General features: G+C 43.6%; 3 protein-coding genes across 3 annotated transcripts; 1 reads left to right on the top strand and 2 right to left on the bottom strand.

Moving 5' to 3' along the window:
- Positions 1–5,083: 5,083 nt before the first annotated feature.
- Positions 5,084–19,101, bottom strand: wnt6b (wingless-type MMTV integration site family, member 6b). The gene is made up of 4 exons (XM_012830297.3): positions 18,570–19,101; positions 14,664–14,884; positions 9,473–9,780; positions 5,084–8,177 (listed from the first exon to the last, which is right to left on the bottom strand). The coding sequence occupies exons 1-4, from the start codon at positions 18,647–18,649 to the stop codon at positions 7,716–7,718; spliced, it is 1,071 nt and encodes a 356-aa protein (XP_012685751.1). The 5' UTR covers positions 18,650–19,101; the 3' UTR covers positions 5,084–7,715.
- A 6,306-nt stretch (positions 19,102–25,407) lies between these two features.
- Positions 25,408–37,873, top strand: chpfa (chondroitin polymerizing factor a). Its single transcript, XM_012830323.3, has 4 exons — positions 25,408–26,030; positions 27,681–28,245; positions 33,382–33,564; positions 33,863–37,873. The coding sequence occupies exons 1-4, from the start codon at positions 25,741–25,743 to the stop codon at positions 35,123–35,125; spliced, it is 2,301 nt and encodes a 766-aa protein (XP_012685777.2). The 5' UTR covers positions 25,408–25,740; the 3' UTR covers positions 35,126–37,873.
- Positions 37,874–38,917: 1,044 nt separating this feature from the next.
- asic4a (acid-sensing (proton-gated) ion channel family member 4a) lies at positions 38,918–97,665 on the bottom strand. The gene is made up of 10 exons (XM_012830316.3): positions 96,876–97,665; positions 47,641–47,785; positions 47,269–47,396; positions 46,944–47,097; positions 46,036–46,089; positions 44,612–44,765; positions 44,219–44,310; positions 43,950–44,029; positions 43,513–43,629; positions 38,918–42,092 (listed from the first exon to the last, which is right to left on the bottom strand). The coding sequence occupies exons 1-10, from the start codon at positions 97,449–97,451 to the stop codon at positions 41,979–41,981; spliced, it is 1,614 nt and encodes a 537-aa protein (XP_012685770.1). The 5' UTR covers positions 97,452–97,665; the 3' UTR covers positions 38,918–41,978.
- Between the last annotated feature and the right edge of the window lie 46,514 nt (positions 97,666–144,179).

The following is a 144,179-nucleotide window of genomic DNA, read 5'->3' as shown; positions in this document are numbered from 1 at the left end:
GATATGAAGTGATGTGGCTGACTTTGTGTTGTTTTCCCTGCTAATGACATTTTTCAAAGCTCGGAGTGGGATCTGTCTTTTGTCACGTCAAGCCCATGATCTACTGTACGCCGCATTGGGGGTTTCGGTCATGCACATTATTCTTCTTTCAGGTCACTCTGAATGAGTATTTATGCCCCTAATTACGTCTTTTACAATGGTGGCCAGCCAGGTCAGTCTCAGATGGAGGGGCCTAAATAGTTGAGTGTTGAGAATAATGTTCTCAAATGCAGGTTCTCACTGAGCTCTGGGAAACACTATGGAAACAGGAATAATAGACCCGACCACTGCTTCCCCAACCCTTACAAATTCCAGTCTTGATTATAGCCCTACATACAGCATAAGACTACATACAATATAAAATGTATTTGTAATATTTTTAAGTTTATTTACTACAATGGATAAGATATGGGTTGTAATGCAAAAGTTAAAGCGTGTGTTGTACTCTGGCTTTTCTGAGGGACAACAGGGAGTCGAAGTCGAAGTCGAAGTCGAAGAAGAAGAAGAAGAAGAAGAAGAAGAAGAAAAGGAAGATAAAGAGAGCTGTAGAAGTTAGGCAATTACTAGTGTCTCCCCCAGAAACAATTTTCTAACGTGCAAATACATGAGCAGCAGAAGAGGTGAAACTCTGAGTGAAACAGCACAGACAAGGGGAAAAAGGCATTTCAATTACAGGGACTCCCAGAAGACATGAGGTAATAAGTAACAGCCTGTCTTTAGTGTGGATGAGGATTACCCATACAAGAGAAAGTTTTTGTTCTTCGTTTGAACATCGCCCAGCTATGGGACAATGATATTTCTGAAGGGATATGTGATACAACGAACCGCTAACTGCATTTTAGTATTACCACAGCGCGCAGTGCCTTGAGTAGTCCACTGATTTTGTCACCACAGGAACACTGAAAAAAGGAAATCTGATTTGACAAAACCGCTTTATCTCTAAAACAAATTGAATGGATAAAAACACCACAGTAAAACACAAGACACATCCAAACACACAAAAACCAATATAGCCTACTTAAACAATATAGCCTACTTAAACTGAGAGTTGTCCCAACTTTAACATTTCCTTTCTTAACATTTGGATTAATAGGGCGGAATGTTTTAGCAGATGAAATAGGCGGGGAATCTGGGGAATCAGGATATTTTCAGAATAATGTATTATTTACATTCTACATTCAACACTAAAGACACGGCCTATTAGTCATGAGTCGGCTGCCTATGTAGCCCACACCTTTACTTTTGTACAAAATGACTTTACAGGCCAGGGTAGTGTGTGGCGTGTGTTGTTTTGATATTTCGATAATGGGCAGGAATAGGCGGCTGAAATGGAGCAGAGCGTGGCAACTCTGCCGTGCACCGCCATGTTTATTTACGCACGGAGGACTCGCTTGAGGTCGAGGCTCGAACGCCCCGACGACCTCTGAGATGAGAGAGAAACACGGCGGGTGGAGACGGCGGTAGCCCCCAGTGTGCCTCCTTCTCTGGGTCCGGTGACTGCCAAGCCTCCCATGGACACAGAGCAGAAGAGGCCTCCATCCAGCCACCAGTGCACTCAGCCAAGACCTGATGTAAGAGTTGAGATAGTCTACTATCAATAAAATACATCTCTCAGTTAAAACAATGCTCTTCCTTCTGTGACAAGGCTAAAACGGAATCATACAATTATGACGATGTATGAGTACCTCAAGCATGGAGTTAATAGCTTTTCAGGTATGTTAACAGGACAGAGTGGAATCATGAAGTTCCTGGGTTGTGGACTGCAGGTCTGCAGGATGAAGTTTCAAAGAAAAGCAGAGATTTGGTGGAATAGTGCAAGGGAAAACAGAGGCTCCCTCTACTGGTCAAGTGTGGTTCTACATCCCGTGCTATTGAGGAGGGAGTTACCTCTGGTGTGCGTGGCTCGTTCCTATCCAGGGGGATCCCTGAGACAGGTATTTAGGTACCAGCTGGCTCAGGCACTGAGGAGACCTATTGAGGAAAATCAGAGCGTTGCTTGTTTTCCTTACCGCTGGAATTACTCCTGGGAATCACTAATTGGGTGGAATTATCTGTTTGCTTTTTTTGCTCATTGTGTGAATACACTTGTGTACACAGTCCAGGGGTCTCCACCAAGGTGGCATTCAAGGAGAAATACGTAGATTGAGCTTTGATACAAAATAAAACATGAACACACAGGTGGGTTGCAGCTCACATACGTCACGTGATAGACAACAGAGTGACATGAGACTTAAGGAATACAAACACAGTACACACATACACACGCACACACACTCCAATTGACACCTTGCCAAATACAGTGTCTATACTTGCTTTCTTGCCTTTAAATTGCAAGAAATTCCTGACACTTCAGGACATTTTCTCGGTGGAACAAAAAAAAAAAAGGTCTTGTGACTAAGTGCTGAGTGTCTGAGAAGGATTGGGGTGGCCTCTGTGTGTACATTTGTGTGTCTGTGTGGGTCGGGGTTTGTGCGGTGAGGGACTTAACTGTGGCCGTAGAGAGGGATGCAGCAGCCTGGAGTTTTTCCATCTCACAAATGGCCTCCTGTGAATAATGTGAAACTATGCTGTTTATTCGGACTGGGATCAAATCTAACCCGTGACTGACGCTTTTACTACTTCACCAAAGTGCACATAAACTGGACGTTTCCGGATGGGGGGGGTTGGTGGGGGGGGGGGCAAGAGTAGTGGCCTCGGGGTTTTGTGAGCACACAGGCCGAGGAGACACAGACAGACAAGGGGGGAAAGAGACAGAGGGAGTGAGAGAAAGAGAGAGACAGAGATGGAGAGAGAGATAAATAGATAGGAGAGAGAGAGTATATGTCATCTACTAAGAATAGGATGTTGAAAGATGAGAGGGAAAACAGGGGTGGGAGATAGAGATCTGTGGACTGGACACTGAAAAGCATTGAAAACAACAACAAAACTTCTTAAGGTGAGCGGTTTGGGGGGGTCATGGAGATGAAGGTGAAGATAGTCAGAGGGCAACAGAACGAGGTCTTCATGGTGAGGCAGCTGGACACTGTGAGCTGACCTGACAAGTCAAAGCACTACCTAACCACAGCACAGGAAGACCACATGGGATAGTGAAGGTCACGATGAGGGACAGGCTCCAGGCTGTAAGACCTCTGAGAATCCCAGGACCAATGCAAGTCCCTGAGTGGTGGGATCCCCCTCGGGTCCTTAGCCTCAGCACTGAGTGGAGCATCCTGGAGACCAGAGACCTCTGCTGTGGCTCCTGTGAAGCGTGGAACCGTGAAAAACATGGACAGCCTGTTCAAACAGCTCCATCTTGTGTTTGAAAACCAGAATGAGGAGGCCCTCTTCCAGGAGAGTTTGGTGTGCTCCTGGGGGATTTCATACCGTCAAACCATTTCATAAACACTCTACCAACGAGCGGCTGCGTGACTAGACAGCCCGCATTTGATTGAGGACAAAGGGCTCAATTTACATCAGGGAATTCCAGCGTGGCACACACACGCAAACAGTATTACTTGTTGACTTGGACTCGAGTGTTCCCAAAGCTTTTGTTTTATGGCTGATACAAACAAGAAAAGAGAAAAAAAAGCACTAAAGTCAAAATAAGAACAATCCCCTTTCCCCAACCCCAGAGACCTGCCAGATATGATAGTTAATCACTGCGCTTTAATGGCCACCAAAAGAGCCAAAATATATGTTTATCCAATGAAAGAAATGGTGCAAGTAATTACATTATTTACTGAGTGCTGCCGTTAAGTCAGAAGGGCCCCCTTTTAGCCTCCACACGCCACCACTGAACTTCCATCCCCTCCGGCTCGCCTCACAAAATATCATTGATTCATCCCAACACGCGATGCTCCGTAAGAATGGAGGTTAACACTCAGGAGGTTGTAATTAGAGTGATTACCCTGCCAGATAAAATCTGATGCTGGGTTTAAGCACAAGTGGAAATTTATGAATAGATCCACCTTGTGTAAGCAACTCTATTTAGATAACGACTAGTTGTCAGAACCGGAGGCACAGATATCAGGTTGCCAGCAGAAGGCTCCCCCCACCCCCCTGCCCCCACCCCTCTGTTTCTCTTCCTCCCTGCATGAACTCTGTGACTGTTTGCATGAAGGTAGCCCACCTACACCGAGAGGCCTCACAAACAATAAAAAAGAGGGATGAAGACCCATTGCTATGCTCCTACTGCTGAAGCTTCCTGACTGGAACTCTTTTGTTGTTTCCAAAAGTCACATAGTTTCCCCCCCCCCCCCCCCCCCCCTCAAGTCTGAAAACCGACACATAAAAAACCGCAATCACCTACTTTTTTAAAGCAGCTGATTTTTGGCAAAGCAAGACGTTTGGGACAGTCAAACACAATGACAAACTGTATAGCATGAAATGGACAGCCAGGGAGTTCATGACTTCTGAAGAATGTCCTCGCTTTCAGGCAGACACAAACAAACATGCACTCCCCCCACCCCCACACACTTTCACCCAGGGGTCTCCTTTGTCTTCGTATGATAATCAGACGCTACCTGGAGCCAGCCATTGGCCCCCCCCTTGATTGATCCGAGGAAACGAGCGTCTGCCCGGTGACATACATCCACTTACAGTGGCAGCCCTTCATTAGACCTGTGTGTTTTACAATCAAGCAGGCAAAGACAGACATCTCCAAATACAGCACATTCCTCAGGCAGTGTGGAAAAGTACACCTCGCCGCTCGAAACGCAGAGGCGGCCGCATTAATACAGGGGCTTCTATAAATCTATCCACTGTCTGTGGAGCTGCAATGGCCTTCGCCTTCGGAGCTATGCCTCCATCGCCGCCGCCGCCGCCACCACCACCACCGCTTCAGCAGAGCGCTCTTGGCGCTTTCACTGTCTGTAGCCTACCTCTGTCTTCAACACTTGTTGGCTCTGCCGACCGAATTCCTGGAAAATATGAACCTGTGCCGACTTGCAAAGGCTCAAACTAATACAGAGAAAGTCTTTTCCAACAGCATAAATAACTCAAAACAACACCTTTTTTCTGCGGAGTGGCAAAAGGATATACTTGAAGCAGAAGTGTCAGAAGTTTCTTTTTCTTTTTTTTTTTTTTTTTTTTGGTCTAAATTGCCATTGGAAGCGTCTGAGGTGAAAGCCACTCAGCCTTGACCCAGTCTGAAGTCAACCAGTTGGAATAACACTTACATGATATGTTTGAGGTGGATGGAGGGAAAGAGTGACATAAGTCCTACGGAGTCCTCTCTATAAATAGACCCGGTTTGAAAAAGTTATTATCTTTGAGATCAATCTCCAATCTGCTTTCGCTCTAGCCCATTGTCCAGTGTCTGCTATCGACCTTGAAGGCTGCAAGAACCAAAACAAACCAGATGTAGCAAGAGTGCATCACGTTTCGAGTACAGAACAGTTGACTTTTATTAAAGCTTTGCATAGTAAGCTCAAAAGAACTCACTTTGTCATGTTTTAACCCCCTTTTTCTACACACGAAACTGCGACAATTTGTAACAGCTGGAAATGATAACATCTTGTAGTTAATATCTACGTTTGAGTTTTTCTTCTTGGTTGTGTGTCGGAACAGTCCATTTCAACATCCAAACAAATGGCCTTCAAGTCCCCATAAATCATTCCGAAACATTTTAAAAGGACAAACATTGTGTAGAAGCTTTGTAGAAATTGTTCCCACAATCAAAAAAGTCAAAACAAAATAAACAAAAAGTATCCACTTAGAAAATAACACCATCCATATTACAATGCTCCAAGCGAGTACTTGGGGAAGAAAAACAGCTAGAACTTGTTTAATGCCAGTTTCCTTGCAATGTTACGTGAGGCATTTTACATAGAAATGATAGACAGTACATGACACATCAGTGTAATTAGTTAGTGCCAGATAGCACTAGCAGATATTACCATTACTGTACATGAACTATATGCCTACATGTCTGTGTGCAGCAAATTGGGCTGGTCGTCTCTGGTGGAGAACCTTATTACCCATTTAGACTTGCATCCGTCTCATGTCTCAAGTAAGAAAGGGTTGTGCTTATTTTTAGTAGTTTATAAAAAAGGCACATGGTAGGGAAGACCGGGTTCATGTTTTCATGCAGAAATGTCACTGTGATGTGCATAATGTCACTGGGGCTGTCACTGGTTGATTAATATGGACTGTTGGGGAATGGAATCCACATAAATACTGGCGCTGTATGTTTTTAATGTCATGGCAACAGTCTTATCCATGAGCCCTCTAGCTAGGAATCATTCAGTAATAAAACATCATGGCACTGAGCTGTTGCAACGTCATCTTGTTTTTATGATGCTTTTCCATTTTGTTATGCCCACTGAACATTATGGAACCCAAGAGATCTTCATTTGTTCAGTGTCACAAGAACATAATCGCATCCTCACACCCGGTGATATCGTTTTCCAGATATATATCAGGATTGACATACAAAGAGAAATGAAAAGCAGCTGTCTGAGAAGATATACTGAAGGAGAACTGCTGAATAGATCTCACAGAAGACAAGGCTTTTTATCTTCTATAAACACTCAAACAGGGGATCTTTGGTCTGCTGGGGTCACATAGTAACAATATAGTATTGCCATGGATTGGCATAATAGTCTTGACTGGAGTATCAATAAAGCTATGGTAAGTTGTCTCATCATGGCATCCTGTTCTAGAACTACATGAGAGAGAAACCGCATCCTACTCTTTCAGAATCCACATGGTTTGAACCTGACTGGCCGGCCTGAACAAAACTGAGTATATGTTCCACTGAAAGTGCATATTATCATTAAATAACTGAACCAAAATAGAAAAATAACTCATATAAAGGAATGTTTCAACTTGTAGTCTGCTAATTGTTTCTTTATGTTTTTTTTTTCAATTTACAAAACTACGTTTAGTATAAAAGAAAGTTTACATATGATTTATATAACTCCTATATTCAAAGTGCTTCTGAAGAAGATGGTAGGCATGTTCCTCATTAGTATGAGTAGTCTTATTGCTTATAAAGGTTTATAAATAACAGTCTTGGGGGGGGGGGGGGGGGCAAGCCTCTCAACATGCACATAGTGGTGCATTTTTGCTCACAATCACCCCCATATCCCTTTTTTCCATTATTCCATTATGTGCTTTATCAATAGGCTTTACTAGCAGAGACCATGTCCACAAACGACATAAACCCAATCTCTGTTTCTCTCTGGGAACCGTCCATCTAGCTCTGGCCAGTGCAGAGCTGTTCCCACATCGTCACCGCGGAGCCACGGGAGCCGCTGTCCCCGTTCTCAACACTGTGCCGATGAATCAGAAGGCCAGACAGTTTCTGCAAGTCTATGCAGAAGTCGCTTACTAGCGAAACCCTCTTCATTTCAAGTTAGTCATCATGGGGGGGGGGGATCTCAGGGATTTCTCAATCGGGTGAGTTTCCGCTGAAACTAGATAGGGAGCCTCACGCTATGCTGAGTCAGACCTCCGCCTGGGCCAGGCCTGAAGAGGGACCAACTACAGCATGTGTTGGGGTGTTGGGTGACGCTTCGGGTTTTTTTTTGTTGTATTTTATTTAATTTTTTTTAAATCCAGCATTCACACGGCTATATATCAGAGAGCCTGGGGTTCATGAGAGCTACTGAGGGCTTAGATCCAGACTCCGTTGCCGGGGCTTTTTTGGGGGTTCAGGGGTGTAGGCGGGTGGTAGGTTAGTGGTTTGGAGGGTGCTAGTGGCACAGGCTGAGCTCCTTGCGCACCAGACACTTCTTGCACTGCACCACGCAGCACCAGTGGAAGCGGCAGAGGCAGTTCTCCTCGAAGACCACCGTCTCCTCACGGTAGCCGCGCTCGCAGCAGAGCAGGTCGCAGCCGCTCATGTCCATGGCCGTGCTGTTGCACATGCGGCCGCGCGTGCCTAGCGAGCCCGTCTTGCGGTTGGGCAGGCAGAAGTCGGGCGACTCGGCGGAGTAGATGAGGTCCTGCTTGTCCGGCGGCTTGATGTTCTGGCCCACCGGGATGAGGGTCTTGCCGTCGTTGCCGCCCATCACCTTGGAGGCGCCGTTGAAGCGCTCCAGCAGCCGGTCGCCCACCTCGCGGAAGTGGGGCATCTTCTTCCAGCAGGTGCGCAGCGTGCAGGAGCCGGACAGCCCGTGACACTTGCACTCGGTCCGCATGTAGTTCCTCACCGCCTGTTTTGTGCAGAGACACAGAGAAGAGAGAGAAGAGAGATAGATTGGGGAGATAATAGCAGACGCTATTCCGAAGGAATTTCACCATCCCCCCTTCCACCCCGTCGCTTTCCCCTCCCTGCCTCCCTCCCACCCTCTCACCCCATCCACACCCCTTGCCTCTGGGCGTCCTTCAGCTCACCAACCATGGAGTCGAATAAGAGCTTGCGCCTTTATATCGGTCTTAATTATGCTCTGCTCTCTTTGACAGAGACATTTTCAAGTTACAATGGGGGGTGGGGGGGTAAAAAGGTGGAAATAATCCAAACCCAAATGCTCCATGACTCACCCCCCTGCCCCCGTGTGCCACACCCCTCCCACCCACCTCTTCACCTGAGGGTGACCCCTGCTGACAAGCAGGCTTTAAGCCACAGAGACAGTGACCTGGCCTGCGATGAAGAAATACTGACACTCCAGAGCACACTGGAGTCCTTGGCAATTTAAGCCCAGGACGTATAATTAACACCCAAACTTGAAAGACCAGACATCCTCCACAGATAAACTCTTAAAATTAAAAGGCCAAACAATGCTAGGAACATGCCTGTGAGGGCTGCAAAGAGTGTGAGGCGCGCAATTGTTTTTTATTTCAGTGTCATGATTCTTGTTAAGGTATTGGTTTACCATGTAAAACACATAGCTACCAGCAATGCAGGATAGTACAATAGAGGCTTGAATGTTTAACATGCCGAACAATTCCTTTTGTGTCACAAATTACTTGAGGTAATTTCCTCCCCCCCTTTTTCTTGTTCGCAATAACACAACTTGTTTTAATCTTATTTCATTACGTTTTTTTTTATATAATCATACAATTACATAAAGCAAACGTCAAAATAAGGATGATACTCTCCAAGCAATGTCGTGCAGCAGAGCATGTTTTCCAAATATCCAGTCAATGCCAAAATGAATCCAAGAGATTTCCTGGCCATCCCTTACCTGTGCTCTTGAAGTGCCCTATCAGTTCACTTAGGCGTGACTATCCGAGGAGATCTGTGCAGGTAATGCAACACACAAGGCTGTACATGTAACACCTATGCTTCAATGCAAAAAACATTCTCCCCACAGATTTGCTGAGTGTTCAAAAACAACCTGGAGCTATAACTCAACCTAAAAAGCTGACACACACACAGACGCAAGTCTCCCCATCTGCCTGGGAAAACGATGGTGCCTGACTGATTTTGAGGTATCTTTTTTTTTTTTTTTAAGAGAGAGAAAAAAGAAGACAAAACAGAAAAGCACTTGAAAGCTTTTCACCGTACCAGACGTCCTGCCTCATTGTTGTGAAGGTCGATGAGGGTCCTGATGTCGCTCTTGCCTTTCTTCCTCTTGGCGTCCATGAACTGCTTAGACTTCTCGTAGCCGAACTCCACGTCGTCACCGCAGCCGCCCCACTCCCACTTGACCCCCTCGGTGGTGCCGCCGGGGACGGCGGGGGGGCGTGGGGGTGCCCGGCTCCGGGTCGCCTCGCAGCCACACTGCAGCAGATCGCCCATGCTGCAGGCCTGCGTCACAGTGTGTGTCACGCCTGCCGCCGTGATGGCGTACACAAACGCAGTCTCCCGGATGTCTGATGGGAAACACACGCACACGCACACACACACACACACACACAATCACCCACCCACCCACCCGCACGCACGCACACAGAAACACAGCGGGAAAATCAGACAGGGCCTCTCCACAATTCACTTAGGACAATGACTGTGGTTGACATTGGGCGCTGATACGCGTGGCATGTCTGATAGTCCACAGCTGCCGGGCTATTTCAGTAACAGACCTCACCAGCCCCAGAGCCCAGATCCACATAACAGCAAAAACAAACTTAACGGGTTTTATGTGGAATAACAATGTAACCCCCAGAACCCATCTCTCAAAAGCTCTCCCTCACAAAGCTCTCATTCTCTGGCACTTTAAGTGAAACTCCAAGTGACATTTCACACTTGGAGAGCGCTGTGAGCAAACCAGAGACAGAGAGAGAGAGCAAGAGAGAGGGAGGGACAGAGAGAGAGAGACAGAGAGAGAGAGAGAGGGACAAAGAGAAAGGGAGAGAGAGATGGCAGTTAGCAGCCCATTGTGATGCAGTTGAAATGAATGACTTTTATTTTGCTGGAGCTGGAAGACATGAGCGTGCAGTCACTGCCGAGGCCGCTGCCAATTCCATATCGCATGATTCAGTGAATGGGATTCATTAGGACTAGTGAAACGGAATCGGTGCCGTGCGAGAGGCTGCAGACCAGCACTTACTCTGATATTAATCCCAGCTGTCCGTCTGCACACCCACTGATGTCTCCATGCAAGGCAGCATATGTGTGTGTGTGTGTGTGTGTGTGTGTGTGTGTGTGTGCATACATATGTGTGTGTGTGTGTGTCTGTGTGTGTGTGTATGTGTGTTTGATTGTAAGCAGCCTCTGACAGCCCCTAGTTTGAACACCTGAACACACCTGTGGTCCTCTGGTGTGCATTAAGCCCACTGAGTGGGGCCTGTGGGAGAGCTGCCCCGGACCCACAGATCACAGCCTTGTCACATGCCTTTCGTTTGCCTGCAGTTGTTTTTTCTGGAACACACACTTGTTTTGAAAAGAAAAGAAAAAAAAAACACTGTGAAAAAAAAAAAAAAAAAAACAACATTGTGTAAACGTTTCCCCACCCAGTCCAAAGTGACTAGGAGTTGAGTCGACCCTTAACGGTCTTAACGCGACGCTAGTGCATTTGGCCGTCCCCACAGCGCTCCTTCCCTGGCATCCCAGGCTCCGCTAAGACTCCTCACCGGCGCAGATAAAAACGTGTGCGTGGAGAATACAGACGAGGTGATCGCTCTGGAACGGCGCGCTGGGCCTAACCGAACACAGTCACTGGGAGCGGCACTGATCAAACGCTTTGAGCATCTCGCTATTTTTGAAAAAGAAGAGAGGCCTGCCTTAACAGCCCATAATGTGTCTGCTCTCTGTCCAGGGTAATTCGGACCACATGCATGAGGAATGTATCGATAGCTCTGATCACGTCGAGGGCCCATCCCGTGAACTCACTCGCATTCTTTTAAGGGGCAGGCGGCAACTGACAGATGAATCCAGCCGACATGAAGAGGTTCTTTGTAGGAAGGCACAATGAACAGAGAACAGTACAAAAGCAAAACACTTTATTTTTTATCACGACTGAATTCTTTATTATATCTCTGGGCTTGAATTGCGGACCCAATTAGCTTAATGTCTGCATTGAGACGCTGAGAAGTTGTGAGGGAGGTATATGAAAATGCTCATCCACTCACCTTCCTTTTTTATACTTTCCTCCGAGACACAAATTCCGAAAAAAAATTCTGCCTCTGCCTGTGTCTGGGCCTGCCTGAGATAGGACCTGATGCCAGAAGGGGCTTCTGGAAGAATTAGCAAAATATTTTTTAATGCTTCAATCTTTGAATCAATGATGCATGGGTGTGCAGGTTCAAAAGGATGAGCGGAGAGAGAGCGAGCGAGCGAGCGAGCGAGCGAGAGAGAGAGAGAGAGAGAGAAAGAGAGAGATGGGGCCTCTCTGCTTGCAGAGAGCGGATGGCACCTGACGGCTGTGAATAATTTTGATTGATTTATTTTGCCTCCATGCGCTGCCGTCGGAGCGGGGGCTTCACCCCTTCTCCCAGCGCTGATGCAAGGATCCTGTTGCATACCTGACAGCCACATTCATTAACTCGACATGCACAGGGGGTGGCGCGAGTAATCCCCCAAATATGTATCCTTTACACAGTTACTCCGGTAAACACACATTCCAGTGGGTGTCTCGTCGAGCTCCAGCATTCGGAGGGTGACGTGTTAATTGTTTCGTTACAGTCAGTCCACTGATCCCGTTAAAATTCTCCTGTCCATCACGCGGAAGGGCTGTTCGCCACAACCTATTCATCAGACGGAGACGCGTATAAAAACACTCTTCACTCCCTAAAGAAGAATGAAGGGGGGGGGGGGGGGGGAGAATAAAAAGGTTTTCTTTTTTTATGTTCTGTGGATTTGCATGGCTCATACGTGCAGGTGTGAAACAGGATTGCGGAGATAGATGATAAGCTTAAGTCCTGAAACAACTGTCTTTCCCCAGGGGAGAGCTGTGTATTTATTCTACAACAGCATTGTGTTACCTGATACAACCCAGCCCCTGCCCTGGCTACCCCCTAGCCCTCTCCCACTTCAAAAATAGAGGAGCCCGCTATCCGCACCACTGTATGTTACAAATACAAAACACATCTGCTACACAAATGGCCTATCTGTGGTGAGACGAATCAGGGAGATTTACAACTGAGCGACGACGGGATCTCCAAAAAATCTCAAAATGCAGACATTTTAGATTAACTACAGGCGTTTTCAATTGAAGGAATTCAGTTAAATAACTCTCCGCAGAACTATAACTCAGATACTTGTGTTCCTCACGTTGTCGTTTGGCCATTGTATTTCTAAAACCCTTTGAATAGCCCATCACATTCAATAATCAGTGTATTCATGGGATTGTTAACTGAGGGAATGTCACATTTACATACAAAGGCTAGGACGAGTGCAAAGTTGTTCTCCCAAGAGCAATGCAAGTCAGAGATGAAAAAAAAGGAATGAAAAAGAAAATCCCAAACCTCAAAAACCCCAGACAATTCAACGCCTGCAAACACTAACCGACAGAGAAACAGACAGAAGCAACAACTGCTCTGAAGAAAGAACTAATGCTCTGCATTCCTGAGGTGACAATACAAAATTGCAGAGGCTGCGTTATTATGATTATTTTTTCTAATTAGGACCGCACATTATCTGCGAGCATTTCTAATTACTCCACTACAAGCCCCAAGACAGCATGCTTAAGCAGCCGAGGGGGCTTCCAGCAAACCTTGGCATTAGGGGCCCCTCCCTTGGGCCAAGACAACAGCTTTGGTTTATATATTTGAATAGAGGAAGAAAATAGCCCCCAGTTATTTTTGCAGTGGGAGAAATATTCAAGCCACTCTTCGCAGCACGGCTCCCACACCAGGAAGTAAACCTGTCTTTGCAAGCGATCTCTAGGCTGACACGTGGTCATTACAGGTACATCTTGGTAATTGTAGTAAATACTTCAAAACAGTGGAGCACTTAGCCCCCTCCTAAAGACACAGAGGAATTTATGATTAATTTCCATTGTGAGGAAGGAGACATCTCTGTTGTTTCTTTTTGCTTTTTGGGAGGCGGGGGGGGGGGGGGGGGGGGGGGCTTGCAGGACAGGGGGTTTGGCCAGAGCAGACAGTGCGTGTCATGTTGCAATCCGTGTGGAAACACGTCTCTACTACAAGCGTGGCAGTCGGTGCGGCCACATCTATGGATCTGAATTAGCGCGACGGATTTGTTAGTCAGGCTAGTGTGGCAGCATAGTGGATGGGCCGGGTCCCCGACCTGGTCAGACAGCTGCCTGCTCCTGGGGCATGCCAGGCACACTGATCAAAGGAGTGAGAAAAAGAGAGAGAGAGAGAGAGAGAGAGAGAGAGAGAGAGAGAGAGAGAGAGAGAGAAAGAAAACACTCTGCCCTCTGCTGGCAGCCACCAACAACACAACACAACAACAACACAACACAAACATTAACAGGCAGCAGAGACGCAAAGCCATCGGAAAACGAACACGCGATCCCCTCTAATACTCATCCTTCCCTCCGACAAACCAAAATGTGCCCGCAGAGTGTTTTGCCAGTGGTGATTACAGGCTTGGGCAGGGACCATGTGGAGCTATGTGACTCCGCAAGTGTAATACATCCCTCATCATAAGCACAATGCCGAGGTTCCTTTAGTCTGCAAATCTTTAAACGATGTACTCGCATGCATTTCCAATTAAGGGTACTAATGGCTTATTGCAGCGATGCGTTCAATTATGGTGCTTTTGCTGGCACTTTCAGTATATGATGAATACCTCGTCTGCCGTTAAATCATGGGTTATGAAACAAGCCAATAGACAAAGTTTACAAAACAGAGGATAAAACTGTGCCACTTAAAGACACTCGCGCACACACAAGACTCTCATTGTCAGGCTACAAAGAATGGGGCCTATGAATCAAAGCCGTCAACAGTGAGGAGATGGGGGTGGGGGGTGGTAGTGAAATAACTGCAGCGAGCCGCAGGCCCAGCATTACTTTTATTAGCCTCTTCAAAGGCCCCAAGAGATGCACGAGATCACTGATTATGCAAGGCAATTTGGGTGATCATTTTGAGAGTGCAATCTGTGGGAGACGACAAGCAGTCAAGTGAAAATTTGTCTCTCAGACAACAGCTGGCCTTGTTCTGCAGCACACAGACCTAGGAACAGACTTGGGAGTTGAAGTGAGGGCACTGGACTCACTGAGTCTCAGGGGTCAAGGGTTCAAGACTGCGGTGGTACCGGGAAAACCACTACCATGAGTGCAATTCACTCCACCAACAGTCAGTACGGTGGAGAGGGAGTTCTGTTTTATCCACGCAGACAGGCAACTCACCTTGTTGCAGGATTTTGCCAAAGTACTTGTTCTGGCTGGTGCAATTCCAGCGGCGAAAACGAAACTGGTACTGGCATTCCCTTACGCCCAGCTTGGCGCCCTTGGCGACCTCGTTGACGATCTCTGGCTGAGTCTGGCACAGCTCTGCCTGTTTGCCGGCCAGCCGTTTGGTCTTCCTGCAGATGCTGTTGGGGTCCATGACCAGCGGACTCCCCACTGCCCTGTGGGGAAAAACACAGCAGGTTTACTGGCATGCTGTATCCTCCCTCGAAGAATAACACAGGGGCGAAAAGTTTAAGTTTCACACACGAGTGGAATTCATTGGACTTCCTGCACGTAGTAATACTCGCAGTCTGCCGCTCAAGGTTATGATTTTTTTTTAATAAATCCCATTTTTCTATGAATAAAACACAACAAAACATTAGCAATAAAGGACCACTCCTTTTGAACAGGCGGGGATAACATATAAGGAGAGAATGCCGCATGCTAATTGCTGGGTTTCTTCAAAAGCGTTGAGAGACGAATGTTTACACTTGGGTAAATTGTTTATTTCAAGTCTTAATGGCAGTGTAGGCCTCAGGTCCAAGACTCAGAACTCTTGCCAGAGCTTCCCATGACAGTTGACTATGATGTAATGTGAGAATAGCGCTACACTCCAATTCTGTCTATTTAATAACGTTTGTATCGGACTAAAGTTCGGCTGATGGGATTTGTGCATTCACTTTTTATCTTTATAAAGCTGTCTGTGGGAGCGGGGCTTTGTGAGAATACCTCATTGCTTTTCACTCACCCCTGTCAGGGCTCATCTTTCAGACTAATAGCATTCATCTGCCGCGTGAGTTTGTTTTAAGAAGTCACCCCAACACTCTTGCCAATCCCTACCACGGCGGTCTGATAAGAAATATGAGACACGAGATAGCTGGTTTTTAAAAAAAGTGATGCATCCCATCTTGATTAGTCAAATACTTCACTTAAACAAAGCCATTTATATACCGGTGCTCTCAAGTCACTAGACACTTAAAATAAGCACTCGTTCTATGTATCCTGTACAGCGATATTTAATGGAGCCAAGCATTCCGGGAGTACAAGAAAGGGCCCTGAACAGGCAGAACACACAATAACAACCTGCCATAATATGGATGACTCTGTGCAACCTCCTCACAGTGAGAACAGACATCTTCTCCCTGGGGCCGCAGTCCTTACGACTTTTGGATAGAGGCTTCCTCCTGCCACTTATTGACAATATATTGACAATGTTTCCATGGAGACCCGGGAGAAGAGGAAGATATCTCGGGCAGGCATGACGGCACTCTTGCACATGTCTCAATCCAAGCCCCAGTGTGATTAGGACATGCAGATACAATACTTAGCAGCCGCCCAGCACCTTTAGAAACCAATGATTATCTGATGTGTCATGGTCTCCAAACCTGCACAAATCTCGGTGCCAAGATCCCGGCTTTGAAACTGGCTCTTAAAAGCTGCTCACGAATTGTGGAACCATATTTTACAGCGGGAGGTGTAGACTCGTAAAAAAAGCAGACTGTGTTGGACACCATTTCTGCCCCAAGTCCTGTTTCATTGTAAGAGAGAGGCTGAGAGGCAGACACAGCTTTCTGAGGAAAGGCTTGAATATCATAGAGGATGTCGGAGCACTGGCAGGGATGTGTGTGTGCGGTCAGAGTATGGTTTTCAGCGATATGTAGATGAAGATATTTGTCTGTCTCAACCACCCAGAGCTCCAGCTATAATCAAAACCAGTCGTGACCCAGTAGGGACCCTGGGAGGATCAGAACTCGATGGATGTGCCTACCGCAAGCTGAGAGTCTAAGCACAAGCACAGAGACGGCGACCTTGTACTCCAGATAAGACATCCATCTATCTCTGTTCGCTTTGACTTCCTCCTTTGTATTTTATCGGTGCCAGTAGAGCTCGAGATAGGGCCTAATCACAACACAAACGAGGATGTACCATCAGTGTGCAATCAGGAAGCAACTAAAACAGCAATATCACGCATGAAATCATAAAAATAATACAAGGCACAGACTAGAATAGAAGAGGGGCCGGAAATTATGATTAAGAAAAGCCTAATCCAAACAATCAATTCAAAAGCTCTGTGATTCAGACGACTCGAGATGAGCCGTTTCTACGGCCCAAGGACCTCGGGTTACATTATGAATTGCCCGACTACAGATAAGTCCCTTTTCACTTTGAGAAAAGAGTGAATTTCATCCTCCTTAATCCCCAAAGTATGCTGGATATGAAGTCAGTCACGACAGGGCTGGAACATAGGAGAGTGGCTTGGGTTAAGTCCTGTGGTCTGTGGCTCGGGGCCATGGGACAATCTCTGCTCGAATCCGACACTAAATCAAGTGACTGGAACCTCGACGCTGCACGACACTGATGCGTGGCTGCTGTCCGTCACGGGCGAGCCTGGGAATGAGCGTGGACAGGGGGGAGGCACTTGGGCTCGGAGTGACATCCAAGCGTCTGGGAAGCCAGAGGAGGCCACATGCTCTGCGGTGAAACACTGTAAGTGCACGGCCTTCGCCAAGCCCTGTCACTCGATCTTTATCTGATCCAATCTCTGCTGTCCTTGATTGGAACTCTCGTCCTTCTCCCCCACCCCCATCACCCCAAACAGCAATCCAATTTTAATGCTGAAAAAGAAGAAGAAAAAAAAGAACATTCTGCTTTTCTGAAATCTGTGCGAACAGCACTGGGGCTAGTATGAAGGTGGCATGGGGCAGGTGATGTGTTGACTGGACCGAAGGTGGTGGTGTTGTGGGCGGTTACATGCACGCTTGACTGGGTAGGCTCACAGCGGCAGTTGCACGTGCACGGCCACACAGAGGCACACCTGTTGGGTACAGACCTGGCATGTGGCCAGTGGTTGACCCCAGACACTCTGGAGGAGGAGGAGGAGGAGGAGGGTCTTCCAGAATCTCACACAGCCCTTTGCCTCAGTTCTATATACAAAGGTCCATCTCAGGATGTTTTCATCTCTTCCTATTCAAAAGACTGTGTGCAATCTGGCAAAGGCCGTTAGCACGGACATCATGCCAGTGTTATCTGAGCTAAAGTCAAATGATGCCTGGTCCTTTGAAACTGCTCTTGGCTTTTCAAAGTATCAGAAGCGTTTGGTTAGTTTAATGCTGGTGTAACTTAATGTGCAAATTAGAAAAGACAATGTACGGCTTTAATTGGTCTGTTACCAAGCCGTCGGGTTTCGGTCCCATTTGACTTCATGCATGTCAGACCGCGAATTTAAGATTGTTTTATGACGACATCCATCGCCTGAAGGTCCACCTAGAATTCCAACTCTGACCTCCTAATTTCTCTGCTTTTTCACAAACAATAACTCACTCCACTCACACTCTACTTCTTGACTGAATCCCTGCAACTTCATGTTTCATTCATAAAATAGCTATTTGTGTCGCATTTGTGTGTGTTTACAAAATGAAGCCGTGAGACAACTAACTATATTTCAAGTCTGAGCACACTGACAATGAAAATACACACTCAAATGGCGTATTAGATTGTAAACGTGTAAACAGCACAAACGTCCTGTCATGACAATGCAACCACATTGATCCACTTCCCAGTGCTTACACTGTTCAAGGCGTTAAGTAAATTGAAGTGCAGGGTACGGTCTAAAATTTGATATAAAGACAGGTACTATCTGACATTAATAATGCTACACGATGGCTGGATGGCACATTTTATCGTGACTAACAATATGCTAGCGTTTTACTTATCGTTACAGCAATGCAAACGTGGGTTGACCACTAAACCACTAGCACCATACATTTTCATTTATTCCATATTAAACAAGGACACTGGAATTCTGGTGAAATAGCCTACATAGCTGTTAGCACATGTCAAACGTGTTTTTGCAGGGTAACTTACCACCACAATCCGATTATGTTAACCGGACAAAGGAGAATAAAAAACAGAGCAAGCTGTGTTCGGGAGAGTGGAATCATCATGACGAAAGTGAAAATATTCCTTCTACTTCAAATTTAAACAGGAAAAAAAAAATCTAATCCCATATGTGTGTCCAAACGTTTGCTTCCTGTAGAGTTGTTGAAGTGTGGAGGATTTTTCAGCACCCCCGCAAATTGCATGGAAAGTCCACTGAACTTCTTGGGTTCATCACTACGGTTCGGTTACCCAGCGAGGACAGTGGCAACATCCGTGCTGAAATTGCTAAACGTCTTCATTGCTCATTCTCTGCCAGACGAGTTTTTCGAAGCGGGGAATATTAAGAGGAACTCTCCTTGAAGTGACACAAGCGCGTCCTGACTAAACTCCCAAATTCCAATACCAAGGCGATTTCAATCTGCCAGAAGGATACGAGAGCCCGAGGGGATGGAATGCAGCCAGACCTCGGGCAACACTTGGGTAACAAAGAATATCTATATGAACTGAACAGATTCCGTGAGGAATTTTTTGCTTCAACTTTTAAATATTTAAAAATGAAAGATTATGACATGCATTGCCATGTGCTCCCTTGAGCAGTGGCATACTGCGTCTAGGAGGGGCGGCAAAAGTCTTAGGCAGATACAGGTGTCAAGAACAATTTGACTTGTGGCACACACGTTCTCAAGCACTTTTCCAGCCTTCAACAGCTCTTATTTTCTCTCAGTACCAAATGCCCTCATCACCCACACGGCGTGACGTTGCTAAGGGCAAAGTCAAATCCTTAATGTCACTCAGAAGGAATGAAAGAAAGCAAGAGGAAGAATGCCTCGCCTTGAAGGATAAGAAATCTTGAAAAACTGAGAAAATGAAATACCTTATTTTCCGTTACGATTTATAATGTATTGGTATTTTAAGTTGTTTATAGCAGCAAATTTAGAGTAAAATTGGTGAATATCGTGTTAATTCTTACCTCAATTGCACATATCTGGAAATAGTTGACATACTAATCTGGAACAGAGCATCTGTTTTGGAAAAATGGTTGGAACACAATCGATGTATTCTAAACTTTTCAGTACCATGAAATGAATCTCAGAATGTGCTGGCCATAAACATTTTTAAATAGAAGTTATCTGGATATTCTGCTTTTTGTCGTTGAATACATGTGAATGATACATTTTTAAAGATCCTTTTGGATACTTACCTGTTGTAGACCAGTGGACCCCACAACACACAAACACAAACACATAAACACACACACTCACACACACACACACACACACACACACACACACACACACACACACGCACACGCACACGCACATGCAAGCACACACGTACACATATCAAAGGGGTGGCCTGGGGCTTCATTACTGAAATCCAACACTGTCTTCTTTTGTTATGTCCTAATTATTTACTATTGAATTCCAATACAGTGATGCAATCTATCACCATGCAGGCATAAGCAAATGGGTAATATCAGCGACATGAGGCTCATTTTTATTTTTCATTTCACCCCTTTGATAGCTTGGAGCAGGGAGGAGATCGGATGGGCCATTTGTCTGCTATCTCACAGTCAGGGCTCTTTGATTCTCTACCCTTTGTTTTCCCTCCAACTTCAAAGAGGAAAATATGGAACAGTTTTGACTAAGCCGCAGGTGTGTCGCGGTAGCAATACTTACAATTTATCATTACATAAAAGGGTAGAGATAACCAGACTGGCCTAATGACATTGTTAATGGGCTGAAAACATTAATCAAATGACCCCGGTGACTCCTGTATTAAAGGGTATGGGAATCTGTCAATGTGTTTGGTTTCATTTTCTGCATAATAAAACAAGCCAGCATTCATGAAAGCTCTCACCTGGACCCAGAGGAAAGCAACCGGGTGGGTAAATACTGTGCAACACATCCAAAGCTTAGCATTATGTTGTGTGTCATACATGTGATATAGGAAACATTAATTTCTTTGTTCAAGAAAGAGATCTTATTTATTAGGCGGGATTCCCCAATAAATTAAATATTTCATATATTTTCATATATGTATATATGTGTGTGTGTGTAGCATAATTGAAAACATGGCTTGGCTTGGACAACACTGGCTTACTTGTGCCACTTTCTCTCTCTATCTCTACCCCCCCCCCTCTCTCTTTCTCCATGTATGTGTGTTTTGTTTGGGAGGAGTGATTCTTCATACTTGGCTTAAACTTTATGGACAATAAAGATCCCATTTCAAAGTACAGCAGGGTGTTGAGCCTGGGGTCTTGGCTAAGCGTTCCTGGGAACAGCCCTCTGAAGACCCGCTGTATGTCTCCGGTCGACACACAGAGAGCTCCATAAGCTCTCGACCAAGCCCGTCAGGCTGTGCTCTGGACAGCATGACCATTTACCTACCCTCCTTCGTCTTTAACTCCCTCTCTGTTTCACACTTCTCTCATCCACTGTCAAACTCACCAGCTTTCAGGTGATTGAGAGTAGCAATCCCTATTCCCTGATTCCCGAAACTGGTCCATCTAATTCATTTGTTGCTTATATCTTTTAAACTGTTTAGCCGTTTAATGTCAAACAGGGAGTCGATTCATTCTCTGGTGGATTATCATCTGATATGATTAGAATTCCCATTGCACATAATATTTTATATGCTAAGCTTAAAAAATTACTTCTAAATCAAAACCACATGACGCTTATGTGCCATAACCTTTTTAAACAAGCCACAGTCATTTCTGGAATCCCCACTAGAAGTGAAGTTCACAGAATTCCTTCACCACTGGCAGTGAAATTCCATTATAAAACATCAATATTACCCACATGCCTTTGGATTTCTGTAAACAGAAACTTTGTTTAGGGAGGAATGCAGAGTAAACTCAAATGATGCCACGACAACAGCAACTGAGAGGACATAGAGCTTGATGTATAGTGACTGTTGTTTCGAGGAGAGAGAGAGAGGAAGTTGCGTTCTTGTATCTGTAGCCTCTCTGACTTCAGAAATACACTGTTGTCTGTTGTAGAGCCACTGCTGTAGGAAGTCACAAATCAGACATTTCCTAACAATTTCACCTGTGACCTGTGCCAAAGAGTTCTTACTGGACACTTCCTTAACTTTTAACCTAATTCCTCCACGTAAGGTCACTGCTGTCTGACTGTAAAAGTGCTAAATAACTTTTTAACTGATCATGAGATCACCCCCTCTGCTGCAAATAGTCTACTCAGAAACAGGCTTGGCTATTGGAAATGTAATTAATTCCAGCAGTGGTCGCATCTTCCAAGTGCGTCATATTTAATACTCCATAATAACATCACTGCTGAACTTTTCTTTATTAGATTAAATTTGGCCCAATCGATGGTGTTACCCATTGTGTTCTGTGAAGGGGAGAGACACCCACTGTGTGTGTTTGTGTCCCCATGCATGCAGCTGCTTTTGTAGACACGCACTGTCCTATTGGCCAGCATCATATTTACACAAACCCTTGGAACTTCTCACGTACTTCGTTTTAGAAGTGTGAGGCCAGCCATATTTAAGGATCAATATGGAAAAACAGCACTGTCATTGGTCTTGTCTCATTGCATTTTCTATATCATTAAAAAAGGATTTGATGTGTGTTGTGCATTCAGTGGATGTTTATCGCTTTAGAATATGTGTGTGTTGGTGTGTGTGTGTGTGTTTGTGTGAGTGTGTGATTATTTATCTTAAATGAGGCAAAATAAAAAATGCAATGAATGTAGGCTACATGTACAAACAACATTATCTTGAAGGTCATGTAGGCTACTGTTCTGTCTAGCATGAGCTGGGTTTCCATCAAACTCATTCACAGATTATAACCACTATGAAAATCCAGTATATTTCTGCATATTTCCAACTGCTGTGTTATGCAAATTATTAGTCACTCACCCAATCAAGGGAGGAGCTGTGAACAGCTGTAGGTTCCAAACGTGTGTTTGTCAGGACAACTTTAACGGAAACACGTAATAAAATCTCAACAAATACGATTTAATGCTAATAAAACCGTTTCCATCAACCATAGTCGGATTCAATTTTAGGCGAATCGGAAATTAATCCACCCCCCTCTAGAGAATCGATTTCTTATTCGATTTAGAAGATTTTTGCGAATTTCAGGCATTTCCATTTAGGATTTCCTATTGGGTTATCCTAATGGCCAGAAAGTTGGATGGAAACCCAGATATGTAAGCGCATAACCCCTTCAGTCACTGATCATACATTGTTAATTTGGGTTAGGTGAGATAAAACATTCATTCTCAGAGTTTGCGACTGAGAAGCAGATAGACGTGACAACAAGATACTGTTTTCTTTCACTCCCGTGCACATAATATTACAGTCAGACAACTGTACATTTAAATAAATGATTCACTTTTCACCCTACGACTATTTAAACACCACATGAAAAAAGTAGGAGAATTACGAACAAAAGTCTATGGTTGGCAATAGGTAGTTTTCTTTAACAAAATATAGCCTGTCGGATTTTTTTTCCCTATCAAATTAGGACAAACATTCAAAGATGGCACACTGAGGACAGTTTTGTAAGTATGTAGCACCCTCTAGTGTCCGTTCAATAAAATATTGTGTCTGTTTTCCAGGAGAGAAAAAAGTCCCGACATTGTTGCAATCAAAAAGTCTATTTTGTAATTCATTTCCGTAAGTCATTGTTGTCATTGAATCAGTGTAAAGAAACGGCAATATGAAGAATTAGAGCAGAAAGAATAAGAACAGTTACCACAATAAACAATACAGAGCAATAATACATACATTATTCGTTATTATTTAATATCTGTGAATTCTAATTTAAATATTGTGTATTTTCAATTAATATTACAAACACTTAAGCTAGTGTATATAAATAATCCCAAAGTAGCCTTGACCAAGACACATCACTACTTGCATAATCATTTGCAGCTTGAAAAAACCTTGGAAAAGAGATGCCATAATGCTGTGGCAGAACCTGAGATTGTTAATCTGGGACTGAGCTGCTCATGTTTCTCTCTTAGATCAGGAAATACTCAAAAGAACTAACAATTACAGAGGCATGGCTGCCTTCTGAAAATGCTTTCTTTGGGTAAGCATGGTCGATAACATCTGACATGCTCCAGACCAATTAGACACACAGAATCACCTGAGCTTAGTAGGGCCTGGGGGTGCAAACTGGGTAGAAAGAGATTGTCTCTGTGTGTGTGTGTGTGTGTGTGTGTGTGTGTGTGTGTGTGTGTGTGTGTGTGTGTGTGTGTGTGTGTGTGTGCGTGTGTGTGTGTGTGTTTGTGTGTGTATGTGTGTGAGTGTGAGAGAGAGAGAGAGAGAGAGAGAGAGAGAGAGAGAGAGTCTGTTGTGTGTGCATGTGCGTGTGTGATAAGAAAGGGAATAACAGATGACTTCCTTCATTGATAAGAAAGTGTTCAGCTGGTTGCTTCTATCTTTTGGAAACATCTTTGCTTAAATCCTGCTCAGATTGAATGTATGGCCTTATTAACTGATACATGTCACCTCTGAGTTGTAGGCGCTCTATGTTACTGAGCACAGCATCGTATTAACCCATCCACCATACTCACCATCATTTTTATGCCGTAACTGATTCATGCAATTGATGCCAGTTTGGCTCCTGGTCAACAATTATGTCCACTTTGAGTATGGTGACATCTCAAAAAACATGTTGTCAAGCTTTCATTTTACGTGTTTACATTTTATGGCTGGTTATGATCATTAAGATAATTTTTACACTGATGTTCTCACAACAGCTGGGTACTCCTCATTTTTATCATTTCTTGTGAATCAGGAGATAAGAACACATCCCTTCCGAAGCAGCGAAGTCCTTCAGATAGGGGACGAAACCGTACGCCAAACTGCATGCCATGTTTGCCTGCCAGCTCTTGTCAAGAGGGAACCTGTTAAGAGCTTCTGAGGGCAAAGAGCAGACATGTCCCAGACAGCCAACATGTCCTATCAGTTAGACAGCCTATTTTCTCTCTCCATCTTAAAGCCTACCCAGAGTGAGAGTGGATAACAAGGGACACTCAGGCACAACAGACGCTTCAGTGAAGCCAATCCAAAGCCTCTACAGCTCCTAGTCTACAATCAACTTCTCATACATCTAGTATAGCACATACATAGAAAAAATGAGGTCCTATATAGTTATCCATCACTCACACTATCTCTTTCCTCTGATTTGTGTTCACACACCCTAAGGGTACTGGTGGGCAGACCCGTGAGACAGTGACCTGCCCTGGAGACTTCAGACCTTTAACCTTTCCTAGTAAAACCAGCTGCAGACTTTCTCTTTTTATGTTTGGAAGCCTGTTTAGTGCGGGATCGTTATAAAATACTCTTTAGCTACTGAAACTATTGCACAATTATGGCAATTTGTATATGAAATATACTATCTTATAAAACTCTGAAATGCTAGTGATTGATAATTACCTACAGGTAGTGCTGATATAACATCTCCCTCTCTCTCTCTCTCTCTCTCTCTCTCTCTCTTTCTCTCTCTCTCTCTCTCTATAGATTTAGTTCATATATATATATATATATTGCTGATAAGTGTTGTGTAATGAAACAAAATATCGTACTACATTGGACGATTGAAATATTTCACAAGGTGGGACTATTGCTATTGCTATTGTTGGATGAATCGAAAGACCTAAAAAATAATGACAGGGCTAAATCCCAGAATAACATTTTATTTTACTATTTGCTCCTCGTAAATGTTTGTGGATCCCAACTTTAATGCTAGATCGCCCTCTAGTGAATTAGTCTGTAGGCCTAACTGAGGTGATAAGGAAGGCTACTGTCAGTTGAAAAAATTAAAAGCATACCCACATGTATATGCTATGTGAGCCAAATAGTTTTGTTGTGGTTAATTTGTTAATTTTTGGAAAGTAGCCTACATTAATTAGATTTTGGTCTCAAGGGTGTCTCTCTATGTGTCTGACGTTTGATTTTCTCTCGAAGGAGGAGCCAAGGAGCAGTGACACGTAAGAATTCTACATGAATTTTGAGAGGAGGGAGTTGAACGCGATGTGGCCGAAGAAAAGGAATACTTTCTTATTGTAACATAGCCAACCAGATTTAGACACCTGTATAGATGTTTAGAATCTGAAGAAGAAGAAATCAGGTTGAAAGTAGGCACAACTGACACTGGTGCCTAGTGTAGGCTACAATGAGGTTCGCCAAGATTGTAGGCTATTTGAAGCCGATCGGGCCAGTTGTTGTCGGTATCTCGTTGGGCTTTACGTTAAGTTTGTTAAGCGTGTCCTGGGTTGATGACATTTGTGACCCGTCTTGGAAAGATAATGCTATCGAAGAAATTTCGTCTCAGGAAGGAGATCTGAAAGCGGCTGGGAAGCCCAATTCATTTCTTGAGGTCAATGAGGATGACGAAGACGTTCAGCCACGAATTATACCTTACAAGCAAGTTAACAATGAAGGACAAGTTAAAAAGCCTGTTCGGTAAGCCATATATTTTATTTATATTTAATTCTTTATAGTTGTTGTTGATGGATTAGTATAGAGCGCTAATATTATGACGTCCATGTATTGTCGGCACATTGTTGCTTTCGTCCCTGAAGTTGGAATTGCTGGTCAAACAAACTTAACTCTCAAGGCTACTACTAGCCTACCCGATATGTGCTCATTAGGCTGCGTTAATAATAACCTCATAACGAAACAGTGAAAACGTTTCACATTTGATTATTTTCTTTTGTCTCTTTTCTTTTTCTTTTGTCATTATTATCTATCCATAGCTTTTTCACAGTCATTTCAATTTCCAAGTTTAAAGTCTAACTTGGGATGCTTCTGTAGCTTCCAAACTCACCATACCTTACGACCCTCATAGTTTAACTAGTAAATCCTCCCTTATCAAAAGCACCAAAATAGAAATGTACTGTTGATATAGTTGCGTTCCTTTCGTGTCCCATATTATTTGGAGAGTAGGCTACCTAGCTATCTACCTTAGTGTCAGAACATTGGTTGTGAAAGTTTTTTTTCTGTTTCATTTGAATTTAACACATCAAGTTGGCATATTTAACTAGTTTCCTATAAAAATAAGTTGGGAGAAAATACCTCTTACTCATATAGGCAAGTTTTGTCCTGTTAGTATTCCGGGTGTATATTAAAACCAGTGCTTACCCTGTTCTGAGTCATTCATTTTATTTAGCCTATCAGGATTTTCATGTAGTTTATTTGGAGTCAGAATCTGTCTATGGTCCTGGAGAGCTGGCCCTCACAGTACCATGATCATGGATTTGATTCCCAGTGAACACATGCTGGTATAACTTCACTGAACTTGAAGTCATTTAGGACAGAAGTGACAGTGAAATAAATAAATGTAAAGTGATAAGATAGGCTACTTCCATATTTGTTTCACTGTCAAAAATGGACATTCAAAAGTAGGCCTAGTTCTCAAAGAACATATTGCTACTGCTGTGAATTTCACCTCAATTATGGTCTTTCTATCGAAGATTAGTAACATAAACAGGCACTGCAGTTATAGAGCTCAGTTATATCTTTTATACTTTCATATTGAATAGGATCCCTGCCTTAATGATTTAAAGTTCAAACTCTTATCAGACAGTTAAGTTAAGACTGCAATAATATGCCATACTGTGAGCACTGCACTTGTTGCTGCCTCCTCTCACTCCAAACAGGATATACTGGTGTATCTGGAGTGACCTTAAAGTGATGAATCACACTCTTTTCAAGTATTTTAGTGCCAGTCATCGTCATCTTTAGGCTAACAATAGTTTAAGCCCCAAACGGTCATTTGTGTTACCCCTGGGAGGGCCGTTTGTGTCTGTCTAACACACCCACCCATTTTCTACTAAATGACATGAAAGTCCTTGTTAACACTTAGCTTGAAAATGTCACACATACAATAGAATTGGTATGACAGGTTTTCGCTGTATATCTTTCAAAATCAAATATTTGTCATGTTGTCCATGGTTTCCCGTGGTTAAAAGTGTATTTCCTATTCACATATTTACATCTTGTACTGTACCCAGTCTACTTGTATACTTTTTGATTAAGAAAACAATTAATATGATGTATTATTTGACACAGGTGTGATTGACATTTTTTATTTTTTTTATTTCATCCTCTTAGGACAAGATACGCAAGCATGGAGCTTGGCATCCGAGAGAACCTCTTTGCGGGTGTCCTTACGTCCAAGAACACCATAAACACCCTGGGGGTGTCCGTCAATCGCACCATCAGCCACCACCTGGACATGGTGGTGTTCTTCACTGGCATGACCAACCGCAAGACACCACAGGGCATGCAGGTGGTCACCCACGGCGACGAGCGTCCCATGTGGAACATGTACCAGACCATCAAGTATATCCTGGAGCACTTCATTGATGAGTACAACTGGTTCTACCTCACTCAGGACGACACGTACACCCAGGCGGACCGCATCAAGGCCATGGTGCCTCACCTGAGCATGAACCGCATGCTCTACATGGGCAGCCCCGAGGAGTTCATCGGGGGCAAGATGGAGGGAAGGTACTGCTTCGGGGGGTTCGGCTACCTGCTGTCCCGGGCCCTGCTGCTCCGGCTCCAGGCCTTCCTGGAGAACTGCAGAAACGACATTCTCAGCGCCAGGCCTGACGAGTGGCTGGGGAGGTGCATCATCGATTACACGGACACCAACTGCGTGGATGAGCATGAGGTGAGATGAAGGCTCAAGCTATTGTCAGGTTCTTAAAAAATAAAACAGTGACATGACTGTAAATACATTTTTACTTACACACACACACACACACACACACAACCACACACCCACATATACATATATATGTGTGTGTGTGTGTGTGTGTGTGTGTGTGTGTGTGTGTGTGAGTGATATATTTGTGAAGGCTACCCCTTCCACATTTAAACCGAGAGTAAACAGGATGTGGTATTATGTGCATGAAATAGCAAGCATGTCAAACATGGCCTCCTCCCTGAGAATCACATTATTGGAGGTCTATTAGCGTGCCTCTTTTTTGACAACTTAAACTACTCAGTACAACACTTCAGCTCAGGGCATGTAATAGAACCTCTGCCATGGTGCTCATTCATTCAGACCTGCAACTTAATCTTTCAGCGTTTATGCAGTAACCTTGCCTCACTGAAATGTGAGCCACAACACCCACTCAATGGTGGCCTTTGGTGAAAGGCTTGTTGCTTGTTGTGAGTCTTTAAAGTGGTCACATAGAAACTGTGACAGGCTCGCTTTTTTTAATTAAACTTCCATGTGACGTGGGTTCAGAAAGCGTAGCACTCCTCTGTGACATAGCTGTTGGACTGGCTCATCAGCATTTCAATGTCAGTTAGAAATCCCTTCTTTGAGTTTGTCCTTGATTGAAAAGCATTCCAACATTGTTCAGGCATCTTTGGGGGACAAAAAAGGGATTGCATGCATTGCAACAGGCATTTCATCATGCCTTACTCTTTAAAGAGGTAACCTGTCACATGGGCTGTGCCCGGCGCCTCTGTCTCACCCACTCTGCCACCTTCATGACGTACGTGCCAGGGCCAAAGACAGGACTCCCGGCAGGCATGAAATGTGTTGCCACTTGCCTCCCTCGTGGGGGGAAGGAAAACGTGTTAAGCAAATGCCTCCTGACTGACTTTTCATGCCGCGTTTCACCTGAGACGCCCCGCGCTGGTTTTGTCTGCCGGTTGCCGTGATTTGCTCCTGTGGTTTGAGGCGGCCCATCTCGCTCAGGAGCCGTCGGCCCCCACATAAAGACATTACCCTGTTTCTCCTCGCCAAGGTCGGCAGGGCTGCGGTCCAGCACTCTGCTGATTCAGCGACAGAGTCTGGAGGTAAGGGATAGAGGGAGAGAGGAATTTACATTTTACAGATGCCCGGAATGCTTAAAATATATACTTTATGTCACTCAGAGGGAATATCTGAAAGTAGCCCCTAAACTGAAGATGTATTTGAATGACTTTTCTATCTCAATCTTCTGTTGCATTCACACCAAGATCCTTTAAGGTGAAATTATTTTCACTGCGGTCAAACAGCGATCCGCCTGGCATTAAAAGCCCCTTCAATAAATGGGAACGACTTCGGAAGCCGCCCGTGACGTGACGCAGGCCTGGCAAGGATGGCGTTCACGGGCACAATGGCTCTCGAGACGTTCAGCAGTAAAAAGGCATTTTATAGGAAAACGCAGTCCTGGCTTCTCGCTGGCACACAGTTTCCCCTGCCTTTTGTGTCTTTTAATAGTCTGGATGAGATTGGATTCACCCTTTTTAATTCACCTCCATTCTGTCCCATTCAGGTACCGGCTCCACCCAGGCCACTATTGTGTTCCAAGGTGAAGAGTGAGAGATTTGCACTCATTATATAATGTAGTCTCTTTAGTCATTCCCTAAAGAAGTTCTCCCAGAATTCTCTTTAATCAAAAGGTGTTAAGGCTTCACACAATAGTTCACCCTTCCTTCCTGACTCATGTCTGTAAAAAGCTAGCAAAACTAAATAGAAATGGTATTTATGGATATCTTCCCTGACTGTAAACTGCGTGTACAGATTTAGCCATGCTCTAAACCTCATGATTTCCCTGGCTTTTTTGGGCACACAGACCGTAACTGTTAATTTGAGTTTCCATCATATGCTGTAATTTTGCCAAACATTTCAATGGCCTGTAATTACAGTGGGTCATTTTAAACATTGAGTAACCCAAGACGCAAACTCACAACATTGCTGCCCAGTGTATAGAGAGGGGATTGCATTAGCGTATACCAAGGAAACCACTGACCAACCAACCAACCCTGAAACATTTTTCTTTCTTCCGTGTCTTGGGTTTATTCTTTCTATCAGCTGGCCTCAGACTCGGGCTGGCTGCATCATAAGTCACCTGTTGTTGTGGATGATCTCAGCCTTGGCAATCAATCTGCAGTCAAGACAGCGGGGGGACCTCAATTAAGGGAACGTGTCCCCTTTGATGTATCAGATGGCTATTAAACGCAAGGGTGTCCCTCTGAAACATGGTGTACCTCGTGAAGAAGAAATAAGGCATTAGATCAGACTGCTGATAATCTAGTCCATTTCCCCCACATTCTCCTCCGGGCTCTTATCAGATAAGTGCTTCCTTTCCTCAGGTGCTCATTCACGTGTGCCTGAATAGTAATGCCACGTTCGCATCTGACTTATCAGGTGTGGTTCCTCAGGTGTGATTTGGTACACCGTAAAATGTTATGGCAGATCGGAGATTTTTTGCCATCACAAAAGCCTTTACAGTGTAGTGGAGGTGACAGTGGCGTCGCTTGCCGACCGCCTTTGGCCTCTTCCAGCACACAGAAGGTGTGTCGCCACCAAAGGGCACCAGCAGTGCTTGGCACTTTGTGAGCGCTGACCTGGTTCAACAACAAACAAGCACTGACACATCACAGCCAGCAGGAGACTCTCTGGTCTCCTTCCCCTCCCCCCCCCCCCAGCACTGCTGTTGCACAGATGGAGGAGAGAAAAAGAAGACTTCCAAACCGCCAAGCCCAGAAAGGCCACAGTATCAAAACGATAACTGGGGGGGGGTCAGACTCTGGAAAGCGATGTTAATGTGTAGTGTGACCCCTCCGGCTTAGACTGGTGATCTCCCCAAGCCCCCCTCTCGGACCCAATCAGAGGATTTTCATCCCTCTGGACTCCAGGGCAGCAGCCTGGTAAATTAGGCCAGTGACAGGCCAAAAAAGCAACTATTTTCAAATATTCTAACAATCGTTAAATATATTTGTTTAAAATGATATGCGTTAAAATATCCTTGTCGATGTAATGATGGGCGACCTAAGCCGGAGAGCTGCCGCGCCACTGAGGTTGATTGCATTTTAAAAGTGAAGGAAGAAAGGATGGAAAGTAGGGTGTTTCTGTCGATAATCACAGAGAATAGCAGAGCTGAGGTGCATTACTTAACGTCATTTGAACGCTTCCTCTGTCCTCCTCCTTCGGGTCCTCAAGTTTGTGGCCCGGAAATCGTTTGAAGTGTGACGTCGTGAAGGACGTCTAACTTTTTGTATTGCTGCCAGAGGAGACGCGGAACGAGGAGCGAGGACAGAGGACCTATGAGGGAGGAGACGGAAGAGCATCCTATGCTGAAGTCTTTTTAGAGATGGGTCATATGTCTGTGGTTACAAGGCGTGACCTGTCCTTTTGGAGCATATACGCAAAGATTTTGTAATTTGTGAGGTATGGCCCAAGGTGAAAATTCCCCCTTCCCTTTCTTCACATCTGTCAAAAAAGGGTCTTACTATGTTTGAATTGTCATCAAATATGCCAACTTTAATGGAACATTGATGAATGTTTTGCAACAGAATTGTGTTTAAAAAACAATACATTCATACCATGTCACGGAATATCACACCTCATTAACAGGGTTTGTTAACAGAGAATTCTCCGTGCTTTAGTGCATTTAAAGTAGCCTAGGCCAAATTCAATTCAGAGTTTGTTTCAAATAATTGAAGCTTCTCCTCCTTTTCCCCCTACTTTCTTTCTTAAGGCCTTTGGTTGGAATTAATTTAATAACAGATTTAGCCTAGTTATGAATTTAAATGGAGACTTCGGCAATTAGACATAGAAAATAATGATGATGAATAATGCAATTAAATGTTGACCTGTGTGAATGTACTGTAGGTACAAATCATTGCAACAACCCTAATGATTATTTGATTCTCTGATAACAATTTCATACAAAAGGCTAGAATGAATTCCTTATTTTCTTATATGTTGTATAACAACAGGTCCATTAAGTTTAGCAAGAGGTGATGCTGCTGTATCAGTAATTGACGTCTCTTAAAAGTGGTGTGTGAGTGAGCAAGCACATCTCATTTGATTCCTCCATCCTTCATCCTCCTTGCATCTTTCCCTCACATTTTATCAGAGGGATGGGCTAGGACCTAATGAAAGTAAGGAAGGAAGATGGACAAATAAAGAATTGATATGTACCCCCTCAACATTTAAATCCCTGTGGAATAGGTTCCAGTATCCAAAGTACTCCACACAGAGGCAGTCATTTCCTGAGACAGCAAGGTCAGGACTGCGTGATGAATGTACCCTGCATTAGCTTATGAAAGTCTAGCTTCCTATTTCTCTTTATTTTAAAAACTCAATGGACTCCTTAAAACACAGCTCTTGTACTGAATGCTTATTAGGGAGTTGAAAGTGATTCAAAAACACCAGAGGTTATTAGGGCCTGTGACTGGAGACTATGCATGTTGTTTTGTTCTTGTTTCTTAAATCCATTTTCAACAACCCTTACGAACCTTACCTTTTTCTGTTGGCAGGAAAAAATCTTCATAAAATTGCAGTGTTTTGCTTGTATTATCTATTGTACAAAATGATGTATAAACGTTATATTACAGTAATTGCATGGGTGTGATCAGGCAGACAGCGTTACGTAAAGCAGTAGTAACGTGGAAGACTAGCGATCTAACAACTGTAAAGGCATGCAAAAACCTTACAAACACCAACAATAGCTCAGTTGGCACTTATTTTAAACGTTTGTAGCGTGGTAACTTATGACTTCTTGGCGATATAGTGGGCGATGTATTTATTTATTTTGTGTACATTTTCGCGGGGACCACAGAACTGCATAGTCAGTGCATAGCCTAGGCAGCTAGCTGGAACGACAGGTGTGTTTATCCTTCACATGACCATATGCTTTGAAATGTAATTTGTTCATTTGTTCTTGTTGCCTATAGTAAATGCTTCAAAAAGTGGCAAATTGTTGCATACTGTCTCTTTGAGGGACGACATGAATGTAAGTTTGGTACAGGACCATGTTTTAAATATGAGTGGAATGCCTTTTTTTCCTCATTCCTGCAGGGTCTGCACTACGACCGCTTTGAAATGGGTAAAAACTCTGACCTCAGCAAAGAGCAGAGCGACCAGTTCAAGAACACCCTCACAGTCCACCCCGTCTCTGACCCCGAGCAGATGTACAGACTACACAAGCACTTCACCGAGATGGAGCTGCAAAAATCCTACGACGAGATTGAGAAGATACAGGTCAGCATGGGGTGAATGTTTCTGTGATATGATAGATGCAGATATTCCAGAACTTTCTCAGCTCAAAACAGTGTGCTCCTTTTAATATTAAGAGCGAAATATTTTGTCGTATTTAAGTTAATATATCCAGTGTCTCTCAAAGCAGTGTTATCTAGGGCTAATGAAGCCCTATGTGAGAGCGAGATGTGATGAAAGCCTGGGAAGAAAATCAATACATCTCTCTGAATAGATTCAAATTGTTGTAATTGGCCTATCATTTGCCCTCAACGGGTCTGCCTATCTTTGTCTCTCTCCATAGGCCGAAATAAAGAATGTGAGCGTGTTGGCCTTTGAGGGCAACAGAAGTGCCATGTGGCCTGTAGGGGTCAGTCCACCCTTTAAGCCAAAGACTCGTTTTGAGGTCTTGAAGTGGGAGTACTTCACAGAGGACAGCCTCTACTCGTGTCTTGACGGTTCCCCAAAGTGTGAGCTTCAGGGAATCGACAAGATGGACGTGGCCGACGCCATCGACATGGCCATGGGGGAGCTGAACAAGAAGTACATGCCTGTGCTCCACCTGAAGAAGCAGCAGCTCATCAATGGCTACAGGCGCTTCGACCCCACCCGGGGTATGGAGTACACCCTGGACCTGCGGGTGGAGGCGGTCACCCAGAAGGGCAGGAGCCGTTCCATCACTAAGCGCGTCCACTTGGTTCGGCCCCTCAGCAACCTTGAAATCATCCCCATGCCGTACGTCACCGAAGCTACCAGGATCCACATCATTTTGCCTCTGACTAAGGAAGACACGGGCCTAGTAAAACTGTTCCTGGAAGTGTATGGCTCGAATGGTTTACAGAAGAAGGAGAACGCCATCCTGACCATCCTCTTCATCTACGATCTGTTACAGGCTCAGCAAGTGAGCCAGAATGACATTTTTGCCGACGTGAAGGCACAGATCACCTCGTACGAGCGAAAGTTCACAGGGGTCAAAGTTCCCTGGATTAGCGTCAAAACGGACACTCCGTCCCAAATCAAGTTCATGGACATCATCTCCAAGAAGCATCCGGTTGACACGTTGTTCTTCACTGCTACGGTGAACACCATTATCAACACCGAATTCCTCAACCGCTGCCGCATGAACTCCATCAGCAACTGGCAGGTGTTCTTCCCCATCCACTTCAAGGACTTCAACCCTGACCTCGCCTACCAAGGCCAGGAGCCCCCGGCCAAAATCGACCTAGTCAAAGACGCTGGCCACTTCGATCGCAACGCCTTCGACGAGGCCTGCTTCTACAACTCCGACTACATGACCACCCGGACTCACTTGACCGCCGACCTGCAGGAGAACGAGGAGCTCCTGGAGACCCTGGACTTCTACGAGATGTTTGTCAAATACTCTGGCCTGCACGTGTTCCGGGCCATCGAGCCGGCGCTGCACCAGAAGTACGTCCAGCAGGCGTGCAACCCACACCTCAGCGAGGACATCTACCACCGCTGCGTCCAGAGCAGCCTGGAGGGGCTGGGCTCGCGTACCCAGCTGGCTTTAGTATTGTTTGAACAGGAGCAAGGGAACAGTACTTAATTGCCCCCTCTAAAACACATGCCAGGGTTGGTTTATCTTTATTAACTGTTGGCTCTAGGTGGTCTTGTGCTGGACGTTCCCAAGGAGACTGGTTACACTTTGTCATTAATTTCCATTCACAGCAAACCAAATGAGCAGCTAGGACGGACTGCTGCAGGTATCTTTTTTTTTTAAACTTTGACAAGGAAGCTCTGTGGTTAGGTTCTTATTGTTTTGATATTAGACATTGCTCCACTTAACTTCCACTTTAAGGACATGGCTCTTACACAAACAGGGTATAGTTGCTCAGAATGAATCAGTAGACACTGCTTAAATGTTCACTACCAAAGTACATTGAAAATGAGTGACTGTCGAGGACATTTTTGACATGCTGTAACATAGATTTTCACATTCTGTTTGTCTGATTTGCATGATCGTGACCATGGAAAGAGAGTTGTTTTTAACGTCAAATTGATGCTTTCTATTTAAATTATTTAAATGCCATTACTACAAAAGGTCACAAATATGGGCCAAAATTTGAGGATGGAAACAAGGCACTATTTGTTTGATAATCGTATCCACATTTGCCAACACACTCTCATTTGCCTTAATTTCTCATTTCTTGGAAATTAATTAAAGGCATCACAGTTATCTGTCTATAAAACATAAGGTCAACAGTTATTGAGCAATTAATATCATGTTACCACCCTCAAAAGATGGCCTTTCATGTTTTTGGAAGTATGAGGAAACTCAAATGGTTTTTGAACTAGGAAGGTAAAAAGTCTTTATCTGACTGTAAATAATGGATAGGGAATAGTGCACTCCGGACAAAGCCTTGTGAACTATAAAGACACAACCTGAGATCAGTTGTGCTGAGCAGATTGGACAGCATCTGTCAAAGTGTGCCAGTGGTAAGAAAGCTGTAGTTGTCACTGTAATGTTTCGTCAAATGTGTCGCTGGAAGATAACAAAGATCAACCTCTTCACTGGTTGAAATCTTGCACTAAGAATTGTTTTGGTGGGGTTGTAAGTTACTGAAGCTTTCTTCTTTTATACATGAATGTCTTGTATGTTCGTTTCATCAGGATATTCCTAGAGGTATTTTTCTGATACAGAATTCTACATCGGAGAGATCTCCTAGCCCTTCAGTCTTGTAGTTAGAAAACAACACTAAAATGTCTTAAATAGGTATTCACAAAGCTTTCACCAGTACAGTTTGCCATGTCATAATGCTTGCCATTAGTTGGTCTTCATATCATAGGTCAATTCACAAATCCTTTCATCCTCAGCACTATGTTATTTTTTCTGCCTTGTTGATGTTATAAGCCCCCTCTTGTACATTAATATGTAGGTGCCTCATCTGCTGGCGAAGTTGACACATGAAAGGTGGGCAGTGAGCGTAATATTCCCGACATCAAACAGCCGTCTGATGGTAACATAACGTCATTTTTGTGTAGACTAATGTAGTTACCTGTGAAGTGCTCGGATGCTTTTGACAACTGATTCAGTTCCAAAGCAAAAACAAGGTTGGTAAAACAATAGTGCAAATGGAACACTTTCATAATTCTAAATACTGCATGGAAAAGCATTTACAACCCATCATCGATCTTGAAATTAAAGTATGAATCATGTACGGTATGTGCAGCATCAACACTTGCAGTTAGGTTATAGTGAGTGAATTTGACTATAGATCCTGACATGTCTCATGACAGCAATATATAAGTATTCATAATTATATTATGAATATGCACTTATGGCAGAGGGAGGGCTATTTTGAGTTACCATTAATTAGGTCATTACAGGGTCTAACCCATATCTTATGTTAACCTTTAGAGTTATTGATATCCTGGCAAGCATTATGACATTCAACAGTAAACATGTCACCCCAGGTTATATACACACACACACACACACACACACACGCCTCTATCATTATTTACTCTAAAGGTTGAGTGGTTCTTCCATGAAGTGTATGTGTACATTCATAACACCTCACAGCTAATGTACGACTTACTGCACTCTGTGTCTCTTGCTGTACTGATGTGTATCTGTTCGCCAGTAGAAATCAGCTGCTGATTTTCGATGTTTGTCATTTTAAACACACAACATAAATGATTCACATTGGTCATTCCTATATATAAAATGTGTGCAATACTGTATGTTCTGATAGTTCACTTTGGGAAGCCAGGGGTATTCTTTATTAGGGACTGAGAGGCCTTGTGATGTACTGTGTAACTGCTGGTCTGTGTGAAAGAAACTAGCTTTTTTTCTGCTACATTGTTTACTCTTGAGTTTTATTTAGACGCACACTAAATTCCTCAGTCAGTTCTCTGCCTTTGTGTAAATATATGAGGATTTAGTGTCAGTGATCATTGTTGGACTTGAAATGAGATTTTATAGAATTATATGGAAACATGGTTTTGGTGTAACCCTACAACTCATCGTACACATATTTGATGTGTATAATATCTATTGTTTTTGTATCTGTGTGATTCTCGGTTGTCAGAACCTGTTTGTTTTGTTTACACCTGTACTGTACAATTGATTTAGTTTTGTGCTAAACCGATCTAGTCTGGCAGAAGACAAAAGGCATCTGTGAACACATTAGACAAAATGCATTCATAGTTCCCAAATAAACACACCCTGCAAAAAAAAAAAAAAAATGTTTTGATCATGGCTTGAAGTATGCAATAATGTATATTTGTATACTGTAAGGAACTGTGAATTTGTATCTGAAGTACGCTCAAATAAACATCAACCTATGTTCTACATTTTGTACCCGACGAATCGTAAGCCTCTCTCCCACAGTGCTGAGCAGACGAGGTGCTTTAGCATGTCTTCGGCGTGTCTGGCGCTGAGCAGGTCTCTGTTAACAGAGCCGCGCTCTGCCTTTAGGTGTCAGCACAAGAGCACAGATCCATTCCTGCACTGACAAGTCTGACAGCGAGGGCCTGTAATAGCCTCGTTACTGTTGCTGGACCTTCTAAGAGGGGGAGAAATAAAGAAAAAAAAGACACAAGGAAGCAATGCAGTGAGGACTTAAACTGTGTTCAATCCAAGTTGATGAAATATGCAAAGGTCATCCATCTATTCTTGCTTTTTTTCCCATATCTGTCTGTCATCTACGTCACTTGGTGCTATTTGAAATATTCGACAGTCCTTCACTGTGAGGAGGCTTTTGTTTCTTTTGCTGCATTAGTCAGAAACCTATTTCTAGTGTAGGTATTTAAGACCAGTTGGACATACGTGCCACTTTAGGGCATCAGGCATGCAGTAAAACCACATAAGTACTGGGCAAAATGGGCACCGATTGTATATCATTATAATATCCACCGTGCATACAGACTTAGAAATGGTTCCGTTTTACATTCCATGAGTTCTACACTGACATCATTTATTTCTACTTCATGCACTAAGTGCATTTGTCCCCAATGCTCGATGCGCAGGTTACAGTTTAAAACCACACTCTGGCGTGGTTTTGTCTCTCGTGACCTTTTACATTAGGATGCAGCCTTCAGACATTTCAGAGCTGCAGCCCAGTTTCATTTCTTAGATTCTCACCTTCATCTCAAGGCTTCCATTGGAATTGATGACGGTGTGTGAGAGCTGACAAACCGCCCACCACCCCTGAGCTGGGAAGATCTCTCACCCATGCACGCCATTCTCATACTACCTACACACAGATGAGGTGTCAACAGGGCCGTCTTTGAAATATCTCTTCATCTCCAGCATCTCTTGAAGCCCTGAAGCGGATCGGTTGAGCTCAACAAGTAAACAGGAACATGAGAGGACATAATAGAACATAAAAGGCGATCAATTTATCAATCTAAAGTTTAATATCTTATACTGTTGTATACCATCGTTACATTTATAAAATGTGTTCTAAACAGAAAGCACGGTCACAACAGCAGACTTCTATACAAACTGTATTCAGCACTCCCTGTTAATTTGATGAAAGGTCCATTAGCTTTTGTGTCATACAACCGTATGATGTAATTACTCAGATTCTTTTTCATTTTCAAAGCTTGACAGTCCGGTAACGCCGCATGCTGCACTGGTATCGCACTTAATGACCCCCTCTTGCTGTTATACATGAAACATTCAGTTCAGAAATTGAGATAAATAAGCAATACACTGAAGGACATAACGGGGAGCTGGAATTGCATGAATTTACAATCTGCACAAGGATCTGCATACCAAGAGGCTTCAGAATAACTGTGTGCGAGAATTCAAATTTAAAACGCAGGAGGATTTGTTTTCGTCTTGAGACTGTTTAAAAGTACTCCAAAGGTGTTACCTTTGAGGGGTCAAAATTAAGAAATACTCAATGCTGTCTGCATTTCCAAGACAAAAAAAAGAAAGAAAAACAATACCAGCTTATAATATTTAACGTTACAGATTCATGAAAAAAAAAAACACACCCAGCAGACAAAATGCCTGGTTCACAAGCACAGGTAATAATGTATCTGGCCCTCCAGTTCTGCTTGCTTACTAAACCAGAAGACAAAGTGCCCATATAAACTAACTTGTGTCCATTAAAAGCACTCTTTGGCCACCCTGGGCAGTCAGGAGCACACCAGTAGACCAGCCTCTCATCTGCACCAGCTGAAGTCCTGATGATTTGCTCATGTCTCCCACGATTGACTCAGGTATGGCCGCTTCCCCCATCTTTATTGGTGCACGGCACGTTATTTATGACAGCAGAGAATGTTATTATGCAGAGGCTGTACAGGATGCCATCAAGACTGTGATTGGGAACCTTTGAAAATGTCATTGCGATACATTTTTTATGAATATTAAAAAACCATGCCTTGCCTCTGATTGGTTGCCATGGAGGTATAATGTGTTTTATGTGCCTCTGACGTGGTACATGGAACATGGAGCTCGAAGGGCTACAAAGCGTCATAACAACATTTGTAACACAAAAGGAACATACACACACACACACAAAATATGTAGCTTTGTATTGGCGATTGGAGTGCCACAAAAAGATGTAATCCTTTAAGGCCCCAATCCAATAGCGGAGGTCTGAGAACCACAGTGGATTGTCATCAAAGTGTATTCAAGTGTACTGTTCTTTCCATGAGTGGGCTTTTAATTGGCAGCAGTAAAGAATTATGGACTGCAGCTGAGAATACAAGTAGCTGTAAGAGTTTCACTTCATTTCTATTCTGCTCAAGGCCAATCCCCAACGGTGGAATGATAAGTGCTGATTTTCTTTCTCTCTCTCTCTCGCCCTCTTATAATTATCAAAATGGCTGTGTTTGTTAGTTATCAGTGATCTCAACTGCTCAGGTCATTCCTGTTTCTACACAATAAAACCATGCTGGTATATATCCTCTCTTTGCACATCTGTCTCCATATCACAATAGCATGCCTCTCCTGTTAATGCATTTCTTCTGCCCTACAGCTAAATTTGTCATATGCTGGTTATTAGACTCAGGGTATAGCATGTCTTATCACACTTCAAGAGAGAGAAAAAAAAATTGATTTTCACTTCAGTGTTTTTCCACTTCTCCCTAGCAGAGAACCCATTCCCCAGTGACAAACACATGCAGCCTTGGCAAAAATAAAGGAATTTGGTTCTTTGAAGAGCCATTTGAAGATGCACAGGTTATTCCTGACAGTAGAGGGGAAAAGAGCCTCTACCAGAGAGAGAGAAAATGGGTCTTTTAGAGTTATGATACACCTGCAATCTTGAACTGGCCATGACTGGTTGTTACTAATTTGGCACTGATGGGAATTGTGGATTTTTATAGTTTAATAATTAATCAAACTATACAGGCTATGTATGGCCTCTATAGGCATAACTCCTCACATCGAAAGCTAGTCTTTGGCTTCAAGCTGTGAGGGTCAGTGATGCTGTGACTACCAATCAGAGGCCACCGTTTCTCTCTGCTGTCTCTCTCTATATATTGCTGCCATGACTGTCTTGTTCAAACAGCTTTCATGGAGTCAGGGTGTAGATGCTGATAGTAATCATAAATCATTAATGACACAACTGCTCTAGTACATTTCCCCAGATCAAAGAAAGTGATTCAGAAAAAAAATATGAAACTCACAACACGTTTATAAGATGTAGATCACACTGTTGGTGAAATACATTTCTTGCCATATCACTCTATATAAATAACATTACAAAACTTCTTGAGACATTTATTATAGTTCAAATGTTGTGAATGGTCAACCATTCAAAATAAGGTAAATAGAACATTTACATATGTATCTAGGCTGGACCAACATCTAGCTCTAGTTTGAGACAGAACTGCTGTCGTGTCTACAGCACGGCCTCTCCTGCTACTAAAACTGTACCGGGACATTCTGGTCAGCAGGCATTACGTTTGAATTCCACAGTAGCCCCCTTCATTCTTTATACAAATGAGAAATCATTCAAATCTATGGCCTATGTTTGGTTATGAGGTAATGCACGGCATGACAACTCCATGAGTATGGACTGCTCATTCGCAGTCAGACATGACATGATAGTTGAAACAGGCAACTGGTCGGAGTATAAACTGGATCTAGATGACATGCAGTCGTCGTGTCGTCTCCACACGATGACGATGTACCAAAAGAATCAGTATAGAAAATGGCGAGTAGCCAAAGATTGACTTCCAGACGAGAAGGGAGGGGGGAAAAAACGAAAAAAAAACACACGAGTCTCCAGCAGGACCACTTTGTGGTGTTCAGTTTGCGTCTGCCCTGTTTTGCAAAACAGGGCTTGAGGTTCGACTTTGGCTGTAGCTTTCACTGACGACAGCAAGAAAAAGGTAGAACGGAGACTTGAGGGTCTCTTTTTTTATTATGCCCCGAATCCAGCACCGAACCAGACCATCTTTTGTTGTCATCAGGGTTGAAACTGCAGGGTGCTCTCCTAACAGGCAAAGTCCTCGAACACTCCGTGGTGTGTGTGATGATGGTGGTGGTTGGGGAGCATTGTGTTGGCGTATGCCCCCTCCGGATGCCGTCTGCTCATTTCAGTGCTCTCCTAAAAGCCACAGAAGCCAAATCACATTGACAAAGTCCCACATTAGAGTATAATATAAATATGACTCAATATGATTAGCATAATAACTAGCTGCTCAAAATGGACAAAAAAGAGACCTGTCCGAGCAACAAAAGGTAGGCTATTAAACACTCCAGGCAGCCTGACCGCCTACTAAACGTTTTTCTTTCCAATGATATTTTTTTCTTTATTAAATGTAAATCAGGCATATCAAAATAAAATAATCAGATAATAATGAATTAATTCAATATATATTCTCGCCTCCACTGTATGACATTCAAAGTTACCAATGTAGTATCTAGTTATGTTGGTCCACAACCGAATGAAGGGCTCCAGTGGAAAACAATATTGTCTGTGAGTCTGTGTGTGTGTCGGTGTGTGTGATGAGTTTTTGCCTTGTTTCCCTACTACTCGAGTGTTCACTTTCAAATAATTTCCAAAGTAGGAAAATTATTTCATCATGCTCAGGGGGCCTCCAGGAAACACACAATTGGCTCTGATGATAAAAACTGAATGTGTGAAAAGCTGAAATGTTTGTTTACACTTTTCAGACTTACACTGGGTACCTAAAACAATGCACTAAATTAAAGGAGACGGTGCTTTGGTTAATTAAGCTTAGCGTAGTGTAGCTAAATAAATGTAGGCATACAACATGCACGCACACCAGAACACACAGACACACACACAGACACACAGACACACACACACACACACACACACACACACACAAACACACTTATGTCCCATGTTTGATGCTCTTTTGTCACTTTTGTCTTGAAGGTGAGCCTGCAGCAGACTCTTAATGTCGTTCTATCTTCAGTGTATAACAGGTAATTATGCCAGCCCAGGGCCTTTGATCAGAACAAAAACTTGGATTAGATTAAATGATAGCCTTGCTCATCCTCTGAGAGAGCCACAGTCTGAAACACTGGATTGTGATCTACCGATAGCAGAAGAGCCCTTAACTTTGGAAATGCCTCAAGGTCCTAAAAGAAGACATGTGCCTCCTTACACATTTATGCTGTGAGAGAGTTGCAACTAGACTAAGAGTATCTGTTGTTGTTGTTGAACCTAAAGCAGACTTCCTGCAGCAGGAACCTTCCATAAGTATCTGTTAGGTGAAAATTCACTCAAGTTATCTCAGGACTCTGGAGTTGTATATCAGTATATTTATTCAACAACAACAAGCCTATAAGGCACTTGATTAATAGATTCTTAAGTCATTTAAGTCTAAATTAATTATCAGTATCCATAAAGGCCTCACAAATCTGCAGCACCCCAAAAACCTGTAGTTTTGTACCGCTACGCAGACATTCCAGTGAATGCTATGATATAAACCTATTGTAAATCGTATAGAAAAGAGCAGCGTTATAGCTCAGCGCTCCACAAGCCAATAGCTCACCTTAGGTTTAGTCTCCTCCAGCCCCACTGTGGCCACTGTGCTCGGCTTCTGCGTCGTCGCTGTCTTCTTCTCCTCCTTTGGGGGCTTCACCAGCCTCTGCAGTCTGTGCTTCGTCACCTGGTGGACAAACAAGACAGATCAGGACAGGTCAGGACAGGACAGGAAAGGACAGGACGTCATCATCATCATCATCAGCACAGGCACCGCTCTGCCAACTCTATCTGCACACAGAGGCCGGGCAACGCCAGTGAACATCCTTTTTATTAAAGACATTTACAGGGCGAGCTCTGCATTAACAATGCAGAAAGGATGTGTGTGTGTGTGTGTGTGTGGGAGGGGGGAAATGAAACGAAAGATGCTGTGTAAGCAGGCTTCAGCAGTATATTGAAGTGAATTTAACACATATGCATGTAAAGGGGACAACGGTATGCGGTTACCTCATAAATGTAGTCCAGTATCTCTAAGACTGTGAGGATACTGGCGCCAATGAACAGGCCCATCTGCCCACCAATGTCACCTGAATATTAAGACGGAATATAACACGAGTCTGACGGCATTCATTACACTGTCACTGTACACATCTGTGTAGCCTCAAATATATTCATAGCAAATGAGAACGTTTTAGTAGGCATTAGCATCTGTTGCAATACACAGGGAACTGTAACTACAGGGAGAAAAAGTGTATGGTAGGAAATGAATGACCCACCTAAAAGACCAGCAACATCATATGCCTTCTTCTGCTCTATTGTTTCATAGTTCAGAGCTTCAAAGAATATATCCAGCACAAGAAAGTTGTCTCTAAAAAATAAATCAAAACAATAGCATCCATTTGTTAGGATGTACCAATTATGAAACACCAGAAACTGCATATATATATATGGGGGAGCCGTATATATATGTACGTAAGTAAGTTACTTATTGCCATCACAGTTCAGTTATTTGAAATTGACAGGACAAACTCCTCTATCAACCACTGCGAGCTGTCCCAGCATGGAGCCAGAGGGATGGGCTCTCAATGTCACCTGCAGCTGTAAAGCTGTCTGCCGGTGACTGACACCTGGCCCTGTGCCCTGCCTGACTGCGGAGACATGATGGCTACCTGATGTACTCCTCCGTCTTGTCGAATTTCCTGGACAGGTAGCGAGCGGAGCCCCTGCTGGGGATCTTGACCATGGACAGCTCCTTGCCGTAGCGCGTCAGGTTGCAGGGGGTCTCGCAGGGGCAGATGTCCCCTGAGCTCTTTTGCAGGAGGGCTGGGGCAGGAGGAGATGGGGGTATGTGAGGGAGTGACACAGGGACAACCGTTGTGTGCATTATATGACCACCATGCTATGACTGAGGGCTTGTTCTCGACACAGCACACTGAATGGGTGTTTCTAAACTACACACATGTACCCATGCCTGATTATCCAAGACAAGTGGTACCAGTGTTTTCAACTTTTTTGTACAGATCAAACTATTGTTTATATAGACAGATATATTTTTACAGATCTCAGTAAAGGTTTTCACAGACAGATATAGTCTTATGTTGGCAATATGGTAGAGAAGCACATAAACCAGTGCTGTATTCTGCGGGGGCACAAAAGCCTATAAATCCTGTTGGTGATGCTGTTGAAGTTTAGGAAGTACACTGCACATAAGGTAAATTCAGGTATGTCACACTAAGCTCTTTGCCCGATGAGAGAGAAAAAAAACAATTAGGAGTAAATGCAAAGGAGCGTATGTTATCTCCTAACACTAATTCAAATGGCCAGAGTTAATTAGGTTATCTGTATGCATGGCCCATGCAGATCCAATTCTGGGAAGAATGGCATAAAAACCAGCCATACAATATAAATATATAAATAATCCTCAAACATATGACCTCTCAAAAGGATCAAATTCATTCTTATTATTTGAAGAGAGAATGCAGCCAATATAAATTTGGGGACCTTCATGTGAGCCATACCCAGGACTTAGTTCAACCAGCCATTAAATAGGCTTGGAATTCCTTTTGACGAGTGAGATAATTAAATTTCGGGGTTATTAGATGAGACGATCATCGCAGCCCTGATACATCTCTGATCACGTAATAAAGCGCCCCGTTTACGACCCGTCGTAAAGCCGCAGGGACACGGTAGCTCTTGGGGGAGCCGTAACGCCCTACACCTCACAGACGGCTCACGGCGGCAGCTGCATTTAAATGGAGTGGCGCCCATGGAGAGGATGCCAGCGCGCTGGGAATGCTCCTGGGGCCCAGGCCAAGTAAGCACTGAGACATATTATTGTCACTCTCAGCAGCCTCCGTCTGCTGTAACTGATCCTCGCTCTCTCTCTCTCTCTCTCTTACACACACACACAGAGAGAGAGAGAGAGGGAGGGAGAGTGTCACTCTCTAAGGTATTTGAGGGGGGGGGGGGGGTGGTGGTGGCATGCTGTGAAACACAATGCTTCCTTTATCGTGTATTTAATTATTCTGAACTACCGATTTCATTGTCATATCCCTTAAGGCCCCTTTTATTTTGAACGAGGAGCATATCTTACCGAGTGCTTTGTCAACACACTTGACGCTGTTGGGAGTGCAGATATCGGCAGTTCCTGGTATACAAAACACAAAATGAGTCTGATCAATCAAATAACGAAAGGGGAAGAGCGATGCCTTGTAGAAAGAGAAACAAACACCAGTGGAAAAACACAGAAGCTCATTAGAATGGGAGTGCTGGCCTATCACTGCTCTTTAAATGATGGAGCATGCTATCTGACTGGCGGGGATGAGTTCCATTTTACAATGTCTTTGCCATGTCCGATATTCGGCCCTGATTGTGCAAAAGAGAAAAAAAAATAGAATCGAGTGCTTCAGTCCCACCCCAAAGGCATATTTAGAAAGTCTTTAAAAACCAATCCATGATTCACCTCACTCTCAGACAAACATGGCACAGGACTCACTAATGATAGGAATTCATCAGTGGCACAATTAATCAGGGGAAATATGTAACGCACAGAAGACAAAATGTTCTTTGAGTTAATGTTTTGGGAACAGACTCCTTTTCAATTTGCATTAGGAAAGATTTATTTGAGGACATTAAATTCCTGGAACAGAGGCACAGGGGTTTCATTAGGGCCCGGGCGAGAATGGGCCCTGTCTGGATCTCCTGAATGATAAGGAGTCAGGTGCTCCTCAGTTAATTATATGGGTCGCTACTGCCGGTGTAGGAACACAAAAAAAATGAAAATAGAGAGAGTCCCCACTCTCTCCCTTGCCAGTGAGGATGAAGCCAGTAGCTGGCAGCGTGCATTTTCTGAATCCACCGTTTCCATTTTCACACACCCTATTTCTAGCATGGCAGAAAAACAGACAAGTCATCATGTTGTCGTTTAGCGCTGTCGTGAGGGAACCCCCCCTGGCCCCCGTAATGAAAGATGCCAGCAATCAGGGGGGATTAGCTGTCTACCTGGCATGTGGACCATCCGGCAGTTGCACTCCTTGATGACGGCCATGCTCTCGCAGCGCAGGAGGCAGGCGCTGATGCTGTACGTGTCGTAGCCCGGGATCATCTGGTCCATGGTGGAGCGGCAGTTCCCCCACGGCTGAGGCAGGTAGGTCAGCTGAGCCGAGACAGAGACGAGAGAGAGAGAGAGAGAGGTAGAGAGTTGGGAAGTGAGAGAAAGAGTGTTGGGAAAAGAGAGAGAGAGAGAAAGGCTGATGAGATGTGGAGCCCAGCCCGTGCCGTGTGATCTATTGGGTGAGCCAGGGCGAGGGCTTCACAAAAGGCCTACCCTTTGTTCCTGACATGAAACAAAGGTCTGGAATCCCGGGGAGACGCCAAAGCCCAGCTGGTGGATGTAGGGAGGCTCGTCCTGGCTGTGGATCTGCACGCGGATCCCCGCCTCTAACGACGTCTCGTCTGTGGTTGAAAGAAGAGAGATAAACCCTGAGAGAGGAGAGAAGCAGCAGCAGGAGGAGGAGGAACAGGAGGAGGAGGTGGGGGACCAAATCCCCACATACCTCCATCTATATGGAAAACAGTGAGAACTGAACCTCACAAGTCTCTCCCCAGACAAGTAAACATTAAGACACGAATATCATTAGGTTTGCTTTTTCCTGACATTGGCTACTGGAGCATTGGGGGCAGAGGAGAGATAACTTACTTGTTTCTTTCCAAATTGGCAGGTACTCATCCTGTTGGATATCCAGCATGATCTCCAGACCATTACCCATGCCTCCCTGCTTGCTCTTGCGGGATGTTGACTTGTTGCCATTAAAAGTGTAGCACTTCCCATATCTTGTATATACCTGTGCCAGAAATAAACATGATCAAGTTCATCATTAAAGTGTTCATCAGGAAGTGGTCTCAAATTCAAATCAATAATAATAATAATAATAATAATAATAATGGCAAAATAAAAAGGCATAGTCCTGGATATATCCAATGTCCTTCAAGAGCTGTAGATGAATATCTAACCTGCATGACTTAACAACTAATGTTTATGTTTTTGCATGCTGTGTTGTGCTGTGTTTTAATTCTTTTTTATGTCCTCATCTGCAGATTTGATTTTTCTATGTGTTTATATTATAATAAAAAGTCATAATCACAAAACAAATGTAAGGGCACAACTGTTCCAAAATTAATCCTAAAAAATGTATATGCTCCAGAAGGACTTCAACTCTAAACAAGTATGTAACTAATGTATGTATCTAAAATGTCTAATTCTTAAGCTACACAGTGTTCTATATCAATATTGATTCTGTACTCTGGACAAGTACAAAGTCTACCTTTCTCTGCTTTCTCATTCTCAGTTATTTATTTAGTCATTCAAATGTTTTTTTTTAGTGTAGTTTGAAAGTTCAGCGTCAGTACCACTGTGATGTACTCTGTGTCTTCTTCAAAAGAGACTAATGGGAGGCATACAACATTTAAAATCAACTCGTCCTTTCACACAATAATCATCATATGAAATAATTGCTCCCGTTGGTTGTTATTGAGACGAGAATACAAAAACGAGACAAGACGCAATTCAAAATGGAGCCTAATGTCTCTGCAACGCACACAACGTTCCTCTTCTTTGTTTACTGCCGTTGCTTCATTTTTAGGGTGACAAAAGACTGCTTTTCTGGTCGTATATCTCTCAAGCCTGGAGACACTGTAATGAAACACTCAAGAATCGAAAAAACAGCACCACTGACAAATAAATGTCACGAGAAAATAGATCAGCTTCGCGGATGGATGGATGACAAGAGTAATAACAGCCGGGCTAAATGGATAGTGGAAGCCTCAAAAACACACCATGCTCTCAACCCAGCTCTGCTCTCATAATAGCAGCTGTGCCTAAGCGTCAGCAACAGTCCAAAGGCTGGCGTGGGGGCCTGTGATGTCTAAATCAGGGACAAAAATGAAACAACACATCGACTCGTTTAGTAAGCAACGTCTCGTGTCTACTTTAAATGGCACACCAACTAAAGTCATGGGCATGGCTGTCAAAGCTGTAATCCCGTCTCGGGCTGCGCGGAACTCTGGTTTCTCTTTGCGGCTCAAGAGTGGGTCCGCGCTCGCATACAAAACTGAGAGATGGTGAAGCTGAAGCAGATGCAAATGCACCAATGCACACCCACCCACCACACACACACACACACACGCAACCCCACTAATCAAATCACTCCCAGACCCCAGTCAATCAAACAGGATGGAGGGCAAAAGCACAAGTACGTCGTTTTTCGCCAGAGTGATGGCATTCGATTTCAAGCAATCCTTGTCTCTCTAAAATAACGTTGAAAATTGCTTCAGATAATTTATCTGCATTTCACTTGACATCAAATATTTCCAAGCTGGAGAAAGTGTTACATAGGGTACCTAAAAACCCTGACAATAAATATAAAGGTAAATCCAACATTCAATGACAAAAGGTTGGCAGCGATGCTAACTGACAATTTATGAAACTAAAACCTCTGTTCCACAAATGAGATTGGTTGGAAAACATTGGAGCCATGCTTTTATTCCCACAGGGACAATTCTGACAATCTGATCTGATTTGACTAAATACTCCTCCATCCTGGGTAATACTGTGAGTACAATGCCAGTTAAAATGGTTGTGTATCTTTGATATAATCCAGTTTCTTGGGCATTCTTACTTACTTAAGAGTATGAATCATCAGACATTGCTTAATTCATAATATAAAAGTCTTGCCAAAACAGTGAAAACCGCTACACAATGACTCATTGTAAATGGATTAATTCAGTGTTTTCAGGAAGTAAATAAAGAAATAAAGCTATAAAAGGGATCAGGAAATTTAGAGAACATCTGAAGAGATCCAAAAAGATCCCTCCCCCCACCCCGCTCCAAAATCATCTTAGTTTAGAACAAAGTAGATGGTTCCAAAGATCAGTGAGGGCAGTTTGCACTACATTACTGCTGTGCTCTAGACCAGTCCCAAAGGTTATCTTCCAATGTTGCTTCACAGTCACTCTCCCAGACAGATTTTAGCCTTATCCTATTAGTCAGGGTGTGCTTCGTATTGATTGCATTTCCAATGACACAAAATGTTATGGTAGCTTTCATAAATCTACGTTGATCTAAAATGCTTGCCAGAGCGCTTCAGAGGGAAAGGCTTAACCCACCTCTATACCATTTTATCTGTATTGAACAAATAATACCACTTTTGTCTGAAACACACTTTCCCGGAAGATCAGCAATTAACTGTGGCTGCGTGCACATTTAAGACAAAGTGAATCACCCTTGCAAACTTTTGATATAAACTGGAGCTGCTTATTCACGCTGAGTTCAGAGGATGGGTTTGCACAGCATCCCTTCTGTACTGAAGTAGTGGGGGTTCTTGATCAGGGTCCACCTGAATATTTGTATACTGAAATCTGAAGTCTTAGGTGGCGCCAAGGCTCTACAGCCCCCGCGGAACTGCCAACTGTGGCTGGAACAATACACCGTCTGACAATACAACCAGTCTGACTACTCTTAAGAAAACTTAAGAAAAAGAAATCTAAGAAAATGCACTACACAGACTCTTGAAATTCATGGTTACTAGTACAAAAAGACATCCTAGAAACCACAGACCAATCTAAAAGAGACCACATAATGACTACAACTCCTCATCCTATCCAGACTTCCCAAGGAAACGTGTTCCTAATTGTTATTTCAGGGTTGTTCACAAGGCAAGTTGCATGCAGGGGCGGTAAACTGGATACTTCTAGCTCAATGTTCCCCACTATGTCTTTCACCATTAATCACTGACAGTGTGCCCTTCATAGGTGCTTTACTGTGGTGGTGTGCCCGGCTCCTTCTACATAGCTCTTGTTCCAATCCCAATCTCATCCAAATCTATGGTAGTGATGTGCCAAAGCTAACAGGTGTACCTTTTGCTAATTTTACACATATCAATGATGCCGACAGTAATGATCAGAAACATACAAATAAATGAATGGCTATCTTCAGACAGAATCATTTTAAATTGCAAATGGAAGTAAAACGGATGGTTTACCCAGCCTTGTAAAATGCCTCGCCGTTAAGAAAGACAAACATAGAGAACAAAGCTGTCCAAAAGAACTGTGCTCATACCAACGCCTGTGACTGACAAGGCCCATTAACATTAGCAGCGTTAATCTCTTCAAGTCCAGGCAGAGTGCGGCCCAGCAGTTAAACTGCACCTATCATTGATTTAGTCCAACTTCTACTGACACACTTAATCCCTGAATGCTGCAATTTAATCTAATACTACAGGGCTAGTGTGAGCGACCTTCAGGCAGATTTCCTTCGGCTAAACTGTATGATATAAATAAATAAATAAGTGGCAAGCGAGTATTGTAGCACACACTCAAGACTCAAGGGTCACTCAGTTCTGCTCTGAAACCTTGGCTTTTCTTGGGGTAAGAGATGACAGCCGCGTGTTCACAAATTATGTCTCCGGAGAGCGCCACAAGTTTTCCCATCATCGGTGGCTGGTAATAGCTGTTGGCAGAGCCTCCGCTGCCTCATTTCTCTGGTTTAGAGCCCCTCTCTCCAAGAGCTCTCCTGACTGATGGACCATTTTTTCCACCCCTTGTTGTTACATGTCACCCCCAAAGTCAGCAAAGGTAAAGAGTCTGACTTTGTCACTTCCAGAGGACAGGCCTCAGTGGCTGCAAAAACTCAGTTGAGGAGGAATCGAGCTGGAGCTGGAGCTGGAGCTGTCTCTCTCTCTCTCTCTCTCTCTCTCTCGCTCTCGCTCTCTCTCTCTCTCTCTCTCTCTCTCGACAGGCCCCCACACAAAACTACACATGGGTTCAACAATCACGCCAAGCAATTACATGGTGTAAATCTTTAGCTAGATAAAAAGCATTTTGATTATGCTAAAATATTTTGCTAACCTTAGAGACCCATGTCCATTGAGCAGCTGCATAACTAACATGCTAGCCCCATTAAAATGCCATGCGAGCTCTCAGCCGTTCCTCTTGGAGAAATGCCTGACTACGTCTCATTTGCATAAATCTTTCTTCTAGTAGCACACAACTTAATTGGGCTTAATGTCTGGCCATTAAGTCTTTTGGCAGTGTTATTTTTAAAATGGTCTTGTTTCTCTCCCATTGTCTCTCTGTTTGAGACCCCCTTAACAGGCTTGCTCCATGCAGAAATGGCCGTTTTCTGCATCGCTGTACACTATAGCTCCAGAAAGTGTTTTTATGATAGCCCTTCAACAGATTGTAGAGCCTCGTTTCCTTAATGCAAGCCAGAGGAGTGTAAGTAGGATGTGACTAGCTATTAGCATTTCATGTTTCAGAGAGGTGGGTTAAAACAAACATAAGGTGGACACACACACCCTACTTGAGACTGACTAAAGGGTCGGAGCTGTCAGCAAGTGTAAGCAAGTGTGGGAATCAGTCAATTGGTGCCTGTGTTTAATGGGTACCCCTCACCCCCTGGGAGACTGCAGTTGATAACAACATACTCATAGACAGAGGCACACCGTAGGAAAAAGCCAACTGGCTTTAACTAAAGGGCATCGACAAACAAAATACTTTTCACTCAAGCTTGCCGGGATAACATTTATATATGCAGCCATTTGTTCAAACGTGCCATGCTGACCCGGAGCCCGCAACAACAGCATTATTCCCCTGCAACTGAGAGGAGTGGTGGTATTTCACTTGACAAGGTGTGCAAACAGATAGCAGTTTTGAGACTTAATTGAATAATAATCCTGAGCCCAAGCGTGACATGAGGGGCCAAGAGGGGCCTCATGGAACCGATCAGATTGGTCATGAGTCAACGCTCATACAATCTCCCATGGAGCAACGGGAGACGGAGCAGGGGGTGAGGTGGTGGTGGTGGGGGGGAGTAGGGGGCGGGCCCTTCCATCACACCCAGGAAGTGAGACACAGCTCACGACCTCGGCACCGGCAGTTTCAAAGACGGCGCTTCGGCGCAAAACGAAGGAGACTTTTAAACGGGGCCGTCTAAACAGTTTATGCGGGAACAAGAGGCGCGTGACGTTCCACTCCATTAACTTCCCTCTCGTGGGCAGCCACTCAACTCGGCGTCTGGGGCGGCTCTTTGGCACGCCATCAAACGCATTACATTTATTGTATATCAATTCCTAACTTCATTAAACAAGTGACTGGCAGTATCTTTTTAAGTAGCTTATCCCCCCCGTGCACACAGCGCACAGAAAAACGGGTCATGTCAGGGGCTTGTCAGTGCCGGCGAACAAGCGAGAGTGGATTATTGGAGTGGCTTTATCTCAGTACATTAATCTGAGATAGTAATAACTGTAGATTTGCCTGAAACGGACATACTTATTCTCCAGTAGATAAAAAAAAATGACGCCTCCATACATGTCACTGAGCTTCTAATGAGTGGCACACACAAGCCATATTCTCTGAACACTCCTAGCGAGTGTAATTACAACTGATAAGATCAGGTAAAAGTCAAACGGGTAGAATTAGGCACTAATCACAGTAAGACGACCGATCCTGCAGGGTTATAGCGTTCAATCTCGTCTGGGGAATTCTGCTAGCTCTGCGATAGCTACCACACAGCTACTACATGGTGTCCAGAGATGCCATCAATTGGCACACATAAATTGTACTTCCCTACATGAATCACAATGAAATGCAAACACGTGCGATCAATCTCGTAGACTGTGCATGAATTGTTAAGCAGAACTTGATCCCGTCGTAAAAGAAAAACATGCAGTATGTGATACAATCAGGGCCATGCCAAGATCTTGTCACACAGTACAGTAAGGAGGAAGACTGAAAAAATATGAGGATGCCTTACTGGCAATCTTGTTTCCAATTTATAATGGCTATGTGTTGAACGTGAGTAAACTACATTACTGTTCCCAATACCCCTCCCCCAGCCCGCTTTTTCCATCTATATGTGGGTGTTTGTGTTTATGTGTGTGTGTGTGTGTGTGTGTGTGTGTGTGTGTGTGTGTGTGTGTGTGTGTGTGTGTGTGTGTGTTTATGTGTGTGTGTGTGTGTGTGTGAATGTGTGTGTGTGTGTACGTGTGGAAAATAGCCGAGACAGTGTGTGCACTCTTTCTCTGTCCCTTCCCTTAAAAGCCATACACTGACAATCTCAAGGGGCTTTGTTGGGAAGCCCCCCCTCCCCCCTTCCCCCATCCCAATCTCCCCACACCCCTTTCACCTGCCAATGCACAGCTGCTTCTAATGGAGCTGAGAGCTGCAGTCACTCTTCTCCACCCCCAAGCAAACACAGTTACGCTCCCGGGCCAGCGAACATCTGAGACTGCCCACCGTGGACAGATAATGGAGCCATTTGGAAATGTGATTAGATTTGAAGACAATTGGAATCAATGAATTTATATTACCATGGGGGCTCGCAAACCACAAAGCAGTCTTTTTTATGTAGTGGTGATAAGTCCTGTCTTGCCCATAAAACGTCTACTGTTTGAATTGCTTGTGGAATGGATATAGTGCAATGTCTTGGTGCAGAGATAGAAGGTGCAAAATGACATTCAGATTAGAACTCACATGAAAAAGTCCCCCCCCTAAAATTCAGATTTTGTACGACTAGATATCATTTTAATATGGCGTCGCCATGCACATTTATTTCACTGAATTGATTCTCCTTACAGAGAGGCTTCATCTTTGAAATTCACGGCTGATCTCTTGGAGATCTTATCTAAACTGCATACACAGCGCTGCTCTGACTATTTTTTGACAGTGGACTGGTGCGCACGTGGGGAAACATTTAGAGTAGGTGCAAAAGCTTACATCCAAGGCTCTAAACCTCAAAAGCCTGGTAAGGAATGGATTCAGACCTCTGCTTCAAATCGCCATACACACACTATGACCAAATTAGCCTTTTATCATTTTGATAACATAAAAGGCCTCCCGTGCAAACGAGACTTAGTGAAACTCATCCATGCCTTTATCTCCAGCAGGCTTCACTATTTCTTCACTATTCACTTCTCAAGCCTTCTGAAACAGACCATTTATCAGCTGCAGTTCATTAAAAAAAAAACAATGCGAGAACACTCATAAGGATGAAGAGAACTGAACACATTACCCCCATTTTTGATGTTTGCAATGGCTTGCAGTTAAACTATTGATTTTGATATTCTGCTAGGTTATAAAATACTGTGAAAGGGTTTCCTGAATAAAAAATCAGTTTACTCCAAGTGTTGGCATCCTGAGGTTAAGTCTCTAAGAGACCATGAGGGGTAAGTTGGTGAATAATAACCACAGTCGAAACCAAACATGGCAAAGCAGCATTTACCTGTTCTGATCTGAGATCTCTTACAAGCTACCTTCAGATCGAGGCTGAAAATCACCCCGTTTTCCATATGCCTACTACAATTAAGCAATTATATTCACAATGACCATTTCTGTTTCTCTTAACAGCAGTCTACTTTTACAGTTCTTGCTATCTTAATACCTATTTGTAAATATTTCCTAGTTACTAGTACATATAGCCTTTTTCACGTTTTCACTTCTGTATTTAATGTTGATTATGTACATGACACTGAATGACCTCTTGGGATAAAAATGGGCTTTTCAGAGTTTGCTTTTCCGTTGACTGGCCGTGTCTTTGCCTTCTCATGCCTCTGGCAAACGAGCCACCATCTCTGACAGATTCTTCAGCTGGATGGTCAGGGCCATGGCATGGTTGAGCGGGCTACACCACTGCAGTTGTGTTGATGGCGAGTTGCTGTCACAATCCCAGTGGATGTTCAAAATATATTCCCTTTTTATTAACCATCTGCTACCTCTCCACCTCAGTACGCCGCCCCTGCTTGCAGTTCCTACTGCTGGAGAGAGCTGGATGAAGCCAGAGACTCGTGCCAAAGGCGGGGAGATGAAGACAACAGGCTTCTGTCTGAGGTAACTGTCTAGCAGCTAGTCGAATTTGTCATCCGGCCAATGTTTTCAATAGTTCCTTTGTCATTTTAATTAAAATTTGTTTCATTAACGTGAGCCTCCATTTTCTGAGCTTTCAATCTCTCTGTCTGCTGCTGCTCGCTAGGCCTCTCTATGGACAGTCTCCATTATGCCGAATCTGGCGGTGGCGGCACCAGAACAATTGTGTGTTGTGAGGACTGCACAGAGGTTTTTTTTATCATTGTACTGCTGGGCTGATGTGAAAGTGAAATTAAATGGAAGTAATGCAACATGGTTCAGACAAAGCAAAAGCAGACTGATCACAACATTATGACACTATGCTAGTTCATACAAACAGTGCATTACCCGCCATGACTTTGATCTGTCGCTCGGGCCATTTTAAGTGTAGATATGGAAAGCACTGTTGTGGGAAAATTGGGATGTCATTGATGTTTGAATCTCAAAAAAGCCCAGCCAATGAGATATGCAGCTCTATTGTTTTGTATTAGGTGGTGCAATGTCCACAAGTCTATAGTAAAGCCGTTTCCCTTAAAAATTCACCATACATCCCTGATAGCTAAAGACCGGTGGCCACTGCTGGCTCACTGGGGGCAGAGCTGGCGGTCCGCTGGTCTTTTGCTCATCGGTTTTCCAGTGGTCGGCTGGTGAGTTACAGACAAACAGCCCACTATTTTGCCACTTGCTTTAAAAAAAATGTCTTCATTAATTTATGCTTCTTCGTTCATTTTCACCAAGCCTTAACATGTTTTATAGATGTTACCAGCGCGTAACATAAGTCTTTAATAAACACCATAAACAACTGCTGTCTAGAAGCAGATATAAGGATATGATTTAGAAATTCCAGGAATTGCCAACATTTTATGTATTTTCTTAATATCCACGCCCAGTTACACTAAAGATGATGTTGGTCTGAGAGTGGACCAGAGGTGGCACTCCACCAGTGGGGTGCCCACCAAAATCTACCGGTGGACCAATATATGCTTGCCATCTGGGATCCACTATACTTTACTGAACTAAGCACACCCAGGACCACATTTGAGACCAAAAAAAAAGACTCTCATTCCACAGCCCTGACTCCAAATTGATGGGAACTCAATAGCGTACAGCCATGTCAGCTAAAGTTAATATAAACACAGAGGTGGTCTAACCTACATCGTCAGCGGCAGTGGAACCCACTGCAGCGGTGCCGGCTGCTTTGATATTTTGATATTCCGAGGCACTCTGATTACCATCGCACAGTTCCCCTCCCGTCAGGACTTCAAAGGGCAGGAGAGCATCGCAGCGCAAAGATGTGCCGAGCTATTACGGGCATGGACCCTCGCCATTCTCGCAGATGTTTGGCACGTGGACTCTATGGCTGCCAAATTGGGATCATGAGACTGCGGGAGACTTTCCAAAAGGGCCGGCCGCAAAGCTTCCCCAAACTTCAAGGGCAAGTCCGTGGTCAATAACATCCCAAGGCAGAGGCCTGCTAACAAGGTTATGGCTGAAAGTTTGGGGCTGACCCACAGCTGTTAGCACTGCAAATCCATGTGTTATGAATAATAATAATTTCGGTTTTTCATTCTGTGCTCGACCAGACAGAAGGTCGCCCGCAGTTTGGTAAAGCAAGCGTACACAGTTTTTGTACCCGGAGTCAAACAGAAGTTATACTATTTCCACAAGAGAACAGATGACCATTGTCAGCCGCGGTGTTGGACTTGCATAAAATAGGCATCACGTATGCATGAGGGATATTGTGCAATACCTTGCTCCATTTATTTTCAAAGAAAAGGGAAATTGCATCTGCACTCAGCACAGTTCTGCCAAGCTAGGCTGGCACTAAGCTTTCCTCTTGAGATTCATTATCATTGCCTTTATTGCCAAAGATTTGTATCCCTTATTTGGGGGGTTGGACTGCGATGCATTTTATGAATAGGTGTATATAAGAGAGTGAATATAATTTAAAATCATTAATTTGCAAATGTATGTCTCACTGTAAATCATTCCTTTTTTGCTGTGGCCAAACTCTCTGTCTGAGCTACTTGGTTCTGAGAAGCGTAGAAGGGACGGTGTCAGATATTGAGAACCCTGCCAAATGGCCAGATGAGACACATTTGCATTTAGTACAAACATAATTTCCAACCCCCCACTCGATAAAGGGCATTTGATTTATTATTTGTGATCTCAATGAGAAATACATTTTCTGGCAGTTAACCTCTGACTTTGACTTTGTCCTTTGGCTTACAGGGCCGAAGAATGACAGATATGGCCTCGGAAATGGGAGCATTCAATATCTCTGGCAATTTATTTTCCTCTTGAAAGACACAGTGGCCAGTCAACAATTTGATTCACCTCGTGATATCATGGCGCCGGGTGGAAAGTGATCTAACACACAAACTTCACATATATCTGGCGTTCCATCAGGATGGAAATGATGCCCCAAGGTTTCAAATTAATCAGCCCGTCATCAGAGGGATTTAATGGATTTGTAGGGCAGAAGCAGGCGAAGTGTCATAGTCATTTGCCACCCTTATTTTGATAGGGCACCATTTCTCCCAGAATCACATCTGATTATTTTTGGAGTAAATCTCAAGGTCAGATAGAGAGAGACAGAGAGAGAGAGAGAAAGAGAGAAGGGGGGTGCTGCTTAGCATAGCAAGAGGCTCCAGTGCTGTCATACTCCTTCAATGGACACAAACACCGTTCCCCACATTGGCATAAAATGTGCTGCAACTGAACATGTACTTAAACCTGTACATTTTTGAACACATGGAACCACCTGTAATTCACTGGTTCTGCATGTACGGGTAACTAGGATTCCGTGCTTACATTGTAAAATAAAATGCCTCGAGGATGGGGACATAGCTGATCTTAGAGGCTGCTGTTGTACATGGCAAGAGATACACTTTCTACTTGCTATGAGCAAAACATGCAAACCTGAAACAGCGCAGCAGCGCTCATAAATAGAGGACATGCATAAGCATAAGGAAATAAACCACTTGGAACAAGTGATGGATAAAAGTATGTTTAACAGGCTGATAGAAGTTGGTGAAATGTCAAGAATCAAGCACACAGCAGGCTCAGCATGACTAAAGCAACTCAAGTCTAAAATTACTCAACATCAACAGGCACTTAAGAGATGCAGTAGACTACACACACACACACACACACACACACACACACACACACACACACACACACACACACACACACACTTCAATACTATTGTTGTTATGGGACCTTGAAATATACATGTGGGAGAAACAGCACTGTAGTAAAGGGAAAATATTATTAGTTATATACTGTATTTTCTATAATATATATTAGTTATATATATATACATTGTATATATTAGTCATAAACTACAAAAGCAGTTTAACACTAAAACAGCAGAATGTTTTACCCACAAAAACAATATGCACATTCAGGTCGATTATTTTAAAGGAAGTTATGCTTGAAGTAACATACATACATAATACATTTACATACATCTACATTTAGTCATTTAGCAGACGCTTTTATTCAAAGCGACGTACAAATAATAAATGTTATGTTACAGTAGGACAGCATGTTTGCTGTCAGTAAATGTCAATCTGCATTATTGGAAACAGAGACATTGTAGGTATTTATTCTGGGTTTAACTCATGATCTCAGAATGAATTGGATTTGTTTGGAAACACAGCTGAAAGACCCCTCTCTCTCTCTCTCTCTCTCTCTCTCTCTCTCTCTCTCTCTCTCTCAACCTGCCTTAAATCCAAAGCTTTAGCGCCGAGGCTGCCAAAATCGAGAGCACTTCCATGGACCCCAAGAATTAAGGCCCCAAATGAATCTTTGAATGTAAGCCCAATATAGCATGAAATGTTCTCCCATTCAGCACCAAGTCCTCAGGGAGCTTGACTTTCATGTGTGAGTGATTACAACTGAATAAAAAATATTGTCAAGGAGGCCCTGCATACTTCGGGCACCACTCTTGTGTAGGAAAGCACCACGGGTTGTAATATCAGGCAGCTTTTGGGCAGACGGCTATCAAAATAGTCTTCAGCATATCTTCAAAAGATGTTTTCGGACCATTTACAAACACTGGTTCCTGGCAACGACAGGCGTGTGTTTTGTTGTTTCCTGATGGAACATAGTTGTGTAGTGATGGACTAATGAGAATCAGGGCTCTCCTTCAGGCTGTGGGTATGGGCATGTGTGTGTGTGTGTGTGTGTGTGTGTGTGTGTGTGTGTGTGTGTGTTTGTGTGTGTGTGTGTGTGTGGGGTCAATGAAGAAGTCAATGTCAGAGGATTCCCTACACGCCTCCATGTCGAAGAGCTACTGATTCATGTAGGTGTGGAGGAGAGCTCGTGGCCTGGACCTGCCCAGAGGAGGGAGTCAGACGTCTGATATTGATGTGGCTGGGGTTCTTGGAGTCGAGAGAGGCTCGTGTAAGAGCACCACCCCAGGATTACTCAAGCAGCCATGTCCTCTTTTGGCTGATTAAAAATACACACACATATATACACACACAAGCACACACACACCCTCTCGCTCACACTCACTTGATGGGTCATTTTTAAACACAGCAGGGACTAACAAACAACCTCAGGAGCTATAAGTGACCATTCATCACACACACACACACACACACACAAGTACACACAGGGCTGTTAAATGGCGAAAAATAATGGTTAACTAAAATTAGATATGCAAGAACGTAGCCGTTCTCGCTAATGTTAATGTTGTCCTAAAAGATGTTTCGTTGAGCTCAAATGCATTTACAAGATTCTTTGTACTTTTCCATTACAGAAGTAAAATAAGTCACAAGTGGATTCATGAAAACTGAGCATTATGTCTATGAAAATGAACATTAATATGAATATGAACATGATCCTTTATCCTTTATCTTTACTCCACAATATTTTGCAGTAAGAGTGAGCGTTCCGAAGAAAACGGAATCCAAAGTAAACCATACCTGAATATAAATGTCTAAATTAAATGTGAATCCAAATAAATCAGATGGTTTCTTCAGATGGAGACTTCAAAGGCCGGATTCTTGGAGAACTCCAGTGTCAAGGAGCGCAACCCTAGTTGGCTTCCCACAGAACGTTGCTGTCCGAGACGCTTGTAGAATATGTGAAATGTTATGCTTCATGTGGGTAGATGTAGGTATAAATGGTCAAATAGCAACTACCTAGTAGTAGATATCTGCTGTAGAGGGCAAACCCAGTGGACAGAGCAAAATTACAGAGTCTGTTACATATAATAGTACTGGAGAGTTCAACTAAACTTTTTAAGTGAAGGTGGATTTAATATGTCTGCACAAACCTACAGTCTGCTGCTTTTCCTTGCATAATTGACTATTCTTCTGAAATAACACATATTTGCCTTCAAATGACCTCACAGAGGCAACTTTCCACTTGAATATAAATGGGTCTTTTATATAACTTCCATATAGCTAATATTTCAAGACCTAACACAAACTCATTTCCAAATTCCTGATTAAAACATACAGGAATCATGTAAGACATCAACTTGACAGACAGAGTAGTAATCAGGCTGGTGACCAAGGCATTTGCCATTATCCCCAATTAAATCCCACCAGTAATTAGCTACTACATTGACTGACTAAACCCCATTAATGATTCAAATGCCTCCCTTCAGTGCTGATAGTGACATCTGTTGGTAGTACATCCAATAATATATTTATTTTTGCAAAACAATCACCAGCCCAGTGCTTAGACTGGTGCATAGTGTAGGCTTTGTCTGTTAGGTCAAACATATATAGCCTATACTGTGCACCAGTATGATACACTGTATAATACACTATACTGTGCACCATATGTTCCCTATGTTTCCACATTTCTATCAATGTATGCATTTTTGTCCCGACTTCCATATATTTACACACTGCACAGTTACAGGAAGTGTGAACCGCTCAAGCTGTGCTCTCCTCTCCTCTCCTCATCCTAAACTCTGAGCTGTTTAAGCAACATGACATGAGAGATCCCCACGGCTGTGATTTGGCCTGAGGCCGAGTACCACAGGTAATCACAGCCATGGGGATGTCCTTCACCAACCCCACAAACATGACCGTCATATTGCTTTTGTACAACAGTTCTACTACTGACCGAGTTTGAGGACACCAGATTGTTTTGTCTTTCTTTTCTTTAGATTTTGTCTATTCCCTCTCCTCCCACAAAAATAGTTCGAAACTTTTTGGTTGCGAACGTTGCCAAGCAACAAGTACCGTCACTCTATGAAAGGCTATTTGAGCAAATTAATTTGTGACACTCACCTGTCTTCAAATTACATGTTAATTTGTACATTTCCCCTAATCCATTTGCTCCCTTTCCTCACTCAAAAACTGTCAAATGGAACATTATATAATCACTGTCTGCCATTCTGCTCTCTCGCTTTGAATTAGTGGAATGATGACGTTGTATAATTCAACGGTTAAAGTATATCAAACGCAGAGTAATTAGTAGTGGTGAAAAGTCCCCACTCACGGAATACCTTTTCTCCAATCACAAATTAATAAATTGTTTGACCGGAAATAACTGCTTGTATTATTATTTCTGATCTAAAATACAAAAATATGCTAATTTTCCCATTATATTTTCAATACAAATCTATGACGTATGGAATCAGAGTGAATGGTTGATACCATGCATAAGAAGACAAGAGTGTATATATTCAAACATGTGTCATTCATGTGTTCAAGAGGCATCAGGGAGGATGATCCGAACCGTATCACTACAACTCCAGTTGGATTTATCATTTATACAATTTTCCGCAAGGATTCCTACATGGTGTATATTTTGCACAAATAACCATTCCTCCTGATGTTGGGCCAAAACACAATGTCCTCCTTTGAGCTCAGAATGTTGAATAGGGAGAGATCAGCATCTGAATTTAATGAGCAGTCCGCCTGTGGTTTCCTTTAGACGGTGCTCTGCCACTTTGCTCTCTGATAGAAAACGAATTTACATGGTGGGTGTGAATGTGAATGTGTGTGTGCTTGTGGGTCTGGAGGGGGCGGGGGGTGAGGGGGTAGGGAGGAGTGGATGCTGATGACCAGGGAGCTCATCAAAACCCTTCCTTTTACAGGAATTCCTTTGTGAAGCCTTCCTTTGTGAGATATCAAAGAATAAGAGCAATCACGCTAGCCTATGAGTAAGAGCACATTTTCTAATCCTTTGTGTGGGCTCACTATGCACCCCCATAGAGCATATTCCAGCGGAGAACCATGAAGGATGGACTGATTTTGGTCGAGGAGAGGTTCGACTCTCAGAAAACTTTCAAAGACATTTCATTAACATTCAAAACTCTAAAACTCTTCGATCCGTGATTAACACAAAATAGACACCTATTAAAACAGTCTTCGAGTTGAAGCAAGAGCAGTTGTCAAAGGGGTGACCTCAGCATACGTTATATAGTTTGAGTCATCAACTCAACAACCTGTCTTTAGCTGACACTGTAACACAGCAAACCCCCTCTGGTGTAGTTCCCTGACAGCCTCCTCTGCAGACGCTTTCACTGTGACCCTTACGCCTCCCACTATGTGCCACATGTCCAGGCTAAGACCACAAACAGATAAATCAGCTCAAGCTTGACCCACCCCAACTCCCAGTTTAATTACAGCCAGGTCCTCGCTTCTGTAATTTGAGGTTTCCTTTTATTAAAAAATTAAGAAGCGTTCTCCCTCAGGAGCCTGGGAGTCACTGGGAACTTGTGCACAATATGGTTTTAATTTCCCAGAAGGCCAGAGCAACGGCAATTCTTTAACGATGGCAGGGACAGCGTGCCTGAATGAAAAAGGTGAGACATCTTTTTTTTGCTGTCATTGCAAAGGATTTCCTTGTGTTTTTCCATTTCCCCTGATCTGGCACATTTTCCAAGCCGTACTTGACCATTAAACACACGCTAATACAAGGCTGCCCTCTCCCCCTGTTATGTGAGAGTCGGTTTGGAGGGGTTCATGGGTAAACAACATCAATTCGTACCATTGTTGGTAAACGCATTTACTGCTACTGCTACTATGATGTAGAACCACATCCATGTTTTCCCTCATACTCGAAAACAATTTTCTGCCAAAGAACCACACTGGAATGTGACTCATGCATATGTATGTCATATGTATGAACACAGAGAGGTTAGGCCAAAGCCATTTCCGCAGGGAAAATCTGTGCTATGATCAGTTGCGAATGAAATGCACAACCGTTGCTTCCATGCAGTTTGCGCAGCAACCCTAGCGAACTCGAGAGTGCGGGAGATGCTGATCAAGCTAGCGCCAGGTTCACTCGCAGCAGGGTTGAGATGCTGCAGAGTGTGGGCCTCCAAGACCACCCCACAGAGTTATGGAGATGTGAGGGCACCGAGTTTATCGAGTGGGAGGCAGCACCTGTGGAGCTCCACGCTACACATTAAAGCCCGACCCGACGAGTTCTGACTCACCAGTTTCATGTCATGTCTCTTGTGTATTGTAATACCCCCTCAGACAAGAGGGCACTGGTGTTTCTTTTTCTTCCACGGCGGTGTTCATTATTGTGATCCACACGCCTGCAGTCTCCTGCTTCAAAATAAATCATCTGCTGTGGTAACAATGCGACACTCCCAACAAGCCTGACCAATGCCCCCCCACCCCTGGAGCAAGCAATCTTGGGTGGGCATAATCTCCATGTCATCAAGGAAATGTATACAAAAGAAAGGGGAGAAAATGACACAGGCAGCTCCAGGATTCCATTTTTGGAGAGATAAAATGATGTAATTTACAGAAAGGCCTTTTAGGGATTTTACCCTGAGCCACAGCTCCGTCTTCATTAAAGCCGGAGAACATCTGTTGGGCAGAAATAACACATGCAGGCACAGCCCTTTGGGGTGAAAATATAGCCCGGCTTGGTTTTTTTTCCACCCAACTGGAGGTGTTTATCTATTTCAGACCACAGGATGAAGAGTATTTGCAGCCTTCCCCATCACAGGGAAATATGCTATACACAGATCAATTCATTCATGTATTTTAAAATTCAGAGCTCAGTTATGTTGACAGGAAAAAGGTGTATGAAAGTTTATCCAAATCCCTTTTTAGCGTTGGGAATATTTAGCGCAATTAATGCAGCTGCCTGGGTTTTGTGATTAGTTCTGTTAATGCACATGTAATCGTTAAAATATATGGGCACATCCAACTAAACTACAACAACTAAACCAATGGGCTGCATACCATGTTCTAACTACCGACTGGCTGACCTAGTCACTAGTCTCCCTCAAAATGATCTCCCTCCCCAGAGGTCAGTCTTTCTTCTTCTCTGCTTCTCACATCTTCATCGCAATCCCTGTTTCAAAATAAAAGTCCTTTCACACTTTATGTGCTACACATATAACAAACATGCCTTTTAAGTTGGGAGCCAATTTTGATTGCCTTGAGTTTTATTGGAAATTTGTAGTTCACAGGAGAGAATCTGTATTCAAAATGCTAATGCTGTGTTAAAAGCATGCTATTAAACAATAGTATTTCAACGTAACTATACGTTCCATTGTGTTGATTCTACATTAATTCCGTTAAATTTACATTTAAATATCCATTATTACAAGCTTCTGTCTTATTTGTGATTAATCACAGCAAATTGTGCCATTAAATGGTAATTTTTTTTTTAGCGATTGACAACACTAATTATGTAACACATTTCAGGTTATTCAAGTCAATGTAATTCTCTACAACTGAAGTACAATATATATGATATATCATCAGTCAATTAAAAATAATCTACATTTTCACTGCATGGTTGCATATTTTGTGGTGTAGTAACCGTGTTTCGCAAATATTTATCTTTGACATCTTGTGGACATTTCTTTGAATGCCATCAAGGACTGGTTGTTCTTCTACCTGTAATCCACTGCACGTGGTGAGTGATGACACAAATCAATGGGCTGTTTAAGGACATTCTAATCCATAAGTCCCCAAAGGGCCATTCTTTCATCCTTAAGGATTTTTCCACACTAACTTAAAAATCTGTAGTGCTCTTTGGGGTGGATTTCTCAGCACTGTCAGCAATGGAGGGGGATTAAGTCTAAGATTCCAAGCCTTTGCCTCGAACTTTGGCCAGAAGTAGGATGGAGAAAAAAGAGAATCAGAGAAAAATAAAAAACAGTGAGATGAGTTTTACATTTAGAGTCTGCAGACATCCTGTAGCATGACATAAAAACAAAACACAAACAAAAAATGGTTGCAAAAAAATCAGATGAAAAGCCATCTGATATCCTTCATCACTGACATTGTTCCACATCAATTGTGAACGTGTGAAACTGCTCAGTAGAAAAGAAACTGTTTTCCCCCATCGGAATGCTGAACAACAACCTGGTGCAAAAAGGAGCAGCCACCAATAAAAGGGGAACACCTGCCTGCGCTTCCAAGGATCAGTTCCCACAGCATCTGCATCCTCTGTTGTGCCAGCCTCCAGGAGCCCATATTATGACTAACCCACCAATTAGCTAACAATACAGTGCCAAATCCTGCTCTGGCCAGGTAACATTCAAGGTGTATTTAAAGGGGGTATGTCAGAGACGTATCTGAAAATGATCTGCATATGCAAGAATGAACTCAGTGAATACAAGAGAAGGAATAGTAGCAAGTAGCAAACATTTATCAATATCTGCGGCATTCAAACAGTGATACACTGATATATATATATAGCAAAACCTCAATGGTTTGGTGTAAAAGGTATGTACCTTTCCACTGTATGTGCACTTTTTAGTATTTAAGTAACACAGTATGTTACTGTGAACACTGTGTGGTCAATGTCCTTTTTGGCTTTTGTACTCTGGCTTGGTAAAAAGGGCAGAAACTGATGTTGGCTGAGGGAAGAATGTCATTTGCCAGCCTCTTCAGTTTTTGCTTCACTGATCCTCATCTGCTCGAATGCCGAATTAGTCCTGTTTTCTGTCTGAAAATTCTTGCTTTACAAAGGAGCTTTGTTCTATTTTGGGATAGCAAAAATGCAATACCGCAAATCAGCGGGCACATAAATTACATGAAATCATTCCTTGGCCTTTAAATTGTGTGGTGGTGCTCGGTGACGGAGAGACTCAAAAGAGAGGATGGGAGATTGCCACTGCAGAAAAGTGATGGCGTGTAATTGAATTGAAAAGCACAAAAGCCGTGGCAGATCACACTCTAAGTTGCCCAAGCCCCCAAATTCAAACCCCAGTCACGACCCTGGTAGCCCCTAAGTGCCATCCAAGTCAAATCCCGCCTGCTTGCATGTGTGTCTCTCTGTCACGAGCAATCCAAATTCCCCCATCAGTCGGACAGTGGAATACACGATCCCTGACAACTTCTCACATCAGCCAGGGATTAGAGGCGCGGGGGTTTACACTGGCCCCGCCAGAATCAGGGATAACATTTTTGATTCAGCAATTTAAACTAATTTCAAGGCTGGCTCCGCAGCAATTTTCTGGATCAATGGAATGTCATAGCTCACTTGGTCACTAGCCCTCTTATCGCAGGTACCTACAGCAAAGGGGCCTATGCTAATCAGGGGGTTTGGGAAGGGGCCGCCCGCGTGGCAGGGGGTGGGCTTCCACAGCAGGGCATCACCTCCACATTTCTTGAAGATAGAAATGCCAGGAAAATTCATTTGTTACGTTAATTTTCAGAGGGGACATACAGTATATCTGTTCATGTATTCATGATTTTTTTATGATACATAAAGGCAGGGTATGGTAAAAAAAAAAAAAAAATTAAATACAGATTATCAATAACTGGAAAGGTCTTTTGCAACCCGTTTGCTCATAAGTGATGACCTGGAAATTATATCTCTATCTACTTTTTTTTAACAGTCATCGTTATACTCTTGCCAAAGCCGAGGACATTAATGTTCTCAAGGCAACAGACTTTTAGTCTGTACACATGCCAAATCAACAACCCTGGTTCAAAAGACCCTGATAAATATTCATTACATCTGACTCTCTGTCTCATGTAAAATATCATGAAGAACATTTTGTGTTTATCTCTGTGGAACACGTTCAGAGCAGATTCCAATGTCCAGTGATTGTGCCAGAACCCCCCCCCCCCCCACCCACCCAAAAACGTGCACATTAAAACAGTGAGTTATTTTCTCAATCGACTGGTAACTACCTATCAGGAATGCCTGTCAGTGTAAATGAGAAGAGTTTTAAAATGCCCGGAGCAAAACCGAGAAAATGAATTATGTAAATAACAATAACACTTTTTTTTTTGGTGAATGCGTTTCAGATAACATTTTTACGGGCCATGAAACTGAGCATTTGAAGAGGGCAATCAGACACTTTTCTGGTGTGTGGTTAGAGAGGAGAACCTTGGGGGTGTAAAATAAATAAATATCTACAAATCATTTCCGTAGTGTGGCTTCAGGGAGGTACAGCTGAGGACAGCATTATAACACCCACCATTTATTGAGGCTGCCGGCATCCTTACTCCTTTGAACACGAACAACTCAAATGTCCTCCTCAACCCTCAAAGTTATTACATTTTTTGAAAGTATGAAAAAAAAACCACTTCTGTTGTAATCTGTGGATGTTCTGTCATCTCAGAACGGTTTCATATTTCTTGGGTAGTTTCAACAAGTCAACAGTCACGAAACAAAAACCCAGTAAGAACAATTGCTTGTTGTCCAGCAATTATACATTGGAAAATAAAAACCTTTTTTCCTTAAACTGCTGCACTACCTTAAGAACTGGAGGCAGAAAAAGACAGGAGCAGTAACAGGATCAAGAGAAAAATGAAAGGGTTAAAAAGCAATTTCCCCCATCATGACATCTGTACAAATGTACGGTGGAAAACGTTAGAGGGGAAAAGGAGGAGCGATAAGCTGAGGGAGAAAGAGAGAGAGAGAGAAAAAAATGGGGCAAGGCTGCAGAGGCAAAGGCAGAGGCAGAGGAGAGAGGTTAATCCGCCTGTTTAATCTGTGCAGGTATGGGGAGGCCTTATCTCTGCCTCCTGCTGCCTCTGTACACTTATTCAGCAGCTGTCCTGACCAGCTGAAATCACTCAGCATTGCTGGCCCAGACGCCCCGGCTGATAGTCGCGCAGTTCGGCCTTGTTGGGGCCACGGGGAGAGCCGGCCGCTGCCTGATGCTATCACGAGACGCTTGGCGTGCTGGAACACACTCCTGCCTCCAACCCCCCCCCCCCCCCCCCCCGCCCCCCTTTCCCCTGTTTGTTTTATACTCCACATGATGGACACGGCCCACCCTGGCACAGGGGCTTACGCTCGGCTCATTGTCTCGCTCACTCGGCCTGAAATTGTGCCGGTGATGAAAAAAAAAAAAAAAAAAACTCGGGTGGGTTTCAACCCGCTGACGCCCTCCCTCGGGTCCTCGAGAGCACTCAGGAAGCAAAATATCAATATCGTCCCATCTCTCAGCAACACCGACGGTGGCAAAGTGGCAGGCCGATGTTTTCACACTATCACAAAGTATCTAAGAAACTATCTCCACTCTTTTTCAATGCCCAGGATAATATATGTTGCCTTAATGAGGCCTCGATATTGTCGAGATTAGGCAAAGAAAACATTGGGAGGAGTTTGTGCATCATCTTCAACCTTTCGGTGTGCCAGCTGTGAATCATGGCTTTGATGGGAAGTGCCACACAATGCTGACATGTGCTCAGAGCCTTGGTTAGTGAATGGGCAAACTTGAAGCGAGCAAGGGCATGGTAGGCTGGGAGCAAGGTGCAGGACTCAGCGCATCAGGTGATGCCAGCTCGCCTGAAAGCTCCCCTGAAATGTCACATCGACTAACTCTGAGTGTGCCCTGAAAAAAAAAGAAAAAAAACCCTGATAACAATGACGACTTTTTAAAGAAAAAAAAAAACGTCCTCTCTTTGGTGCCTCTCACTTGACCTTACATTGAACATTAAGCTCTGTCCTTGGATCGAATGGGTCTTTTTAATGGCCTATTTTACAAACTGTCAGCTGAAATGCTTCCACACAACACTGAAAAGGCGGTACACTGGAAATAGATTGTCTGCTACACAAAAACAACAAAACCTAACCACCAGTGTAACCAAAACACCCAACTTCTCTCTCTCAGTTATCATATTTTGAAGAAAAGCACGGCATGGGGGGCACTGTGTGAGGATAAGCTTTGTAAAAAGTATTTATTCATGAGTAAAAATGAGTACAATATGTATCTGCTTAAAAGTTTCACAATGAACCAGAGTGAATAGTGAAATGGCAGCATTAAAGGGAGAATGGCGGTGTCTAAAGTTATCTCCAATAACCCATGGAGGCCTGAGGACTGTCTGGGTCCATGGATGTGATCGCCAGCAGCTCCATGGCAACATAACTTCTCTCACGACTCTAATTAGGGCACGTAAAGAGAACCCGGCCGCGGAAATGTTACAGTTAAATTTGAAAGAATAGTAAACCTTTTGCCTTTGATATGCAACAGGCTACCTAAATGAGTCTGCCACTCTGGCCTCCGGCTACAAAAACAATTACCAGAAAATCCATTTCTACATACAGCTACCTATTTTTTAATGAGCCATTTAAAGATAAAATTCCATTGACTCACCAAGGTCTGAAACTGTCGTCGGTTTTGTTTACCTTTTCTGAATACAAAAAAGCTACTGGCCAAGAAAAGGAAAATAAATAAATAATTATATATGGATTTCTATAGCAACTGGTATGGCTTCCTAATAACATGTCTTAGACGTTGCATTCAAACATTGTTCTCACATCCTTAAGGCTCAAGCTGAACTGAGCCAGTTTCAGCCATTCCTACTTGACTAATCACTCTCTCCCAGTCTTCTCAGTAGGTGTACTCCAGTAGCAGAAGAAATTTACACTTAATGTCGAATCAGTGGTTGATGACAGGAGTATTAAGAGATCATAGTATTTTCAAAGGCCATTAATTCCCAATCTGGTTAATAAAACTCCACCTGCTGAAATGGTCCTGCTGAAACCAGCAGCTGGAGCGGCTGTCCCCATCAGACACATGCAGTGATTCTTGAGGGTTTGTATTTTTACAGTTTTAATCGGTTCCACATTCTCCTTTTCAAAAGACGGTGAGAATATGTTGTACAGGCGATAATGGACACACACACACACACACACACACACACACACACACACACACACACACACACTCAAACAGCAAACATTACATTTTTACCTACAACCAAACAAACATTGATTGGCGCCCTTAACTTTCCATGTTGTGTGAGGATCGGATCGATGAAATAAACAAATAAATCAATCGGTAATTTAAGAGAAAAGTCAGCCGGGGCACATGGTGAGAAAACAGGCGAGGTGGAGTCTTGGTGGTGGTCTGAAGGCACGCGTCTGTGTGAGAGGCACTGCTACACGGCCAGCCCCTGAGGCATACACGGTTCCAGAGAGTTACAGAAGCTGTGGCTCCACACTATTCATGCCTCCGAATGTGCTCTCAGGATTTGTGTTGACACAAGGATGAATCTGTTCTAGACGCAAACACATCAAGGCACCTCATCACCACCTTATCAGATGTATCTTCAAATATAATGAGTATGCAAATAGAAAATGCCAGAAATGTATTATTATTAATGCAACATGTGCATTTGAATGGTTTCATGTCTCTGTATTTAAATGCAAATCCTTGTATGCACGAATGGCTTAATAAATCAGAAAAGTGGTATTTTACACATTGAGATGGCTTAAGTACTGTGGTGAATGCGCTATTATAATCTTGACTCATTTCGGCAGAATTCTTTTTTTTCCCAAATCTACATATTTTTCGCTGCTCTTTTGTTGTCTTTCATTTGAATGACAGCACGCGGAGCGGATACAAACCCAGAAAGAGTTGGCAAACTAAGCTCTTAGCCCCAAACAGCAATGAGCGCAAACAAAAGGTGAAAACAAAAATCATTATCGCTAAGTAGCGTGTTTGTGCGACTAGACGTTGCCTGTTTATCACCGGCTCCTGTCTCCTCCTGCGGTAGAGAACATTTCCTCCGTCTCAACGGGATTCTCAGATGAAGCGACTCAAACAGATCACACGCCCACATAGTGTAAGTTCTGCTCCCCTGCCGAGAGCACATGTATTAATGCTTTCCCATCACACTCTTCACCAATTTTAGCACACTTTTTTCAGTGAGGGTTGTGCTGCGGTGTGGGGTGATGGATGGATGGTAGTCTGGTGGTGCTTTGATATCTCTAACGTCTGTAGTCACCAGTCTTAACCCCCGAAGCACCAGCAGCAGCAGCAGCAGCGGCGGGCGGGCGGGCGGGCAGGCAGGCGGGCTGTGGCAGGGTGGGTGCTGGTCCCGGCTGGCATGGCTTCAAAGCCATCTGAGTCACAGGGAGCAGAGCTGGGGCACGTTGCCGTCAATGTGCTCGCTCCCTCGATCAATTCATTTCCTTTTTCTTGGCCACTTCACACATTTCATCAAGCCGCATTTTAAATGCCAGTGGTTTCATTGATTTCCATTAGAATGACTCACGTCTCTTGGCTGGGGCCATGGCGGGAGGTGCAGTGTGGTGGTGGTGGTGGTGGAGGAGGGGGGGTATTTTAACACTGGGCTTCAACACACCCTGCTGTCTGCACATATCAATGGCGTGAGGGTGCACTGCCCTCACAGGATGGAGCGTAATGTGTTTAATTGCTGGTGCAGCTTGAAAAAAAAAAATCCCAGGAAAGAAACCTGACGTCAGAGATCAAATAATTGGGTATGAAAGATGAGGGATGTCAATGTCAGTTCCAATATTGTGTTCTTTGGTGGCGGTTGTGGTCTCACCCCATGTGCCGCACCCTTGAGGTGACATTGGGTTGAGCCCTGGGGTCAGACCACTCAGTCTGAGACCGGTGGGATGGCAGGTTCAGTCCCCCTGACGAGATGCGGGGGGGAGAGAGAGGCCCCGACGAGTACCACACAACACTAAGAGCAAGAGTCCTATCCAGGGGACACACTTGAATGTCAAACTGCATCACATCATAGAAATCAAGATAAGGTCAGACTGTGTGAGCCAACACACAATGACACACCCACCCACACAGACACACACAGCTGCAAAAATGTACACACACAAACAGGGCTAAAATAACCTGGAAGAGCCTCACGTAGGCCTGAAGCTGGAACAAGCACAGACAATCCCCCTCACGTAGGCCTGAAGCTGGAACAAGCACAGACAATCCCCCTCTGAGGTGTCGGGGGGACTGAAATAACCTCCTGGTCACCGGCAGCATGTACAGTACATGACCCTTCGTGGGGGAAGGCTGCAGCTTAGCACAGCTGCCACACAGGGAGAGGCAGTGTTAATGTAGTTGTCAGAATGAGAGCTTTGCCATAATTGGCCTCCGGGCTAATAATCTAACGGGAAAGGCATCGGCGCTGCTGATTAATGCGGCATGGTCAAATGTCTGCAACAATGATGAATGGCACAAGCGCTTCCCCCATGAAACCATCGCCTTGGCAACAACCAAACTATGCTGTAGTATACTTTACATGTGCGTGTTGTACTCACTCACTCTCTCCCTTCTTTTCTTTCTCTCTCTCTCGGTGTGTGTGTGTGTGTGTGTGTGTGTGTGTGTGTGTGTGTGTGTGTGTGTGTGTGTGTGTGTGTTGAATCAATGAGCTCATGTGCTTTGACTTCAACATATAGTCAATTCACTTTAAAAACTTTAAACCACGAAGGAAACAGCAAAACTAAAGAGATGACAACCCAAATAAATGTAATAACTATAGCCATAGCCTCGTATAACAATTATATTTCAATCTCATATGTGAAGATACTACAATTATTTTCAACAAATGAATTTCATGGTAAAAGTGATGTCCTATTTCCTTTGCTAAATAAAGCCCATAGAAAGGAAGGGAAAGGATAATCATAAAGTTAATAGAGACACCAGTGGGAAGACTTGTATAGAGGAGAGCAGTTTCTCAGACATCAGACCAAGCGGATAAAATCGTCAGCATACTTCAACGCGCACACAGCTTAAACTACATCACAAGAAGGGACAATTCCAAAAGCTCAGCCTCTAATCTTATTTTCTTGTTTGAGGCACACAAATTTACTGAGACATCAGACTGCTCATGTCTACTTTGACACCGCACTGTGCTGACAAAAAAAGAAGAAAAAAAAAATAGAAAAAATAATGAAATCGGTGGCGGGTTAAATTCTCTCCAACCTGAGCTAGCAGAAGAGCCACGCAAGTGCTGACTTTCTGGGTAGTCAAAGGCTTTTCCTCCCCCTCCACCACCACCACCCCACCTTCAGCTATCATAATAAAACATCTGCCATGTCAACGTGAACGCTTCCCCATGGGGGCCTCCGCCTTACCTGTGCGCTCCGCTCTGACCGCTTAGGTGACAGCGATGATGCCTCTAAGCTGGCCAGATCAAGAGAGAAAGCCTCGCCTCGCCTCGCCTCGGCCTCACCTCGCACGGTAAACGGACCCGCCTGCCACCGCACTGCCTACCGTCAGCAAGATCTGCGCAATCTTTACACACCGAGAAAAGTCAGCCGACAAAGCATTCTGCAAGGGGGGAAAAGTGTAACGGTGCTGAAATGGGGCTCATTAGGGTTAACTGGGCTCTGCCATGCCTGCTGGCCCAGAAGAGCAAAAAAGAAATGGGAGGATGAAAGAGGAAAATATCTTTATGGCAAGTTTTGCCCCGGGAGAAGGTCAATGAGTTGTTGATGAAAATGAGACCCCCTGCTGCCACTGATAAACGGCTATTGATTTTACTATGACGAATGGTCGAAGGGAGAGCAGGTGGACGTATTGGAGGTATCGGCTTCCGAAAACAGTGCCGGGTCAAGAGGAAAGGCCTCTGAGGAGAAACTCCCCTGGCTAGAGGCCGCACAACTCGGGTATGGATTTAGAGCTCAGCTCTGTCACAAGTACAGTACGATGCGATCCCATGAAGGCCGGCGCTGGCTTGTGAACAGTGGGCCACACAGAGGGGAGCGCAGTGCATCCATCGCCCCCGCCGCTACAAACAACGCTTTGTCTGTAACGATGGAGATCGATTGGGTCGTTCCCTGGCCAAAAACAGACAAGGAGCGATGAGAGGCCAAGGAGATATATGAGAGTGCTGGGGGGGGTTAATGACAGCAATGAGCCAAAGAGCAGGTTTCCAGATTTAGTCATATGCATGAGCAGCTGGTCAGAGTGGGAGCGGGTGGGAGGACCCCCAGCCTGGGTGCAAACGGCAGAAGTGCTGGCCTTTGCTGTTCGCTGGGCACACTCGCGGCTAAGCAGCACGCTAACACACACACGGGTCAGCTGCTGGAGGCAAATGTTAATTAGCGCTTGTCAGCCTAGGCTGCGCTTAAAAGGGGCCACCGAAAAAGGTCGATGTGTTACATTATTATTTCTGTTCTACCTAATTTGGAACAGTGGAACTTGCAGAAAAGTTTACTTGTTAGTGTAATGATCTGATGAGTCCTTGTTTTGAAAAATTGCTTGGGGAAGCATGCCAAGAAATGAATAGATAAATAGACAGCTACTTCCTTGATCCCCAAGGAAAATTAAGTTCGAAAGAAAAAGAAAGATTAAGGGAAAGGAAGAAGGTCACAAACCCACATGACCAAAGTCTGTTCATATTTAAAAATAAAACTTCTCAACATAGACTCAAACGAAGTGAAAGGGCACGTGCCAGTTAGCCCTACCACATCGTTTTCCATGTTCTATTTAGCCTTTTATTCAAACTAATGAAAGTAGCCAATGAAAGAAGCCTGAGGTAAGGCCTGTCTGTGCTAGGGATCTCTGAAGAAGTCAAAGGGGAGCTATGGGGGCGAGAAACGAAAATGAGGCCCGGCCAATTAGCTCTGGCGTTCGGAGTGGAAAACAGAGAAGGGTCATGACACCACCCTTTCTTTGAACCAACCATTCCTGTTCGCCAGCCTCCACATTAAAATTACACAAGCAGGGTTTCAGAACAACACACACCCTTGCATGATAATCTGATGAGAATGTGGTAAACATATGCTGTCATTCAACATGAATGATTTATGCTTCAAAGTAATGTGGCAGAACAGCGCAGAACAGCGCAGCACAGAACTGCAGATTGTGGAGGTGGACCAGAATAGATTCATTTATCATAGGCTTCCACATTCGCTTCTCATCCCTAGTCTTCTCCGCTGCTACACTGTGCAGAAGTTTTGTCGTCCCCCCCCCGGTGTCTCTTTCCGGCCCATTTCGGCGTGACGGGCGCTTCCCCGTCCGAGAGCAAACACTTCAGAGCAAACACTTCACTAACATTCAGGGACAGGCATCGCCACGGCGACTGAAATGAGCAGCGAGGTCCAGGGCATTAATCACGCCCCTGCTCAACACAAGCCAAACAGGGCACTGGGGATAACAAATGCATCAGTGTCCTCTCCTTCGTCACGCTGATGTTCGGTACACCTCCGCAAAGCAAAAAATAAATAAAATAAAAAATAGACAAAGACAAAAAAAACAAAGGTCCAGCTGATGGACGGTACGATAGGCATCGCAATCTGCTCTGCGGATCTTAGCATCTTTGGATCTTGGTCGCGCCCGCTGGCCTGGTTAAAACACCATGGGCGTCTGGCCTCTGCCGGAGGGGGTGGGGTGGGGGGGAGCTTTATTACCATTTCAATGAGAGCCAAAACAGCCATGCTTTATATTCTCCTCGGCTGCTCCCGTTCTCAACCACTGCCACCAGCACTCCAGTCCAGCAGCCCAGTGTGACAGCAGCCTAACGCCCGCGCTCATCCGTGGGGGCCGTATATCGGGGAAGGTGCTGCGCCCTGTTCAGGAAATGACATTTTTAATCTGGCATGCTGGGATGATCTAAAGCGGTCCCAGGGCACGGGGAGCACACTGTAAATCTGACCGGCACATTTTTCAAACGCATGACAATGCAGAGTAGACGTGTACGGGCCTCCCCTACTTCCCCCCTCTCAGCCACAGATTGCACATTTGTGAGGCTCTCTTGATGCGCATGATTACATGTTAATGTGTGTCAACTGCAGCCGCTAAAATGTAAACAGTAGCAGATTTTCTTTATTGTCTGTCCCAATGTGTGCACAGTAAATAAATTAAACAATAATTCAAAATAGGCTAAAACATTTCACAAAAACAACCCTTTCGCCTTGCCATGGCAGGGAAATACACCTTGCGGTCCCAGTGTCTAATTAGCTGAGCAGACGTGAGCTCATGGCCATAAATGATACGCTCATGCATAGCGTGGTTAATTATCTATAAAGTCGTCTGGATGGCTATAATCATTAGAGAAATGAAACAAGAGTTGGACAGCTCTTTTGGTGAGAGCACAATAGTGGGACTGTTATGAAAAAGAATGAAAACCGAGTGAAATGACCCAGAAAAATATACATACAGGCCTTGTTCCTTTCATTGCCCTGACAGCTTTCAAAGCCTGTGCATTTATTTCAATCAAGCTCAGGGCTGTTAAATTGGCCGTGCACGGCTTAATTGAATAATTGCCGCTATGCCTGAGTGGACAAAAATACATTTGGCAACTAGATGTTAGCCCTGGCCAGTCCATTAGAGTTGCACAATGGCTGACTCTTTCCCCTCACAATGTGAACACCGACAGCAGTAATACATAATGTCTTCCTTGCTTTGGATGAATAAACAGTTGAGGACAAACACACTTCATCTAATGCAGGACGGCATCGAGGCCCCCTCTGATTGGCTGGCTTTTTCCACCGGCGCACCACTGAGGTTCTAAAAGGTCAGCGAAGACTGTGTTTGAGCACTGAACCCGTATGAGGAATAACAAAGTTAGGGCCGAGCCCCCGCTCCGCTCTCCCGCTGAGAGGCAGAGAGCACGGCCAGGCCGGCTTCACCCCCAGGGCTCGGCAGAAAAGTCATTTACGCCCACACCTCAGTCTCCATCACACATATGACCCGCGCTCGGCTTTGGGAAGGTGGGCTCCTGCTGTGCCCCTCATATTGGAGAACAGTGCATTTGAAAGTCCAAAGCGCTCTGTCTCTGCCCAGAAACCAAATTCTCTCCTCAAAGCCACCTGAGCGACAACAAACAGAGCATGTGGCAGCCGTCTCCGTCAGAGGGAGAGCTTGATAGAAAAGGCACAGAAGCTTTCAGAGGTATATCAGATACGAAGCCTCGCTGAGCCTAGCGGGAGTAGTGATCCATTCTGCTCGGCTGGGAAAGGTCAGTCATGTTTCTGACGAGCATTTTTTATCTGTCTCCATGGCAGACTTTTCTTAAATTACCTCATTATGTTCACTACAATATAAAGTGCACGCAGGGGACCTGTGGCCCTCCAGCCAGAGGCTCGGGCCACCCTGCTTATGCGCCGTCACAGCCCTCCTCCCCGGCTCCACGCTACTGCTGATGGCTGAGGTGCTCTGTTTTTCTGGCTCCCCTAATCAAGAGCAGCCTTTCTCAGATCGCCTCCTCTGATTTAGCCCGAGTCTCACTAACGATTCACCAGCATGTCCAAAGGCACAAAGGGAGAGAGCAGATGCATTTTGATTACTGTGATGTTCATAAAACATACCTTTAAAAATATCTGCTGAGCTGCCGTGGTTTCCTGGAAATATAGACAAATAAATACAGTCTCCAGGATAATAAATTCAGCTGAAGTCTTGGAAACAAAAAAAAACAGCCTTCATATTAAAGGGTAGTGTAATTCAGCCGATGCTGCACTGGCCAATAAAGCAACAGCATACATGCTATACACATATCAAACAACGCAGCTTCATTTCCACCAGCAAAACAAAGTCTAAAAGCAAATCACATATAAAACATCAAACCCTGCAACCGTCCTTTTTTTCCCTTGGAAAAATCTTTTTAATGTCATGTTTGATTTATATTCTCCATGTGTTGTGAAGCGAATGGAAGGAGACGAGCAGGTCTCAGGGGTGAAAGGCAGAGGCGAGGACTACTTGACTCGCTCGGGCCAGACCACAAACAACTCATAATGTGCAAGTGGTGAACATGCGCTAATTACACAGGGCTGTGAGGCAGCCAAAACCAATAGCACTTACGAGCGTTATCAGAAAACAATGATAACCACTCCGACCATTCAGGCCATCATTAACCTCTCCCCGACCCTAATTCAGCTCCACAATCCATGGGATTCTGGGGATTAGCTCCACATTATCATAATTAGGGGTCAGTGATGGACAAACGGCACGTAAATAACATCCAGAAGACAATATCATCGCAGAGATTAATCAAACTGTTCTGCTACGGCAAGCCTGCCCTTTTGCACCGCTACAAAGCCAGCGCACGATACAAATGATAATGTGTTCCTGCCCTGCGTTCATGGGAGGCCCATGACATAATTAACGAGGAGCGCCTTCCCTCTGTACCAGCAAATTCATCTGTGAGTTAAATATCTGACACCCTCCCCCCAGATCAAATAAATGTTCTGGTCTGTGCAAAATGCGTCAAGCTCAATGTGTTTGTGGAAATTGAAATTCTTATTTGGATTACGGCCCAAAAGCACCCAACAGATAATAATTAGCAGCTTCCCGTGTATTTGATTGTCAGATAAGGCCACTTCCATGAGGTGAGTCTCCACTTAGCACCTCCGCCCCCCCTTAGCACTGCATTTCATTAAAGACCTCGTCAGCTGCTCATCCGACAGAGACAAATATAAACTGATACTTCCGTCTCTGTAATGTGGTCTTTGAAGGATGCAACATGAAAGACCCCTAATCTCAGTGTACATGCTGCTCAGCATCGCATGCCTTTCATCACAACACCATTAGCTCAGCACAAACCCTGACAAATATCAGATCCGCCACTGCTCACAGCCGTGATTGACCCAACACTATGCCTCATGTATGTATTCAGTTGAGGTTTCAGACGTACAAAAGCATCTGAATTCTTCAACTACAGTGGAATATGTTTGTGTTCTCACTGGTTTCACTGTGCCCACTGGTCTTACACTAAAAAGCAGCAATAGCATGCAGGCAGAGACGAGAGAATTAACAGAATTTTCTGCTCACATCAAAAGGCAAAACAAAGTAAAACTATATAGACTGGATGTGCAGTTAAATCATGGTGGTATATACGATGTATATTATTTACTGCAGCTAACTGTGAAGTTCCCACTTGAGATGACTTGGCATCTTGCACCGGTGGATGCACTACAGGAAGAGTGAGGCGGTACCAGAAAGTAATGAGTGAGCATACACACGTCCCTGGGAGGACGGCCCATCATTAGCAAGTTGCTGAGTGAGAATTACTGTAGAACTATTAACAAGACACTTCAAACAGCGAATTGATCCGCAAGGTTGAAAATATAATCTCCAAATCTACTTCTTTAAGGGCCTTTAGAAGTGCTAATTAGAATTATTGATTAGATATCATAATGTTAAAGTTTAACTCGCAAGTGAACTCGCACTCACACTGGACCACAAACTTCTTTGAAGGACACCTCTGTACAGTACTCCCCCCTCCACCCCCACCCCACCCTGAGGACATTTTGGAGCTAGTATGCACTGCATTGCGTGACTGCTAAAGCTTGTCTACAATAACAGCCTCCACTCCTCCTCAGCACACTGCCTCCTTTAGGAAACGCGTCTGAGGGAAAGCCCATCAACGTGAATATTTCCGAGGCCCTGCTGAGAAGTCTCCGCGCGCACCACTGGCAAATGAGTGACAGAGTGGTGACAGGATACAAATGTGAGGCTTCATCACACCGGGCGTGCACATAAACACTTGCAGCCCCCCCTGGCTGCGCTTTGAATTGCTAATTCGCTTGTGATGAAGATGACGGGAACGAGCTTTGAGAGGGGAAACTGTGGGGCAACACCCTGCCATTCTGCTCGCCTCCGTGTGGAGTCGTCCATTTGGTGGTGGGCTCTTCCTCCCCCCCCCCCCCCCCCCCCCCCCCACTGTGCCCAGAGACTATGGGCAGGCTACAATTTTCAGCAACATTGATAAGGCGCTGCGAGCCCCAGGACTGGCATATTGGGAGGAAAATGATCAGTTAGTACTGGTAGACTGGCTCACCACAGAGATGCACTGATTGACTTTCCATGTGGGAGACACTGAATAACAGCTAACACACATCAGCTTGGGGCAAAGTAACTTATGAAGGAGCAAGTCCTGCAGTGCATACTGGGAGAAAACACTAACATGACAGGAGACAGATGCAAGCAGACTAAGAGTACGGTACATGTTAATCTGCCCAATTCTGTGTGAATCTCTGTTGTTTATGCCTTGATTCTTCATACAGCCACCTACAGTCGTTATTGCATCCAAGCACATTCTGAACGACATGAAAGAAAAAGAAAAATATTCTAAACTTTTTTTTCCCTTTATTCAGAAAATGTTTCAAATACATGCCCTGGAGATTTTCATAGAAGGACTTTGATCAGAACAGATGGATACACCAATTCCATGACAACAGTACGACACAGAATCTCATCAACACTCAACACAGCGCTCTGGGTATATAATGAAGACATCAAATGTTTCTTTATTGCCAGAAATGGTCGCAGGCAAATTGAGATGCAGTCACAAGAAAACATGTAAAATTCACTTATTTCTCTAATGAATGTCTGGCCCTCAGTAGCTCAATCTTTTACAGTTGTGTGTGAAATTTCCCTAAATTCGTTTTACCTGTGGTACCGCATAACATTAGTCATTCAACTCACTCCACTCCACCATGTTCACGAGTGATGTTGGGTCCCTGAACAGTCTCCACGTGGGCACAAGGCAAACACATGCATCCTAATATATCTTTATTTCCTTATGAACCCTTCAGAATTAACACGTTCAATGAATTGAAATTCTGGCAGGCAGACTGCACTATACTATACTATATAGACTACAGAGCCCATCACCTGGCAGCTATTACACATATTGTGTCTAGTGGAGAGCACAGTGGTGAGGGACTTGGCTTAGAGAGAACATGGCCCTGAATCCTATAGATCTCATTACCACTGGGGATTAGAGGCTGTGCCTGGGATATGTGTTAGCAAAGAGGAATGGCACTGCCCTCTGATGAAGTATAAGAACACTTTAAAGAGATTCCCAAAAGCATTTAAGCATTGTATGCCAACTCCAGGCATGCTAGAGGGAGGGGGGGGGGGGAATGACAGAGAATGCCAAATAATCAACCTTCACCTCGCTTTTCTAATCTCCATGAGTCTCCATAGCAAAGCTGCTCAATTGCATTAAAATGAACTTAATACATGGAGACCTGACACAGCCAGCCTCTGGAGTCAGGCAGGGATGTTAGGTTACGAGAGAATATAACCTATGAGGTGATAGGAGTTTGAGTCAATCTGTGAGTGACATCTCTCAGGAAAGGGCATTTACGGAGGTTAGAGGAAGCCTACTGATTTCTAATCCATACACCCCAGGACTCAGTCTGTATGAATGAGCTCTTATATTAAATGAACACAGCCAGACAAATCCACATCTCCGTTAGCAAATCAACATCTCCCTTCCTGCCCTCATGTCCCTCTATTACATTTACGTACAAGAAATAATGCATCATCGTAATGTATTGGAAATTACAGTGAAAAACCATTAGTATTGATTTTTGCTTGAGGATCTTTACAGCAATGCAATTATTTATTTGCTCTATTTGAATTTTCAGACAATTTGTATACATTACAATCATTGACATTAAAAAGTGTGCAATGTGATTGCTGGTTATGTAATGTAATATATAATACAAATAAATGAACTTGCATTTTGCACAAGAGTGCTAAGAAAATAAGCAACACTAAGTACCATATTAGCTCCAGGCCATGAAATTGTTATGACTAGCAAATTTGCCAGAAATCACACTGTAATTTTCATTTCATAGAATTTTGATACTGAAAAAATAATAAGATAATAAAACTTGAAATGAAAAATGAAGACTCTCTATAGGACTTTCTATGGGACACTATTTTGTTCTAAACTAGGGCTGTCAATAGATTAAAAAAAATTAACTAATTAATCTCACATTTTGAAATTCATTAATCTAGATTAATCGCGATTAAAAGTTTGTTTGTCTGTTTTTTGTTTTTACTTCCAATGAAAAATATCTCAATTTCCATACATTGTCAATCAAATGAGCTGTGACACCCAGGTAATTGTCATTGCTGACTGATGGTCACCAGTAAGGGTGACGGTGGCAGCTTGCTCGAGGAGCTGAATTTTTCGTGCTCTCTCGCCGTCATAAAAGGAATGTATGCGAGACACAATGGTGCCCCTCGACGGTAAATCGTAAGAGTTGTCTCCTGAAGCAATTCGAATCACCTCAGTCAGCCCAACGTCCTTAACTATGTTGATGGTCCAACAGTCACCGGCAACCCAAACTGCTAAAGCGTTGGTAACCTTTTCACGGACTGGTCTAGTTATTTTACTAGAGAAGTCGTAGAGTGTGGGTTGGCGACCATCTAAAAAATTGTTCAGTCTTTACAATTGTATACCAAATTGTGCACTCACAAATATTAAGAGGAGATTTCAGGTAAGATTTGGAACAAAATCCTGTAAAGTGGAGGCCTTGGTATATCTCGACACCTGTAACATCACAATGGATAACAGGTGAATTGATTAATTCAAAGCATGCACCTTTCTACCTCTAGTTTATTCCGCCAGTCAAACGGGGCTCTGCTTAACATTCAAACCATGCGTCTGCTGGCTAGTTTTTAAAAAGAAATGTCAGGTCATTATAGATTGCAATTTTTGCCAGGGTAAAATGAATACATGAAACCTTTATTACCCACAAGACATTCGGGGGGAAGGAGGACCAACACCTTCAGAATAATTCTGATTTCTTTCTTTCCTAGCCTGCCTCACAGATCACACGCTTTTCCCAGCCTTCTCTTCTTTAACAAGTTCTAGGGCCTGTCATGTCAGGGTCAGTCTCTAATCACATAAGGGCTTGATCAAAGTGTCAGGAGGAAGGGGGAAGAACACAAGGCCTAATTTCTCACAGGGTAGGAATTAATGCCCAGCGCGCCCTCCGTCAGTGCCATTCCTCACATCCAAGGCAGGCCCCCCTGCGCCCCCACAAAAGTCTTCCGCCGACTTTGAGCAAGAGCGACAGCTCGCCAACCTGTTGTAATCAGAAAGATTAACTATATAGGGAGAACCCAGAGACTCCATATACTCTGGCAAGATAGATGGTGGGGCAGATAAAAGTTGGGGAGTAAATCACTGCAGAAGACACCTCTACGGTTGGTGATCAAAAGATCTTAAACTTGGTGCATGTGCCGTGACTGCCTAAGAAAATGTATTTTTTTCTTCTTTTTTTTCTAAATCCCCTCATCGGTTTTTCAGTCAGGGCTGCCATACATGCATTTCTGCCGGCTACCCGGTACGTGTGTGCAGGTTCGTACGTGCCATGCCACACTTTCCACCCCCGTAGTTAAGCAGCCATACGTGTAATCAGTGAGTGTAGAGATATTAAAGATGATAAAAGATAGTCACCATCTCGCCTTATGGGTACTTCAGTTCAAAGAAATGAAAGTATGCAAATCCCACATACATCATCAGCTAGAAGGGAAAATTGCTGGAGTGCTTCTGGAGTGTGCAGGCGTGGCAAATACACAAATCATACCGGTGATAAAAATGAGTTTTAGTTCATGCCAATGAAAGAGATGTAACATAATGTAATGTAACAAAAATGGTTGATTTAAGTAGACTGCAAACTCACTACATAATCAGAAATGTGAAAACCTACTGCGCTCCACATTTCAACAGGAAGCTCTTATCCTCTTGACTGAGACAGCAGCGTCAGACAGCAACTGAAACTTGTTTTGCTATATATGTGTGCATGTTGTTTAGTCTGGAGAATTGAGGCCGGAAGTCAAACACTCTGCAGAGGGTGTGAGTTAAATCACATTTTATGTGTTTCTTTATTTCATTCCGAGATGGTGCCCAGACGCCACTCTGGATCATTACAGCCCAATCCAACCTCTGCCCATATCCCTTCGCATACAATTCCCAATGGCATCTGCCCATCAAGGCAGCAAGTATATAGCTTGTGGCAGAAAATACAAGAAGGCATTCTGAGATGAGTCTGATAACGATAGAAAAAAAAAGTAATGAAACAGAAAAAAAAAATTGTTTAAGTGGGTCTCTGGCAGTGACAGAGAACACCATTACGGTTTTAGCGGAGACTGTCGTCACCCTTGACTCGGGAAAGTTGTGGAGTTGCTCTACACGAGGCTAGTAGGCACCTCAGATGGAGCTTCCCGGTGTCAATGAGCCCCCTGACTCCCTTAGTTTGCTGCTTGGCTGAGCATGTACTCTTCTGAGGGGAAGAATAGCCACCGATAATGCAGACTGTGAACCAGCAGGAGATTTTTTAGCATTTGCCAATATATCTCTGTGGCAAACTGTTTCCACCTTATTCTGTTAAGTATCCTCCAGATTATACTTCCTCTCTCCATCAGGCCCTAATATTAGCTTGATTATTAGCTCTCATTATGCTGGTTGTTTTGGTGAATAACAGGAAGAAAGGAAAAAGGCTTTCTGCTGCCAAACTGGAATTCGACTGAAATGTAACATTGTCTCACCCATACAAAACATGGACTTGCTCCACCATTGTTATCGGCTTGTATAATTCATCCAAACTTTCACTCAGATGAAAACCGGCAGTCTCCCTCTTACGAATTCGAGGCAGGCTTGCCAAGGTGGTCCCTCTTTTGCTCTGTTTCACACCTTTTGTCTGAAATCCCCCTCTCTCGCGTTGTAATGAGATGCTAATCCTAGGCTCCTTATTCCACTGTTTGGGTAAGAAATACTTTTATTTATGCGGTATCCATACATGCGTCTACTGAGATTCCGTGTTCCTTCTACCAAGCCTGAATCAGAAAAGAGCAATGTTAAAGGTGACCCCTTCTGAGTTTCATTAGGGTGTGTGCGTGGCAGGCTTGTTATGTATTTGACATTGCGTTTGTCTCATCAGTATTCTACCAGTTCACCTCTTTAATTTCATAATTCAAACGTGTAATTGTCTTTGCGATGCATTTTTTGTTGTTTTGTCATCTTTGTACCAGAAGTAACAATCGGATGTATGGCTTAGGCTATGGATAATGACTGCTGAGCAAACAGAACTAACAAGGTGTTTTTATTACTAATTTTCACAGCACATTTTCTATGCTTTTCACACACTGACACAAAGGCAAACAAAGAGCGCTGCCAAATACCATTCATCCCATTAAAACAACTTTCCAGTTTTCCTCGAAACAAACAAATGTATTATGCGTGGCTCCATACAGAGATCTGCAGGAATCAGCTGGAGAGGCTGACCGCGCCGCGGTGCACATCTGGACCGTTCGCAGGGCTCGCCACGGGTCAGGTCCAGAGGTGGCTTTGATTTAGCAGCGGAAGCAGCTGGTCCGGCACCAGGCCGGACGGTGAGCGCCAAGAGAATTCCCAGAGACACCCTCTGTTCCCGTCGTGCCCTCCCAAACCCCCCCACTCCCTCAGAGGAGGCAAATAACAAGCCGGGGCACAAATCCCTCACTATTCTTATCCTCCATGTATCTTCCCAAAGAGCAGTGAGGATGGTTAAAACAAAGACTTGGTGAAAGGAGGGATTAATTGCTCATTCTGATATGCATTGAATATCAACTGTACAGTGATGTTGTCTTTGATCTCCCTAAAGAATAGGCTATGAAGGTCAAAGGAGATGCTGAATAAAAGCAGAAAGAAAGAGAGAGAGAGGGAAAGGGGAGGCCAGTGATTTGTTAGTAAAACACTGTGACATTTATTTCTTCCCTAGACTTTCAAGCTCTGCACAGCAGAATGCCATTAGCCATCCTTTACTTTCAATGTGAATGTCAAGGACACACGTAAACATGGCCAGGGATGCCATACCTCATTAATAGCCATATTTATTCTAAATGATGCCCTTATCAGGATGTGCTTAATGAAATGGATGAGATCGCAAATTTGAAAAGATAGAGCCTGTTTTGTCAGGCTTTGGGTGGATGGGTGCAGGGGTTACATTTACATTCTCAGGGTAAGATATACATTTCCAATTGTGTCAAGATTCGAGATTAGAAAATCACAAATAGGCTGCAACCGATACCGGCATTTACTTTGAACCACCGGGTCCAAATAGAAAACAATCACTGCATTTCTTTCGCTCACATTGTTTTTTTTTCCCTTTACAGGAGATTCTTCCGTATCCAACAGACTGGAAGCAAACCGGGCCGGAAGCAAAGAGGTGATTCCTCACAGAGCCTAATCAGATACTCCCTAGCAGGGAGGTATTTAACTCTGCCTCAGATCTTAATAGATTCCCCACTACCATCAATGGGCCTATGATAATAACTTGCATCACAAAAATGGAACAAAGAAAATAAATGTGCCATGTAATCACAGGCTGTTTACTGCTGCATTAACAAGTCGGCAAGAGCGATGCACAGTCCCACATCCAAGCCAATGTTTACACATTTCCACACCCTCCTCGTCCAGACCTCGTAACTAAGAGGGCTTTGCACATTTGTGGGGGAGGATGATGGGCACGACTCGGGGAAGTGGATGCTGTTAATGGGCGTGAGGTTCCCCTCTCGGGACGGAGGTGTTAATCGGAGCCATCAGGTCCTCTTCCTCCTGGATCAATGTCAGCACAAATCTCAGATTGCTTTCCTGATGCGCGCCAAGTTATCTGTGATTCAACTTTAATAGGTTATTGAACAGCACAAGCATTTAGGGAGCAGAGTCGTATTTCAAGCTATTGACTATTAAATCCACACAACTTTCTCATTAGCATACATTAAGACAAACAGAATTAATCTTTACGCCACTGTCAGGTGAAATGCCGGCGCAGTAATGTCTGCAAATTACACATCAAAAGCAAACGGCGGTAAACAGCCTGTAATAAATAGAGATATTCTCCGAACTCTCACTGCTACAGAGCATTTGGGACATCAGCTCTCAACGCACCCAGCAGCCTGGACTATGCGGATGCGGAAGAGACTGAATCGTGTTCCAGACTGGGCATGTGGGGTGCCATGCCCGATGAAGACGACGCGCCGCCATGCAGAAAACCCAGGCTGCGACACTCGGGGGTTGGGTTGTGTTGTGTTGTTTTCTGGAGCGTGCGCCACGCGGGGTGGCACATCACGGAGAGGCCCCAGCTGCTGTTGGCTGCCCTTGCAGTCGGAGCGCCTGGCACGCCCCGAGATCCATCCGTGAGACGGAGGCGGAAATGTCACCCCCAAGCCTCCACAGACGGCCCAGATATAGAGACCCATTCCCAGGGACGCGTCTGTGCCTTGACAAGCACGCGGAGGGGAGAGGGGGAGGACTGGGGCGTCGTATGCGCGCCTTCTGCAGCAGGAAACGCTGATTTGGCCAGTCTGGGACACGAGCCACGACTGGAACCGAAGGCGCATGTCCTCCGCACAGACTTCATCTCCCGCATGCCATCAGCAGACAACAAGGACATCTGCAAGTCAAACTCGAGCGATGGAAACAGAACTGACCAGAGAGAGAGAGAGAGAGAGCTTCTCAAGGTAGCCTCTTGAAATTCTCTAGCTACCAGCTTCCTAAAACACAACCTGCCCCAAAGTATTCCCAGCATAATTAAATGATAATGTATTCCACATAGTTATTGGTTTCCTCACATGCATACATTATTAGCATACCGAACACAGCCTTGCTCATCAACCAGTTGAAAAAAAAGAAATGTTCAGCCGGTCGAATAAATGTGCCCTTGTGCCTTCCCCCCTTTGTGTCCCCATTCCAGAAGAGACGGCACACAATAATGGCGCTGTCATTATAAACAATGAGCGCAAGCAATCAAACTGTTCATATACAGAATGTGAGAGGACAACGATGGCTCTGGAAAATGGGGGAGAAGAAAAAATGTCATCAAAAAGTTCGATGAAGGATGAACTGTTCTGTTGAATTACCACACAAAACACATCACGCTCCGCAAGGACGGACGCTAATTGACTCAAGGCCTTCCCATATCTTACACATGACAGGAGTTCAGAACTCCTGAATAAATAGAAAGTGCACAGATGTGATGCAAAGTAATTTGGCCTCCTTTTAGCAGGTTCATTATATCGTGTTGTGACCCTTGTCATACTCATCATGGTCTAACTGTGCTTGGGATGACAGAAATAAACAGCGTCAAATCAAGCTACGGCATGATAAATAAGATGACATTTCCTGCATCTAAAAGTCGAGTGGGGAGCCACCATCTCCCAAGCCCTCCGTATGAATCATTCTCTAACATGCCACCTATTTGGGTCTGGTTAATAGTGACTCTATTTGTGATGACAAGCCACAGGCACACTGGGGGAAAGCAATGCATCCTGGGACCATGGGGTGATATGATATAAAAGCAAATTATAAACGACAAAGCTAAATGTTGGACACTGACTCTCTCAGGTCATGCTCAGTATGCATTAGAACAGGACAGAATACAATAAAAAAAAAAACAAGTTAAACAAACATTCAAAAATATAATAAAAACACACAAACAGCATGAGACTCACTCTAGCGTACAACTTCAGTATGTTTTACTCTCGCAGGCTTTCTGTGACCCACACCACCATTCAGTGTGCTGCCAGGAAGATGACAGCGGCACACAAGAACACAAAACAATGCGGGTGAGAGTTCAGCACTGAACCAGTGCATTTTCCTCCGCTTCCCCTTTCAGCCCGCATAAAACCACTACTCGCGGCTCTTTCACCACGCTGAGAGCCACGGGCGGCCTCCAGCGTGAGCCAAAGCCCCTTCACAAACAACTATGCGTAAGAGTGACACCCCAATTATTAACTGATATACCGTACGAGCAGGAAGACAAGGACCGACTCATACCTGATACCATCCACAGACCAATAGAGACTGGGGATACCACGCTTGACTTAGATCAATGTACTGAATTAGTAATGGAGGAATGTTTGACAGGTATTGACGTCCATAACAACAGCCTTAATTAAGCGTTGTTGATGCTTCATTGACATCGGTTCGAAGACGAGTACTTTTGGCAGAGCTGGATTATTTTAAGAGTTAACCAGAGAACTGAGGAGACTAGTGCGTTCAATGCTGAGTATGTTTTATTAAGAAGCTTGTGACAATCCCAGGGAATTGAGAATCCCAAGGAATCACACCTCTGGTTCAGGTTCGCGGGTTTGCCCCGGAGTTGCTCTGTGTTGTGGCAGTGGGATGAGGGAAAGGCTAGCCGCCGCAGGGCATAGACTACAGTTCTGCTGAGGGATGGGAATTGATTTTATTGATACCAATGGCATTACCGATTCAGCTTATCGGTCCAATTCTTTATTGATTCCCCCAATTAATTCCTGACCAATTTTTTTTAGTAAAAAAAAGTAAACCTACAGGTTGTCAGCGTATCTGCCTAATAACATTTGAACATCTTAAAATAAAAAACAATGTTTTCCTAAAAAATATATAACTTTGATATAAAAATGAGCATATCTGCTTTCTCTGGCAGCGATCCTAGATCTCTCTGGACTAATGGTGCCTCCAGCTGCCGTGAACACCCTCTCAGATGGGGTGAAGGACGCCTGAACACACAAATAGGTTTGGGCGAGATCTGACAACAGGGGCAGTGTGTCTCTCCTCTGCCACCACCAGGGTCAGCTACTGCAGCAAGGGGAGCATTGATCGACCAAGGACATGAAACTACAGTCCAAGAGCCTTCTCTGTGCGATGCTTAGCTCGCAGACCTCAGCACTTGCCCCCATGAGTCCTGATGGCGGCGGTGCGAGACACTTCTGGTTGCGAAGAATGGTTATATTTGGTCTCTGTGTCCTTCCAAGGTCCGTAGGTAGCTGGTTGAAGTTGAAAGGATGATCCAGAGCGATGTTTGTGAAGCGATGATTGATATCAAGTAGTGTCAAGTGTGTATCTGAGGTTCACATGAGTGAATCGAGTGAAAACACAGGAGATGGTTAAGTAATAATAACCAAAAACTGAAGAAAAAAAACAACACTTGTGCCATGTGCCGCCATCTTGGTCAGTCAATCAGGGATGGGAGCGGAGTTTGATGACAGACATAGAATTTGATGTCATGACAACCTGCCAGTATCAATAAAAGGAATTGATAACTCCAGTGGCATCCGATTTGGAATTTTGGAAACGGTTTTCAAATCCCATCCCTAGTTCAGCTCTTCAACCCATGCCAGGGATAAACTCCCTGACAACACCAGCAAGACCAGGGTGACACCGGCCATAATTCTGAACATGAGCCGATCGCCCAGCCGAGCAAACAGAGCAGCGTTTCATGCTCAGATAGAGCAGGGGGGAGCAGGATATGCACTGTGACATTTAAAAGTCCTTATTGACGTCCTCCGAGTACAAGCCCTGGTCAACATGACATTTCCATGCATACGAGAAAACAAAGACTTGCATTTTGTTTTAAAACTTCACAGATCCATTTGAAAGGAAAACATATGCTGGGTCTGAAAGGTGAATGAACTGGCTATGCTTCTTTTCTTTTCTTTTCTTTTTTTTAAAGAGAGATTGACTCAAAAAGCTATTAGCGGCTGTGGTTTAAGAGCAGGTGTGATGCATTATGGGCCCGTCTGTGGCCGCTAGGAGTTTAAGTGTCTCTCTTAAGGCTTCCCATCAGACAAAAAAAAAAGACAGAAAATGAAGAAAACAAGGACCTACTTAAGCAAAAAAAAAACACCTTGACATTTAAAAAACAAATACTCTTGCATAAGTGCACTTGTACTGTATTCTATGTCTGTCAATTACATATAACCAACATATGCCACATAATATCTTTAATCTTTCAAAAGCTTCTCGAAAAAAAAACTCCAGCAACCAAACAACACCAATCAGCAACACCGACTTTCTAACATCACTTGATTTTCAATAATGTAACACCCATACACAGTGAAAACCCCTTCCATAAGGACGCTACCAAGACCTCGATGTTTACTCAAACTGAAAGCCTCCACTGATGGTAGCCTCGAGCCCAGTTCTCTTAGCACTGACTAACGCTGCCAATGCTCCGGCCCAAACCCTGGCACAAGATAATTAGTCAAACCAGGCTTAAGGCCCGGGAAGCAATCGGACTGAGGAACATATTGATCCTTGGAGGACAAACTAAGGAAGTTGGGCTATATTATCAATCTTGTTAGCACTCAGCTGTTATGAAACATGCATGGCTCTGTATATACGAGTCCAAGCACACACACACACACACACACACACACACACACACACACACACTTCCCTTTATGTAACAGTGTTTTGCTGGGCAGCTTGTCACAAGGAGACAAATGTCCGTATGAGCCAAACACTCCCTGGGGTTAGAGGCGAGCCACTCCACAAGGGACTGTTTTTTCTTCTTATTATCATTTCTTAGTCTACAGAATTGTCTTCTTCTAAAACTCTTTTCCAAATCCCACACACGTAAACCAGCAAATGTGAATTGTGAATTCATTGCGGACTCTGCATGTACGATGCATTTTGGCTCCACAATGTACGAACACGATATGTGGTCCCAGGTGTGTGAGCTGCAGACATGCAGCCCGTGTAATGTATGGAAATGGCATTTTTTTCTAGGCTAAAGAGGGAGATCAAATTGCCCGTGATTCAAATCTTTTCGCTCGGAGGGCTGGAGGACAAATAAAAGATCCCTAACCCTCCTCTGTGGCGCTTCACCACACAAGGCCGGTCATGGATAAACAGGTGGAATAAAATTTCTCACACATGAAACTGTGCTGCTGTGTGTGTGTGTGTGTTTATGTGTGTGTGTGTGTGTGTGTGTGTGTGTGTGTGTGTGTGTGTGTGTGTGTTTATGTGTGTGTGTTTATGTGTGTGTTTATGTGTGTGTGTGTGTGTGTGTGTGTGTGTGTGTGTGTGTGTGTGTTTATGTGTGTGTGTGTGTGTGTGTATGCCTGCGTATCATGAAAAAAAGATCAACTGGGCCCTGGTAGTGTGGAGCGGCGGCAGATAGCCGCGGCTATGAGACGGGAATGTAAATGCGCTGGCAGTTCAGCAGTTCAATAAGCTGTGGAGACCCACAGCGGCGGAACTGCGCAGCTAATTGACAGGCTGTTTGGGACGAGGCTCCGGAAAGGCGGTCACTTTCACGGTCCCCACTTCTCCGTCTCTGTCAGGGGGAGTGGGGGCGGAAGAGGAGGAAGGGGGGAGAGGGGAGGGGGGAGGATGGGGAGAGGGGAAGGAGGGGGGCGGGGAAGGAGCCAGACGACAAACCCACAGGGGGACCTGATGTCACTCACACTCTCGCCCCGGCTCTCTCCGAGGAAGAGAGACATCTTACCCCAGGAGAGGCAGACTGCCAGCCAAACACAACTACAACACAGAGCACCTGTTACTGCCAAACTTTTCACACATCATCACACAAGCACACAAGCAGGAAGTGGTAATGGGAGGGAGGGAGGGAGGACAGGCACAGAAGGGATGGCTTTGGAGATCTGGCCAGCTCTAGCCATTACAAGCTGACCAGCAGCAGAAGCTCCAGAAAGTCTCTGCAGTCCCCACACTGTGTTCAATACTGTTCTCTCATGGCGAAGGTCGAGCTGAGGATCTCTCTCTCTCTCTCTCTCTCTCTCTCTAGAGAGAGAGAGAGAGAGAGAGAGAGAGAGAAATATGCTCTCCCGAGAGAAGAAAACGAGCAAACCACTCAAAGCTCAAAGTGGAAGGGAAAACAGGCACATGTCCGGTCACTCCTGGACCAGCCATCCTGTGATGTTCAGGCCAGCGATTAAAATGCACCTGCTCCTCGGAGCGGACGCCCTCGTGCTGACACGACAAATGGTGTCTGAGGAGCAGTAATGCTCGGAGTTTTATAGATCCTTCCTGTGTCAGTCCTTGGGCCAGCTCGCCAGGGCTCGCCGTGAATATATGCAGAAGGGATCTGTCCTTGCTGGGAGCAGAATCTGATAACGCATCCGCAAACAGAACCGAGCGCGCGGGCAAACAAGCCAGGCCGAAGCAGGCTTACACAGCCAAAGGGGCTCCAGACACACACAAACACACACACACACGCTGTGGGGAGGAAGGTGTTGTTGCCACAACGTGTGTTCGACTGCCGTTAAAACCCACAATTAGCTTAAGAGAGAGAATTTAGACGGATAGGGATTTATATTAGATTATGGTCTAAACGGCTTAGTATGATTTCCTCTTTTTACGGGTAATTAATTTGAGTCAATAATTGCAGAGGTTTGTTTTAATTATACCTAATAGCAAGACGAGAGTGAGGACCAACAGCGCTGCCAATCTTCTGAGGGATATTAATAAAAGGTAAACAGGACTGTTTGAGACAGGGCTGTGTTCACATATACAGTATGCTGTTCGGGGCAGTGGACCCTTGGGCTGTCAATATTTTAAGCGTTGATGATCGAAACACATGCATCATTTAAGAACATCCCTTTGAAAATAGTGAACTGCAGACGGCTGTGTATGCAGAGGAAATGTTTGAGGAAATCCTTGTGGAGCGGAACATAAACAACTGACAAAATGACATTTGCATCAAACATTTTCAACAGTGTGTGTGTGTGTGTGTGTGTGTGTGTGTGTGTGTATGAGAAATTAACACTTTCAACTTGTGATCCATTATGTATGGCCATTCTATTTTGAAACATAATGCATATCATGTATGCCACATTCTTCAAATGCCACTGCGCATGGTGATATTTTAATGTGCACATACAGACTTGTTTGTATTCTTCCCAGCTTGACAATGTTGTAGCAGAAGATTACTAACAACATCAATCAAATCAAACACCTAAGACCCACACAAATATAAAACATCTTAGAACATTAAATGAAGAGATTAAAGGATGGTATGCCAGAATCAAAAATAAGCTTCTACAAACCTAAGATTAAAATGATCCAAGGTGTGAAGAATGAAAACAATTTGTGCCTGAACACCAACACAGTTATTACCTGAACAGAACATCTGGAACATACCGCAGGATGAAAACACACAGCTATGCAAAACGATGCTCACATGCAAATGCACACACACACACACACACACACACACACACACACACACACACACACACACACACACACACACACACAGAGGAATGTGAGGATGGCAGTGTAATTTATAACACTGGCTCTCACTGCAGACGCCCAGCTGAGGGAGTTCTGATGTAAATGTATAATGTAATCTGCAGTCAGTGGGGCGACACCCACGGATTATATGTGCCAGGGATGAGGTTTACGAGACTTGCCCAGCAGGATTTGGACGTGTTCTTGAGAACCGGCTCCAATGTTCCCTTTCCATACCTAACCCTGACTGCCTCTGCTCCTCCTCTTCCTCCTCGTCCCTCCGGCTCCAGCAGCACGAGCCATGGGACGGAGGGGAAATAGCTCGTCATGCGTGTGAGGCAGCAAGATGTCTGTAACAAATCTAACTGACAGCCTCACGGACGCAGATCGCCAGGCAGACAGAAGGGAATGAAAATAACACACACACACACACACACACACACACACACACACACACACACACACCCACCCACCCACCCACCCACACACACACACACACACACACTCTCCCGGAGAACTTTCCAAGGATCCTAATCCAAGCAGAAATTACTCTACATTCCACATCTGACGTGGGACAGATAGTCCTGCCATGTCAGAGTCAAGTCTTCATTAATGTTTGAGAGCCAAGAAAGAGCTGCCGTTGTTGTCATGGGGCATTTTCATCAACTGACGGGAACTTTAGTTCCGTTTCCTCTCAAGCCTGATCGAGCTTAGTCATTTCCCTCTGTCTTGTTACTGAGGCCTGTGGTTATGTTGAAATCAGAATTCAACAGAGAACCAGAGAAAGAAAAAGAACAAGAAGAGGCAAAAAAAGAGGCAAGGAGGTAGAGGGAGACAATTACACGGAAGAAAACATAAAAAGAAATCTAGGTTTGTGAATACGTCAGTGGTTTCAATGAGACAGACGCTCTTGAAGATCAAAAAGTATACTCGAGGAGAAGTAGAAACACACTGCATGAAACAGAACTACAACAAGTCGAGGGGCTGTGAAGAAGTCAGCCTTTTGTTTGGCTGGCACATAAAAGGCTCAGGGGTGTAATGGCGGTGATGACAGAGAGGGAATGTCCAGGTCCCAGGAAGGTGAGCGGACCTGTGTTCAACACATCCTATTAGGACTTGACACCGGTGCTTCATCATCGCTAAAGCAATCGCATATTCCTCAACCTCTCAGTGAGGAAAAGCATCCATCTCCAGATGTATAGTGGGGCTTTCATAAATAGTGTTCCAAACACACACACACACACACGTACGTACACACACACACACACACACACACACACACACACACACCTTTTTGGACTGGTCTTAGGCTACTTATGGAAATTGTTTTATTCCTTTCAGTCAATCTAGCTAATGCAAAAATCATGTATGTCGGCCTTTAAATATTTGATCTCAAACAGCAGCAGGATTGAAATACAACACTGGTCAGGGCAATACTTGCTCCTCTCCTGGGCAAACAGCATTAGAGGGAGAGAGTCAGAGAGAGGGAGTTGGAGAAAAAGAGACTGAAAAAATATGTAAGGAAAAGAGAGAAGGAGACAGAGAGAAAGAGAGTATTTTAAAAAGCTTTTTTTTGCTGCCATGCACAAACTCAACTGCTGGCATTGGAGGCAGTATAAAACCACAGTTTGTCTTTGGAAAAGTAAACAGACGGATTCACCTTCCCCCTAACCCCCCCCCCCACCCCCCTCATACACAAAACCCATACCATGCCACAGTTCATACTATCTGCCACGGAGAAAGATAGTCATCACAGAGAGCTCCGACTCCGCAGCACAAATGGAGAGAGAGGCGGAGCAGTCGGGCAGAGTGCTGGATTGTGTTTACTCATGCATGGCCAAATAAATACAGCGCCTGCCACCTAGACCCCCTCCAAAAAACGTATTCAATTACCTTTATGGTTTCCTGCTGAGGCTGGAGCTTTCTTTATGCCGACAGTGTTTTGTCTCATACTGAAAACTCATAAGGACTTACATCCTGATTTCTTTTTCTTTTCCTAAAGTGAACTCCTGCCAGCTCCACAAGAAAATAAAGGCTATTTAAAATATAGTGCTTTGCCACAGCATGTTTGCCTTTGTCGTTATTGTCTTTGCATTCAGATATTTCAGCACTGCCAGTATTCAGGAGAAAGAGTAAGAGTAAATTAACTTTGGGAAAGTTTGTGACTCACCACGGTGAAGTCGTCCGCAGAGCAGTTCTGCCCGCTGAAGTTGCAGCTCTTCAGCATCTCCTCCAGCTGGTGCCCGGTGCGGTTGAAGATGTCCTGCATGTCCGGCGCAGGGTACTCCAAATCGGTGGCCTTGTGCCCGTCCTTGTTTTTCGGTGGGAGCCCGGTCAGGTTGGCCAGGTGGTAGATGTCGCCGTCGGTGAGCGCGGAGAAGCGGAAACGGTTGATGTTGCAGATGGTCACGGCGGGGAACACCATCTCCGGGGAGGCCTCCTCGTTGAGCGCCGTCACGTGCGGGTGCTCCAGGTAGGAGATGGCACACTTGGCCGCCTGGTACAGGAAGAGCGCCAGCGACACCAGAAAGGCCAGCGCCCAGAGAGTCTGCCGCACGCCCAGCCGGCCCGACACGAAGATGTGGTTAATTCCATGGAGCGAGCACGAGTTGGCGAAGCCAGCCAGGTCCTTCACCGGAGGCGCGCAGCTCTCCTCGATCAGGCTCTCCTTGTCCCCGTCCTGCTTGCTTTTTTTCTGCTCATCCTCCTCGGCAAATTTGATTTTGCAAACAAATTCGATCGGCATGTGGGAAGCCAGGTCTGCGTTTGGGATGCCTTTGATAAACAGAGCTCAGCCCCGGTTCCACTTGCCCCCTCGCCACTCTCCCCTCCCGACTTGCGTCTCCTTCCAAAACAAAAACTCAACTCCAGAAAGAGAAGCTTTTTTAAAAAAAAGAACACACAGACACACACACACAGAACAGCTGAGAGAAGATAGATACAGAGAGAGAAAGAGAGAGAGAGATATACTGAGAGAGAGAGATGGAAATAAATAGGAGGAGGGAGAGAGACAGAGAGAGCAGAAGAGAGAGTTGCTGTCGCTGTCGCTGTCGCTGCCGCTGCCGCTACTGCCGGTGCTCTCACCGCCACTCGTGGTGACTGCTGCTGCCTGCGCTGCTGCTTCCTGCGCTGCTGCTGCTGCTGCTGCTGCTGTGGCTGTTGCTGTTACTGTTACTGCCACAGCTCAGGATCTTTGTCTCAGTACTTGATCAGCTCGCAGAGTTCTGCTTATCAGCAGTAACACAGCTGTCAAAAAAAGCACACCCCAGCCACAAACACACGCGCTGACACACACACACACACAAGCTTGTTCGTCCGCTTCAGAGCCACAGATGAAAATGCAGCATTTTGGAGGAGAGCTAAAAGAGGCAGGGAGGCTACTTAATAATTCATTAGGGGGCAACATTGTGATTATTTCCTCCTGATTGGTGAAAGGCTGCACCCACGTCCACCTCCACCCCCCCACCCCCCTCCCCACCTCGCCTGCTTGCACACTCCCACACTCCCACCCGCCCCCCTCACTCTCCTTCTCTCTCTCCCTCTCCCACTCTTAATCCACTTGTTTGAGGTGCTTTCTTACCCCTTGACCGCAAAGCGTAGGAGTCAGAGGTTGCTCTGACGAACATCCGGATCCCGCTGTGGGATCGCGGCGGGTCAGTACGTTTGAATGCCGTTCCTCCCTCCAGCTTCTTGTCCCTGGAGAGTGCCTAATTGGAACAATAATGAGGAGTGTGAGAAGTGGAAGCAAACACGAGTCAACTCATCGCGATCAATCTTCTCTGTGGAACAACGGAGGAAAAAAAAATGTGAAAGACTATTGATTGGTCTGAAGCATCTGTCAGAGATTAAGGGAGGCAGTACAACGGTCCTTTCTTATCAGGCATTAATGGTAGCATCACCAAGCTCCTACACGAATTTAAATGAGTGGCCGTCTTCTGATGTGGAAAGAGCTGAAGATGTTAAAAATAAAGTATTGATCTAGCCTTTCTCTCCTTTATACCCCTTTTTTTATTTTAACGGTGCGTGCCTTCGTGCTGTTAATGGCCTTTCCCCCAGATTGCCAAACAAAATTATGTAAATAGGAGCCAAGAAAAGCAGGCTCACTAATGCAACATTTCATCCTCCCCCCCACTACAATTCCTAAACAGGATTAGCCATGCAGGTCACATCTCATAGAGGTGGGACCTTTCAGGAAAAGCCATGTTTAAAGCTGAATGAAATACCTCTAAAACATGTCTGCGGTGCGCTTTAAAGACGAGAGAGTGACACATTAGTGGAAACATAGGATTATCCGTAACGAGGAACTACTGAGGGATGATGGGGCGGTTGAAAAGCTCTCTTTGCATTCATCCCTCTCATTTCCTGTCATTGAGTATGCTGAGGACCGACTAAAAGCACACTATTATTCCGCTATAAGTAACTATGATGATTGTGTTTTACTACTCACACTGGTCTGAACATCGCAAGGCATTCAAAGTTATGCTTTTAATTTAAAAAATGTTAAATTCAAACGTATGCTTTCAATTTTTTATAAGGAAATACATTTTTAGTAGCCTAGGTATTTTTAAGATGATTCCATTGTTTCAGGTCAACCTGAGTAATACTTCAACAGCGAAGAGACACAAAATGCTTCCTCTGATGGCCAGACTTCTGGGTCACTGTTTAAAGCTGAAAAATGTCTTTCCATCACAAAAGATGGACTGGCTGCTGTGAAGCTCCTCTTGAAGACACATTACCGGCTCCACAGTGGAAATCTTGTTTTATTTGTGGCTGTACCTCTTTTGGGGTTGTGTCTATCCAACACGTTAGGTTCACCCATACGTGTAATTCAGTGCCAGCGGTGAGATCGCCTTAAACATGATGCAGTTTGTCACCGTTAAAGTATGCAATTGAATCGTATACTTGAGTGCAGTTGATATGGAATATGTCATGCAGTCGCTCCCAAGGGCCACAAGGGTTGTTTATAAGAACGTGTAGCTTTCTCATCAACCTGTGCTTAAGGGTAAAGGGGGGAGCTCTCTCTTTCCTCATTTCCAGTTAAACAAAGCATGAAACACTGGGGCCACATAAGGCATGCAGAATGAGAGCTTGCGGTATCAATCAAAATTATCATTCTGTTAGCGAACGGCACTTGCGACTTGTCATTTTGATGGCATTTCCTTTAATGCTTCATTATCATTAATGTTCAAGGCCACTTTAGGACGGTCGACATGAAGAAAAGGTCACTGGGTCTTCTGATAATACTGCTACTTACACGTCCAGAATCCATCTTCGACTCTTCTTGAGATGTGGCACATCTTCTTCCTCCGCTTGCCTTTTTCCCCCCCTTCATTGGATGTGCATTTTGTGTATTCATCACGTCATTGTGCTGGGGCTGTTGATTGGTCAGGGTCGGAGGTGATGACAACAACAAACAAAAAGCTGGTCATTAACCAGCTCGTCAGCGTGCAGCTTTCAAAAAGATTTCAGAAGGAAGAACCGGTGCTTTTTGTGCATTACACGGACACTTCCATTCGGGTATAAATGTGATTTCTCCCACAGCCTTCTGGCACTTCTCCCTCCCAGGCACCATGTAATCAAAGGATTTTTGTCAACATAATACCCCCTCTACATTCATCTGCCTGAAAGGTGACCATTACCCGACTTATAAACCACTTAAGTAATTTTAAAAGTCCATTTATAAAAAAGAAATCCAAATCCAAAGTGTTTGTAATACTACATGGAAGTGGTGTGGGGAATATATCAAACCATATATACAATTGAATGGCCAATCTCAGGATTGTTACATGACAGCTCACTGTGTTGTTCAACACTAAACATAGAGTCGAATTTCTGTGAATGAACAAAACAGCCATTTATTTCCATTAAAACAGAACATAATAACATTGAAGTGTCTTTCAGATTTTTATGACCTACAAACTACTTTTCCACTATATTAGCCTCCAAGGAAGAGCACTTCTCTATTGTGTGATTAATTAACATGATGATGCCATTTATTCCTACAATCTCTTCTCTGTGCCGTTATAGGTTTCATTTCCTTTACATTCCTTTATAGTCTCGCCGCACCATGGTTATGTCTCGAGTTAGAAGACGCAGCTGGGCTCGCCTTGAAGCAGCTGTGTCAAAAATGTTGAAAAACATTGCAGAAATACGCAGCAAACAAACACCCACCCATGCATTGTAGAAAAATAGAAAGAATGATTTCGGGAGAGATGCAGGTGCTCTTCTCTCATTCTGGGAAGCTAACCCTTCTGCCAGAAAGAGTTTCCAACACTGTCTGCCACACGCCTCAAAGCGGCCTCAGTCTGCATCTCTCAGATAGATCACTGAAATGTTGTCATAAGTGGTGGCCCTGGTCACATGTAGTACCTCAGAATAGGTACAAGTATAAATATTTCCCTTGCACTATATCCCCCTTCCTAATGAATACACGTACTTGGTGAGAGTAATTTAGGAAAGGATCATTCTTTCTGACATTTTTGGTACACAGCTTACCTGGTATACACATTAGCTTATTATGCTAGCAAGAAATATCGTTTCTTGAATTCGGGGTAACAATCTTTGAAAGGTAGGCTATACTGCTGTTTTCGTGATCCTATTCAGTCGTTCCTGTCAGATTTAGCTGCTGTGAGTTCAGAGGCAGTGTTGCCAAAGCGTGGAGGAAAGAGGAACCCACAGTTTCAGATGGAGCCGTTGTAATCCTGCAGAGAAAGCAGCAACAGCCTGCTGAGTGTACAAGCAAATCTGCTCCCCTTAAATGTCATATTTGAGTTCAGAGGAGAGCGTTCTGTATATCTGGTGTTCCATATATGAAGATACTTGGTAGACCTTGTAGGCTGTACTTACAAGCCTCTTAGCAAGAATGGATTAATTGAAAGAGACATGTTTTTGTAATATTAATCTTGATGCTACATCAGGGGTCTCAAACTCAAATAAGATGGGGGCCGATTAGCGTCCAGTCTGGTCAGTGGGGGGCCAGATTTGTTTTTATCTGTTGGCTTGCCTATCACAATACTGTAGATACCCATTTTTGAGTGTGGCAAATTTACCATGTGTGATCAGTACCAATGGTTAGTGTTGTTGAATAACAAGTAGCTGACATGAGTTTCAATTCCTGGGCAACGCAAGTTGCTCTTTGGATAAAGGTGTTTGTTATAGTAGCATTTTTGGATCACTTTGTTTTATTGATAGCCCATGACTTATACAGCAGTAATAGTGGGATAATATCTTCATACATGCACATTTCAACCTAGTTGCAAGGATGCAAACAAACAAAACAAAGCAGAAAACTGAATAAAGTTTCAGCAAAAATTTGAATTCTTTTATAAAATAAAATAAATGTATTTATAATAAATATATTACAAGTGTATAATTTAATTTGTTTGCATAAATACAGCATCTATCCATCTAGTGATCTAAAATGTATAGTTTACTGATGCTGATCATTGATGGTGCACCTTCTGTTGTTATTCCTCGGAGCGACTTTTATGACAAACCAGCATGCTCAATTGCGTCACACAGTTGCTCAAATATATCCTAACTTGTGGTACGGCGGTTTTTACACAAAGTAATTCCTCTGTCACTTCAAACTGGTGGTTAACACCGCGGAAATAAATCGCGAGCTGAGCATTATCATTTATGTCAGTACTCTCGTCCAGAGCCACAGAATGCGCATTGAAACGTTTGCCTTTGACACACAGCTGGATTTATTTTCCGATAATGACGGCCGGACTATAGATTTTCCCGCTTATTATTCGGTTACTTGTCAAAATGACATTCCTCCAAAATACTTATTTTTTTATGATTTTGTTGCCATTTCGTGACTTCCGCTAAGAAAAAATAGTTCTTCACACATATATAACTTTAAAGTTTCAGGTGTTGGGTAGCAACCCATTACTTGCTGGCTTCATTCACACGTTTCCATTACGTTAAATGACTGGACTACTTGCAGAATGATATTAAAGATGGGAATTAGAAGCACAAAACCCGTCGCCATGGCAGCGGTAAACGTTGGGGTGGCCCATTCAAATAAATGTAACTTTTTGCAACATTCTGAGGAGCCGGCGGGCTGGATGAAATCGCTTGGCGGGCTGGATCTGGCCCGCGGGCCGGAGTTTGAGACCCCTGTTTTACATCATCACAAATATCTGCTTCTCTATTATGGTAACCTCTAGGAGTCACTGGGCAGAGCTTTGCAGTCTCTTACAGTTGTGCGCTAAATAAATTGCAAGCTCATGACAACCACGACAAATTGCCACACCTTTATTAATTGCTTGATACATTCACAAACACAGCCATTAAATCACTACAACAGCAGGAGGTTCTGTTTGTGAATCAGTTTCAAAACTCATTTGTCATGGAAATATAGCTGTAAATACAAATACCTCGATGACAAATACGGCAGAATCTTAAAACACAAGCGAGGGTGAACACAGTCACTCTGAGTAATTGTGCCAGAGGGGAGCCAAACTAAAGTATTTGTTTATTTATTTGCTTTTTGGGGGTTTTTTTTTGGGAGGGATGGGTTTAAAGCCCTCCATCTAGGTACATTATATATCAAACATGACCAAACACTGGTGTGTATTTTTAGATGTGAGATGTAGTAGCATGTGAAGTATTGGCTGCGCCATCAGCAGACCCAGAGCGAAACAGCCCAGTGGGAAAAAAAGAAAACACTCCTCTGGAACAGGTGAAGATGGAGGATACTGTGCACTGTTGTGTTTTATGAAAACCTTTAAGTATCCTCTCGAGGATATTGCCGATTAACACATAGCCGTAACTGAATTTAATTACCGACTCCTGTGAAGCATTTATTGACGTCATAAACAGACAGACTTCACGGTGAGGGGAAAAAAACAAAACATCACCTCTGAATTTATGTTTCACACCTAGTTACAGTTTATTCCTGTATCCAGATTAGAGTATCACATCAGCTACTCTTTATGCAGAAATAAGCTACACTCTCCGTACGATGTTCACGTCAGTTCTTCATGCGGAGGTACAAAGAAAAAAAACGACTCGCAATGAATAGCTTTCCATCAAAGTCGTACTCTCTCGTGCTTGAAGAAGGCTGTATATCCCAGGAGCATACGGGTAGCCATTTTTACTTTTGCTGTGTGTATGGAAACATGGCCCAGGGGAGTGTGGGGGCGAGGAGGGGCGGAGACTCACCGGAGTGAGGTGTGCACATCCTGGTGTGTGCTCAAGTAAAAGCACAGGGTCTCCACACGCCTCGGGGAGAATTTCCACATAAGTGCTGAAATGTAGTGTTGATTTTACTCGTTGCCTAAAAAAGTATCAATGAATGCACATTCATTATTGAGTGGGCTTGCTTGAGAGCAAAAGAACAGTGAATGGGTCCTTGAGACCTTACAACATTGTAGACATGACCTGGGATAAAATTGTCCAGCTCAGAATCGACCTTTACTGAAAATCGTACAAATAGTCTTATTATAAAGGCCTAGTTAACAGTCACAATATTTTACTGCAGAATGTTGCCAACTGGGGTTCTATTCATCTTCCAAACCTGCTTTTACTGTATAGATTATTGATCACTGCATAGGTGTCTTACCACAATACTCAATACTACATGCCAGGTAGGTTGAAACAATGCCAACTTGTTAGCACTACAGTAAGCAGTGCTAAAATGTGCAATTAATTTGTAACCATGTCGATCTTAGTTTGTCCAGTGGAAGAAAGGAAAAGAATAAGAGGTGACGAAAAAGAACTAAATCCATTCACCACAAGGACACAGGAAGAGCAAAGCAAATTTGGGTGCCAACCTTTCCTCCTATATCTTCAAACAGTGTGATTCTTTTTTTTCTCTCTCTCTCTGTCTTTGTTTCATTCCATTTTCCTTCCCCCATAAGACCTCAGAAGTGTGTGGGGGAGAGGGGGGAGGGGTGGGGTGGGATGGGGGGGGGGGGGGTGCTCTTCCATTCCCAGGAGCGAGTGGAACTAAAGCTAAATGTCACAGGCTGAATCTCTTTTGACAAAAAATCATTCATGCGCAATTTCTACAACACATAGTTTCTTGTAAATAATGAATGCACTCTCTTTTTAAGAGGTCCCTAATAAAAAGTTCCCTCCCAGCCAGGCTTCAGGGGGAGAGTCAGTGCCCCCTTCTCTCTGTTAACCTGGCCTCTATTGCGAAAGGAACAGAGCTCTGAAACCCTGTTCTGTTACCGTTCCCTTTGCTCTCCTTTGGCCACATTATAAATCCAGTTACAACTGAGCATTAGATGAGACAGCCAGAAGACAAATGCAGATGCAGAGGTGAGACTCCGGTGAGATACAGAGGGGAGACTAAGGTGAGATACAGAGGTGAGACAAACACACTAGAGACTCAGCTGGCCCCCAGAATACTACAGCTGGCCGACAGAATACTACTAACAAACTGTTTATCTTTTTTTGGGGGGGGGGGGCGGCAATTAATTGTCAGATTGCTCCTGGTGATTATTGCTTACTTTGTCGTGGAGGAGCAGGGGTGATTAAGTGCGAAAGAGAGGCGATATTTCAGGTGGACGCCCCGGCCCAGGCTGTGATTATCTACCTGTTTGTGTTTGATGTCTTGATGCGGAGCAGGAGGGCTCATTAGAGGACAGATGCTGACTTGTTATTCGGCTCACAGGCTGTCGGCGCTGGACAGATGGGTATGCAGAGTGAAGCCTGGGAGGAGCAGCTGACCCCTCTCCCCTCCCCGTCAGCCTCGCGAACACGTGTGTGTGAGGGGGGTGCAATGGGGTGGGCTTGTGTGTTTTTCTGTGTGCGTGAGTGAGTTAGTGTGAGAGAGAAAGAAAGAGAGAGAGAGTGAGAGAGTGTGTATGTCTGCACTCTGCTCCTTTCCCATGTCCGACAGTCACACCTGCCCTCCAGCCTCAAGAACAAGAGGGCATGTTCTCCCAGCAGCTGTAAACACCACCACAACACCACCACTACCAGAGAATCCTTAGAAAACAGCCCAGCCCCTCCACTCAGACCGGGGACCATAACGATAGGAGGATGGAGCTAAGGACAACCTCCGTTATTCCATACAGTAGTTTTCCATCCTGGTTAAGGAATAGTGTACAGAGTTAAGATTTAGATGACAGATTTTGGTTAACACAAACTCATTAAAACATACTAGGAAAATCAAATTACTTTCAAGAGAGATCCATTTATACATCTAGGCAAGGACCCTACTCCAAATCTGACACGTCCGTCCAGATCCCATGCAGTGCTTCTGTAAAGATATTTGCAATCCCTCCGGTCGTTCTTTTGTTTTCCTTGTTTTTCTTGTTTTCCACCCATTTAAATGAATGGGGAAACACTTCAGAGAACTTCGTAAACCTTTCTGACAGCCATGATTCAACAACATCCAATTTCTCAAGCAAATTCTCGAGGTCGGCTCTTTGCAGCCACATTAATGTTTACGGCTTACACTGCACCCAATATCTAACCAACTTCATAAATACTCATCTGCTATGCTATTTAAATAATTCAAGAATCCAACAACAGCGTAGATTTTCAACAGCCTACATGACAAGGCAACACCATAACTAACCACTCATTAAGTAGCTTGCATAGCTAGTAAGCAGTGTCAACCAACAGCTAACATTAGCTAACATTAGCTAACTTAGCCTATAACTAGGGTGACCAGATTTAAGTTTGTGAAAAAGAGGACACTTCGTCGCGGGGTAGGGGGCGGGGTAGTGTATAGCACACAGATGACCCCGCCCCTCCCCCGCAATGAGGTTTTGACGTCTTTGGAGGATAATTATCATGCATCTGGCAACACTGAGGGGGCGGTCGACCAATGACAGTTTGCGCAAGAAGGTGGAACGTAAGAAAGATACCCTTTCCAAAACTTGTAAGGGCGTAAAACCTAGTTTGTGAAAGACCCAGAGAAACGCAAATATCCAACGAGGCAAAATCCCGGACGATTTTGGAATCCCTGCCGGACGCATTTTTTAGGTCTCGAAAAGAGGACATGTCCGGGTAAAAGAGGACGTCTGGTCACCCTACTATAACAACCTACGATAGGACACCAACATTAGTTTCTGTCCACATATCTGCTCATACAGTGCCTTTTACACATTACAGCACAGCGTGTGTGTGCACACAAGAACTAGGCTACATCAATCTGAGCTCTTGGCCGCAATGTCCTCCTGAATGTTCTTGAGCCCAGTTAAGGTGTCCTTATGCATACATTGCTGGCAGAGAAGGCTCATTCTACCCAAATGTAGCGTAATCGATGACAGCTAAAGCAAGCTATGATTTAATTTCTCTTGCTGACCTTTTGACTTGTAATCAGTCACAAATGACACCATTTTAAAACTATGCTTTGTGTGTCTAGTGTATCATGTACTAAATTTGACCAATTTCAATGGAAGAGAAAAGATGTGTAGAGGAAGATGTAGCCTAGGGCTGAACGATTAATTGCATTTGCGATAAAATCGCGATATGATAAAGCGCGATTTTCTAACCACAACGTTCGCAATTACAATGTGGTCTAAAAAAAAAAAAGATGGTAAAGATGGTAAATTTGCACACAGTGTTTAAAAAGTGCATGCCTTGTGTTTATACTTACAATGACTTTGCTTAAATTACTTAAATGCACAGTGGCAAAGCCACCGATTTGTTGTTCTTGTTTCTGTAATGAGCAGTTTAATTAAAATGTAAAATGTGAGAGAATATTTTACACTAAATGTATCTAATATTGTGTTGATCATATTTAAATCATTCATTAGGTTTTGTTGGGGGGAAAAAGAGGATAAAATAAAAAAAATTGCATATTAAATCGCAATCACAATATTTGGGAATAAAATCGCAATTAGATTATTTTCCCAAATCGTTCAGCCCTAATGTAGCCTACAAAATCCTGTACTAGTTGGGTAACATTAGCATTCACCTGATATGCTTGGCGAATAAGCAGAGTCAAGATAATGCTGATTTTCAACATTGGTTATCATTATGCTAGCAGCTTTGCAACTCTATGCTATGCGACTGTTTAAGGGCTTTTTGTTGATAAAACTTAAGCTCAATAGTGTGCTTGAGCAATCAGATTAACTATAGGTTCAGTTTGTGGTGAACTGGTTGGTTTATGTGTGTCTTGGGACACAATTGTAAACACAAAACTCAAAGCACAGCAATGCAATGCACAGCAAACATGAGGCAGTCTACCCTGTGCCTTGTCCAACAGGGGGTAGTAGTGTCAGACCATTCTTGCACAGGTTGAAGCGGTCATGTCCACGTAGCTCGCATAGGGTGAGGGTCAGAAAAATAATTGTCCTCTGACACTGTGAAACAATCACACAAATTTCTCTAGTTTTTATTTTAATTCTTTTTTTTTTAGCCGTTTCCACTTCCACCATTTTTACGATACCGATTCCATTGCAGCGCTAACGGGTCCATCCTAATGATTTGTAGTGTGCTTGTACTCTGTAACAGGTCCATCCTAATGATTTGTAGTGTGCTTGTGCTCTGTAACAGGTCCATCCTAATGATTTGTAGTGTGCTTGTGCTCTGTAACAGGTCCATCCTAATGATTTGTAGTGTGCTTGTGCTCTGTAACAGGTCCATCCTAATGATTTGTAGTGTGCTTGTGCTCTGTAACAGGTCCATCCTAATGATTTGTAGTGTGCTTGTGCTCTGTAACAGGTCCATCCTAATGATTTGTAGTGTGCTTGTACTCTGTTACTGATAGGTCTGTTAGTTTTGTTTTCATTGCCCATCAAATTGTTTGACCATTGGAAGCCAAACTCAAGATGAGAGATGGATTACATTTGCGGATACTTGACATTATGGCTTCATTGCAGCTGTGATGACCGGATAAAGATATTAGTACGCCTGTGTATTAATTAAAGCCTATTAGTCAGGTAGCTTATCAGCATTTTTTTATGGGATAAGGACAGACTGGACATTAAAACTGCATTCTCCGTGTTGCAGGAGAACACAATGACAACTTGCTATTTCACAACTTATGCATTCATGGGAGGGTCATAGGAAACTTTATTGTGTTTAACTAAATCCACAAGAATACACCAAAAGATAGCCCTCAAGCCTTCAAAATATATATACTTGCTATGATATTTAACAGCAAAATATGCCTATGCTTTTAGCTGGCTTATGTTAAAGCCACGTATTCAGGCTATTGTGATATAGAATACTAAATTAACTACTAGCCTGCGTGATGAAGGCACGGTCAACAACCTACGTTTTTATTATGTGAACTGGTAGCCCAAAATGCAACAGATATGTAGTCTACTGCAGTGTAAGTGTGTACAGGTAAAATTATGAACTTCATCAAAGGGTGGTTTTAAGCCCAAATTAGTTTTGAATTTCGAATACTGTTTATTACAGTGATGTTTAGCTAAATGCCAATTCAATTTCACTGGCACACTGTTTCCCTGTTATAAGACTGCTGTCATTTGTATCCATCTATAGAACACACACATGCACGCACATAGCTTGTGTTTAACTAAATCCACAAAAATACACCAAAAGATAGCCCTCAAGCCTTCAAAATATATATACATTATTAAGATAATATCAGCTGTGCTGTTGGAACAGAAAGGAGGAAAACTGTAATGGTATTTAAGGCACTTTGGTCCAAAGCACACATTTGGAAAGAAAGAAAACAATAGGAACAACAACCAAAGCATTATGCACAATATGACAAAATGCTTATAACAGTTTTGTATAGCAGATCATAGTGAAATTAACCATAACAACAACAATACACAAGTTTAATAATATAAAACCTGCAGGACTGCAATTGCAGAATGACAGATAAAGAAGTGAGTCTTCAAAAAGCTTTGTGATACTCTTTGAATATACCATGGCTGTCACTTGATTGAATAGCACTCATTCCAACACAGAGGTACCACTAATGAAAGTCTTGATTGTCATCCCTCCACAACAAGAGATGGCAGCAGACAACAGACATTCTTTAGACGAACAAAGTGGTCGAGTTCTTCCTAGATATCAATAGGTCACAATGAAGGGAGACAATCAACTCATTCTGAACATTGACTGATTCATATTTTAATAACAGAGTGTGTGGGTCTGTGGTTCATTGGTGTTAGAGAATCGCTGCCCTGCGTCTTGTTAGATGATATTTATTGCTAATGCTAAAGAGTCAAACGTATTCTGTTGGGCAAAGTGTTAGCATTCATGTAATTGCATTGGTTACAGATATGCAACGGCCGACCTGCCTATGCATGTGGCACAGTCATGTTTGCATTTTCTTGTGGAAATACATCTCTGGTATTTATGTTAGTGGCTTGTGGGGAATCATGTCACATCAGATCAGTTGTATTGATATGGTCCACAGGCACAGTCTGGTGAAAGAGGGAACTCATCAAAAGTTACCAGTATTTCTGAGACCATTTTCTCTCCAAAAGTGCTCAGTAGTTCAGAGGAAATCACAGGTGTCTTATGAAATGTATGGGGTTCAAAAGTCTGGGGGGCTATGGTTGGTTAGAGTCGAATAAAGTCAGAATCTGTTTCCAGAGCTATCTGAAGTCAATAAAATACAGGCTAGACATAAGTGACAAATAGGACATGGTCCCACAAATACAATCACAGACCTCGCTGTGTGCGGAAAATGTGTACAGAGTGAAATATCTCCCAGTGCACAAAGCTGATACAGACTCTCTGTTTGTGTACAGATAGTTCAGAATATGGTATTTTGGGAAGGGAGATGTTCATAATTCTCCACTGTTCACAATACAGCTATAATTTTTGCTAGATGGGAACATTACTTAGATGTTAAAATGTGTATTTAACTCGTATAACCACGTAAAGCATAGAAAGATACAAATGCCAGCATGACATCGGCATGGACTCTGCAATTCAAAGCCCTGAGATCAAAACACTCGGCTCTAACAGTAAACGAAACGAACAGCAGTCACTTACAGCCTCCTCTGCCTACACATTAAGAGAGACGTTGACTGTGCATATTATACATATGGCCCCTGATATCTACAATGATGAAAGGGCCAGGTGTCTGCGAGGTGCCGTCCATGCAGCGCCTCATGCCACAATTTATTAGGGCTTGAATAAATCATGTAATGTTGCTGTATCATCTCTGCCCTGATCAATCTTCCCAGATCAATAAGTCCGTCTCTAGTCATGATATCAGCGAGGCCAGGGAGCAGGCACCTGAGATGCTCATTAACATCTGCGGCTGATTGGCTGACAGCAGCGCTGGGCAGCACCCATGGATCAGGGGGCAGGGAGAGGTGAGAGGCATAAATATTGCACACGGTCCCGTCCCCCCCCCCCGAAAACGAGGTCTTGAAAATGTCACCCCCGCGACGACTCAATTCCGCGATTTATGGCTTGAAGCCTCAGGACAATCAATTGTGTTCGTAATTTGAATGAATTGACCTTAGTGGGGTTTTTTCTAGCTCGTCGCTGCTTCACTGTGTTAAGCTGTTGCAATAAACATTAAAGTGAGCTGCAGTGGTAACTGTATTGTGTGCTTCTGTTGCAGGCAGCATTTTTGTCGAGGATATATTTCCATTAGCATCAACAATGAGGAGACAGAGGTGTAATCTATTCTATAAAAATTACATACACACACTACATTGTGTTTGAAACTTAAATACCTAATTCAAAGAGGGGTGTTATAAAACGGTCAGCACTGCAGCATTTCTCAATGCAGAAGCAAGCTAAAATTTGCTTGAATGACTAGGGATGAGAATTGATAAGATTTTAACGATTCCGATTCCATAACGATTCTTTCTTATCGATTCGATTCCTTATCGATTATTTTTGAGCAAGGAAAAAAAAGAGTACAAACAAGTTTATTTACATTCATTTTCTTTTATATAATATTCTCTGAATAGACGATGCACAGCATATACAGTATGTATGTATACATTTACATGTTTTAAATAACCAAAAACAAACCTAAGAATAGGTCAACAAACTCTCAAAATAGGGTCCAGAGACCCATAGCCTAGGGATCCTTTTCCTTGATGGGGTGCCAGGGGGTCCCAACAAATTTGTTTTGACTATAATTCCAACCATAAGTAACAGAATGTATGACTGATTTGGTAATGGGTTTCATACAATTTTTTTAATAAAACATCTAAACTCAAAAATCTCATCAGATGGGGGAGCCTGGAAAATAGTCTTATCAAATAGGGATCCCTCCCTGGTCTAATTTGTGGCAGTTTAGGTGTCCTTGATATACCAGAGTTTGAGAACCACTGTGCTAAATAATATTTGAGCATGCCAATTACAGTGCTGTTTTTTTTTTTTTTACAAGTGTATTCACCTTGAACTAAAAATAAAACTGGCATAAACAAAAAGTGAAAGCTGGTTTACACAATGAAACAAATGGCACTAACACAATAGACTGTTAGAGTTTACCTTGAATATTAACAGATGAAGCGCTAACGTTAGCTGCACTGCTGTTGCTTGGTTGAGATTCATTAACGTTATCTTCACTCCATAGCGCTCAAAAACGCGACATTCCTGCAAAGTTATTGCATGCAGTATGGACAAATGTTTCGGAGTAATGGTAGTTCTCCCCCCCTTTGACGAAAGAGACGTTTTGCAAGCACTGCAAGTGGCCCTGTGGTCGTCTTTTTGCGTGAAATATAACCATACTTTTGAACGCCTCTGCCTAGACGCCATGTTGGCTGCAGTCTAAAACAAAACAAAGCTGCGTGCGCGTGACATACCTAAACTGCACTTATATCGATACCGGAATAAAAAAAAAATCTAAAAATGAATCATTTTTTAAGGCATCTATAGCGGAATCGGAAGAAAAAAAAATCGAAAAATTAATATTTAATTTTTTTTTTTTTTTTTTTTAAGTATTGATAGCGGAATCGAAAAGCTCTGTATTCACTCAGAGAGCCCTGGATGCTGATGCCCTTGTGAAGAGACAAAGGAGAGAGAAAACAATCTGCAAGGCTTCAGTGTTGGCCTAAAGGCCAAACCTCTCTCCTTTTAAATCTATGCGAAGCCACTTGAATAAAAGGAGACCTTTACAATTAAAAAATGGTAAAACAGACCTCGCTCTAAAAAAATAAAAAAAAGGCCTATTTTAGAATATGAATTAAAAATAGGTGGCATCCGACGGCGGGCCGCTTAATTAGATGAGCTGAACACACAGCGTTGGCGTGCCCTTTCCACGTGTCCAGGGCCCTCACATCCAGGCTGGGACATTTAGTTGACACTGCGGACAATTATCTCTCAGGTGCGTCCCGCTGAGCCAGATAATGGGCCCTAATTAGAAGAGGAGAGGGGAAAAAAACAGGTAGAGAGCTCTCGTCTCTCCGTCACCATCTGAAGGCGCTGAGGCGCAGAGTGTCGGAGAGTCAATCATACACAGTCTATTGCCTCACCACTCGGCGGGCCCGGTGGGGGGGGTGCGCTGGCCTACTCTTAATCCCGGCGGCAAAGCCCCGGCGGATGGTGGGGTTGGGTTTGGCGAGGTGAGGCCACCACCGCTGAGCGAGAGATGACGGCCAAGAAACCTGACTGACCCCCCGAGCTACTTTCGTTCCAGCATCAGCGAAAGAAGAAGGGCAGCGCCCACAGAGATGATCTACAGAAGTGTTCAGTTCACATGGAGTGGAGTTACCTAGAGCTCTGCAGCACGTACACAGGCATTTCAGGAAGTGATCTTCTTTATACAGAGATAAAGCCAAGGTGACATGTGTAATACTTCCAAAACAAAACTTTTTTTTATATTTATTTAAATACTTGCAACACAGATCTAAGATGAACCATCTACCTCACGTGATCGGAGCGTGTGTGTGCTCTGTCACACTGTGGTAAACACCGAAATCTATCTGGAGCAAAACAATCTCTCACATTGCTGCAGATGAGTGTGTGGCGGCCGCGGGGCTGTGTAGGTGTGTTTACAGGGGTGAGAACAAAGCATCAACAGGAAAAACAAACAGACCAAGACCTGCATTCCCAGAACAAAAAGCAAAACAGCAAGCTGTCGACCCAAGCTGAAATGGCACACTCACTGTCCCCATGACTACTGAAGTGTGCATTAAATCTACTCAGCCACCCTTATTCACTACTACAATCTATCTATATCATCTTAAAATGTCAATAGGTTTGTTCAAAGCAGAAAAAAAACATATTCACACTAAATACCGTAAATCCTCAAATTGTGGCCGGGGCTTTTATTTACTTAGGCTGCACAGTGCACCGGCCTGTATTTGGGGCAGGCTTGTATTAGGGGCAGGCCTTTATTTCTTACTTATTATACGGCTCTTCAGAATGTTCCAAAAAGTTCAGTTGATTTGAATGGGGCACCCCAACGTTAGCAGGTCTGTAATTTCTTGATATTCACCACTGCGAAAAGTTAATGACCGCTGTCATTGGCAACGGGTTTTGTGCTTCTAATTCACATCTTTCATATCATTCCGCAAGAAGTCCGGTCATTTAATGTAGCGGAAAGTCATTGTAACTTGAAGTCAGCAAGTAATGGGTTGCTACGCAACACCTGGAACGTTAAAGTTCTATTAGCCTGAAGAAAAAAATTCTTAGCGGATATCACGAAACGGCAACAAAATCATTAAAAAGAGGTATTTTGGAGGAATGTCTTCTATCGTTGACTGTATAATAACAAATTGGCCTTGTAGGCTGAAACATTTCTTTTTTTATTGCAAACAGCCATGGAATTAGCCAACAACATTAAACATGAGGAGAACATGTATTTATGAAATGCATTAAATTAAATTGTGATGTCTGCTTTGTGCTGATGGACTGATGCTGGTAGGCTACAGTAAAATAGGCTACCGGTACCTTTTTTTACCCCCGGCTTGTATTTGGGGCCCGGCCTTTATTTGTCTGTATCGACCACGCCCTCGGCTACTATCTGAAGCCCAGCCTCTAATTGAATCCCGGTCTTTATTTGAGGATTTACGGTATCTATCTTTCATTCTCTTTTCACTCTGAGTGAGACTTAGACCTGGTTTGTGACTCCTTCAGTAATGGGTTGATACTGCCTCAGGTGTACTTGAGAGGGCTGGGAAGGGTATGCTTCTAATGAAGAGGTCAGGGAGTCCAGGTTGCAGCACATGGAACACTGAACATGGGACCTCATTTGTCATATGCACCTGGGATGACACCTGGCATCCATCCTCTTCCATTCTGTTCCACCGCACCGCCACTCATATTAAGATATTAGAGAGGAGGGGAGGGGGCAGGGGGGGTGCAGAGGAGAGCGGAGCACCGCGCTACAGCGATCTGGATAAACATAGTGGATTGCGATGATATACTCCTCCCTAGTAAGAGGCAGGAATTAAATGTCATTGACTACAGTCAGGATCAATCATAGCAGGGTGTCAGACAGCACCGAAAAAGGAATGTGAGAGAATGCAAATACACACACACACACCGAGAGAGAGAGAGAGACACACACACACACCCACACACCCACACACAAAATATAGAAGAACTCAGTCGCTCATCAATTATCTGGAAACGGCACAGAATGTACAAAAGCCCTCTAATTACATTTAATCTTCAGTCTGGATGTAAAACAGGAGGTTAACATAATATCACTCAACCATCTTCATGGTTCAATAGCGCTAAATGACTGAACTAATGAAAGGCAGTCTGCCTCACTAACACCTTTTGACTGGTCATTTCTTTGTGAGACAGGGCTTTCTTGAAAATCCAATTTTCTCCCAGCTTGGTTTCTTTTTTTATGTCCATTCACTCGTCTTGTCTTATGCTTGGAAGATTATTATTTTTTTGCCAGTTCGCCAGGGCTCTCCAAATCTACCACTTACAGCAGGTACAATGACAAGACAGAATAAATCCCTTCTGCATGGCTTGCGTTCTGTGCACAGGACTTGAAAAGGGGAGAAACGACGGTGTAGTAGAGGCAGGCACATCACCAGGCTGTCTGCAGTCTCTGGGAGCTGTGGAGTCTTTTCACTTTTACATATGACCAAAACAGGTAAATTAGCTGAAAAGGCTACTTTGAGGTTGAGGGAATTCCAGCCTGTGGAGTCTGTTCTTTTCACGGATAGGTCAAATATTGGCCCGGTATTGATTGTTTTCCCAGACCCCCTTCCATGGTCTCGTCAAACAACTCGGAAAACAAGTCAGAGAGCAGCGGCGAGAGCCTTCCAATGAACAGCGCCCTGCTGGCTGGAGGTGCTGCAGGGCACACAGCAGCGAGGTGTGCAACCCAACGCAAACACAGGCACCGGCACAAAGCTGTAAACACTAAAGAGGCCTGTCTGCCGAGGGCCTCTGCACACAATTCTGCCAAATGCCAATACAAACACTTTGAACGCCATGCGGCGAAACTCTTCTGTCTTCAGACAGACTTCAATGTGAAACATAAAAAAAAACGTTAAATAATGTGTTAACATACTGCACCATTGGACTATCTGCACACTGCTAATACAATGACAGTTAAGAGATTTATTTTCAAGTTCTACTGTAAGGAATACGGAGAGACATTCTGAACCACTTACCGCTGTTGTGTATTCATTAGTATACTAGTTCAACAAGGACACCTGGTGATAACATATTCGAGACCGTGAGTAGAGATGCATGATAGCACTAAATCAAGTCTACTAACTCCTGAGTCATTTCAGTTATAAATAAACAGGGAAAACAGCAGGCTGACATGTTCCTTTCTCTTTAAATACACTTGAACTAAGAGCCATGCAGAACTGATTACAAGTCTCACATTCAGAGTCTCAGCCATCTGAATGGAATTTGTGCGTTGTGATGACGACCTGATGTGGATGCTCGATTTTACCTCATTACCTCTCTGGCTTTCATAGATTAACACCTGGAGCAAAGACTCCTATTTTTCCTCTCTGAGCTTCCTGTCATCTTGGATCCTCTGTTCTCTGCCATGACCTTTCAGTTGCTTTCTGCGCAGTGGTGATTCCTGCCTGACCTATGAAACACAGACAACATTCAAATTCACAGTGATACAAATTTTGCTCATCATACATACCATATTTAGTCAGCCGTGACAGACACACAGAAACGCTTCCTCGCATAAACTTCATGCAGACACAAGGCTATATAGGTAGAGAGCAAAATGAGTATTCTGCTCCTTTTGTTCTGAAAAAGCTATAGTGTAGTTTGATCTTCTCATGACTCGATGTGCTTTCAGTGGGCACTCTCTGAGCTTTCTCTCTGTAGGCTATGGGTGCTTGTACTGTGTGTCTTCACACTATTTCATTCAACAAAAAACGTGATTCAATTACAGAAGTCACAAACATGCAACCCACAAACATCAATATTTAATCGAAAATCATGATATATAACGCAAGGTGATACAAAAAACATGTACCAATATAGATATACATTAGAAACAGGTATACATACCGCACCCAAACCATTACTAAAATGACATAAATAAAGGGTTGATACAAAGATGCAATTAAAAATCTAATATTTTTTTTAATTAAAACTATGGCCGTTACATGCACCCTTGCCCATGTTTGCTGTTGTTCAATCCTTCCCTCATCAATTGTTTCATCAAAGTATCGACAGAACATGAAAGATTAATGTGCTCCCTGGCCTCATACAGCAGTCTTTCCCATAACTCAGGACCCATAGCTTACAGCCAATGGTGTGTGTGGAGAGAATACTGATGGTCATTCACAGGCCCTAGTAGCTTTGATCTGAGCTCCTGACCCAAGTCTCCCAACCACCATTTTCATCCAGCGCCTCGTACATGGACACTAATCAAGGTAACATCCATAACCAACATGACAGTTAAGTCAATAGAAATGACAGGCTCTCTGCTTACCTCATTCAACAATATACTGCATAACAGTGCATCACGTCTATTTTTATAAAGTTCCTGCTTATTAATCGCTTATCGTGCAGTGTCAGCTGTGTTTACTTCTTTATCAATAATGTCAACACAATTCAGAGTTAATAAATGCCTCTCTGTCTCCCTCCGCGGAGTCAAATCTGGATTAAAGACCAGCATTTCTTTGTTGATAAATATTCCCCTGTTGGAAATAAACAAATAAAATAACCTCAACAAATTACTTCGATATGACTCACCATACACTAGAAAACGTTCATTTATCATATTCCTATACAGGTAATAGCTGGCGAAATACCATTTCCCCCCCACTCTGCACAATATGGTAATTTCACATTGCTGCGAATAATTGACACTTTAAGGTCTTTATAGCTGAAAAGATATGCATATTTGAACAGTACATCACCAAGCATTTAAAGATCAAAACAGATGTGTACATTTGTAATTTGCCAACATAATGATCGCCACAGTAGCAAGCATAGAAGCTGTGCTGTAAAATATCACAAGTAACCCAACGCCTTGCTGTTCTTTAAAAAAAAAAGAAGTCCCAAACAGTCAGGGGCTTGGCAATACAGCTGACATCCTGAACACTGTCACCATCATTCACCAGGGGAAGTGATTGGGAGCACAGAGCTAAACAAGACGGAGATTTAAAACCAGGGGGAGCTCCAAGAGCCAGGAATCAATGCTCTGGTATATGAATGGAGAGTTGATTTTGACCCACTGATGTCCATGGGATGCCAATCAGTGTCCATATACGAGGAGAGCGCAGGCATGAACACTCGCACCCGGAAAGCCATCTGCTCACGCTCCGCGGGAATTCTTCCTCTTCCGGTGAGCTATTCCGACACAATTACCTGTGCAGGGGAGGAAATGAAGGGCTGGGATTGGCCTGAAAGAACAGCAGTGAAAAACAGTACCTGGAAGCTCGTGTGGTATAAACATAAAAGTGTGTGCGATGCAAATGCTTTCATTCCTATCGAAGTGTTGCACCACACTCATTGACCCCTGTTCAGAGAAAATCTTTCCTCTCAGTTGCTGAAGGCAAGTCATCAGGTAAGTGCCTACTCTAAAAAGCCTTCCTGTCTAAGGGAACTGACTGTGCCAAAACATGTGTACTTATATGCAGTTAAAGGAAAACAAGCTCTTGCGTCTTGTGTCTTGCTACACCATATTGGGTTTCAAGACAGAGCCCATCACAGTGCTGAAGTACATTTAGTAGCAATAATAATCACCATGGTTCAGGAGACATCAAAGAATTTGAATTAGTAGAAGCAAACTTCTCTAAAAGAAAGAAAGTTTTAACACCACTTTTCCACATCTCCTTATCTAAAAACCTGCGATTTCCAACATGGACAGACCTGACCTCCAAACATTAGCGCTCGCTAACCTTTCTAAAAAACCTGCTGATGCACTGCAGGCTTCCCTGGCACGCTGTCCGACACAGAATGCACTTGTCAGAGGCCTCATATTTCTTTCATTAATACACGTGGGCCTGGAGCAAAGGAGCGTGGACGCAGGTCTAAATCCCCCCACCTCTGAAATCGAGTCGCTCTGCATTCTCATTAGCACACAAAAGAGCCCTAATAAAAGGCTGACCTTGGCACGGCGTTTTGAGGAAACCTGCTGGTTCGAAAATCGAGGTCTCAGAAGCAGATAAGCAGTAGTGCATTTTAATCCCCGCTCTGCTGAGTGGGGCATCTGGTTAAATAACTGCCTTTTCACCCCCACCCCCCCACCCCCCACCGCCTCACCGCTCCCTTTGTAGCGGGGATTTCTGTTTCGTCTGTGCTTTTCCTCTGCAGATCCCGCAAACCTCAGATCCAGCTTTTGTGTGGTCACATTGTGCCTGACTTAAGCTCAAATCTCACACAACCTTGCTGGACTAAAGCGGTATATTCTTGTACACGTCATGAAAGGCCTCCTATTTTGAGTAAGGCCAGATTAGAAAACTTTGTCGAGATGTTTTTCCTTTTTGGGGGTCGGAAAAAAAGCTGTGCTTGGTCAGTTATGGCTGAAGCTCCAAAAGCAATTAATTTTTTTCCCTCGTGCTGATACTCGTTTGAGGAGCATTTTTTTGCCCAGTGCTTGGATTTTAAATCCAAGGTTTCCACGGCAACCAGTCACAGGCCAGATGCTGGTGCTTTTGCCATCTTGAATAATTCTAGCCAGGTTCCTCAGCCAGGTTAATTACTTGTTTAAAGATAGAACTGCGGAAATGCTGCCATAGTAAACACATACCATGAAAATGGGGGTTTCCTGTCAGTAATGGAGTTCATTATTCTCCCCAAACACAACTCAATCCACCAGGGTGGCATTTTATAAATATTTATACAGTTGATGGTTTGACTCCCACTAACTAGAGGGAAAGGCACTGAAATCAAAGATTGTCATGAAGGAGAACATGAGGGCTGTCAGCGTATGTGTGTGTGTGTGTGGCAGATTCTCTCTCTCTCTCTCTGTCTGTCCGTCTCCCCCTCTCCCTCACTCTCTCTTTTCTGTAACTTTGTTTGTGTCATGCAGATCACCCGTGGGCGGATGAAGATACCGCTCTCGTTTGGGAGCCCGCCGTGGAAATGTTGCATGATGCAAAGCGGATGAATAATGTGAAAGAAACAACGTGGCGACACATTCATGAATGCTCTGTCACCAGGACACCTAATTGTGCTTTTATGCCGGGGAAAATAAAGTATATAGAAGGGAAAGGAAAAGAAAAACAAAAGAAAAAAAAAATGGTGCTCTTTTTGAGAGGGTGGGGGGTTCAACCCGAAGAGTCTCTAGGACGCACCTCAGGCCAAACTCCCACCAGTGCTCTCATCTCCTGTTCTCATTGCACTGCAGATTTCAAATGAGTCTGCTAATCTGCATTAAAGCCTCGCAATGAGGACGGCAGCAAACATGAAGGGAGCCTGGATCCAGCCAGTCAAGGCACTCAAGCCCGGAGTGTTAAATACCTTTGCCTGCCACACTTTGATGCCCAGAGCGATGCCGGCTTTTGGGGAGTGTGGAAGGGGGGTGTTGGGGGGGGGGGGGGGGTGTTGCGTAAGCTTCGGGAATGAGCTTTTTAAACCCAGGGTCTTGATTCGAGATCAGTGTGCTTTGACCTTTCTGCCAGATGGCATTACAGTGGCTGAGGTCTGGAGCCAAGCTGATGAGGGAGGTGCAGAGCCCTGGGCACTGGCGATTGGCACCCTCTTCCACTTGTTCTGAGATGAGTTTGACAGCAGGCTCTCCCCCCAATACGTCTACACATGAAGTTATATAAAAGGCCGCAGCCAAGCAGAGGTCAACTGTGCTACCAAAACAACCAAGAGCTATTCGAAATGGGGAGGTGCTGGCGGGGATGGGGTGACTATTGAATTTCAGACAGGGTAACAGCATCATACCTTGTTCTTACTTTTGGGAAAAAAGCTTATCCCCAACTGCAGCCTATCTGACTGAGAGGTGTTACAAACCAAAGCCTAACACGTCCAAATTGATTCCCAGCCCCCGATATCGGTGCTTGTGTGCGCTGCGAGTGAACACAAAAGTAAACAGATACTTTTTTTTAAACAATCCTAATCTCCCCCTGGCAGTTCTAATGCCAACAAATTGGATGTAATGTATTTGACCTTAAAAACAGCGGCAGTCAAATGAAAGCACACCTGGTGCCAGCTTATGTGATTATATGCGCACAATATAAAAGGCTGAACTTGTCTCACATTGCCCCTAAAAGAGGATTACGACACGTTTTAACATATGTTGCCGCGTTGATCCCCCAGTCATGGCATGACATACATTATGCAGGAGGGGGACAAGCCCTGAGCAGCTGAACACAACAAACAAGCGGCGTACCAACCCCAGTCATGAGAACACACGCTGCATAATGCATACAACCAAACAAGAAGGGAGGAAGAGAAAAGGGAAGAAAAAAAAAAAACATGGAGCATGGTAAACAACATTGTCCACTTTGAAGCCCTGTTGCCTCAAGTATGAGGAAAAACACACAGGACGGACAGAAAGAAAGAAAAAAGAAAATCACATGGAGGCTGCGTGTTGAGGGGTTATTTCTTTCATTTTAGCCAAATTTGAGCCTCGAATGTGTCTGTGTGGATCTTGAATGTCACACTCAGAACAAATGGGGCCGCTGCTTTCAGCGCCGCTAACAGCACATCATTTACAATGGGGCGAAATGAGAAAGCATGAGGAAGGCAATTAACATTTAAAAAGGAAGGTGCAGCTCATTGGTGATGGGGGTGACGCCATAGCCTCGGTGTGCCACTCTGCAAATATTTAACAAGTTCCACACTCTTGGAAATGACTGAACGCATGCAGGGGGGGGGGGGGAGGCTGCTTAATGTTTCAAATCTACAGCCGAGGCGTGTACAATGAAGAGGAAGCTTAGTGCTATGACAATGTGCAGACCGACACTGACTTGACTGATTGAGCTGTGACTAACTAGTATATCAGTAAATGGAATGATGAACCTGTTAAAACCACACCATAGTCTGTAGAGGGGTTTTAGAAAAGTGTCGAAAAAATGTAATACAATGTGTCCAGTCACAAAGGCTGATGGAGTTTGGGATGGGATTTCAGTCTTTCAAAAACTGGAAATTGAATACATAAATGTCAAAATGAAAATGGTGGAATCAAATGGCATCACAGTTTGATCACACATGAAAAATGGAGGAGAGATGGCTGCTACATTACAGCACAGGATCCTTCCACAGTAAAGTATTACTCTGAGGAAATGGACTTTTAATAGCCCAGAGGTATGACTCCAGCCAAAGAGAGTAATTTACCATGGGCAAGAGAAGGGCCTTAGAAAAAAAAAATGTGCTGCATTACAGTAACTTGTTGATGGGAGTAACACTATAATCAATCCAGTTGACAGCCTGTCGGGTGGATAGTCAAGAATTTTGTCCTTAGAGGGCCGAGAAAATGACTACAGTCACATCCCACACTTCCAGATAACAGAGTTTAAGATGAAAGAAAATGCCAATATATACATGCAGCCGGGGCAGAGGGGCTCTTTCCGGTGATAAGTGGCGGATGGAATGGCTCTTCTGTAAAGAAGCCACTCTGTCTCTTCTCCGTGCCCTTCCCTGCCCTGTCTGAAGGACGTTCAGATCCTCGACGTGCCCAATCAATCAGCATACCCGCAGAGCGACAAACCTTCTCTTGATGGGGAGGGGATGCCCATTGCGGACACCACCAGCCGCCTCAACATCGCCAGGCCTGTCAGACAACACAGGCGATTCTTGACAGGATTGGCATCAATCGTGGGGATGGAACGAAAAAGGAAACGCGAGGCGCTGAAGTCAAACAGAAGTCTGCGAATGCTAAGAGAGAGGGCTGAAGGTGAGAAATAGGGCTTAGATCGAGAGCGCACCTCTGAGAATTCAACAGGCAAGCTTTTGATGAACATGGGAATCGGAGCCTATGCACAAGTCTGGTGGAACAAGCGGCTACGCCAGCCGCCGTTTCAGCCCACTGTCTCTAACCATCCAGGTGAAGCTGTCGGAGCACTAACTAAAAGCCACGCTGGCACATGCGTGTCGCTGTTGAACCCAATCACAGTGTCTTGGGGGGGTTAACGTGTCTGGATGGGAAAAACACTCGGCCTTGATGGGTGAGAACATCCCTTGAGAGACAAGCTGAGGGGCTTGCAGGAGCTACAGAGGTGGTGTGGGAGACAGAGGAACAAAGGCACATTTACAAAGAGAGAGAGAGAGAGAGAGGGTGCTTTATTTTCTATTTTTCCGCTTCTGCCTGAATTCAGGTGAACGGCGCAAAGCTTTGGCTTGTCTGCACCACTAAACTTCAGGCTCCATTTTGCCTTTTCTTCCTCTGCTACAGCAAGAACCGACAGATTCTGCCTTTTGTCTCGCAGAGGACTTTGTTATAAACGTTCCACTTGCAAAATTTGCTTAAAGCAAAGGGATCATGCTGGAGTCTAAATGGGAGACCGATGGGAAAATCCCATTCCATTCTGTTCAGAGGGACCACTGTAAAAGTGCTGCTGAAAAGTCTTCAGCTAAACTTCTGAGCATGTGTGTATCGGCTGTCTGGTGATTTGTGTAATCCAATCCCTGTGAACGTAGTTCAAAAGCAGACACAGATTATACATTTTTCCTTTTCCATTTGAAGCACAGGCCCACAAAATATGAAAAGTAATATACTGTAAATAAAGCAAAACAGTTAATATAGAATCTTCTTAAACTGCTACAGATGCCAGAATGTCAGAAGAAAAGAATGCAGAGAACTAAATCCCAGGCCAAAACTAAATTGTACTCCCTGCAATGCAGCAGTGTGTGTAGGTAGCAGCTAGTGGCAAATTTGTTTTCGCAAAGCTTCTCTCTACACATTCTGGTTGCCCCCCCGCTTGTCATATCATGAGAAATTGTTTGGGCCCAGATAACCTTTCCTGCAAACTAGTCAGGAAATCCTCTTTTATCAGGCCTGCAGAAGAAGGAACTGTTTTTTACCGCCACCTCCAGATCCATCCAGTGATGGGTGAACAAAAAGATCATGGATAAAACAAGCCACCAAGAGAAGTAATATTTCGTCGGAGTCAGTAATATAATGGCTCGGATCTTGGCTGTGATAGATTTTTTCTTTGACGCTGTGCAAAGAAAATTTCCACACTATCAGGATTCCATCTGTAAGTGCAAACAATGCCAAGATGGGTCGGCATCTAGTTTATTTGTTTCACGTTTGTTCTCCATTCCCGGTGGGTAATAGTTTGCAAAGAAGTGTCATTGACTAAAACAGACAAACATTTAAGCTGAGAGGTGCCCTGACTGTAAAATAGTCTCTGAAGCCAGTGCTATCGATTTCTTGTCCTGGGTACACAAACAGAGGACCGGGAGAAGAGTACCATCTTTATCTCACCTTTCCATCGCTATGGTGACTGATAGGCTTGCAAAGAAGCCCTTGGCTAACGGTTTTGTCCTCGACATATATAGGAGGCAGCTAGACCTGTATCATTGGCCCTGCAGTCCTCTGGCCTGTCCTCAATGAGTTCATAGTTGCCGTCGCTAACAAATGGACTGATTCTATCAGACTAGGAGTCTCGGTCCTTTATATATATAAAAAAGCGCAATTCAGAGGGATGGTATGCATTTAGAAATGTCATCCTTGCTAGAGAGAATGACGCACATCCAGAGTTCTGTGAGTGCTGGTTGAGTGCCATGTTGAAATGTTTTCATTTATGTAATAAAAACCTATGACGAACAGGTGAACTCCTGCACTCTCTGGGCGCCACACATATTCACACAATGTCCCTGGGCCAGAGCAGACCCTTGAAAACTAGGTCACTCTAAGGATGAATGCTCTCCAATCTGGGATGAAAACCTGGCAAGACCAAAACAAATCAGGTTGCTGCTCCACACAAGGTTTTTATAACAGCTGTTATTGCTTTTCACGCGATCAGCGCATATGAACATTTTGATAAGTTGTCAGATACAAAGATTTGAAATGTAATATTTTAACGCCAATATGAAATTACACTGACCCCTTGTTTGGCAGGCAAGTGGTAAAGAATCTGGTGAAGGAACCCTGGGCTAAACACAGAACAAATGCAGCACTAGTAGATATTAAACCTAACAATTAGGCACTAATGAGAATGCAAGAAAACCCTAAAATGCAAACCAGAAACCCTTTTATATAGGTAAGTAGTACAGCTGTGCTTCACAAACATGTAGTGAATCATTATCTCTGTAAATGTGTGCAACGATAGTGTTTGCTTAGGCAGGACCTACATTTTGAAAAAACAACAGTTTAGAACAGGCCAACTTCCAACTGAAGACACCCAACTATACAAACAAACAAGCTTACGCTCAACACATTTTCTTGAGGCGCTGCAATCCCTGAGAAGTAAACCTAATGGAGTCTAACCCAGAGAGAAGCGCTGTCGCTCTCACAGGGGGCTCCATCCATTCCATGAGTCAGAGGCATCTCGGGGGTCCCAGGAGGACCTGTCAAGAACTTGGAGAAAGCTTGCAGCAAACAGAACAACTCAATTTGCAAAGAGAAGCCATCAGGAGAATAGAATGAAATATATATTTATTTATATATATATTTATATATATATAGCTCAAGGAATGGGCCACATCGAATGAGACACCTGTTTCCACTTGAACAACATGGTGACAGGTAGAGAGGGGAGGCATCCCCTGTGGAACATGGCCTTTAAATTGGGTACATGATGATGGAGTTGTGACAGTTAGGGGAATCCATTTCGCAGGCCTCTTTTCCACCGAGTTGTACTCCAGCAGCAAATGAATTGCAGTAAATTAAGCCCCACAACAGGCTGTGGGTGTGACGGGTTAATTGTTTCAAACATGTAGCAGGTGAAGAGTCCGGTAACCTTGTTCTGCGTTTTATGGCCCATAAACACTAGAAAGCAATATTGCACCATCATAACAAAGACATTCGGCTGCTTCATAAAACACGGTGGCACCGAAAGCGCTGTCCTGACGTAGATAAAGAGGACTTTTTAATGATACAAAGGAGGAAATTCATGTCTCTGGGGTGGCCTAAGTGCAGAGACTTCTGAAATGAGGGGACTCTAAAAGCTTCTCAGCATGTACAGGAAAGTTAAATGAAAGCTTGGATTCGGTTACTGACACATGCATATTGCAGCGCCTTCACCCCCTGGGGTCATGAAATGAAAAGTACTAATTGAATTGAGAAAGGAAAAATGAATACAGTGTTTTCTGTCTTAGCATTAGATCGTATTTGGTGACAGTCGGTTTGCAGACAGCCTGCTTCTGGCCAATTTATATATAATAGATATATTGGGGATGCATATATTGATATCCACAAACAAATCTGAGGAAAAAATCCCCCCACATGCTGAGCTGTGGAGTTGTTGAACAAGCCTCTAGTCAAAGGCAAAGCTAAACCCTCATCAACAATTATGCACTGCTCAATAAGTCATGATGGGTTAGATTAGATTAAGAGCTTTTAACAGTGAACATCTTGGTAAAAAAAGATAATCAAAACTGTCTGTCAGTGGAGCACCAAACCATTAATTTCCAGCCAGCCACGAGTTGAGAGACACTCAGAGCTGTGAGAGCACGTTTTTCACGGCACGCCATGATCACAGAGAAGTGGAATAAAATAGATAGTGACGAGGGCAGCTTCACTTAAAAAAAAAAGAGCAATGTGTGTTTTTTTTTTTTTAAAGAGTTATTCTTTCTTCACACAGCAAAAGTCGTTTTTTTTTTTTGTTATTACTTCCAAGTCGAAGGATTCACATTCATCATCATATTCATGAGGACCAACGGAGCCGACGGAGTGGGAGTGACCTTGACTCCATTCCACAAAGTGCTTATGCACGCCCCAGAGTCAGAGAATATCAAAGGGGACACACTCCTGGAGATCCGGGCCGCAGACATCACACTCATCCGTCACAGGTCCGCGGGCCAAAGCAACACTTAAGATCCCGTGAAACTCTCTGGGGAAGAAATTAGATATTACTACGGCTCTCTCGCCCAAGGTATAATCCGGAGCAACTCCAGACGTGTTGGGTGGAAATCTGAGCCACAGAAAAAGTTTAAAAAGGGGACGAAACGCAATAATCACACAGTTCACCTGACAATCATCCCGGTGGACAATGACCTTAAACAAAGGCGACTCCACAAACAAGGGCAATGTGCGTACTTCATGCAAATCTCTTTGAATCCGTCCTTATTTACATTCCATATTTTCAGCTGAATAGCATTGGTGAGTGAGTGTGTAAATTCATGCAGCGATGAGCAGTTGCCCCACTGCACTGGGTCTCCATGTGTTTGAAGTCTGTGAGAAAAAAAAAAAAAGCTTGAGTTAAATATGAAGGGCAACATATTTGCAGTCACTCCACCACTTGAGCCCCTGAACAAGCAGACGAAAGCAGCCATCTTGCCTTGCTGGTGGCGTATCGCACAGGGTATTAATGAGACATTTCGTGCATCAGGACATTACCAAGCCATGAGAAAGTCATAGGTGGCTATGGAAGACGGAATAGATGCTGAAAACCGAAGACAGTATGAGGTCACGCGCTCATGATGAAAAGTTTGCTTTAGCCTGTTGACCCCGCGCGACTGGGAACTGAGCGAGGTGGGCAAGAGCCAGTTTGTCACATGCAAATGCATCAGCGAACAGTACCTTTCAATCCGCCCGCCGCGCGGAAAGTGGCAGCATGTCACATTAGAGCGGTTATCAAAAGCGACCGTTCTTCATGCACGTCACCACATTTATTCCGCACCGTCTTTCCACTCCTGTCAATTTATGGCACTCCAAGGAATGCACCTGATGACCACAGAGAAAGCTCAGCCTTTCCCAGGGCCTGCGTCCTGCAGCGTCAGCACGGCCTGTCAGGGACATATAAGGCTGAATTTACATTATTTATGAGGGTGCCACTGAAACCCTCCTCTTAATTATTTTCCAAATTTCCATAAAAAGCTTTCCGCCACGTCTCACTGTGAGAATGTACTTTAGAGTGTTATCGGCGAAGAGAATACAAAAACAAACACAATAGGCTTGTAGGGCACTGTGGCTTTGTTTTTGCCGTTGACTGGTGTGGTTAACTCACTGATGGTGTTTCCCCCTTGCTAGCTGACGATATTTCAGGCCAAATTACGACACCGGATGCGAAAATGGTTTCCTATGTTACTGTTCCCTTCCATCTAATCACGGGGTACACCAACCATACAGCTTTGAACAACCTCTCTGTGTCAGGAGTGACGGATTGAATTGGGACATGTGGGGAGAGCTAATTCCAAATAGCCCAGGGCCGTACTACAAGTTAAAATAAATAAATAATCCAAACAACACGCCTCCGTCTATATCCCCATACGAGCAGAATAACTCAGTCATCCTCCATGTTTGCTCAATCAAATTTTAACTCTAAATTTACACTCTGAATTACATCTCTCTCCATCTCTTTCTCTTTCTCTCTCTCTCTCTCACACACATAACCATGTTTAGAAACACCAACTAAATGGGAGGGAGGCAAAATGAAGAATGAGTTTAAGAACTTAAAATGTATTGAACTGTATCCAGAGGCAGCTACACTGAATGTGTTGTGCTGTAATGACAATCAAACAATTTCCAAAGACTAGGGACATCAATAAATACCTCGGCTACTTGAAGTTCTTCAAAACACTTAAAAGCTGTGTTTTGAAAGCAAGGAAGCATTTCATATTTGTGAGCAAATGCATTAAATATTTTTTTCCCAAACCGCATTAGTTAAATGTGCTCCCATACTTTGCAGTTTATCATTACTGAATTGCTATGGTCTTCTTGGCCAAGTCTTAGAGAGGGGGAAAAAAGATTTTTATATCAAGGGACTTCCTGGGGAGAGAGAGATAAAAAAAAATATCAAGGACTCACTGTAGTCTGCATATGATTAAGATACTGATGACACATTGAGTATGAAGTAGGTCTATTAGCTTTCTGCCAGGTCAAGACATTTTTCGCATCATATGATCACACATTACCATTTCACACGTCCATTGGGATGTCAAAAGCTCGACTCTCAGTAGACTGCTTTTAAATATATATTTTTGACTTTGCTTTAAAACACAGAGAGAGTAAACATGGTTTGGTAAGGCAGCGTTGCATACCCTCCGAGTGGCTATTTGCTGTTAGGCCTGCCAGCTGCACTGGGATGGTTGTCCATCTCAATCGCATTAACATAGTGCTGCGCAATCACTTTGTTATTTGGGCAGTGCTGAGCAGCAGCATATAAATAAATAAACAGTGCACAGCGTGTAACTTGCAAAGTGAACGACACTGAGCATTACTTATGGACTGCGTGCACAATACAATCCGCACATTCCCAGATGTGCACGTTCAAACTTAATCAACTTATAGGGAGCCAGTTTTATCAACATAATTGATGGCTGATACTGCTTAATGCACAAATGTTCTGTGAAATAAGTATGTATTTATCAACACGAACAGTGGTGCCTGCTTCCCCCAGTGCACGCCTTTAAATAATGTCCCCGCTCCAAGTCGTGCACCAGAATAATCAGTCCCTCCTTAAGCATAGCTGGCAGAATGATTTATTTCCACTTTGGTGCCTAGATTGGGGTTTTAATGTATTTAACAGATTGCATCCCACTCTCAAAATGATGCAAGAGAGAGGCAGGACCTTGTGGTTTGCCTGCGTGACCCTAAATTCATTTTAATATTTGACAAATCAAATACACTTAAGCTGGAAAGACCTGAGTCGGTGCGATCCAGAGATTTATGACACGATGAAATAAGCTCACTTGTGGGGAGGCTTTGACAGCGAGCGTCTCCAGTGAGGTGTGGGTTGTGTCATGCTAATGCAGAGGTAAGGTCACCTCCCGTGCCTCCAATGTGTCAGCCTCTAAGCTTTTACTATCAGCTGCTGTAGCTACCTACTGCAATGAGTGCAAGCGGCCATTTTAAAGAGGTGTTTATTCAACATGGTGACAGGGGATCCAGCGGGAGAGAGAGAGAGAAAGACAAAGACAAAGAGAAGGAGAGACAGAGAGAGAGAGAGAGAGAGAGGGATGCAATTTATTTTGGGGGGGGGGGGGGGGGGGCATTGTCAAGAACTATTTCATCTCCTGAACATAGACTACTTTACCCCCTAGCACCTGTATCACTTCTTCCGTGGTGCCCCTGGACAGCACTGTCCAACATAGCAGTTCTGATTAGACTGACCTATTAATGAGACCGACCCAAGGCTTTCATTTCAAAAAGCTATTATGTTTATTATTTCTGCTATTAAGAAAGTAAGATTTAGATGTTTACAAAGCCTATTTAGTATTATGACAATGCAACATGGCTTTTATCAAAGAGGCATATAGCCTGTGTCACGAATACTCATATAAATCATGAATCCTTAATAAAATCCTTTAATAAAATCATAGGCCCTTGATGTACACATATTTGTAGCCTACTTGAAAAGGAGAGCACTTCTGGATGAAGGCTGGCTATTCATATAGTGGATTTAAAAAAAACACGTGAAACCGAAAATGAGGCCAAATGAAAATAGGTGAAAATAGAAAAATAGGAACCTGCAGTTAGCTCAGCTGGTGCATGGAACCTTGCACATTTGGACACACTTACTTGAGTATTTCTTTAGCCTTTTACTTTGCTAAATTTGCCTAGTGCCATTTATACCATATATATGTATATATATGTAGTCTATCTACAATGCATTTTGCCTGCACTGACCAAAATGAGCAGTCATGTGTGCTTGCGGTTTATAACTCATATCCAGTAAAAGGTCAAAGGTCAGGTAGTATCTAGTCGATGAAGAACTAATGCGTGATGTCTACTTGAGGAGATAGGTTTATAATATAAAAGACAAGTGAAAGTGAGAAGAATTTAAGCACCAGTCAAACCCCCCCCCCCCCAATACAGCTGAATGCTATTCCCTACTTGAAAACAATGAACCCCTTTGAATGTGAGTGTAAGCCTTAATGCACAGTCTGTTCTAGGAGCATTCTGTGCCACTCACAGCTAATGAGGCTGATCTATGAGAATTTGGACCACAATTAATTTTCATTAGGAGCCCTTGCGCAGCTCTTTACATAGTTTGCATAGCTCTACAAAAGGGAAATGTGGTTAATTCATTTGATTCAAATTCATTTGATTTAAACTGATTTTGTTTTTATTATTATTATTATTATTATTATTATTATTATTATAACTACTACTAGTAGTAGTACAACTACTACCATTATGTGATTGTGATTCAAATAATTGATCAGTTTGGAAGTATACTCATTTTATTATTACAGCATCTAAATCTGTTACATTTCCAAGTGCAAGGTACTGTAGCTGCAAACCACCTCAAAATATCGCAACAAATAGCTAATTCCCTCCACACTGATAGAGCTCTGTAAGAGGCCATTATTAATCAAGTAAACGGCTGGGTAAGGGTTGCCCTTTAAAGTCCCAGCCTGTTCCTCTGGAATTGATGGCTATTAATATTTAATACACACAAGTGCAGTGTCACAAATCAATCTGTCCCTGCAATTAGTTCACATTTATTAAACTAGTGGTCAGGCACCGATCCAGTTAATGTAAATTGCTGACATCGATGCAAGGAGTTAGTGGGAGAGATTTATACGTGTAGAACATAGCTAGCCACCATCCCCCAGCCGCCCCACCTCCCTCTGTCAACCACCATCCAATAGATGCTTTGCTATTCTGCAGCCATTTCTCTCATCCCTGCAGCTCTCTTATTTGGAAACAGCACTGCAGCACACCGGGCAAAAGCACAATAACAGAGGAAATAAGCGTTTACAGGCCGGGGCCGCCTTCATAACCACAGAGCCGGGGTGTTCAGTAGATAATTTCAGCATGTGTCAAGGCGACAGCGCGTCATACATATACATGCAAGTCTGCCCATTCATGGAAGGCAGTAAGGCCTCGTCATCGTGGAGATCACTGCCCATCCATATCCCACATTCATAAACACGGACACACCTAGTCCTTGACCTGGCCCGATAGGTGAACTTGGGTAAGTATATGTGTCTGTGTGTGTATTCCAGAGAGAGAGAGAGAGAGAGCGCGAGAGGGAGGGAGAGACAGACAGACAGAAAGAGAGAGAGGGAGAGAGAGAGAGTGGGAGATGGAGAGAGAGAGAGAGCGATGGAGAGAGGGAGCCAGAGAGCCAAAGAGATGAACCCAAATGAGACATGGCTCAGAGGGACCAAGGAAAGACAAATAAGGAAACGAGGAGAGAAGGATGAAGCGAGCGGCACGGTGCCCTGGCAGCACAGCTGCTCGGGCTCCTTGTCTGAGAGGATTAACCTTTGCACAGCCCGTCTCCATTAGAACATTTCCTCGGCCAAACACACACCTGGGAGGCGAGGGCTGCCGAACCGGAGCACTTCCCCCGGGCGGCGCCCACCTTGTCTGAGCTCTGGGAGGGAAGCGGACGTGTTTATCGGTGGTGCAGGAGCGAACTGACAAAGCTGCCAGAACAGCTGGGGCTGGCGTGGTATTTACAAAAATACACACTTCACAATAAGAGCCAGCAGCAGTTACGTTCAAGAGGAGGTTACTAAATGCCAGTGTTCTTGGGGCGGAGGGTTGAGTGGAGAGCTTGAATTATTCAATCGTGTGGGTCATTTGGTACGGCTTCAGCCCCTGTGATGAAAATGGATAAGGTTACTTCTTATTACGAATGATTTATTTTTTTCCTGAGAGGTGACATACTTTATGGCATACTGTACGCTTAGTGGTTTCATGCCTATGGACATTCAGCTTTGGCTCCCGCTTGCTATAGGGCAAAATGTATACACACCTCATGGTCTTTGCAAGAGCCATGCAGACCATAGCATCTACCGATCATACTGACGCAGTGTCATACATGTCATGCAAGTTGTAAACTAAATAAGATGGGAATACCAACATTCCGTCCCAATTCTACTGGCTAATACCTAGCCTCCACAGGAAACCAACTGTTTAGAGAGGGACACACACACAGCAACTCAAATATCAGAAAATGGCAAGAAGCCCTAATACATAGTCACAGTCTCAAAGGGAAATGTAGTCGCAGCGGTGCTTCATCAAAGCTAGCACCGCAAAGACAATGGAGATCCTCTGCCCCGCCTGCATATACACCTCCCACCATGGGTCCGAGGCTAAACGATGGAACATTATGAAGTATTTCAGATCATTTTGCATTGATCGTTAGCAACGCCGGCCGCATAACATACACCACTTAAGACCACCACTAAATAAGCAAAACCGGACCGTCAAACATATTTTGGATGTTTTAATATAAAGTTAAAAAAAATGCCATGAATTCAACCCCCGTTGCTATGCCTTTGAAACTCTATAAAACATGGTTAACGTTGTCTTAGTTTTATTACCACTGCCCACCAGTTGGGGATTCCTATTGAGACACCAGGCGGCACCTCAAAGCAGGTGGACGCGATGCAAAGTGAAGCTGCTTAATTGGCTGAACATTAGCCGGGCCTCTGCGGGCCCATAGGTCTGTGGCATTTAGACTGCCTTACAATCTGCCCCATTACCCTTGATTTACAGGTTCATCACCCTCATACGTGGAGGGCCCCCTCCCATTTACTCATGACCGCGTCTCCCGATTACCTGCTGTTTCATATTCCACCCTGCCTGCCCACGTCGGCCGTCGCTGATAAACAACTGGACCGCGTCTACATCCGTTTCACCCACAGCTACCATCTGAACAGATCTCTTGATGAGAGCTGGAATCACGCAAGCAGAGTTTTATCTCCTCGTGTCCGTATTAATGAAACACTCGCGCTCACTCTGTGGCTAATTTGGGAGTGGTAATTAATTAGTGGCTGCATTCTAATTGGGAGGAAACACATTTTTGGGCTGTTCTGGAGGAGTGAGATGATTCTGATTCAGTCAGTGAGTCACTTACTAACCACCACACACATATATAGACACACACACACACACACACACTAACACAGACACACACACAGAAAAATCCAAAACATGCTGAGGACTAACTCATCAGCGCTTCAGCACTTCGAGGATGTTTAGCATTTCAAATCTAATCAGCGCTGTCCGTTTGTTTGAGTGACGGCATGGCAAAGTAGAGTGGGGTGTGGATGGAAAAGGAATGCACTTCCATCTATGATCTGTCATTATGCACTCATTTAGATTCAGCACAGTGTTAACACATCTGACATAAGATGCCATGTTGATTAGGACTTAATAAGCTGTATTTAACTCTACAGAAATATACGAAGGGTATATTTGTATCGTATAAATACACTCCAGCTATAGTTGCTTGATACTTTGCACGCTGTACACTGTCTGGTGTTTCTGCACAGCCAATCAACATTTAAGAGATGCAACCTTCTGCTGAATTTAAATGTCAGATATTATGTAAACAGTTAATTTTCTTCTCATATACCAACTGTAATGCTGCATATCATGTAATTAAGGACTGACTGACAAATGGCAAAGTGCATAGAAACTGCTCAGTGCGGCTCAATAATGTGTTGGTCTGTGGGCAAAAACGAATCTCTCAAAAAGAGCATGGTAATTCACGGAGGGCTGTTAATATCTGCAGATGGCTGTGATGCAAAGGAGCACTTATCCGTTCGAAAAACCTACACACAATTTTATCATCACACACACACCTGTGAAAGCATACCACCAAAATCTGTAAAAGCATTCCAAGAAGGAGAGCCTGAATAGGATTTTTTCACATAAACACACACACAAAGAAAAGAAAAAAAATATATAAACATTTGAACAAAATTGAGGTCTTGTAGGATACATCCGTGGGGTTGTCAAAGCTGGATTGCACAGAGGCAATGTAAGGGGAAAAGGGAAAAAAAACTGGGCAAGGGAATAGGCTGTGCTTGGAGGAAAAACAAGCAAATAAACAAGTTGTGTCGCCGGATTTCATTATTCATCCTTGTCTTTCTCTGATGCCCATTCAAGGACATATCTCCATCGGCTTTGTGTGACACTTCAATGAAGTTCCAATGCAGTTGGACCATTTTCCATTTTGGTGTTCCATGTGTGCAGCAGTCATCTCACATCATCCCATTTCCTCTGAAAAGCCTGCGAACGTGACCGGCTAGCATTGCAGCCGTGTGCCGTGCAGCATGACCAAACATTTGGCCTGCTAAATATTCAGCGTGTCCTCCACAACCTGAACTGGAGACGGCAAGTGATGGCTGAGGTTGACTCAAGTTACAAGCAATGGCAATATGGATGGCTGGATGGATAGATGGATTTAAAGGTGAATGAATGAATGAATTAATGAATAAATACTATTTCACATCAATGTATGTATATTTACAGTGCCCTCTGGAATTATTGGCTCTATTATTTAATATGAGTGTAAAAAGGTTGATGAGCAAATAAAGAAAATAAATAAATGCCATTCGAGTCCAAAAACGTGTGTCATAATTATTGGCACCCCCTCATTTAGTTTTTTGTGCTTTTGCTTGTGATGAAAATATAGGAAAGGCTTCTTTCTGGCATACCTTCCAAACTGTCTGTTGGCATGGAGGTGAAGTCTTATGGTAGATAGCATGGTGACCCAAAGAAGCTCCCAAACTCTGTAATTCTGAAATGGCAGACTTTGGAGATTTTGACCATCCACCTCACTGTGGCTGCTGACAAAATACCCTTGCGACCTCTTCCATGTTGGTTCATCGCCCTAACTGTCTTAAGTCGAGCAGCTACTTTCTTGTATCCATCCCCTGACTTGAGCAAGTCAACACACTTATGCTCTTGAATCTTTCCCATAGTGATGGATGATTTAAGGGATTTGGGCCTGTTTCTCCTCGTTTATGCCCCCAGTCAAACAGGAAATCATTGATGACTGCTTAAAATTCCTTAATCAAAAAATTCACGAATGGTTGCTTTATTCTCAGACTGAATTTACCTCAAGTAAAGTTAAGATTTTTTTCCATTTATTTATTCATGTTTATACAAATTCAGGGTAAAGACAGAAGAAAATACCCAGGAAGCAAAATTAGAGCAGGCCAAAATAAAGTCTGCTTCTTATACCAAACCAAAATTGCCGTGAAGGTAAAAAATGTTTACCTCATTAAGATTAGTTTCTTACTAAAGCAAAAAAAAATGCCTCATTAGCAGGCCTTGATGAACTTATGCTGTGGATCATCATAAATCACCCAGCCGTAGTTGCCACAATTGCTCTGTAACAAGCTGAATGTCCTGACAAACTGCTATCATGTCCTGCGCAGTTATGAAATATGTGTCACTGATCGCTCAGGAAAACTGCCCTCCAAAACAATGGAGTTCTTCAGCGCCTGCCGGAGTCATTAGGTGTTCATTGTTAATTCATTAGGCAGATCTTAAGGCTGTATCATCGACGTCAAATGAAGAGTTTGGAGCACATGCTGAAAGTTGCCATCAGCCAGATATTTTGTAGACCCATGAAGGATAGCCCTGACCATTTCAGACTTTTCAAAAGTATGTTGGCTCATCCATCAGTTTCCAGGCAAGCAGATCAAATAAAATAAAAGGACGCTGTTCGAAATATTGTGTTCAGTGACACTGACACTAATCAGGACATCAGCACCATTGATCATTTTAGCTAAAATTGATGTTTGAAAAGAATACAGTACATGATTAGTTACATCAATCACAGCCTCCACTATCCTGCTACTTTAACGCACATGATAGAAACTACCTAAAGAATAATTGTATGTACATATGCTTGCTGAGAGCATTGCAACTGAAGTAGCTCTTGAAAATCATCATATAAGCGCAAGTGATCCAAAGTAGTGTCACAATACTAATTGCAGCTTAAGGAGAAATACCTGTATGCCAAGTATACACTTATGAGGAAAATCTGGCAGGTGAGTCAATGGTTTGAGAGGGTGTTCAACACAAATGAAGTTCAGGATAGACTCAAAGATCATTTAATATTTTTTTAAAGCACACTTCCTATTTCTTTCTTTTTCAGTGAAAGACTCTCCTTTGACTTTTTCTCCTGGGTATATTATGCTTTGAGTGCCTGTTATTGTTTTCGCTCCAAATGTTGTCTGGTGAATGTCTGCATATAAAGTGTCACTACAGAGAAAGTACAACAAGTAAGATGAGAATGAATGTGTCATGTATTAATGGGCCATTTCGTGAAAAATACCCACAATATAACATTTCCTGACCAGATCAAATTGCACAGCAGAGAAGACATCAAAACAATCATGGCCTTATATCAACATCCAATATCCAATCAAATAGTCAGGCATTTGTGTACCTCTTATTAGAGTAGAAGCTCTAATAGAGGCAGAACTGAAATGCAGTGGAAAGGCATTTATGCCCAGTGCGTGTTTGAGAAACACATATAAAAGTCAACAAACTTCGTAATAATGTCTGAAGAACAGCTATGTGAACAGCAATGCTCAATGTTATTGCCTCCCATAATGATTTTGCATGAAAAAATAGCAAAGTAGAGACTTGGGTATGGAATGGGGCATAACAGTATTAATACATAATATGGTTCAACAAGCCGAAGCTACGTATAGAGTTAGTTTATTTGGTTTATTTTCATTGGAAGTGGAAATGAGATAAATTTGCCATCAGCTGTCGACAGAGCATGATTTGTGAGCATCTCGCTCTGGTCTGTGAAATCTGAAGGGCTGATGTTTTTTCGAGCCCAAAGACAAAAGATGTGGCGATGGACAAATGTGAGTGGAAGTAGATCTATCTGGTTGTTATGAGAAACGTGGTGTTGCCATGTGAACGTGTGCTAATGGCGGGGACAGCGAGAGACACGCCTGTGATGAATGCCGATAGATGCATTAACCATGTAGCCATTTGACCCAGGGGTGTCAAGAGGCCTTCCTGTTGTGGTAAATCTCTCCTAACAAGGACAAGGGCATTAAGCGCCGCGTCACAATTCTAAGAAATTAAGCTGAGCATTAAGGTATAATTACATATCTCCTGTGTGCATCAACAAGGCTGTACAGACCGACAAACATACATATGAAGTATGTATGAAGTCACCATCAATGTTGGACTGAAATCCTATACTGATTTGTAGACGCATGTGATTACTGCTGTATTGAGTATAACTAAATAAATCGGTTAGCATCACATTATGTGTGCTAACTTGGCTTGAATCTGGTCTTTGTGTAAACACCTCAGACTTTGAACTGAGTTTATATTGTTTGCTGCCTTCATGTTTAAATACATGGCGTGTCTATAGAGTAAGCAACACAAAACAGAGCATTGTAACTCATCTAGATGTGCTTGACAAATCATGCAGAAGCATTTCATCCGCCAAAATATTACCAATCAGTGGCATTGCCAGTTCAAAGATTTGATTACATAACTCCAGACTCCAAATATTAATCTAAAAGCTTTCTGAGTTGACTTTATATTCAACCATTAAATTCCTCTGTAAGGCCAGTAAAAATTATATAAAGATGATTTTTTTTTATTCCTTTCACTACATTTAAAAGGATCAATGCAATAGACAGATCAGATGGTGACTGGCATGGCAGTAAAATCATAAATCTCACAAATGTTAAACTTCAAGTCAGTCATCAACAAAATGTGCACTGGAAAGAGGCAGAGGAATACACAGAGACAGAACGAGAAGCCAAGACAGGATACTGTGGAGCTTAAATCAAACCAAGTAATAACACGGCCCCTCTCTTATGTCTATAAAAGTAGGCGGAGGAAGCAGCCTGACAGAGGCTAAAATATAATAGTCACAGGTCACCAAAACTGCAGCCAATATAAAAGCCATCCATAAAATAGATTGTCTATGTGAAATAAGGCTGAACTCGAGGCCCAAAGGATACCTTACAGAAGATGATCAATGGCAAATATGACCATCAAGGCCTAATCAGCATGCAAAAAAAAATAGGTTCTGTATATAGATAATAGGTCAGATACTGTCATGAGCATCGACCATCACATTTTGGGAGACAGAAGGGTTGGTCAGAAGAGGAATATTACTTAATATATAAAATATGTCCCCATCATCGGTAGCGTATATGGCCTGAATGAGATGGACAAACCATATAAAGTACGGTTACGGTTTTGAACATTCTGTTTACAGGCATGGTTTCAAAGTGAACAGATGTTACTGTGCCAATTATTCGACCGGGCCTCCCTGCCTCAGAGCCTTTCAAGTAGAACAGTTTAATTACATTTAGTGGAATTAAACAAAAATGAAAAGCTAAATGAATATCCCTCACAACATGACCTACGTCTGGAAAATTATATACAAAAAAAGTACACCAAAGGATGTAGAAACATCATGCCCTGAAACAAATTATATTTACCGCTCATCTGAAGTACCACAATCAGAATTTCTGCTGGATATTTGAAGATAATCAGCTATTTAGGCCTAAATGTCTCCTGTGCATTTTTTGCTTTGGCTGCGCAAACATGCCACTTATAAACTGGCACATGGGGGAAAGGGGGAGTGAGAATTTGGCAAAGAGCTCAGACGGAAGAGAGGCCAAGGCAATACTCCTTTATCCCTACAGTGAATATTTTATCCAGTCCTGTCAATTCAGATTGGCCATTATAAACTGACCTGAGTGCTTTAGGACCCGCTAATGAAATATGGCGCTAACCAAGCGCTATTTCATTAAACTTAGTCACGAGTTTGCAGATTTAAAAGTCTGATGGATGCAAACTGAGATCTTGTGACAGAGTGGTCTCTCTCTCTCACTCGCTCTCTCTCTCTCTCCTGTGGTAGTGGTTTCACTGAGCCTGTCTCTGCACAGCTCTATCTATTATCTGGAATCACAAGGAAAACCAGCCGAGAAAAAAGCCTTCTGCCTGATGACACTGAGTGTGTGTGACCTGAACCAGAGTGGTCTGCAGTGAGTGGAGAGCATTTCACTAATTGCACTATGCTCAGAGTAGGGGACGCATTCAGACAACACACACACACACATACACACACACACACACACACACACACACACACACACACACAAGCTCCCATCAAAGGCAGGGTAATGGTCAGTTTACAGCTGCACTCTAATTATGCTCAAAGGAGAACCTAGGCGACATTTATGGTAGTTTTCTCTGGCATTTTGTGTTCAGCAAAAGCCCGGAAACATTCTCAGTGTAATGTGAATTCTACAAAAACATTTGTGCTAGTCAGAACAGGCTACACAAAAAAGAAGACAAATCGTGCTATGCAAGAAATCAGCATTTACAAGATCTTCTCCACTAAGTACAAGTTTGCTAAGAAAATGTGCCCACAGTTCCAGGTACAATCAGGCACATTTGAAGATGGAGGAGATGAAGTCATCTTAATGTGTTTCCACTGCTTTACCACCCTGGCCAAAATGCAGTGGCTGATTTTGAAAGATTACACTAGGTGCCCCGATTTCACTGACGAGCAACAGGCAACAAGCAAAGCAACAAGCAACGAGCAACGAGCAACGAGCAACGTCTGCTGTGAATGAACTGAAGGCTATTGAATAGCTTCACAAAATCATTCGCTATCAATGCTAATATGATACCTTGAGCAAGATCCTAAGTGCAAACATGGGAGGGTCAGTGCAATGCTCCCACACAGCACACAATAGCTTTAGTCCATGTGCGACAGACTTTGCTTATTGCTCGTTGTTCTTTCTCAAACAAGTGTCGTGAGTAGGCTCTGCTTAGCATTGGAGACAAATGGCTCAACATCATGCCATGGCCGCCTGTTCAGGAGAAATGTATGCTGTCAATTTGGATTTGTGGAAACACTTCACAAGTATCTGTGGTATTGTACACCAGATTTATTTAATTCATAAAAGGAGCTCAATTTCTTAAGAGCTTTACAAGGGAACTAGTTTGATTATATGAAAGGCAATCATGAAAGGCTATTTCATGAGGTATGCATTTAGCATTGAGCTCTTGGCAAAACATAGTTACTGTATTTTGTCGATCACATGGTATGCACAGCGTGTTCTTGGGGTGGGATCTGGAAATTGGATTCACTTTGGCAGTGAGCAATGGCCAAGATACTTTGGTCTTATTGGTTCCTGCCATGACATCCAAAAACATTGTTGGCTCATTCATGAAACCCTTCTTTTGTTTCATGTTTCTGGACAGTTGGTAATATCATGGTTTAGGGATTTTCGAGAGACTGCACATGTAACTGTAATTGTTGGCTTTAGCATAGGGAGATCTAAACTGTGGGTGCTATAAGCGAGGACAGTGTTCATTTTCTTCAGCTTTGAGAGGAATGAGAGCTCATGCAAAGTTAAATTATTTGCTCATGATCACGACTTCAGAAAAGCTTTCAATGAGCACATTAGAGCAAAGCCGCGGTGTGATTGTATTTGTAGTATCCGTGGGGGTGTAGGTTTAATGGCTGAGCTGATGGAGGAACGGTTATGGATTAAACCTGATAAGGATGACTTGTTGAGGGCTCAGTATCAATTACATTTCTATCCACCCTAACCCCTTTTCACACACATATCTGAGAAATACATTATCCATAAGACACTATCCTAATCAAGAAACAGGGCTGATTAATGTCTTACAGAGTTCACTTCTTGCAGTTAGTTTGTCTCTTCTCTACAGAAACTAATGCCCTCTTGCCTTTGCCTGTTTAACACATACAGGTAAAGCTATTTAATGCCATCTCACTGTATGTCTGTATACCTGGTGTTAATTCAATAGCATATAGGCCACAAGCTATATTACTTTAAAAAAAGGTTTCAAAGCAGTGCACTTACATGCCTTACATAAACATGCTATGAAAACATTTTTGTGAATTCTTCCTCAACCCAGCATATGATCATTTTCACTCATTTTTCCATTTAAGTGCAATAATTCTGCAATGTATTGATGGACATACAAACTAACTGCGGTGTACACCCAGGGAACACAGAGTAGTAATTAAAATGCTCTGCTCACCTAGCTGCAGTGAGGAATGGTGGTTTACAGGAGTGATCTAATTGCCTTGGAGAAGAGCCAGGAGTGGATTTGCTGTGGAAACCTATTTATTATGAGTTGTGATCTGCCATGGCACCGGATCAAACCAGAGATGGATTTATCTGGCACCGGTGACTACAATGGCCGAGAGTTCCAGGTTAAATAACACTCTAATAGCCCGACACGATCCCCATAAAAAGTGGGAACGTCTCAGCAATCAAGAAAATGGCTGGGAGAAGAACAATGAATATACTAAAGGTGTCCAACTGCACCATTACTTGCTGACGTTTATTGTGAGCTTCGAGAATCCTAAACAGCATGGATCAAAACACCTGGAAACTTCTGTGGCATGTCTACAGAGGCCTTGCATTCAGAGGCTGTGAACTACTGCGGGCTCACAGGGATTCCACAGGACATTTCCACAAGGGGAGGCGCTCGCCCAGAATCTTAACACCCGGAGCGAAACATTTCAAAACATATGTCCAAACATGCACCACGGAGCCTGATGCAATCAGCGAGATTAAAACCAGAGCCAATGAACATGATCAAATTGTCCTTAATCTGACAGGCCCATTCATCACACGCTGACAGATCCTTTCCTCTTCTCCTCACACGCACCACACTCGTTCCACCGCGCTGCTCTTGAATCTTTTCTCTTTCCCCCCCCCCCCCCAAAAAAATGAAAACAATGGTTTCGCCACATTTCAGAGAGGGCCTGCCTTGACTCATCGATTCTGCCCGGCGAAAAAAAAAAGAAATTTCATAATGCGCGACATCCATTTATTAATGCCAGTACTTTCTTTTTGGGAAGTTTTAGGCCTGACCTTTGCTGGGTGCACAGGGGAAACTATCAAATGAGAGGCTGCCACAGAAGCTCTAGCTAGGTCAACACCAATCCTACTGCTAAATAGATATCGAGTTATTTGTATTTTTGTGTGAAGAAGATATGTAAAAAAGCATGCTTAATATCTTTGAGCAGAACAAACAATAATCTTATAGAGAAATGGTATAGGCATGCATTTTGCACACAAAAACAACAAACTTAAAAGTGGTCACAGAAATTCAAACAATTAATTCTGTACTTTCGCTTCGATGCAGCCGTCAATAAGCAATGCTAATCAAATATTTAACTCCTGGTCCTTATATCCTAATTAGCCGTATTTACTTAGGCAATAATCACTTTCAATTTCACGCCATTTTCACTCGGAGTTAATTAAAAGAGGAATGTTCATTTGCACACTTACAGCCCCACTCCGCCGCCCACTGATCCCCCTCACCTGTGCAAGAGCAGACTGCAGAGAGGGGCTGTGGGGCTGTCACAGCAGCGTCCTTTAAAGACACCAAAGTAATTGCTGTGAGGAAACCATCAGAGACCTCTCAGAGCATTGAATATACATTGTAGTTCAAAGTAAGATCCAATGAGCAAAATGGCTCTCTGTTTATTGTGGATGATGTATCTGCTTTGAATAATAACACACAGCTGTGTTTTAGGCTGCTAATTAATTATAATGGCTTTATTGTTTGTGACAGCTTTTAGAGAAACAGTTAATGAATAAATAATCTGTGGCCTTTTCAGCGAATTCATCTCCAGTGATATCTTCGCATTCATTTAGTTTGGTTCCATATGGGAGTGTAAATCCAATACAACTTGAATAGCCCAAAATCAATACTTACACAATATTTTCACATGAAACAATAATCATTCAATACAAGCAGTAGCCTTGCAATAGAACATGTCCGTGTATTGAGGACAGAAGCAAAACCTGACTGCTGAAACCCAGGACTGAACAGAGCTGACCTGACTGAAAATAGGTTAATGTCTGTTGAACGTGAGGAATAAATAAATAAAGTCTTCCCCAAACCACAGCTGCTTAAAAAGAAAGGGGATGGAAAAGAAAAGTAATTTTTTTTTGTTTTTTAGCCAGACTGACTTGATTTCAACTGTTCTCAGTAGGCTTCTCAACAAAGCCCTGGTTTAGGCCGTATGGTCATTTGAGATAATGTTCTGTGACTCCACTACCAAAGACCATCTGCAGCCATTATCAAAGGTCTACCAAAAACCCGAGCACGCTACAGAACTCGGACTTGCCCAGCAAAGTCTTTTATCAGGAGCTGTGGGTGAAGTCTGCTTCTGAGGGAGAAAAAAAAAAAGCTACGTTTTGGCTCCTTTCCTTTAGTACTTGGGGGCACTTAATATGAGCGTCAACCAAACACCCAAAACAGGCATGCGAAAAAATTTCACTTGTCAAACTCACTCCACTTAAGCCGCCTGACTACTTAGTGGCAGAACTCCTCGGTTGAGCCGCTAAAAAATAGACTGTTAGCCTTCCGTCTGAAGCTCGCCTTGCGCCTATT

This window comes from Clupea harengus, chromosome 2 (assembly GCF_900700415.2).
Source record: "Clupea harengus chromosome 2, Ch_v2.0.2, whole genome shotgun sequence".
NCBI classification, from domain to species: Eukaryota; Metazoa; Chordata; class Actinopteri; order Clupeiformes; family Clupeidae; genus Clupea; species Clupea harengus.
Note: the sequence above shows the minus strand (reverse complement) of the source record. Positions and strands in the feature narration are given on the sequence as shown.

Coding starts and splice junctions, on each gene's coding strand:
- wnt6b (XM_012830297.3), bottom strand. CDS start 18,649: ATGATGATTCCACTCTCCCGAACACAGCTTGCTCTGTTTTTTATTCTC. Junction 9,781..14,663: donor TGGCAAAATCCTGCAACAAG/GTGAGTTGCCTG, acceptor GTTTCCCATCAG/ACATCCGGGAGACTGCGTTT. Junction 8,178..9,472: donor ACAATGAGGCAGGACGTCTG/GTACGGTGAAAA, acceptor TGCACAAAACAG/GCGGTGAGGAACTACATGCG.
- chpfa (XM_012830323.3), top strand. CDS start 25,741: ATGAGGTTCGCCAAGATTGTAGGCTATTTGAAGCCGATCGGGCCAGTT. Junction 26,031..27,680: donor CAAGTTAAAAAGCCTGTTCG/GTAAGCCATATA, acceptor TCATCCTCTTAG/GACAAGATACGCAAGCATGG. Junction 33,565..33,862: donor ACGAGATTGAGAAGATACAG/GTCAGCATGGGG, acceptor CTCTCTCCATAG/GCCGAAATAAAGAATGTGAG.
- asic4a (XM_012830316.3), bottom strand. CDS start 97,451: ATGCCGATCGAATTTGTTTGCAAAATCAAATTTGCCGAGGAGGATGAG. Junction 47,098..47,268: donor TTTCATGTCAGGAACAAAGG/GTAGGCCTTTTG, acceptor GTCTCGGCTCAG/CTGACCTACCTGCCTCAGCC. Junction 44,311..44,611: donor AAGACGGAGGAGTACATCAG/GTAGCCATCATG, acceptor TTTATTTTTTAG/AGACAACTTTCTTGTGCTGG.